The sequence below is a fragment of the Rousettus aegyptiacus genome, unplaced genomic scaffold, assembly GCF_014176215.1.
Source record: "Rousettus aegyptiacus isolate mRouAeg1 unplaced genomic scaffold, mRouAeg1.p scaffold_m13_p_18, whole genome shotgun sequence".
In the NCBI taxonomy this organism is placed as follows: Eukaryota; Metazoa; Chordata; class Mammalia; order Chiroptera; family Pteropodidae; genus Rousettus; species Rousettus aegyptiacus.
Genome location: NW_023416293.1, coordinates 15,385,375 through 15,494,007, shown reverse-complemented (window position 1 = coordinate 15,494,007; position 108,633 = coordinate 15,385,375). Strand labels below are relative to the sequence as shown.

The 108,633-nt window shown below is 58.5% G+C and overlaps 3 protein-coding genes and 2 pseudogenes across 3 annotated transcripts; 4 read left to right on the top strand and 1 right to left on the bottom strand.

Moving 5' to 3' along the window:
• The first annotated feature begins 6,236 nt into the window (after positions 1–6,236).
• ABCB10 (ATP binding cassette subfamily B member 10) lies at positions 6,237–37,767 on the top strand. Its single transcript, XM_016163356.2, has 13 exons — positions 6,237–6,645; positions 14,145–14,345; positions 14,983–15,185; positions 17,904–18,038; positions 18,747–18,893; positions 29,230–29,365; positions 30,163–30,258; positions 30,923–31,132; positions 31,496–31,575; positions 32,470–32,650; positions 34,646–34,689; positions 35,493–35,527; positions 35,934–37,767. Exons 1-13 carry the CDS (start codon positions 6,252–6,254, stop codon positions 36,163–36,165), a joined length of 2,094 nt encoding a protein of 697 aa, XP_016018842.2. The 5' UTR covers positions 6,237–6,251; the 3' UTR covers positions 36,166–37,767.
• LOC118613423 lies at positions 15,681–15,799 on the bottom strand (annotated as a pseudogene).
• Positions 37,768–43,867: 6,100 nt separating the features above from the next.
• NUP133 (nucleoporin 133) lies at positions 43,868–84,015 on the top strand. Its single transcript, XM_016163421.2, has 26 exons — positions 43,868–44,187; positions 45,859–45,977; positions 47,843–47,946; positions 48,990–49,088; positions 50,520–50,654; positions 51,252–51,422; positions 52,645–52,800; positions 53,041–53,111; positions 55,739–55,886; positions 57,802–57,949; positions 58,881–59,038; positions 60,363–60,454; positions 62,175–62,338; positions 63,167–63,261; positions 68,051–68,275; positions 69,766–69,888; positions 70,419–70,518; positions 71,295–71,546; positions 71,956–72,089; positions 73,990–74,148; positions 74,708–74,843; positions 76,835–76,953; positions 78,482–78,562; positions 79,272–79,336; positions 80,014–80,102; positions 83,279–84,015. Exons 1-26 carry the CDS (start codon positions 44,006–44,008, stop codon positions 83,413–83,415), a joined length of 3,462 nt encoding a protein of 1,153 aa, XP_016018907.2. The 5' UTR covers positions 43,868–44,005; the 3' UTR covers positions 83,416–84,015.
• Positions 56,316–56,434, top strand: LOC118613416 (annotated as a pseudogene).
• Positions 84,016–87,593: 3,578 nt separating the features above from the next.
• Positions 87,594–90,350, top strand: ACTA1 (actin alpha 1, skeletal muscle). The gene is made up of 7 exons (XM_016163442.2): positions 87,594–87,698; positions 88,459–88,599; positions 88,710–89,034; positions 89,150–89,311; positions 89,406–89,597; positions 89,708–89,889; positions 89,982–90,350. Exons 2-7 carry the CDS (start codon positions 88,471–88,473, stop codon positions 90,123–90,125), a joined length of 1,134 nt encoding a protein of 377 aa, XP_016018928.2. The 5' UTR covers positions 87,594–87,698; positions 88,459–88,470; the 3' UTR covers positions 90,126–90,350.
• Positions 90,351–108,633: the final 18,283 nt, after the last annotated feature.

The window sequence follows — 108,633 nt, the reverse complement described above, 5'->3', positions numbered from 1 at the left end:
GAGACAGAGTCGCGGGAGTGTTTCAGAGGCGGGTTTGTCTGGTTGTCGTAGTGGGGGGGTCCTGGGTGACCCACGTGTCCGGCGTGAGCCGTGCGGTGGTGGGGGCAGGACCTGTCCAGCGTGAGGGGTTGTGAGGGATCTGCGTGGGAACGTGGGGCGCCCTCGGGGGGCCTGGGCCGCCATGCTCACTGGGGGCTGTGCTCGTGCGCTCGATGCCAACGGGGCCAGAAATGGTTTTAAAAATAAGGAAATTCATTGGTTCGGTAACGAAGTCTGGAGCCCAGGTGGGTTTCGGGTGCCGCCGGTCCGCTCCGACGTTGCCGCTCCCGTGGGCGGGCGGCAGCAGCGAGGGCCAGACACCCCGCCCGGTGTCGAGGGGCGTGCGCTGACGCTCTGCTCCTCGCTCTTCAGAAGGTCCGGAAGCCCCACCAGAACTCTCCGGTGTGGGTCGGACCCGCCCCGAGAGACGTGCTCACCCGCTAAGAACACAGACAGGAGACGCGGCTCCAAGGCTGTGGCTCGACCTTCTCGAGAGTTTACGGGCCAGACGGGAGGAGCGGCCAACAGGGAGAAAGCGGGGTGGGCACTGTCCCGGGAGCCGGGGGCCGGCGGGGCGGGGCTGGGGAGCGGCCGTCGGACCTCGTGGGCAGGCGGCCACCAAGCCCAGCACCAGCCGGTACGTCCGGTAATGGAAACGGACCCTGCCCCGGAACGGACTGCGAAGTGGAAAGGTGATCGGAACAAACCGTGACAGGCCACACGGCGACGCGGCGGGGGCGGGCTTTTCGCTCGGTGCCGAGACAGCTGGCTGTCCCAGCGGAGAGTGAACGGGGTCCCTGCCTCGCCACGCACGAAAGGTGATTCCAGGTCATTAAAGAGCGAGAGGCGAAAGGCAGCCACAGGAACCGTTTAAGAGACTATCGTTATGACCTTTGGATAGAAAGAAATTTCTAAAGAAACAAAAAGACCTACCCAAAAAAGGGAAAGGTCCGTTAAATTCACAAACATTCATTCCTCAAAAGAACCAGAAAAAGAAGTGACGGACCGGCTTCGAGTGCGAGAAGACCCTGTGACACCTGAGTGACAGTGGCAAGCTGGCGGCGGGAGAGCCTCCCCGCGGCCCGGGGCTGGCAGCGGCGTGGGGACCCCGTGCTCCGTGGCCCGGGGCCGGCAGCGGCGTGGGGACCCCGTGCTCCGTGGCCCTCGGCCGGCAGCGGCGTGGGGACCCCGTGCTCCGTGGCCCGGGGCCGGCAGCGGCGTGGGGACCCCGTGCTCCGTGGCCCGGGGCCGGCAGCGGCGTGGGGACCCCGTGCTCCGTGGCCCTTGACCGGCAGTGCCGTGGGGACCCCGTGCTCCGTGGCCCGGGGCCGGCAGCGGCGTGGGGACCCCGTGCTCCGTGGCCCTCGGCCGGCAGTGCCGTGGGGACCCCGTGCTCCGCGGCCCGGGGCCGGCAGCGGCGTGGGGACCCCGTGCTCCGTGGCCCTCGGCCGGCAGCGGCGTGGGGACCCCGTGCTCCGTGGCCCTCGGCCGGCAGCGGCGTGGGGACCCCGTGCTCCGTGGCCCCGGGGCCGGCAGCGGCGTGGGGACCCCGTGCTCCGTGGCCCTCGACCGGCAGTGCCGTGGGGACCCCGTGCTCCGTGGCCCGGGGCCGGCAGCGGCGTGGGGACCCCGTGCTCCGTGGCCCTCGACCGGCAGTGCCGTGGGGACCCCGTGCTCCGTGGCCCTCGACCGGCAGTGCCATGGGGACCCCGTGCCCCGCGGCCCGGGGCCGGCAGCGGCGTGGGGACCCCGTGCTCCGTGGCCCGGGGCCGGCAGCGGCGTGGGGACCCCGTGCTCCGTGGCCCGGGCCGGCAGCGGTGTGGGGACCCCGTGCTCCGTGGCCCCGGGGCCGGCCGTCTGGCGAGGCAGCTGCCAGCCGCAGGCAGCCACTGAGTGGCCCACGAATGGGCCACGTGACGGACACCGAATGGCTTTAAGTCGTGTTCATTCACATTTAAATAACCTGAGACTAGTGGCTAACACATCAGCCTCCGAATTCTGAAATACATGCAGGACTCGACCAGTCCGGGCGCCAGTGGGGGGAAAAGGCAAAAGCAGTAAAGGGCAGCGCAGGATGACCTTATCGCAGGACAAATCCAAACGGCCAACGAACAGTTAAAAACGGCCCAACGTGGTGCTGCTCGGGCGCGTGCAGACAATGAGGTGCTGTTCTGGGCCCCTCCGCCCCTGGGGCGCCCCTGAACGCGTGACCTGTCGTGAGAGGCGTCTGGTGGCCCCCGGCGGAGCAGAAGGGAGACACGCGGCCAGCAACGCGCCCCAGGGCCCAGGCGGCACGCGGCCACCCGCCAGGGCACGTCCGCGAAAGCCTCCGCGGCAGCACCGCCCGCCCGCCCCGGAGCGGGAAGCAGGTCCGTGTGTGCGCAGATGCAGCACTGCGGGTGGGTCACGTGATGATGCAGCACGGGGTGGGGGGGGTGTGGGGGCGGAGGGGGCGGGGGGCGGGCAGGCGAGAGCGGAGGGGGGCGGGGGGCGGGCAGGCGAGAGCGGCGGGGGGCGGGCAGGCGAGGGCGGAGGGGGGCGGGGGGGGGGGGGGGGGGGGGGGTGGGGGGGGGCGGGGGGCGGGCAGGCGAGGGCTGCAGCACGTGGTAGGGGGGGTGTGGGGGCGGAGGGGGCGGGGGGCGGGCAGGCGAGGGCTGCAGCACGTGGTAGGGGGTGTGTGGGGGGGCGGGGGACGGGCAGGCGAGGACGACCGCCGCAGCCTCGATGCGATGCGCCGTCCGCGCAAGAGGCGAGAAGCGCGCTGTTCCCACAGAAGGACTCCGCCTGCACAGGGGTCATTCGCCTCGGACGGCACCTCGCATCGTGCTGTGTGAGCAGACGGCTGCCGGGGTGTGCGCCGGGAGGCTCCCGGCCGGAAGGGCGCCGGGGGCCTGCGGAGCCCCGTTTTTGGCTTGCGTGCCGGTCACCCCGGTTTGCAGTTAGGAACTGTTTGTTACGTGGCACAGAGAAGTTTCATATCATTCCGTTCAAAACATCTCAAAGTAACACGCTGATGGCGTGGGAAGGGGAGCTTGGGGTGCAGAGCGCCCTGAGACACGGGAAGGGGGAGAGGAGGAGACGGAGGCGTGTGGCGCCAAGAAAGAATCGCCTCGTTTGCCTGTTTGCTTTTTTCCATGGAAAGTTCCCTAAGCAGAGGCTCTCGAAGTCGGACTCTTCAACCCCCAGTAAAAAGTAGGCTGATACGCACACACCCCGGGTCACAGTGAATCCAAGACTCCAGTGATTAGGGGAAGGGCACCATTACTTTATGTACCATTTGTAAAACTGTCATCAAATGATAAACATGTCTTCTTATCACTGAGAAGTTTATTTATTTAAAGCACTTTTAGACTTAAGTTTTCAGAATGTAAGTGGAGTATACTGCTATTTGTTTCTCTAAAACTTCTTCACACGTAGTCCAGCTCTGTGAGTCAGAATCCGAATTTTCCTTTCCAGGCCGTCAGAAGCGGGTTTGGGGGGCACCTGAAGGGCACCCTCCGCCGTCCCCCGGGTTTCCTCCCACACCCCTGACAGCCCTCCTGCACCTTCTGTATCTTAAGTGTCACCAGGCTTTCAGAAAACAACCAGGCTTCTTTATCCTTCCTTAAATTATCCTTGAATGTTTCACTGAGTAGTCACCCTGACAAAGTCCTCCGGGTCACAGCTACCGCCTGGCCAGCAGCAGTCGTAAAGTGCCACCCTGCTGTAAGTCCTATCCCGACTTGATGAAATGTTCAAAACATTTTTTTAAATTACATTTTAGACTCAGCAGAGTGTAGTTTATAAAAAACACGTGATGTACTGTGATATATATATATATATATATATATATATATATATTCACGTTGGTCACAAGCCACTAATTTCATGGCCCACTAATGAGGCCATTACATATAAATTGGGGCTGGAGAGGGGAGGGGAGGGGAGGTGGGGGCTGGGGGCAGCAGCCGGGGCCAGGCCTTCTCCAGAGGCAGGAAGGAGGAAAGGGAGAGGGAGGGAGGCCTTAAATAAAATGTGTCAGGGACCACTCCGACTGGCTTCCGTTGCTTGTTCCCCAGTAGGTCCTGTTCACAGCGCAGCTTCAGCAACGGATGTGCTGCCCTCCCCGAACTTGACATTGTTTTATCAAAACGTGTTAAAAAAAAAAAAAAAACCCTCCAGAGTTCACCTGCTGCCAGCCCTTTCTTCCGGATCCGGCCCTGTGATTCTGATCCCCCGGCCTGGACTGGCCCGTCTGGCGTCCAGGAAGCCCGAGGCTGGGCCTTGGCCCTGCCCCCAGACAGACGGGCAGACAGACAGCCCGGCAGGACGGCTGTTTCGCTCTGACTGTTGTTGGCTGTGCACCTGCTCCCCAGCTCCCCAGCTCCCCAGCTCAGGCGCGCGCGGAGCCAGCGACCCCGGTCACGCCCCCTGGAGGCAGCTTCCGGCCTTTCGAATTTGTTTTGGTGACAGTGTTTTTGAGATTTAACTCGCGTGCAAACCGCGGGACAGGTTGTCGCCCAGTCCCGGAGCCGCCTGCCGCCTCTCCTCACGTTCTGACTCTAATTGCGGTTTCTCCAGGCGGACGCGCGGGCTCCTCCGCGTCATCCGTACGGGGCAGGCTAGATTTCCCGCAGGCCAGACGCGCCTCCCCGGAGGGCCCGGGTCTCTCCCCCGGGTGCCCGGCTCCCAGGCCTGCACAGCGGCAGGGGCAACAATTTTCTGGAAAGTGAGAAAGAGAAAGTAAGGTTACTTTTGAGATAGCACTGGCCCTCTCCAGCCGGAAGACCGTCGCCATTCTTCGACTGCTTCTCTGGGACGCAGCGGCAGGGGACGGGCCGCGCGCTGCGGGCCGAGGCTCAGTCTCGCAGCACAGTCTTCCTCAGAAGGCACAGGGCTACTCACGGGTCAGCGGTGTCCACGTTCACCGACACCCTGCTTTCCAGGGCGTAGGCCCGTGGTGCGCTTCGCTGGGGGGGACCTGCGTGCCCCCCCGCGGAGTAAGAGGGTGGCGGGCTTCCCGCTCGCTTCACTGGGACGTTTAAAACCACCCTTTAATGCCACACCACCTTTCAGTTACTGGAACTTCCCTCGAAAATTCTACACTCCTTACCTACCAGGGCCTCAAGTAGGGTGAGGTAAGCGAGGTACTCTCCTGGGGGCGAAATTTAAGAAGACCCTATAAAGTTTCAGTAATCAAGTAAATTATATTTAATGCAAGAAAAAAAAATTAAAAACCGGACTGGGAAACTAGACCAGCTGCTAACTGCCCGCCTGTGCAAGTGCAGCTTTGGGGGCGGGGACTAAGGCGGGAGGAGACGCAGGGGCCCACCCCACACTGTAAATTTGATATATTGCTCTTAGTGGACTTTTCTGCATTAATTTTGATTTTTAAAAATATTGCATTAAAATATTTATCTTGATTATTGGTGTGTGGCTTTTCTCCCTCCGAAACCATCCATGCTGCAACCAGAGGGAGTACCTCTCACTAGCCTGGCCTTAGTTCCGGCCAAAAACACACGAGTCATGGAAAACCTCAAACGCGGCTCGTACGTGCGACTAGGAGGGTCCCCCGAGCCCCCGGGGTGCGCCGGGGCTCGGGCGTCCTGCCCGCGCGTTGCAACACGCGAAACGCCCCGAGTGGGTCGACCCCGCGTGTGCTCTGTGCTGCGGCCGGCGTTACGAAATGGTCTCGTCCTTCCTCAAAGCTGCCTAAGTCGCGCGAGTCGCCAGCCGCGACCCCGACACCGCCGTTCAGAACTGCGCTGCCCCGGAGCGGCGTCCCCGAGCCTCGGCCGCGTGCTCGGCTCGGGGACCCGGGCGGCGGGACGCGGCCCCCCACCCCGGACCTAGGTGGAGGGACGCCCCCCCCGCACATCCCCCCGGGACCCGGGTGACGGGACGCCCCACCCCTCGCCCCCCGGGACCCGGGTGACCGGACGCCCCATCTCCCTGCCGCCCCCCCGACCTGGGTGGAGGGACGCCCCACCCCACACCCTCCCCCGGGACCCGGGGGACGGGACGCGAGGCCGCGGGACCGGGGCCGAGGGGACCGAGGAGCGCGGAAACGTGCGCGGCGCGCAGGCGCAGGGGCGCGCGGCCGGCCGGGGGCGGGGTGCGCGCGGAGGGCGCGGCCCGGGGCGGGCGCGCGGGGCGCCGGCCAGAGGCGGCGGGCGGGGCGGCCCCGGGCTCCGTGCGCGCCGGGCGCGGGCACACGGCTCGGACGCGGCGCCATGCGCGGGCACCCGAACTGGCCGCTGCGGCCGCTCCTGAGCCGGGGCGCGGCCGCCCGCGCGTGGACCCCGGCCGCCCGCGACCGCGCGTGCCGGCCGCCCACGACGGCCCTGGTGCCGCCGCGGCCGTGGGGCGCGCGGCCGGGGCTCCCCGGGCGCGGGGCCGGCCTCGCGCGCCTCCTGGGGCTGTGGGCGCGTCTCCCCGGCGCCCCCCGCGTCCCGCGCGCCGCGCTCCCCGGCGGCCCGGCCGTCGCCGCCCGGGCGGGGGACGAGGCCTGGCGGCGCGCGCCGGCAACTCCCAGGGACGACCCCCGGCCGCGCCCCGCGGCGCCCGGGCTCTCCGAGGCCCGGAAGCTCCTGGGGCTGGCGTACCCCGAGCGCCGGAGGCTGGCAGGTAGGGCCCCCGGGGCGGCCGAGCGGGGGCACCGCAGGGGCGGCCCCGTGCGCAGGGACGCGGTGGCCTTGCCCCGGGCATTTCTCGCCAGAAGTGCTGGCCGCGCGCTCGCCTGCCCGGAGAACTGCCGTGCCCTTCGGCGTCGCTGGGGACCTGCCGGGGGTCCGTTCCGTGTCGTTGTCTCTCGGGCCACATTATCCCAGGACTGCGCTAGGAGCTGCGGGCTGTCCCTCTGTGGCTCCCGCGCCTGCGAGTGCCCGCATGCTCGGGAGGAGCCGGGCTTTCCTCCTCTCTTACTTTTTTTTTAAGTTATGTAAACGTATTATTTTGTATTATGCTCTTATATTGACTTTTACAGCCTGTGTGCTTTAGGCGGGTGTATTGCGCAGTCGGCAGGGTTTTTGCCCCGGGAAGCACAGCAGCGTGACCCTTCGGCTGGCCACCTGCCTGTCTGCCCCCTGAGTGGGGAGTGGGCAGTTCCCGGCGCCTTCCCACAGTGTCAGCCCTGGCCTGGAGCAGCGATCTGCAAACTCCAGAAGTCTGGAGAAGCTAGTTCACAACCCGACTAAATCATAACAGTAATTTTTAGAAAAAATCCAAACAAATGGTTTTAGAAACAAAGTCAGATAAACATGATTTTCTGTAGCTCCTTGTTAGCCGTAAGTAGAAAAAATAATTAAGTGCAAGTTTTTCAGATTTCTCTAAATCTTTGTTTCTTTAATAAATGTGTACTGAGTGCCTTACGTGTTCCAGGCCCTGGGCTTGCCCTGGGGAGCAGAAAGAAACCGGGGGGGCTGCCGTCTCGGGGAAGGGGCGGGTAACGCAACTGCAATCCTCTGGACTTGAGCGGACTCTGCCGCGGCGGTGAGGGCCGGCCAAGGGCCGACCGCCGTGGCCCGCGAAACCCTGCGGCTCCCACGCTCTTTGCTCCAGACGCGTCGCCTTAGGCCCTGCTGGCGGGTGACCCGTGTTGTAGGGCAGGCTGGCACCCAGGAGAAGGGCGTTCGTTGTACCCCTCCCTGACTGTCGAAGTTCCGGGGGAGTCTTGGTATTGTCGCTGCGCAGTTGACCAGGATCTCGTCGGTGTCCTGAGAAAGAATTCACGGGCCGAGTGAAGGCGACGAAGCAACAGCTCGGGCAGCGGCTCAGAATGAGCGGCGGCATCGCCGGGCCCAGGGGAGGCCTGAGGGTGGAGAGCCCTCAGCGTGCAGACCCAGCTGCGGTGGTTACTGAAGCCTTAAAGGTCAGGAAGGTTTTTCAGCTGTCAGGCTGGGCAGCCCAGCCTCTCGTGTGACCATCGTCTCGTGCCCCGTTCCCACACGTCCCGGCACGCCTCTGGGTGGAGGAGACGGGCCTCAACAGGCGAGGGCAACCCTCGTTTCAGCTGAAGAAAGGGAGTTAGTTTGCTGTGCTGCGTTGAGTAACTATGAACCTAAGAGTTTGAGGAAATAAGTCTGGGGTTGGCACACTTAATTTTTTTTTTTAACTTTTTAAACAGAAATAAATACATATTGTGTCTTATGAGGACATCTGATGAAAACCCTAAGAGGTCATATGTTTCCTCTGAAGTGATCACATCGAAGCTGGTCTGGAGGGTGAGAGGAAGGGATTTGTAACTTAGCCTGCGACTTAGCATGGTTAACTTGTAACTCATCGTTGTTAAGAGCAGCCTTGAACTTGGCAGGTCTCTGACCTGCTGGAGATAAAGAGCAGCGGGGGATGTGTCTGTTCTTTAATCAAGATACCAAAACAAAATTGAGTTGAGAGGAAATTCTAATGTTTCAAAAAACAGACATTTTTCAGAAATTCATTTCTGCATTTGAATAACAGTATTTTCAACTGAGTGTAGCAGTTTGCAAACATGGCCCCTGAACCCTGTGATCCTAAGTAGTTTCTGTTTTGTTTTATTTTGTTTTCAGGCGAAGTAACCCTTGGTTGACCTCACAGGTTGCAAGGACCTTGTCAGCTTACAGTTCCTTATTTTTTTATTTTTTATACCTTCCTAGGTGGTCTCCCATCCAAAGTACTAACCAGGCCCGACCCTGCTTGGCTTCTGAGATCAGACAGGATCGGGTGTGTTCAGTGTGGCATGGCCGTAGACGATCCTAAGTAATTTTTATCACAAAAGCAGGGTGTGCCTCCCGAGGTGTCCTCAAGTGTGTGCCATGGGGTGGGCGCGATCCCCATGCCCACTGGAAAGGCCCTGGGGGCTTCCCAACATTCCCCTCAATAATTCTTCATCCCGTCAGTCGCCTTGGCCGAACGGAATCCTGCCCCGTGCAGGAGCCGTGTGGCCCGATGGGACTGCTCTGAGCCGCACACTGCGCCTGGCAGATGGACGAGATGCCGAGGGCTCGGCCCCGGCGCTGGCCAGGGAGCCCGTGCGGGGGGCAGGGCGGCAGGAGGGGGCCGTGGGCCGCGGGGGCCTGCGAGGTCCCAGTGGTGCTGCCGGCGGGACGCTCTTTGTGGGGCGGCTGCTCACCCCGCCCCCGAGGGCTGGAGGGGCGCCCCCCTTCCTCCGTGGTCTGGGGAACGGGGTGGGGGCGCACGGGAGGGCGCGCCTCGCTGGAGCTCCAGATAAGCCCCTGTGGTCGCGATGAGGGCTGTTTCCAGAAGCTGACGCCGCCAGGAGCTTCTGCTGAATCCGTGGTGATGTTTTATGAAGATAGAAGTCGCAGAGACCAGAGTGAACGCAGTGATAACACCAGGGAACCCGAGAAGCGAGCTGCGGGTGCTCAGAATGACTGATTTGAAGCCCACGTCAGGACAGAGGTGACAGGGACAGTACGGCTGGGACAGCGAGGCCGAACCTCGAACTGGAGGCTGCCGCCGAAAGCCAGGGGTGTGTGTGCGCTACGGAAACGCCGTGTTTCAAAGCGGCTGCGAGCGTTCTGTAGCCGTGCCGTGAAACGTGCTCATCAGAATCAACGTAAACCTAAAACGCACCCCAGATTTGGAAAGGACTTAGCGTGAACAAAAGGCAAAATATCCCAAGTTTTTAATGCTGATTACATATCAAATACTGTTTTGGATACGTTGGATCAAGTAAGACACGTTACTGAAATTAAAATCACCTGCTCCCTCTCCCCTTTGTACCGTGACGGCTAGAAACGGAGCAGTAGGAGGCTCCCGTCCTGCCGCGACCCCGGGCTCCGGGGCGCGGCGGGTGGCCGGGCTTCGGCCCCGGCCCTGCAGGCTGCCCCTTCCGCTGGTCTGTCCACCCTCACGGTCCCCTCAGACGCCAGGCTCCTCCGCATCGGCCCCTCACCCGCTGCTCCACACACTGTCCACCGGCGCTGCGAAAATGCCCGCCAGGCCCCTGAGAGGTCGGCACGTCTGAAGCCAAAGCTTCCCGGAGCCGCCGTCCTGCCTGTCCCTTCTCCGGGGGTGGGGCCGCGGCGTGGACCCCTTTGCTGAAGCCAGACACACGGCCACCCTTGGCTCCTGACAGCGACCGCCGTGGTAAGGACAGAGCCTCCACTTACTGGTTACGACAGCGGCCTTACACGTGCGTTTCCCGGCTGCTCACGTTTCCAAGCGGGAGGCGTTTTTAACGCCATTTTACAGATGACGGCGCCGAGGCGCAGCGAGGCTGGGAGACGCGAGGTCAGACAGCTGGACGGGGGGTCAGGGCTGGGGCCCGTCAGTCCCGGCTTCAGAAACAGGCCTCCCCAGGCTCTCCAGATCCAGCCAGGCGCCAGGTCCTGTCGAGCCTCGTTCTTAAAAGTGTCTCCAGGCCTTGTCACCTGCCTCGTGCCCTTTGCTCCCCCCAGGTCAGCCTCGTCTGCACCCCCTGGAGCACGGGGATCGCGTGTTAACTGTCTGTCTGCTGTGTGTTGGCCTCCGGCCCCCTCCTTTCTGGGAGCTGCGGCGTGGACCGCCTACGGTGCGCTACAGTGCAGACCGAGCGGTCTGGGGGGAGGGGCGGTAACCCCCCGCCCAGCCCTGGCCCACCCGCGCCCCAGGCTGGGCCCTGCTCTTCTCTCTGCCCGGAGTAATGGAAGATGGGTGTGGTTCTGCCTTCTGGGAGCTGGGCGACCTTGCGCGGGGACCCTGCCCCCCACCCCACCCCGCCTCTCCTGCTGGAGTCCCCCTGACTGTGGTGGGGAGGACTGCTGTGATGGGGGGTGCTCCTTCGTCCTCGGACGCCTTGGGGACGGCTACTGCCTGAGTCACACGCGTCACTGGGATGTCTGTCCCGTGTCCAGCAGAGGGTGGGCATGCTTTTGAGCGTCCTCCACCAACCCCCAGCCCTGTCCGTCCACGAGCGAGCGGGCTGCCTCCCAGAGCTGCCTTCCAGCGAGCGACACTGTGGGGTCTCCCCCCACCTCCTCTTGGAGGCTGTTTCTTTCCTGAGGCTGAGATTCGTGATTCCGTAGACTAAGGGTGACAGAAAGACACGTGAGCAACCTGGCAGGAGACGGGCAGCAGCAGGTGCAGGGGGAGCAGCAAGGCCGAGGGGGGCGTGGGGGCGTCTGAGCAGCAAGGCCGGAGGAGGCAGAGCCGGGCGTGGGGGCGTCTGGCCAGCAAGGCAGAGCCGGGTGTGGGGGGGGTCTGGGCAGCAAGGCGGGGGCGGGCCTGGGGGCGTCTGGGCGGCAAGGGGGGGGGGCGGGCCTGGGGGCGTCTGAGTTCCTCACTGGTGTCCACCGCAGAACGCAGTGTGGCGCCTCAGCAGCGAGCCGCACGTGGCTGGAAGCGGAGCGGGTCTCGCTTTGTCGCGTCCACCTTGCAGGAGGAAGGCAGGCAGCAGTTTATTTTTAAAAAGTCGATACATTTTTTGGTTTGATTGAACAGCACGTGAGAGCATATGGCGGAACGAGTCTGGATTTGTGTGGTCGTCGTCATCACTGGACGATCTTGTGGTTAGATCAAAATCGTGAACTGCAGATTCTTCGTTTCCAAATGAACTTTGAGAACGGGGGGCGGGGACGGACCCCGGCGGCACGTCGTGCATGTTGCACATTCGGAGGTGCTGACCAAGGAGAAGGTCAGTCACCAACGAGAGAGGAGCCCCTGGCTTCCACGGGGTCGCCGTCACCAGGACACCTGCGTCTGGAGCAGGCTGGGTCACCTCTCGGGTCCCGCAGAAGCCAGAGTTAGACGGCCTCTCTGCCCTTTGCTTGAGGAACTTCGCCCCTGTTGCCAGCAGCTGCTGGACGAGCTTGTGCGCTGTCCACGTACCCGAGCGCTGTGGGGCTACGGCAGTGAACAAAGCCGACACCAGCCCTCGGCCTTCCCGCGGGGAGAGCGCCGGGGCGGCAGGTGCCGGGGGGCGGAGGTGAGGCTGGCCCCGCCGGGCACCTGTGTTTCCCACGAGGCCGCCAGAGCAGATCTGGAGAAGGGGACGTGGCCCCCGTCAGGGAGGCAGAGCGGAGTCGTGAAACGTCCCTCCCGGAAAGCTCCCGAGTCACCTGGAGCCCCGTGTGCCGCTCAAGCAGCCAGTTGGCACCACGTTCGCTCTGTGCTCCGCTGAGGTCACGTAGGGCGAAGCCTTGGCTCTTGCCGCTGCACCTGCTGTGAGGATGGAGACCATTCTCAGCAGTCAGAGCATCGACGTTCCACACGACACGGACGTCACCCCGAGGGACGCTCATTGCTGTGACGGGCCCAGCGGCGCCCTGGGGAGCGACTTCAGTCACATCAACGCAGGACTCAGCCTTCTTGCGAAGAAAAAGAAGAGGCTCGGCGTCGACAAGTGGCGGGGCGTAGAAGGGACTGGCCGCCATTGGCACGTCCGCAGCCACGAGCCGGGCACGACTGAGGCCTCGGACACCCAGCCGGGTCTGCGCGCCGGTCCCCGTCGACGCCGCCGCTCAGGGGGTGTGTCTCTGGTGGAATTCGAACTTTCTGGGGTGGAAAGCACATCTGCAGGATTCGGATGAGGTCAGGTGTTCGTTTTCAGCATCTCGAGCCCGGAAAGATGAGTTAATTCTCAAAGGAAACGACGTTGGACTTGTCTCAAATTCGGCTGCTTTGATTCAACAAGCTGCAACAGTTATCAGAAAGTTTGGGGGTGGCAACTGCGTTTCTGAAAAAGGAACCGTTCAGCTGGCTCATGAACAAGGTCAAGGTCGCCCAGCTACAGAAGCAGCAAGACGTCGGATGGTTCCTCAGACTGACCTGCGGTATTTAAAAGGTGCAATAAAAGTTGTATATTGAAAAAAAAAAACATGATACCTTTGACGGAAGAGTGAGCATTAGGCAAAAAGTAGAGAAGCAACTGCTGTTTTCAGGGTGCAGGGAGCCCCCTCTCGGGGCGTACCTCATGCCGCATCCACCAGGAGCCCCGCCCACCTGTGCCTCTCAGGTTGGGTCCTACCTCAACTTTGGACCAAACTGAAAAGGCGCCCAGTGGCACGGACCCCGCCCCCGCCAGCTCCAGGCTCCAGACGGAACTGTGCTGTTTCTTGTCACTGTGCCCAGCCAGTCCCGTGTGTGCGCAGACGAGAAGCCCAGCAGAAGCCCCCGATGTGAGCACGCGGCCCCTGACCTTCCTCGCCAGCAGTGTGGCCCGGAGGCTGCCGCGTGCCCGCACCCACGCAGGGGCCGCGCCCTCGTCCGCCGCCGCAGGGCCCCCGTGGAGCACGCGCTCCGCCGCCGGCCGGCGTGAGCCGCGCTGCAGCGGCGTCCTCGGCACGGTGCGGGCTTCACGCCCGGGCGCGTGTCCACAGAGTCGCTGGCTGGGAGGCAGCGTGCGCGTCCTGCTGAGCCGTGAGGTCGCGTTGCTCCCTGTTGTGACAGGACCGTCCGCACCATGAAGCGGCCCGTTGCCCCGGTGTCGCCAGCGCGGGGCACTGCTGAGCCCCGACCCCGGCCAGTCGGGCCGACGAGCGGTGGCGGGTCTTCCCGGCTGTGCCGCGTCCTCCGGCGTGAGGCGGCCTGGGAGGCGCGCTGCTGCCGACCGGGTTTTCTGTCTTCCTTTTTCCATGGGACTCTGTCCCCGCTCTCTGTTAGTAGGTGTGTCAGCTTCACGTTCTCGTTTATTTTTATGTCATGCCGAGACCCCGGTGCTTTCTTCCCCGAGGCGATAGTACGGCTAAGAGCGAGCTGCTGGCCTGTGTCACGGACGCCGCTGGCCTGTGTCACGGACGCCGCTGGCCTGTGTCACGGACGCCGCTGGCCTGTGTCACACGGACGCCGTTGCTCTTTCCAGAGTTTAAGTGTTTCGGGACACTGGCCATAACGCAGGGCTCTGCCTGCGCGCTTGGCCTCGCAGCGGAGACGCGGCCGGGCGCCGAGGGGCACTGTGCGTGTGGCGGGCACGCGGACGATGCCATCTGCCCGAGCGTGGTCACCAGCGCGGGCGGGAGGGGGGCTCCCAGGCCCCGGAGCGAGGACAGGAGAGCCCGGGGGGAGCGGCAGTCGGTCCCCGGGTCCGGCGTGGCCGGCCCCTGAGCCACCAGCTGGCAGTCAGGCCCGGGAGCTGGGGCAGGGGCGGGGCAGCGGCCGCCCCTCCGCCCGGGGCCGGTGGCCCTGAGCGCTGCCCCCGTGTGTTGCAGCCGCGGTGGGGTTCCTGGCCGCGTCCAGCGTCATCACCATGTCGGCCCCCTTCTTCCTGGGGAGGGTCATCGACGTCATCTACACAGACCCCGCGGCGGATTTCGGCAGTGACCTGGCCCGCCTCTGCCTCCCACTCGGCGGCCTCTTCCTGTGCGGGGCCGCTGCCAACGCCGTCCGCGTCTACCTCATGCAAACCTCAGGTAAGAGCCTCGCGCGGGCCAGCAGTCGGGCACCGGGCCCACACGGCCACCCTGGGCCCCCTCCTCCCGGCACCACGCCCATGCGGACAGGCTCCCGGGGCCAGGTGTCGCCCTACAGGTGGCCTTGGGTCAAACTCCCTCCCCCAGCTCCCCCTTCACACGGCAGGGGTGAGTGTGGGGACAGAGCCCGGGTGTCTGGGGACTTTGGAGCCTGGCCTCCAGTCAGCTGCAGGCCCTCTGAGCCTCTGTGGGCGTGCTGGCCTGCCATCCGTCCCCACCCATCCCTGCCGTAGGAGCTGGCCGCCGGCCCCCGGGACCTGGCAAGGCCAGGTTGTCCCAGGCTGGTGACGGCCAGTTATGGCCGCCGGCGGGGTGGCTGGGCACCGCCCCCCCGTGCCGTGGGCCAGGGCCGCAGGGAGAAGGGCCTGGGGACAGGGCGGCTCGGAGGCAGGCGGTGTGGTCATGGGAACTCGCCGGGGTCTCCGTCGCATTGTCTGCTACGTCACTGTGGCCTCAGCGGCGTCCACCACCCATGGCTCACGCCCTCGCCCGTGCTCCGACCCGCCTGTCCCGCGGGGCGGAGGGGACCCCGGGCGCGCAGGCCCCGCCGGCCGACCACCGACCGTGTGCTCCGCAGGCCAGCGCATCGTGAACCGGCTGCGTGTCTCGCTGTTCACCGCGATACTGCGGCAGGAGGTCGCCTTCTTCGATAAGACGCACACCGGGGAGCTGGTGAACCGCCTGTCGGCGGACACCGTGCTGCTGGGGCGCTCGGTGACCGAGAACCTGTCTGACGGGCTCAGGGCCATGGCCCAGGCCTCCGTGGGCACCGCCATGATGGTACGTGACGGCTGCCGGGCAGGGCGAGGCCGCGGGGCCGCGGCTGGGGGGGCGCTCGGGGCCCGCTTTCCACGTCCCCATGGCCAGTCCGCCCAGAGCGCTGTCCGCGGGGCCACGGGAACCGGAAGGGGCCCCTCCCCAGCCGGCCGCCCGCACCTGCGCTGCTCCGGGGTGAATCTTGTCCAGGCGGGAAGGACGAGACTCCAGGCGGGGGACCCCTGTGTCTCGGAGCAGTGAGCCCCTGGGTGAGAGCCAGGCAGTGAGGGACACCCCAGAGGCAGGGGGACGCCCCCACCCCCGAGGGCAACAGCGATTCCTGCCCTCGGGCGAGCGGCCTTGCGCTGTCACGTCTGCGGGACTGCACTTCTCCCCGGACCCGCGCTGCTGGCCAGTGCAAACGCGATGTGGCCACGTGTGTGCTCACAAGTTTCCTCGTTCCCCCATTTTAAGGAGCAGAAGGAAAGGTGAGATGAGATTTATTTTAGTTTATTTTTCCACCTACAGCACCCGGTATTCCCGGGCGGTCTCCCATCCAAGTCCTGACCAGGCCCGACCCCACTTAGCTTCCGAGATCAGACAAGATCGGGCGCGTTCAGGGTGGCGTGGCCGTACACGAGATTAATTTTAATAATATATTTTCCTTAACCCAGTATAAAAATGTTATCAGTTCAACATGTACTTTATATGAAAATTATTCACCAGATATTTTACATTTTTTTTTATATTAAGATTTCAAAATCCAGTGTGTACTTTTTAGTCATGAAGCATCTCGGTCTGGATGCTACATTTTCATTGGAAATACTTGACCTGCGTTCAGATTTCATAAAACGTGCAGCTGGGAAAGCAGTGGGGGTGTGAGCGTGAGGTCAGAGGCAGGAGCCCCGGGGGAGGTGGTGGCAAAGCAGGTGCATGGAGTCGGGGTGGCCGCCGCCCGGCCCGCCGTGTGCTCGGGGCCTCGCCTGGGCTGGCCTGCACGGGGCAGGCTGCTCTGTCTCCTCACAAGGACAGCAGCCCTGTGGGGTCAGGGGTCAGCCCTGTCCCCTTCTCTCCCCGGGTCCTTTCCGAGTCCCCATCTCCACATACAGCCACGGCGGGGTCAAGGCTTCTGCACCTGAGGTACAGGGGGCGAGAACCTCCAGCCCGGACCGGGCCTCGCGAGGTGGCGTCACCTGGGGCCTGGTCTTTAGCTCCAGGGGACGCAGCATGCCTTGTTTCTCTGGCCCCGCCAGGGACCTGCCTGAGGTGGGCGTGTCCTGGGACATCAGGTCCCACAGGTTTGGCAGTGCGGGTGTGGGGCCCCCTCCACGCACTAAGGCGCGCCCTCCTGCTGGTCAGCACCCTCATGGGATGGGACCCTGCGTCGGCTTCAGACGGCTGTCGCTAAGCGCGGAGCTGGGGAGGCGGGGTGCAGTCTGGGACAGCCCCTCGGGTCCTGGGGCCCGCAGGACACGTGTGCCTGGGAGAGGACACCCCGCGCCTGGCTGCCCTCGGGCCCCAGAACGGTCGGGCCGCCCTGACCGCGGCCCTGCCGCCCTGACCGCGGCCCTGCCCTGCACGTGCGCCTCGGTGCGCGCGGTGGGTCCCCGCGTGCGTCAGAGTGGCCAGCTCAGTCCCCGTCAGGGCTCTCCTCAGACCGCTCAGCCCGGAGGGCCCCTCTCTGTCCCCTCCATGTCCCCGCCCCCTTGGGGTGGCTCCCTTGGGTCTGCTCCCCCGGGTACCTGCGTAGCGTCCCCCGTGGGGGGCGCCCAGGGGTGAGTGACCGCGGGATCACCTGTCCTGCCCATCACTGCACCTCAGGAGAGCCTTGTCCTGGTTCCGCTTTCTATGCAGAGTGACGGGTGACGGCAGATTTTAGTGGCTGGCGGAAGAGAGGCTCGCGTCGTTTAAAGCGCGGCAGGCGGCAGGGTTAGCGGGAGGCTCCCGCCCCGCGCTGGCCACAGGGCTCCGTTAGGGGCCCCCCCACCGACCCCCATGCCCCCCGCCCCCCCCCCCGCGCTGGCCACACGGCTCGGTCAGGTCCCCCCTGCCCCCACACACACCCCCACCCCCCCACACCCTCGCTCCAGCGCTCCGCAAAGACCCCGTCGCCCCTCCCCCCTGCCCCCGCACCCCCCCTGCTCCGCGGGGACCCCGTCGACCCTCCTCCCCCGCCCCCCGCACCCCCCCTGCTCCGCGGAGACCCCGTCGCCCCTCCCCCCGCCCCCGCACCCCCCCCTGCTCCGCGGAGACCCCGTCGCCCCTCCCCCCGCCCCCGCACCCCCCTCCTCCGCGGAGACCCCGTCGACCCTCCTCCCCTGCCCCCCGCACCCCCCCTGCTCCGCGAAGACCCCGTCGCCCCTCCCCCCGCCCCCGCACCCCCCCCTGCTCCGCGGGGACCCCGTCGCCCCTCCTCCGCTCTCAGCGGGTCAGGCCCTCTCCTCAGCTGGTGTCGGACGGGGCGGGCGGGGCTTTGGGCTCTGCCGTCTTGGTCCTTTCGTGAGACGCATCTCTGGTCGCCTGGTGTCCTTGGGGCGGCGCGGGCCGAGCTCAGACCCCGCAGCGGCCCTGCGCCCCCGTCCTGCCCTTCCCGGCCGGCGACGGGCGCGGCCTCGTGGCCGCGCAGCGCCGCGGGGTGCGGGCCCCCCAGCAGCGGCCGTCCCGGGGTCTCGTGCGCCCAGGCGGCCCCGCAGGCCGGTCCGCGCCGCCCGCCTGACAGGCGCCCTCGCCTTCGCCTTCCAGTTTTTCGTCTCGCCCCATCTGGCCGCCTTCGTCTTAAGTGTGGTGCCCCCGGTGTCCGTCCTCGCCGTGCTGTACGGGCGGTACCTGCGGAAGCTGAGCAAACGCACCCAGGACTCCCTGGCGCAAGCCACCCAGGTACAGGCGCGTCCGCGCCCCGGCCCCGGCCCCGCGCCCGGGCTGCTCACACAGTACCGACTCCTCCTCACGCGGGACCCCTGGGTCCTGGGTCCCTAAGACATGCCACCTTCTCAGCCGGGGGCCACCCACGCGTCAGAGCCCAGCCGCTTACCCGGCTCCCTGGGCTTCCTTCTCACCACGGCTGCTCCTCGTGGGCCGGGAAAGCTGATCACGTCTTCAGAACACTGCGTGACCCTCTGTCCTTTGTTAATTGATGAAATTGGTAGCTTTGCAGTGCCGTCCAATAGCATCTTTTTAAAAAATGAAAAATAATCGTTACATTTTCGTTACAAAACCATGTATGTTTCTAACAGAGAATTGGAAATGTGAAGAAAAAAATCCCACACAGACTCCTGCCTCTCAGGAGGACAGCAGCAGTTTGGGGTCTGCCCTTCACATGCCTTTTTCTCAGCACCCACCAGACTCGTGTCTGCACCCGCCCCTGCTCTCCCGTTCCTGTCCGCGGCGCACCCGACGTGCGCGGTCCAGACGCGCTTCCGCGTGCGGGGCGGTGCCGAATGCTCCGCTTTGTAACCTGCTGTGACTTAGCCACGCGGCACAGCTCTGCGTTCATTGTGCCCTGAAAGCGAGGACCGCGTTCCGATGGCGCCCTGGGAATCTCGACACGTGGCCTCGCCCCCTGAAGTGTGCCCATTGCTCTCCCAGCTGGCCGAGGAGCGAATCGGAAGCATCCGAACCGTCCGCGCGTTTGGGAAAGAAACGGCCGAAATAGAGCGGTACACCAGCAGGGTGCAAGGCGTGATGCAGTTAGCCAGGAGAGCGGCCCTCGCCCAGGCCGGCTTCTTCGGGGCCGTAAGTACCCCTTCTGGAAAGGGGGAGGAGGTCCGCCGTTCTCGTGGGGAGCCATGTCATCCTGCAGCTCTTGCCATAAATAGAAAACTACTCTGCGCTCCCTCGGAATGAGAGTTGCCTTCTTTAAAATACGTTTGCGAAAGAGAAGGGAGACAAGTCAGCGCGGTTAGGAAGGGCAGGGGGTGTGGGGCCGGCTGAGTAAAGCAGAGGAGCCTCGGCGGGCCGCGAGAAGGAAGTCTGGCCGCATTACCACGTGGTCACCACGGAGTCAGAGAGGACAGTGGGAGGTGACGAGAGAGCGGGAAAGAACGTTCCAGATGGCTCAGTGACGGTTCAGGTGATTTAGCAGAGAAGGGAACAGGCGGTGGGGACAGGCTCGCCGGAGACCCACACCTGACCTGGGACAGGGCGTGGCGAGACGGTTAGGAAGAGGAGTCGGAGTCTGGAAGTGCTTTTTACTCACGAGGATAAGGGAGAGGGGATGATTGGCCGCCCCCAGCCCTGTCTCCAGGGCTTTTTATTCTCTCGCAAAGCTGGCTTTGTGATTATCATTAGTTACTATCGGGTTAGCGATGACAAACTCCAGCCAACTCCCAGATTCAGCCTCCAGGCCACCACCGTGTAATCAGCTATTTCTTCTCTTTTTCCCATCCTGTTCCTAGAGCAAGAAGTCCCAGAATAGGTCAGGCATGTGCGCCCTCCCTGCGATGTGTCCTTGTGTGCAAGTCCACACCGGCTTCTGATGGCCTCGTTGCTCCAAGCACCAGGCATCCCGCCGGGCCTGCAGGGGTCTTTCACAACACATCCCCCTTTTCTTTTTGCTGAATTTTATTCAGCATAACTGAGAACATGGCGGCCTGAGTCTTTCTTAGTCTTTGGCTTCTTGAGAATTTCTTCCAGACTAAACAAAGAAAAACAAGTAACAAACAAATTACTATCCAAGAAGCGATAGATGAGCCCATTAACCTATAAATTTGTGGAATAGGATATAAGTCTTCAATACCATTGACCATGCTTTTAGCACTGCGATCCGCTGTAATTCAGGAAGCTGTTTTTGAAAAGTGTCAGTGATATGTGTTTGCAAATCTGCAACTAAACCTGAAGCATTACCTGAAGCATACCCCAAAATATGCTGTCTTACTTTATCCCATTCAAACATACTTTCATTTACAATACAGGAGTTATACAAAAAGAAGTGGTATTCCAATCACATTTAAGTTGCACACGTTTCTGCAAACTAACAATTTGATCTCCTAACAATATAACTCCTTGCTGTAAATCTGCCACTTGACTCTGCAATACTGTTGTGGTGCGATCAAATCCAAGACCCACGGAGCCAAGTGAGATGAATTGTGAGCCTTTATTAGCCGGCCGAGGACTGACTCTCTACCACGCAGGGTTAGAAGAGATCATCCGCGAGCTCCCAGAAGAGGCAGTTTATATAGCCACCAGCACATGCCTGAGCAGATCACCACACCCTGGTTAACAGAGTCAGAAGTAAATGTTTAATACTGGCTTACTGGAAAATTGTCCACCCATAATATTCCCCACTGGTTTTCTAGGGGAATTTAAATCATTGAATAGTAGGTCTAGGCCTCATCTAAAGCCATACGAAGACCCCCTCATTTTAGGACGGAGAAAATCAAGACAGTCCAGACTGGGCCCGTAACAGACTTATTTTAGTGGGTCCTCTGTCCGACGCAGAGTCCATTGTTCTGATGTCTGTGGCGGATGCACAGCCTTGATTCTGGTATGGCAGATCCAGTGACAGCGTCCAGCTACCCTGACCGCAGTGGGTGTTGTGAGGATGACAGGGAAAGGTCCGTCCCAGCAGGGCTCCAGAGAAGCAGGCCGTACCTTTCTCACCCAGATCCAATCGCCTGGCGCGCGGTTGTGTGGCTGGACTGGATGCTGAGCAGCTGTTCCGGTGGCAGAGACCAGTTGGTGGGTCTCCTGCCGTGCGAGAGAGAGAGCTTGCAAAGGTTTAAGCAGTGAAAAATTATGAATTTCTGTTAGCTTTTCCTCCCCTAACTTGGGGAGGAGAGCTGGGGGTCTTCCAAATATTACTTCATAAGGCATGAAGCCCTTACAATAGGGTGTGCACCGTGCCCTTAAAAGGGCAAAGGGGAGGAGACTCATCCAGTTTTCACCAGTTTCCAGCTTGAACTTAGTTAAGGTTTCTTTCAAGGTCCTATTCATCCTTTCTACCTGTCCTGAACTCTGAGGCCTATAAATGCAATGCAATTTCCAATTGATCCCTAACGCCTTTGCTAGAGATTGGCTGGTCTGGGTGATGAATGCCGGGCCGTTGTCGGACCCCAGTGTTATGGGCAGGCCAAATCGAGGCACTATTCCTGAGACTAATTTCTTTGCTACTACCTGAGCGGTCTCCTGCTTTGTAGGGAAGGCTTCGGTCCATCCTGAAAACGTGTCGATGAACACAAGCAAGTATTTGAATCCGAAGTTTCCCAGGCCGACCTCAGTGAAATCCAACTCCCAATGTTCCCCTGGTGCTTGTCCATGAAGTCTCGTCCCTTGTCGTGTTTCCTTGGAGGGCCCTGGATTCACTTGTGCGCAGATGTGGCACCGGGCCGATACCCGCTTGGCCATCCGTTGCAGCCCCGGAACATAGTAGTCTCTTTTCAACAGTTCAGTTAACTTGGTTCCTCCCAAGTAAGGAGTAAACCTTACGCCTTTTGAGACGAAGCTACTCCCATCCGGAAATAGGGTAGCGTCCAGATTCGGCCAAGGGCTGTCTGTCAGGTCCAGTCTGGTGCAGGCGACGTTCTCTAGGACCTCAAGGAGTCATGCAGGGGTTGGTGAGGGTCATTGTCAGGCAGTAGGGTAGCTGGGTTGAGTGCGGCAGTTTTCAGGAACCGTGTGTGAGGTGGGTTGAGAAGCAGGGCCTGATACTGGGTGATCCAAGCTTTGGAAATCCACCGGTCCGGTGGACCTGACCCGACAGCCAGTTCAGTATCCCCTTCCTTGAAGGAAATTGTGGCCTGTAACTTCTGTAGCAAGCCTCTACCCAGCAGCGGGTAGGGCAGACCCTCCATCATCCTGGCTTGAGACTAAGAGTAAGATTTCCCTTGTCCAGTGGCCCCTCGTATAAGTGTCTTTTCCTTTGAGAGTGGGCCCTGGGCACTTTGTAGGACAGAGTAGGTAGCTCCTGTGGCCACCAAAAAGTTCACAGGCTTGCCCCAGACTTGTAAAGTTACCCTGGGCTCCTGGGGGCTCATAACGTAAGGGCCCTGACCTCCTCATTCTGCATTCTCGAAAAGAACGAGGGGGGCCTTCTTTTGGGGGTCTCGTCCTGTTTTTAGGGCACTCATTCTTCCAATGCCCCTTTGTCTTGCAATATGCGCATTGGTCCTTCTCTAACCCGACTCTCCTGGGTCCATCGTTTGCCCTGGGTGCCTGTTCTCGGCCTCTGCCTTTACCTGGTGGTCCCTTTGGCTGGGCTCCTTGCATGGTTGCAAGCAGGACCTTGGTCGTCATCCTAGTCTGCGCTCTGTCTACCTCATCTCTATTGTTGAATACTCACTGGGCTATCTCGACCAGCTCAGACAGGTTCTTTCCTTCAAACCCTTCCATCCTCTGCAATTTCTTTCTAATATCTGGGGCCGACTGACTGACAAAGGCTAAGTTCACAGCCCTCCTATTATTAGAGTCTCCGGGTCAATAGGGGTATATAACCGATACGACTCTGAGAGTCGTTCCAGGAACGCCGCTGGCGACTCATCCTTAGTTTGGATGACTCGCTTACCTTAGATAAGTTAGCGGGTCGTCGGCCGGCAGACCGGAGGCCCTGGAGCAGAAGCTGGCGATACCGTTGGAGAGCCTCCTTACCTTGGTCGGTGTTGGGGTCCCAAGGCGGACGGGTGTTCGGGAGAACATGTTGGATGCGGGTCGGGTCAGTGGAAGGCTGCCCGTTGGGCTCTAATACCGCCTTTGCAGCCTCCCTCTGGATCCGCTCCCGCTCCTCTGCGGTAAACAGGACCTGGAGGAGTTGCCGGTGGGTAAAGAAAATAGTCTCTAGGAGAGAGGTTAATCCCTGGGGTTTCTCTGAGAATGAGGGGTTCTGGTGTTTCCAATTGTACAGATCGCTGGTGGAGAAAGGGACATAGACCATGAATGGCCTCTGGGTTTCTCCCCCAACTGGGGGAGCCAATTGCCGGAGTGGGGCCAGGACTCCTGCCTGGTTTGACGAGTCAGGGACAGGACCAGGGTCTGGTGGTGGCCGGTACACAACCGCAGGGCAGGTGTGGGGAGGACTAGTGATCTCAGGGTCCTCAGGGGGTGCCTTAAAGGCTATTTGCAGGTCGAGTGACCCCTCTGATGGCCACCCTGTTCTAAATGTGGGCCAGTCTAATCGGCAGAACCTCTGAAGGTCAAAGGGAGTGACACTGGCTCCGTAGGCGCCCAGTCCCCTGTCAGATCCTTGTAGTACACTGGCCGCTGCAAAGGCTCACTGGCCTGTTCCGCCCAATGCCGATGAGCCGCTGTGCTGCCCTGTTCATCGTGATTTAAAAAATGTAACGTATGTAAAGCTCTATTAAGCCTTTGTCTTGGGGTATTCCATATTCCCCTTTCTGTTTTATAAGCATCTCCTTGAGTGTGCGATTAGCACTTTCCACAACAGCTTGGCCAGTGGAATGATAAGGAATACCAGTAGTATGAGCAATAGAATATGTAGCTAGAAAATTCTGAAATTTACTAGAAATATATGCAGATCCATTATGAGTTTTTAGCTGAGCTGGTTGTCCCATAACACTAATAGCTTCTAATAGATGGGTGACAGCAGCATCGGCCTTTTCAGGACTTAAAGTGGTACCCGAGTGAAACCTGAAAACGTGTCAACAGAATGATGGACAAGTTTCAGTTCAGGACAATGTGTGGTGTCCATCTGTCATAACACCTTAGCTGCGGTTCCTCGGGGATTGACTCCAAGAGGCAGCGAGGGCGCAACAAAAGGAGGACAGGGAGGACATTCCTTAATCGTCTGTTTAGCTTGTTGCCAGGTTAGCTGATGGTGCTCTGGAAGAGCCTTAGCATTGGAATGATGAAGGGCGTGCTCTTTCTGAGCGGTGATAACAGGCTGATTGATCACTTTTCCGATTACCTGCTGTCACAGGGCCAGGCAACAAGGTACGAGCCCTCACATGAGTAATGAGTAAAGGCCGTTGCCTCTGTAATAATAAATTCTGTAATTGTGTAAATAGTTCAGTAAGTTCATCTGGAGAAGGGGGTACACAAGCCTCCTCTATATGTTGCACAGTGTATTCAACTTACTGAGAATCAGTAACTATATTCAACGCCTGTACATGGTGAATAAGCAAAGGAATAATAGCATACAATTCAGCCTTTTGTCCTGAAGTGTAAGGTGTTTGAATTACCTGGGTATCGGCGTCTCCTGTGAAACCAGCAAGACCTTTCTTATTAGCATCTGTAAAAACGTTGGGCCTCCCACTGGTTTAGCTTGAACCACTTGTCATGCAATTTCAGGAGTACGCAAAAGAAACTGAAAAATTTTAAGCTTAGGATATTTACAATGAATTAATCCCACAAAATAAGCAAAAGCATTCTGCCAATCTCCATTCAGTTGATAGAAAGATTTTATTCGTGAGTCCTTGTAAGGAACGATAGTCTCTGCAGGCTCTTGTCCAGTGAGTTGTCTGAGGCGAAGCCGACCCCTCATTACTAAATCACAAACTTCAGTGATATAAGCCTCTAATTTTTTCTTAGGCTTATAACCCAAGAACATCCATTCAATCTTGTTAGTGTCCTGGAGGAGGATGGCAGTGGGAGAACGAGGAGAACGACAAATGGCCAATAATGATATGTCAACGGATCAATGCGATCTAATCGGGCCTGTCGTAAGGCCTCATCAATTGTCTGTGACTCCTTTCCCGCCAGCGGCGTTAGTTCCCGGGGACTGTCTAATGCCGTGGGCCCTTCTAAAACAGAAAAAAGTTAATTAACGCACAAGTGGGGACACCGAGGGGAGGACGGAGCCGATTAATATCTCCCAATAGTTTTTGAAAATCATTAAGAGTTTTAAGAGCATCCCGTCTCATTTCTATTTTCTGAGGAGTAATTTTCCGTTGCAAAATTTTATACCCTAAATATTGATAAGGAACAGATTCTTGTATTTTCTCTGGAGCTATCTCGAGCCCATACTTTTCCAGAGCAGGTTTTCCAAATGAAAACATATTTTCTAATATTTCTTTCTTTTCATGCCCCAAAAGAATATCATCCAGGTAGTGATACACAAGTCCCTGAGGGAATTTTTCCCTTCCTTCTTGCAAAAGCATTTTCACAAATGCCTGGCACATGATAGGACTGTTAAGCACGCCTTGGGGTGACACTCTCTGTTGATATCGCTGAGTAGGCTGAGCATTGTTTAAAGTAGGAATAGTAAATGCAAATTTTTCTCTATCCTGAGGCTATAAAGGAATAGTATAAAAACAATCTTTTAAATCTATAATCTTTAAAAACCAATTTCGGTGAATTAATGCGGGATTAGGGAGTCCAAATTGTAAAACTCCCATAGGCTGAATGACAGTGTCGATTCTTAGATCTGTTAACATTCTCCATTTTCCTGACTTCTTTTTTATATAACAAATACTGGTGAATTCCATGGAGAAGAGGAAGGTTCACTATGATTACTGGCCAATCGTTCGTCTACTAGTTGCTATAACGCTTCTAATTTTTCTTTTGTCAGAGGCCACTGCTCAACCCAGACAGGCCGTTGAGTCATTTAAGCGGAAGGGCAAAACACTGAGCTGTGGCCTCTGCGCTAAACTCGGAAACCCTAAACCATGTTTGTTAAATTTTGGAGGAGTGGACAAGGGAGCTACTGTGCCTTCTTCTGATTTACCTGGACCTTCGAAAGGATCATAATGCATATTGATCATAATACTCCGAGCAGCCGGTGATATAGTTGGAATGTTTAAAGAAGCTCCCCACCGTTGCAATAAATCTCTTCCCCACAGATTCACTACAATGTTAGCAACATAAGGCTTGAAATAAGCGACTTGCCCTTCAGGACCACGGCAAGTCAGCAAGTTAACACTTTGATAAATTTCTGTAAGATGTCCAACTCCTGTAAAATGAGTTTGCACAGGTTCATATAACCATTGAGAGGGCCAAGATTACAGAGAAATAATAGAACCATCTGCTCCAGTATCAAGCAAGCCGTCAATCTCTGTACCGTTAATACACATCTTTAATTTAGGACGCTGTTCACCAATCATCGTTTGCCAAAGTATCTGTTTCCCTGTACTCACAAATCCTCCAGTTCTTTTAACCGGAGCAGCTTTCCCTTGAACATAAGGTACTAATAATATTCGAGCAAATCTTTCTCCTGGTGCAATTTGGGTGGTCATGCTCACACTAACCATAACTTTTATTTCTCCATCAAAATCTTCATCGATCACTCCAGTGTGAACAAAAATTCCTTTGGAAGTAAAGCTACTTCGTCCTACTATTAAGCCTACTGTTCCTTCAGGCAAAAGTCCAAAAATATTTGTTGGTAATTTGTACACCCCTCCGGCAGGAAGTAAAGTAAAAGGCTGAGGTGCAGGAATGTCCGAGGCAGCGCCTTTTGCAGTAGCGTGAATTAGATCCCAAACACACTGCCTGGTGGATTCCGACTCTGCGTCATTTGATGAGGAAGACCTGAGCTGACGGGAGACTGCAACCCCAAATTGTTTTTCCCTGGGCCCCGGGGACGAGGGCCCAGCTTCCCGTTTCCCGACAACCAGTCTCCATCTCTGTCTCTTTGAGATCGATATTCATTATTAGTCCAGTGAAATCCTTTCCCGCACCTCCGACAGGGTTCAGGAGGAGCCGGTCCCCTACCAGGGGTTTTTGTATGCTCCACCTTTCCTCTCGCCTTTCTCTCCTTCCTGCTTGCTTTTCGAAGGTGCCCCATTTTCCCTCAATAATAACATTTCATTTGAGCACCTTGAAACCCTGTCTGTAAAGCTCCTGCTAACAAATTAGCTTGATGTGTCAAAGAGCCAACATCATGACAAGCTTTAATATATTCTTCCAAAGGTGCCCCTTGGGCTTTCAGGGGCCTCAAAGCCCTTTGACGGTCTGCATTTGCATTTTCATAAGCTAGAGATTATAAGAGTAACTCTTGAACTTCAGGAAGAGCCACTGCTCTGAGAATGGCAGTGCATGGCCTAGACAAAAACTCAGTGTAATTCTCCCCAGGACTCTGCATAATTTTAGTGAACGACTGAGGATGCTTCCCAGGTGGCTCCGCTCGAGACCAAGCTCTTAACACTATTAATTTCACTTGTAACAAGGTTTCTTAAGTCGAATGACATTGTTGCTTAATGGTGGTAAAGTTTCCTGTACCTGTCAGCTCTTCAAGAGCAGCCCTCAAGTTTCCTGTACCTGTCAGCTCTTCAAGAGCAGCCCCTGGAGGGTTTCATGCTGCGTTTCTGCGAGCCACCTGTTGGGCTTCCTCTCTCCACCGGGTTTTCATTTGCAAATAAGGACCTGGTTCTAACACAGTTTTTATAATAGCTTCCCAATCTGACACTAACAATTGCTGTTCTGTGGCGATACAATTTAAAAGACCTGTCACATAGGTGGACTGCATACCATATTGATTGATAGATTCCTTAAGTATTCTCAAGAATTTATGTTCCAATGGGGTATATTGTACACTGATGCCCCCCTGAGGAAATCGAGCATTGGGAGGAAATGCCTGTCTCACTATAGGGAACCCCATCAGCTGAGGAGTAGCTGTCTGTCTAGGAAGATTTTTTTCGACTACTCTCTTCATTATTTCCTTAATCAAATCAGGTGAAAGGGGAACAGTCAATGAGACAGGACCAGCAACTGAAGGCTCTGCCCCAAATAAAGTGTTTACAGGTGGTGCAGAGGGCTTTCTTGGTTCTTGGAAATGTTCTCTCATGAGCCCTAATTGCAGTTGCTTCAGCCTCTGATTTATTGCCTCTATTTGGGTCTAAAGAACCTGATATGAGTCTTTACTGGGAGGCATGCGGCCTGCACATACATTCCCCTTCAGAGGAGGACTCCGTGGATTCCTCTCGCTCATTATCAGACTCTATTTCCTTAGGATTTTCATAAACAGGTTCAGGTTCTTCTTGGCGTGCTGCCAAGTCAGGTGCAGCGCCCTCAGAGTCAGACTGCAGAGGCCGTAAAGCCTGAGAAATTAAAATGCACGAAGACCAAACAGAAACGGGGATAGGATCCGCCTGTTGATGAGCTCTCCGCGAAGCTCTTACGACTTGTTCCCACACTTCAGCATTTAATCGAGATTTTCCCTCTGGCTCGAACCAGTAGCAATGTCTACCTATATACAAAAACATGAAATTGACTTTTCTTCACTTCTGCTCCTGAAGACGACAATAAGTGTTGCAATAACTTAATGTACGGGGTCTCCACCCGTGACGGAGAATCCCCCATGCTAGCACTGTGTGCTGGAGAACTGTGCCGAAGGTGCCGCTCGCCACGGGCGGACTCGCCCCTTCGGTTTCCGGCGCAGCTCCGCACCCCCTTCTTCGTGCCCCGCGTCGGGCGCCAGTTGTTGCGGAGACGGTTAAGAAGAAGGGTCGAGTCTGGAAATGCTTTTACTCACGTGGATCGGGGAGAGGGATGGCCAGGAATGGCAATGCCGGCACCCCCCACCCCTGTGTCCATGGCTTTTAATTCTCCCTCCCAAAGCTGGCTTTGCAAATCATCATCAGTTACTCTCAGGTTAGCGACTACAAACCACAGCCAATCCCCAGACTCAGCCTCAAGGCCACGGCCGTGTTCTCAGCTATTTCTTCTCAGGTATCTTTTTCCCATCCTCGTCCCTAGAGTAAGAAGTCCCAGAACAGGTCAGGCATGTGCGCCCTCCCCGTGATGTGTCCTTGTGTGCAAGTCCACATCTGCTCTGATGGCCTTGTTGCTCTGAGCACCAGGCATCCCGCCAGGACTGCAGGGGTTTCCCACAACACAAGGCAGGTCAGGGAGCTGGGCCTATGCTGGCGTTGGGGTGCACGACGCGCCCCCCGGCCGGGGCGGGGAGCAGCCGGGCAGGAGCCCTTCACGCCTTTCTCCCTTGGCAAACCGGGCAGACAGAGTAAAACAGGCATCTGACGAGGGGCTTAGCGGCTCGGTTTCCATGCCGACGAGATCATTTCTTTCAATGCTGCAGTATTTTAAGAGCCTTTTTCATTCAGAATTCAGATTAAGACGCCATCGTTTGGAGTACTCTCGCCGGGATAGGTACGTGCGGAAGGCGGCCAGAGCCCTCTCCATGCGCCGCGCGGGGTCTCAGCCCTGACTCCGCGTTTCCGTCCCACAGACCGGGCTCTCGGGGAACCTGATCCTGCTGTCGGTGCTGTACAAGGGCGGCCTGCTGATGGGCAGCGCCCACATGACGGTGGGCGAGCTCTCCTCCTTCCTCATGTACGCCTTCTGGGTCGGCCTGAGCATCGCAGGTGCGTGGCGCGCGGCTCGGGGCTGCGGGGGGAGGGCGGCTTGGGGCTTCTGGGGTACCGACCTGACCTCCCAGCGCCTCTCATCCAGTAGCTTCCGTGCAAAAGCCATTTCCCAGGCCGTCACCCCAGCCTGGCTGAAGGGGAAGCCAGCGGCGGTTCCGCGGCGTGGTGTGCGGTCCGCGAGCTGGACCCCAGGCTCTGGGAGGCCTCGCGTCACTGAGGAGTGGCATCTCATGACCTGCTGTCAGGATGCTGCGCCCCGTGCCCCCCACCCCTGAGTGACCGCGGGGACCAGACACCGGGCTGAGCAGGGGCCCCGGGAGACTGCCGCAGGGTGGGCAGCTCACTGGGGGAGGGCGCGGCTTCTGCACGGGGTCCCCCTGTCCACAACCAGAGGGCCGCCAAAAAGGACGGACCAGAAAGTGCCACAGCCCAGTGAAAGTTGAATTTTCCAGTGCCTGAGAGAGAGGCTTGATTTTTGTCGGTATGAATTTAAAATGAATATTGGGGTGTTTTATATTCCTGCCACGTGTGGGGTAAGCATGATATTTTTCTTATTTACCTCGCCCTGTTTTTGACTCGGGCTTTCTCTGTAGGACTGACTGCAGTTCCGCGGTCAGTCCGTGAGGCCACAGTCCGACGACTCCCTGGTAGAAGCCGGTGGGGTGAGGGGCTCTGAACCCGCTTCTCACAGCAGCCTCGGGTCCTCTCCTGGAAGTGACAGTTTTATATTAAAAGCTGTCACTGTCCCCGGTGGTTGCCCGGCGCTGGTGACGATGTCTGCTTCTCGCCCGCAGGTCTGAGCTCTTTCTACTCGGAGCTGATGAGGGGCCTGGGCGCCGGCGGCCGCCTCTGGGAGCTCCTGGAGAGACGGCCCGGGCTGCCCTTCGACGGTGGGTCCGCTGCGGGCGCTCTTCTGCCGCTCGGGACCGGCAGGCCAGCCCCCTGTTCTGCCTGTGAAGGATGAGTGTGACAAGGGCGTCGTCCCCGCCCTGCCAAAGGGTCCTCAGGGGGGCGCCCTGGAAGCGCAGGGCTGACCACGCGGTGCCCCCCCCCACCCTCCCAGCAGGGGATTCGCCCCCACCGCAGCGGTGCGTGGCCGTGGAGGCCTCTGGGCTCCGCTGCGGGTGGGCGGGGCCGGCGGGGGCTGCACCGCTGGCCCAGAGCCGCCAGCTGCCTGCCCGGTGCTGGGGACGAGCCCTGACCGTGCCCACCCTCGCCGACCCCAGGGTGTCCTCGGGCCCGCCCGTGTCAAGGGGCTGCAGGACACAGCATGCCTCCCGGGCCGGTGGCGGGTGATACCCGGGCGGCAGGGCCCTCTGGCCCCTCCGGCTCGGGGCTGCCTTGCGGCGTGGGCGTCCCTGGTCCTCTGATAGCCCCATGAGCTCCCCCCGCCCCCCGCCCCCGCGGCTGCAGATACAGGGGCGGCTGGGGCCGGGAGCCCGGGGCAGACCCTGCAGACCCCGCAGCTCGGCGGGTGCGCGCGGCCCGCAGTGGGCCCGCGGGCGCCGACCTGGGCGGGACCGGTCACGGGGTAACGCGACTCCCGCGTCGCAGGGGGCGTGGTCTTGCAGCAGCCGGGCTTCCGGGGTGCGCTGCAGTTCCGGAACGTGCACTTCGCCTACCCCACGCGCCCCGAGGCGCCCGTGTTCCGGGACTTCAGCCTGTCCGTCCCCGCGGGGGCGGTCACGGCGCTGGTGGGCGCGAGCGGCTCCGGCAAGTCCACCGTGGTCTCGCTCCTGCTGCGGCTGTACGACCCCGGCGCCGGTGAGTAGGCCACGCGTGGGGGGGGGCGCCCCGGGAAGGGGACCCCTCGCGGCTTCCGAACCAGAGCTTCCCGCGGCCGCGTCCCGCTGGGCCCGAGTCGCCCTCGGGGGCGGGGTGCGCTGGGCCTCCGCGGGGTGGGGCGGGGTGCGGCGGGGCCGCCGGCCGGCTCAGCGCCGCGGGCAGACGGCGGGCGCGCAGGGGGGCCTCTGCCTCGGACAGTCCGCGGACCGTGTTGGTTTTAGGTTTCGAGTATACTTTTCATCTTCAAAGCGGAGCCTGGGATTTTCCCACGGGTCCTTTCCGTGTCTGCCTTACTCGCGGGCCCCACAGGGATCAGTGACCCCTTCTTTCCCTCTCTCCAAGGAACCATCAGTCTCGATGGCCACGACATCCGGCAGCTAAATCCAGCCTGGCTGAGATCCAAGATCGGGACAGTGAGCCAGGTGGGCGGCCGGGTCTGCTCTCTCGCATTTCCTTCGTAACTGCTTGCGTCCTCTGCCTTTTGCCTGGTCTGGACTCTCAGCAGGGGTGGGCGTGGGGGCCTGGGGAGGGGGCTCCTGCCTCAGGACGCAGGGCTTTGCCGGGGGAGGTGCGGACTTTACAGCGAGGTCGGCGGCTGGGGACAGGTGTCACATTCAGCTCCTGCTGCCTCGGCCCGGTTCCCGTGTGCATCGCGGGCACAGTCCACCGTTTTGCATAAAGGGTTTTAGAGAGGAGCAAAGACCATGGGGCCAGCCAGGGCCCCGCAGAAGGCCGCAGACGTCAAGGCCGAACGTTCCCGTACGGCCGCCCCTCTGCCCGGGCCGGCCTCCCCCGGCCGCGGGTTTGCATCGGTGACGCTCTGTGCACGGGGTGGGCCTGAGCCGCCGGCGCCAGCCCCGGCGGGGGCAGCGGTGTGGGCCGCTCGGCCGCTGGGAGGTTATCAGCCGTGCCTGTCGTCCAGGCTCGGAGACCAGAAGCTGGACGTGTACTCGCTTCTAGGGCCCGTCCACAGCGTGCCGTCAAAGAGCCGCGTCCCCTCTGGTTGGCACGTGCTCCAGAACGCGGTGGGTGGGGACAGAGCCCCTGGCGCTCGATGGAAGGCTGGGAAACGCGGCCGGGCAGGGGCTGCGCGCCTCGCTGCCCCCGAGGCGGGGCTCGCAGCCGCGGGTGCCTGCTGGGTGCCAGGCAGCGGGCGGCCCTCCCCTCCGGCACCGGCCACGTCTGCCGTGCGGGCTCGTGGGGGTGCGCGCGGGGCACCAGGGAGCCCACCGTGTCCTCCGGGGGCCCGTGCTGCGCTGGATGCCTCTCTCCCCCAGGCCCGTCTGAAGTCCCGTAAACGTCTCTCCGCCCCGCAGGAGCCGACCTTGTTCTCCTGCTCCATCGCCGAGAACATCGCGTACGGCGCGGACGACCCGGCCTCGGTGACCGCCGCGCAGGTGGAGCGAGTGGCCGACGTGGCCAACGCCGCCGCGTTCATCCGCAGCTTCCCGCAGGGCTTCGGCACCGTGGTCGGCGAGAAGGGAGTCCTCCTGTCAGGTGCCTGGCGGCTGCCGCCCGGGGGCCCGCGGTCCTCGTGGCCCCGCGGCCTCAGCGCGGCCTCGGTGCTCGGGGGTCGCAGCCCCACGTCCCCTGAAGCCCCCGCGTCCCTCGCTTCCTCCCCCGGCTTCCCAGCGACTGAGCCGCCGAGCTGTGCTCGGTGTGGCGCTATTTCCCCACCTGAAGAAAGGTGTGTTTTGCCACCTGAGACCCTTGAAAACGGCACCGACTGCGGCCGGTGCGGGGGCCCCGGGGGCCCTGGGCCAGCGCCGTTCCCGCTCCGAGCCGGGCTGGGCGGTGGGTCGGGTGCTGCCGCCAGGCGCGGCTGCCTCAGCGTCACGGCCACGGGAGGTCTGTCACGTGGCATCCTCTTTGCTGGATTTTTTAACAGCATGTAAAACGTAAAGCCATTCTTAGCCCCAGGGCCGTGCGCACACAGGGCCTGGCCCTGGCCGCCCCAGCCGGCCAGACACGAGGGGTGCGTCGCCGTCCCACGGGGTGACGGAGAAGCGCTGTCCCTTCAGAGCGCAGACCTGGGACCGACGACCGGAACTTAAAGGGAGACACATTTTCGTTTGGTTAAATGCAGGTTTTTCTCATTACAAATCCCGAGACGCGCCCCGTCCCACGACAGCGAGGTCCGTCACTGCAGGTGTCCGGGCCGTGGTGACCGGTGGTGCCATGTTGCGGTCCCGGCCACTGGGTCGGACAGCACCCAGCCCTGACCTGGACGCTGACCGCAGAAAGTTTAACGCAAAACGCTGAGTTCGTTGTGCCTCGTTTTTGAAACGAGGCAGGAGGTGAAGACGCCTTGCCGTCGGGTGTGGGCGCCCCCGGAGTGGAGGGACACGTCGCCGTGTGCCTCGGCCCCGTGGGGGCCAGCGCAGGGCGGAGCCCCGGCCGGGACGGCGGCAGGCGGCAGCTGGCCGTCCCCGCCCTGCGAGCGTCACTGTCCCCCGGAGCGGGCCCCGCAGCCCTCCCGCTCCCGGGGCTTGGCCATCCCAGCGTGGGGCGCGGGCGTCTGTGCCGTGCGCTCGCGTCCTGGGGCCCCCAGCTAGCTCGTGCCACGGCCGGCAGCTCCTCAGCCCCACCTGTGACCAGCCCCTGGCAAGGTGGCGTGGCATCCGGCGGGTGCCACCGTGAGTCCTTTCAGACGTCAAACCAACCCAGAAGGACCGCTTTCGTCACCGAGAAGCGCAGCTCTCCGGGACGAAATAGGTCGGGAGCCGTGAGTCCCGGGCCCGGCCCTCTGGGACCTCACCGCTGTGGCTTAGCGACTTAGGAGCAGCGTCCGCAGGAGGCCAGGGAGGAGGTGGTGTGAGACGGCCCCCGTCCTCCCCACGTGTGCCCTCGCTTTGAGAAGAGCCTGAGCTTGAGAAGGGGGTTCCAGCGCGTGCCCCGTGTGTCACGTCCGGCCCCCGTGCAGGCGCGGACAGCTGCTGTCTGTGCCTGCGGCGTCCCCTCCCCCCCGGGCGGGAGGAGGCGAGGCCGGGCGTCGGGCCGCGTGCTCTGAGCCAGGACAGCAGGGCGTCCCCGACGCCCCCCCCCCCGACCTCTCGCGTGCTGTTCAGAAGCCTCCGAGGGCCCCGCGGCGCAGGGCGCCCGCTCACAGATGGCCCGTGCAGGTCCAAGGCTCGGGCTCGGCCCGGCCCTCGCCCGCTGCGGCGCCTCGGCCTGCGGCCTTCGTGTGTGAGGAAGGGGTCGCTGCGGGGGCGACTCCGAGGGATTCTGCAGTTAGATGAGCGAATCCGTGTCACGCGTTTGGAAAGTGCCTGCTGCGGGGGAGCTCGGGCCCCGCCAGCCTTGATGGCGGTCGCGCCCGTTTGGGAGTGAACGAGGAGACGGCGCGTTTGTGCACCGGTTTCCGTCCGGGCCTCCGTCCCGGCCGTGGCCCAGACGCGCCGGCCCCCAGGTCTCCGCGCGGCTTCGCACAGACGCCTGTCGCGGGCGTCTCCTCCAGGCTTTCGGTTTCTAACAACACGTTGTCGTCACCAGGTGGCCAGAAGCAGCGGATCGCAGTGGCCCGCGCGTTGCTTAAGGTACGTCCGAGGCCCCCGGCTGGGCTTGCTTGTCCCTGTTTTCAGTTAGAGACCTTATGATTTGTCACTTTCTGGTTTTTTTCTTTGTTTTTGCTGAGTGGGTGAATAGTTGACAGGCGGGTGGAAGGTGGGTTGGGGGGGCCCCGAGTGCAGTCGCCCACACTTGACAGACGTTCCTTGGCATCGGGGGCCCGTGCTGTGCCGGGGGTGTGGGGCCAAGCTCAACGTGGGGCCCGTCCGTCAGGGAGCGGCCTTCCCACTCGGGAGACTCGACCCTGCGCTCCGAGCAGCGGCGGGCAGCGGCGGCTGTGACGGGGGCGTAAAGCCGTGTCCCGCGCCCCGTTGGTGCGTCTCACGCGCGCGCGAGTCTGCGGTTTTCCTCCTTCCTGGCAGCTTTATCGCGATACGGTTCACACTCCGTGCAATTCGCCCATTAAAAGTGCCGTTCGCTGGGTCTCCACACATCCCGCATTGTGCAGCCGGCACCGCGACCAACGTAGACCGTTTCCGCCGCCGCACACGGGACGCTGTGCCCTCCAGCACCCAGACACGCGCGCCCTTCCCCTACGCCCCGCTGCCCCGTTCCGTGTCCCCGGCGAGCCTGCGCGACGGTCGCCGCGGGTGCGGCCACGCAGCACGCAGCATTTTGCGTCTGACCCCTCGCGTATCAGAGTGTCTCCGCGGTTGGTCCAGGCCGCAGCACGTACCCACACTTCGTTCAGACTTCTCACCGAGAGTTAGTGGTTGTCTAATAACCTGTGGTTTTTTTTCCTCTCTGTTTCTGGATGCTTTCCCTTCTTCAGAATCCCAAAATTCTTCTCCTGGATGAAGCAACCAGGTGAGGATGTCTCGGCGCTATGCGTAGTTGTATTGAATGAAGCCTCCCTGCTCCGAGGCCGTACTCTGTACTCCAGGGTGCCACCGCTGAAAGTGCCTTTCCCCCGCCATTAAGGAGTTAGCAGCGGAGTCGGGAGGCCGGGCGGGCCGATCCCCGCGCCGGGTTCCCCTGCCGACCTGGGTGCGTTGGCGACGAGCCGCGCGCCCCTCTGGTCAGCTCCTGTGCGGGATGCTCTCGAGGCGAGCGGCCGTCCCAGGCTGTTTATCATCTTTGTAGTATAAGTGCCCGTCGTAGGCCGAGAAGCTGCGGTCTCGCCCCCAGTGGTGACTCGCTGCTAGTGCAGGGCCATGCACGCGGCGTGCGGGGCCCTGACGGCTCTGCTCTCCCGCATGCCTTTCCCGCGAAGCGCCCTGGACGCCGAGAACGAGCACCTCGTGCAGGAGGCGCTGGACCGGCTCATGGAGGGGAGGACGGTGCTCGTCATCGCCCACCGGCTGTCCACCATCAGGAACGCCGACGTGGTGGCTGTGCTCGACCAGGGCAGGATCGCGGAGTACGGGAGGCACGAGGACCTGCTCGCGAATCCCGGCGGGATGTACAGAAAGTTAATGGACAAACAAAGCGGTCTTTCCCCGTGAAGAAGCAATTACTGATAAACCAAACGCGGCAGACTTTCAAGCAAAACTGCGTTGCGGGGGGGAAGCCCTTACACGCGGCACGGAAGCCGCGAGTCACACTTCAAGTTATTTGAAATTTGCCTGTTTTTCCCAAAGTGTAGAAAATGTTGTTTTCTGAAGACCCTTTTATTCAGACTTTTAATCATTGTAACTTTCTAAAGGTCTGTAGCATTGAAGTTATTTTCAGGTTTTGTACTTTTTTTCATCTTGGAATATTTTAATTAATATAGCATGACACCTCGTTTTTTTCTACTTGCTGTTGTAAATCGAAGCTATTGTTGAATGACACCTTCTAAAAGGGAATTATAAATAAAAAACCTCATTATTTTAGGCCAGGCACTGTGCGATCCTCTCAGTGGGAGTCTGCCCACCTTGGGTCGAATGTCGCCAGGTAGCGTAGCAGGAGACCAGCACCTAAGCCTTTATGTCACCCCGACAGCCTTACGAGAGGAACTTGACTGCCGTCCTCACGGAAGTAGCGAGGAATCACGCGCATTCTCCTCAGAGGTGTGGCAGCTTGGGGGCGCCTGTCCCTCTGGGAGGACGCCGTTTGGATGTGTGTCGTCTCCAACATTTCGGGCACAGGGGAGCCTGCCGAGTTTTAAAAAGGGAGGAAGCCCCGGCCTTTGACTAGGGAAACGTCTCTCTTCATCATTCACATATTTCTTTCTGTGAGAACGGGGGGAAGCAAAGCGTAAACTGCCGGGTATTAGCAAGAAGGACGTAGAAACGAATGTCACACCCTGTTGTCGGAAGGCGTGTATTTTGAAAATTATATTTTAAAAATTTATAATCCCTAACCTAAATCGTATGGCTTTTTATCAGTGATTTAAATACTTTAAAAATTCCATTCAATCAAGCTAACATCCAAATCGTACAACTGTAGTTTTCAACCTCAACACATTCGAAGAAAGTTTAGAAGTTCTTGCTCTTCTATTGAATATCGAGAAAACTTAAAAACTCATCACTCTTCTGAAAAGAGAACGATGACATTTTCTTTTATTCGTGATTGTAGTCATTCTCACCTAGACGTCTGAAATTCTGACAGCGGTGTTGACAGCCATTGGTTTCACCACGTTTCACCTCAGTGCTATTAATCTGCTCTTAGCTTGAGAAGAGAGCTTCGCCGGAGGGGAGATGTCGGCCCGAGGAGCAGCTGAGCCCACACAGTTAAAACGGGAGTTTCCTCCTGCGCCAGGTGTCTCTTTAGGTCCTGGTTACTTACACGGGAAGAAGGAGCCACTGTTTCATGACACACGTGAAGTATTGATTTTATTCTGCATAAGGGAATGTGCTGATGAATAGCATAATTCAGTGAATACACGAACTAAGTGTTCTCTGAACGAGTGAACAGTGCCTCTGTGACCTCATTTTGACAGCTTTACTAGTGTTTAAACCGCGTCATGCGGCGTTTTCCCCGGAGCAGACCAGGCGCGAGGTCTGAGGGAGGTCTCCGCGCCGCAGAAACGTTTTCAAAATGAAATTTGACTGTTGTGTTTTATTTTCTAATACGAGGTGTTCGATGTGTCTTTATGTCATGGATTAAATTTATAGAGTGCTTTATCTGTGTCTGTCGCTTCTTGTAAAACTTCCCGCTGCATTCAGCTTCTTGCCAGAATTTGGCTATGGAGATTCAGGAAGATAAAAAACTAACATCGCAAATACAGAAAAGTGAGTGGTGATGACAAGTTCCACCCCCCCTGCCAGGGGTCTCGATGTCCTCATGTTCACTACGCACAAACATCCCGCTTGGTTGCTTTGGTAAACGGCTGTGCCCTGCCCCGCCAGGGACAGTGGCCTTCCCTGCGCTCTGGAGCGATGGCAGGTGGGCGGGATGGTGTCTGCCCTCGTGGGGTTCTGGTCTAGAAAAGCGGGTCGGGCAGATAAACATCAGTCACAACAACAGGTATCGTCGGTCGGCGCCACCTGCTGCTTTTTAACAGAGCATGTGCACGTGTTACCGCCTTGGACGCTTTGACACTCCTGTAATTTAAACACACACCTGTCACCCGCATGTCGCAGACACGCTGTGAGTTAACGCTGCCCTGACGCCGTGAGTGTGAGGCCGTTAGAGGCACAGGCCGGACACCTTCGCGTTGCCCCACGTGCGTGGGGGCCTCCGAAGGGCGGATGTGGCCGTGGGGGCCGTTTACGAGATGAGCAAAGAAGGACGGCCAAGTCCCCCGAAGCCCTGCTCGGAGGATCAGTGTCCCCCCCGGCTTACCTGGACTGGTGGGTCCCCTCCCACCTGGCCTGACGCCCCAGGAAGTAATCACAAGCTGTGTAAAGTAGGGCTCCATTGGGGCCCCATTTTACTCCATAAAAATGCCAAAGCTGGTAGAAATTGAAATACCTAACAACACGTAAACGTCATGAAACACTGCATGTGTAAGCGAAGGAAGCGTGAAAACCACACATTGTCAAAGCGCCTCTAAGGGTCTTCTCGTTTTTAACGTCTGAAGCGTGGAGTTGTTCCCCGTAACCTCCACTCGCTCAGCTCATTCAATAAGCGTAGCCTGGGCATCTTCTGCATCGTTGGGTCTTGGCTGCGCCTCCCTCCCAGAGCTAACGCAGCAGCCAGCAAGCGGCCCCCTGCACACTGCCGGTGCCTTCACGGCTTCACATGGCTTTAAAAATCACAAGAAAAACGTCTCATCACACACGGGATTTCCAGGAAATCTGCATTTCCATGTCCACAAACAGAACCTTCCTGGAACACACTCATTCACAAGCACGTGCATGGAGACCAGACAGCCCGCAAGCCGGAGATGCTCCCCTCTGCCCTTGACTGAGCTCGCTGACCCTGAAACTGGGAAGACAATACACCCTCTTCCCCACTCGAAGGACTTTTAAACTCCACGAATCCAGAGCGCTCTCAAAGAGTCCATTGCCAGTAGATGAAAATTAGATGGATGCCCTGAAGACGGCTGGGCCTGGGCGATCTCCGTGGTGACCTTCGCTGTCCCCCTGCCTTTCATTTGAATGACCTGATTACAGTGTTGCTGAGGGTGGAATTTCTAACAATCCTACCCCATCCGCGGGAAATAATTCTGGCTATTTTCCTGTCAGTGACAGCAGGGACTAGTCGCAGGTAGAGCAACGTCTGTTTGCTCTTACTGCAAGGGCTGTGACTCTGGGGGACGGCTCACACATGCACACGCGTGTGTAATCGTGAGGCCTTTTAAGGAAACAAAATGGGCTTATATGGGACATACTATTTTGTAGTCAACTTGCTTTTTTATTCAATAATGTAGAGGACGGTCTCCTGCACATTTAAGTATTCGTTACGTACGTATACACTTATTCTTTTTAACCATTTAGCATTCCGATGTGAATATACTCTAACCTTTGTAGGGCATTTATGATAGTTTTTCTATTGCTATTATAAACAATACTATCAGATAATATATCTTTGTTACAGTTTCCTTTTTTCTCAGAGAAACTTCCAAAGTAAAATTGTCTTGCTTGAAAAGCATGTACAAATCATAAGGCTTCTTGATAGACTGTCATCTTAAAAGGTGACACTTACGACCCCACCTTTCCCCACAGCCTTTCAACATGAGCTCTTTGCATATTTTTAAACATTCCTGCTAATTCAGCAGAGAAATGCCAATGGGTGGTTTAATTTGCTTTTCTGTAATTGCTGGTGAATTGAAGATCTTTTCTTGTGTTTTTGGTCATTTCCAGTCTGTGATCTAGAGCCAGTTTCAGGCCCTGAATTCATACATTTCCATTTTTTCTGTTGGGATGGCTGACTTTCTCGCTGATTTTCTTTAAAGATTACTATTTTATTGGAAATGTGTTTTCTTTGGCTTGTTAGCCATTCTAGTGTTTGTTTCTTGATGTACACAAATGGATTCATAGCTGTAAAACATTAATTCTCACAAGTGGGTGCTGTTAGTAAAATACGGGACGCTTGAAAAGGGATCTGGAGCAGGTCCCATTTAAATCCAGAGTCCGTGCACTCTCGGCTGCTGCTTCCGCAGGTGTCACGGTGTGGTCCCCGGGCTGCGGCACCTGGATACCTGAGAGCTCGGAGGAAATCCAGTTCTCCAGCCTCTGGTCCAACGCTCAGGCCGGCGCTCCAGGCGGCGCTGGTGCTGACGGCGGGGCCAGGCCGCGCGCTCGGCTCTCTCCTGGATTTCTAGTGAAAGCGACAACAATAGAGGAAATGAGGTAAAGAGACAAGTCAGGAAATGGAGCCGCGAGGGGCTGCGGCGCGGTGACGTGTGCACAGCCCCGCCCAGCGCGCGTCCGCACGCGTGGCCTCGCCCGCCGTCCACTGCGGCTCTGGGGACGCCGACCTCCGGACTCGGCCAGCGTCCTCCTCCCCCGGGCCCAGGCTCTGCAGCTGGCTGGGGCCGCCTCCATTCCCAGCCCCTGCCTGCACCCCCAGACCCAGGACGCCCGGGGGCTGCCTGTCCCGTTCTCGGCGGTCTGTTGGGGGGTCGGGCGTGACTCGACCCCGTCGGTCCTGCGTTAAGCTCTAACTGCTGGGCTGGGTGCTGCGTCCTCTGGGTCCTGTGATGAGCCCACAAGGCCTTTCGGCCCTGCTATCTCTCCAATTCTCTGCTTTTAGTCACTTGAGGTTGGTCAGTTTGTCTAACGACCCCAGAAGCCACCAAGCTCCCTGCTGCCTCGGGACCTGTGTCTGAGGAGCCTCCACTTCCAGCGCTCATCCTGTTCCTGGTCCGGGAACTCACACCTCCTTCCAAACGCGCCCCGTGACTCTTCTCACGGCTCTTTCCTCCCGGGGGGCAAAGCTCGCCATGGAGCACGCACCTGTCCGTCGTTCCCAGTGCTCTGTCTCATGTTGACAGTCACAAACCTCAGCGCTCACCACGCAGTCCGGCTCATAAATCCATAACGAATGAATGGCAGAGGACCGTTTGCTCACCCTCCTTCACCAGCCGCACACCTGGACCCCAGGGCAGTCCCTGCTCAGAGGTGCTGGTAAACAGCCGCTTTCATAACCGAATGGGGTCAAAGCGCTAACCAGTGCAGCAGAGCCCAGGAGCCAGTTCATCCCAGCAAGACCCTCTCAGACACGGCCACTCTCCCGTTCCCGAGTCCCCAGGCCAGGATGAAACAAGGAGGACCTGCTCTTGGCTGGCTGGCTGCAAGGTGGGGCCAGAAACCTAGGTGGCAGGGGGCGCACTTCGCGCCTTGCCACGCAACCTTGGTGCGGTGACTGCGGATGCCATCGAAGTGCACATGGAGCGGCTCCCCTGGGGAAACATCCACAACCTGCATGCGGTGGCCTCCCACACGCGGATGGGCTGCGTCTGCTCAACCACGTGCCTGTTATGGTGCCACACGGTCCCTGCTGTTAAGACACGTAAAAGAAGCTGCCTGAGTTATTTTTTTTTAATATTTCTTATTTTTCAATTATAGCTGGCATACAACATTATATTACTTTTAGGTGCACGACACAATGATTAGACATTTACATAACGTATGAAGGGATCCCTGCGATAAATCCAGGACCCATCTGACACCATAGTCCTTACAGTGTTATCGACTATATTCCCTGTGCTGTACTTTACCTCCTTGTGACTTTTTATAACTGGCAAATTGCACATCTTAATCCCTTCCCCTTTTTCACCCGTCTCTCCAACCCCCACCTCCACCGTCTGGCAACCCTCAAAATGTTCTCTGTATCTATGCGTTTGTTTCTGTTTTGTTTTTCAGATTCTACATATAAGTGAAATCATATAGCATTCGTCTTCCTCTGTCTTACTGCGCTTGGCATAATTCCCTCTAGGTCTATCCATGCTGTTGCAGACGGCAAGATTTCACTTTTTTATAGTCGAGTAGTGTTCTATCACTTGTATGTACCACTTTGTCTTTATCCAATCATCCATTGATAGACACTTAGGTTTATGTCTTGGCTATTGTAAATAATGCTGCAATGAATATTGGGACGCATAAGTCTTTTTGAATTAGCGTTTTGGGTTTTTTCAGATACCCAGAAGTGGGATTGCTGGATCCTTGTCTCTTGTTTTATTTTGTCTGGCATAAGTATTGCTACCCCAGCTTTTTTTTTTTTTTTTTCATTTCCATTTTCACGCATTATCTTTATCCCTTTACTTTCGGTCTGTGTGGGTGTCTTTCAATCTGAAGTGAGTCTGTTACAGGCAGCATACAGAAGGGTCTTGGGTTCCACCCTATATGTCATTTGATTGAGCATTAAATCCTTTTACATTAAAAGTAATTATTGCTAAATATGTAGTGATTGCCATTTTATTCATTTTTGATATTTTTTCCTTCTTCTTAAAGAAGTCTCTTTAATATTTCTTGTAATACTTGCTTGGTGGTGATAAACCGTTTTTTTCTAGTCTAGAAAGTTCTCTGTCCTTCGATTCTAAATGATAGCTTTGCTGGGTAGAGTCATCTCGGTAGCAGGTTCTTGCTTTTCATGACTTTGAACATCTCCTGCCAATCCCTTCTGGGCTGGGCAGTTATGCAAACAACAATTAAGCAGGGTAAAAATATCATAGCCTACACACAGGAGCACAGAAGGCAAAGGGTAAAGGGGCACTAACCCTGCAGGCAGTTTGGCTGAGAAGGCAGCACTGACCTAAGACTTGATGTGAAGGCAAGGGGAGGGCAGGCAGCCCAGGCCAAAGAAACGTGTGCAAGGGCTCTGGAGGGGGACGGGTTTCTTTTCCCTTGGGATGTGGCGTGCCGGTGGAAAGTAGTGGAAGGTGCCGGCAGAAGAGCCGGGCAGAGTTAAATCACAAAGGACCTGGCAAAGGCGCTTAGGGAATCACCACGGGCTGGGATCAAACCACCAGGGCGGTTACAAGTCAAGAGCCACTCCAACTTTGCCTCGGTTCACCGTGCTGGCAGCGAGGGGGCCTGAACAGGCAACTAGACAGAGACAAGGAGACCAAAAAAAGAGGCTAAAGGCTTAAAAAGATGGGAAAGTTGAGTGCAGGGCGTAACAGTACAAACGCGAGAACAGCTGGAGGGTCTAAGGGCTGCAAGGTGCCAGGACAGTCTGGCGAGGTGAGCGTCAGGAGTGACCCCCGGAGCGCTCCTCTCGGCCTCGGGCCCCAGGCCAGTTTACAGACCGGGGAGGTGGCGAGAGGAGCGGTCTTAAAGTGAAACACGAACCCAGCTCTTAACGAGTGGCTTGTGAGGGGCCCGCAGGTCATCCTGGGGGACGTGTCCGCGAAGGCACGGTTCGAGGCCCATGGGCTTTGAGTAAGATCTGAGTTAGAGATACAGAGCGGTGGTCTCCAGCGTGGATGAACCTGTGCGGCGGCGAATGGGAAAACGACAAACCCAGGGAAGAAGGGAGGGGACACCGAGCGTTAAACCAGCGTTAGCTGGTTTCCCTCCTGTCTCATCCCGAGCCAGGGGATTGGTCACACTTCCCAGAGCGCCGCAGCCGCAAGAAGGCGGACCTAGACCCGGGTCAACGCGGGAACCGGCTTTGCCGCTTCACTTCCTGGAGGGTCTGGGCGGGACCAACGCCCCACAACGCCCCGCGGCTGCGCCCTGCGCCTTGACGTCATCACAGCGCGCCTCCTTCCATCGCCGCGGCACTGCGCTCTGACGTTCTCACGGCGCGCCTCCTCCCATGCCCGCCGCCCTGGCCACGCCCCCGGCTGCGTCTTGATGTCATCACAGCGCGCCTCCTCCCATGCCCGCCGCCCTGGCCACACTCCTCGGCGCTGCGCTTTGACGTCTTTACGGCGCGCCTCCAGCTTCCTGTGTGTTCAAGCTCCGCGCGGGCCGCTCTGCATCCTCACGGCCAGAGCACCCGCGCTCTCGATCTCCTGTCCCTTCCGTCATGTTCCCGGCTGTCTCTTCTCCGCGAACGCCAGGGCCCGGGGCCCGAAGAGGCCCACTGGGCGGAGTCGGTCCGGGCTCCACACCCCGGGCGACAGGCAGGAAGGGCCTGCCCCTGGGGTCTGCGCTCAGCTCCCCACTGCTCTTCTCACCGGTCGGCCGCCGTAGCTCTCTGAGCTCGCGGTAAGTGATCGTCCTGGGGTGGGTCTGGGGGTCCACGGGCTCACGGGCCTTGGCGGGCCCACTGGGCAGTGTCTCTGGAAGCCCCCGGAACAGAAGGCGGCGAGGGGAATGCCAAAAGTGTTGGGGAAATAGATTTCGGCCACCTTTGCGGTTATTTCAGTCTTCGCTTTGCACTTTTCATGCGGTTATGTTTGTGTAGAAGGGAAGAATGAACTAGATTTGAATCGACGGTTACCTGCCTCCCTCTTACTACTGCTGTGACCTGGTGTACCTTAGACGTGACTCTTCATCTGCCAAATGACAAAGATAATATCTGACCCGAGCCTGCTTCTCTGATGCCACAGACGACAGTGTGAAGTGCCACGATGCAAATGTAAAGTGGCGGGAATCCTTCCAGGGCTTTCGACCTTGGAATCATTGTACAATACCTAACATGCTAAGTGCCGTTTGTATCTGCCGATTGGTAATTATGAAGGGCTTTTAGCTACAGAAGTTAACTTGTAGCTGCTTTCATAGGGAAGAGGCTTTCCATAAGCAGTGAGAGAAAAATAGTTTTGTTACAGAATAAAAGTTCAAAGCACTAGTCTGCCTCACGGGTCAACAGTAACCACCCACCCACCCACCCCCCAAATAATTTAGAAGTTTAGAAGAAGGCCACGTGTTTCTTTTATCAGTAGTTTCCTCTGGATTCCTCTATCAAAAACGAATTTTCCCCTGCAGGAAAATGATAATACTGGGTCTAGAACTTATAATAAAATTTATCTATAAAAATTTGCACTACTTTAAAGGAGAAATGAGTTTTAAAGAATACACGATATCCTTGACTTTGCATTTTGGAAAGTGCTCTTCAAAGTGCTGATCTTTTTAGTGTTTTCCATTCCTTTAGGAAATGACAGAATTAAAACCGTACTTTAATGTGTTTTTAAATTTTTTCTTACTGTCTGGTGATCATTGAAAGAAAAACCCTTTGTTATAATACTCCGCCGTAGACAAAGCTCTCTAAGCGCCCCCCCCCCCATATGTGCATCTTCTTGTCGAATCTTCATGACAAGAGCTAGAATAACTTACTGGTAACTCTACATTATTTTTCTGAATGTTAAAGTGAAGGTGAGAAGGAATTTTAATTTTTACTGCTGTATCTGCTGCTGAAGACCAGGTAAGAGCTGATGCTCATGACCCATTTATTTCCTCGCTTGGTTTTACAGATTGAGTAGATTCTTATAATTCTCACGGTAACAAAAGCTTAAAGATTATCTAATCTAATGCTTGTAAAACTTTTTGACCACAGCGTATGGTAAACTCTGTATTTTATTTTGTTTTCAAAAATACTCATTGAGACCCTCAAAATTACCCGCAAATTGAAAAGCGCTGATCTAGGTGAACCTTCTTATTTCACAGCTGAGGAAGCTGAGTTGCAAAGACTGTAAGTAACTAGAGTATCCATCTGAAACGTGAGTTTAAGAATCTGAGGCAAAGTTCTCCTAAAACCTGCCAGCCTTTTAAATGAAAAATACATTTAACTACACCAAACACACGAGCCAGGGTTGTTTTCACTGTTATACCTTGTCTTTCTTGTTTATCAAAGATCTTCTCTTTATTGTTACATATATGCATAAAAATCAGGATAGTGGCCAAGTTTAGTGGTGAAGTACTGTGGTTTCTTTTCTTTAGAGGAACACCTACACGAATATACCCACACCATTCCAGGACCGAGGCAGTGAACTATGATGTGAAAACGTTCGGATCTTCTCTTCCTGTGAAGGTCATGGAAGCCCTAACGTTGGCTGAAGGTGGGTGTCATTTTCCATTGGCCTCTGTTGGCAATTCAGATGAAGCCTGAGTCGAGCGCGACAGTTGAAATTTGTGTTTTCTGTGATATACTTCACCTAAATGAGGAGGAAGAGGTTAGCTATGTGGTTTTTCACTGTAATTGAGAAACATACATTTATAAAGCAGAATGAGTTCATTCCAGCACAAATTAAATCTTTAATATTAGTTTGTAACTACTGCATGTGCAAACTGTCTAGTTTCAAAAGTTAATCAAATGTATAAAGTTTAGCTTTAAAAAAAACCCAAATCTAGTGCCTCACATGATTGAGTTTACTAATTCAGTAAAATTGAGTCTTAGCTCCTTGTCTGGATCCTGTGTAGTACCCCAGAGGCTCTATGCACAAACCCACGGTATTATGGGGGGGGGGGGGGGCTTTCAAAGATTCTACTGGCAGAGAGTTAGAGTGGGAATTTGGAAGATGTCAACCCGAGCTTCAGAATGGCTGCATTAAGGGTGAGGGGCTGGGCGACTGGAGGTCAGAGTTTAGAGCATTCTCAGTGATCTGCTTAAGTCATTTTAATTAAGGATTCAAATCTAGATCTTTGTGATTTTCTAGATCGTTGTTTTTCAAACCGCAGGTGGTAGTGACTGAAATTAGGTTAGTGATTTATAACCAACATTTTTTTAAAAACGAAATAAAATGAATGCAAAATATCAGAGCGCATCTCATATAACGTTAAACAACTTTTGTTTCGCTTAAAGTGTGCATGAGCGCATCATGATGTAAAATGTATTTTATACTGTGAATAACAGTCAAAAAAGTGAAGTGCTCCCTTCTAGAGGAAGGACTATATCTCAGCTTGAACTTGCACATCTTGCCTGAGTCCTTGTTAGCTGTCTTCGCTAACCTCTACCGTGCGTTGTTTCTGTTTAAATATATGACCTGTATGTACTTTTCTAAAACTGTCTAGCATAGATTACACGTTAAAGCCTTTCAGCATGCTCTGGTCCATGGCTCCAGACTGTGTCGTAACAAAACGGTGCTGGCCTTGGAGGATTATCCCTAGAGGTCAGGGCGTGTAGACTGAAGCTAGGTGTGGACCTGAGCCCTGCCCCCCATGGCAGCTTGCTGAGGGCGGAGCGTGGACTCCAGGTCCTCAGGTGCCCAGGGGAGAGTCCGGAGCTTTTAGGAAAAAAAAAAAATCCCAAGCAGGTATTTCAACTCAGCAAAAAGCCCGCATTCAGCCTGGCACAGTTTGGTGTTTTGGCTTGATGTTCTGTGTGCCTTTTATTTTGCACCTCTACCCCGTGTTTAAGCAAAGAGCAGAGGTTAAATTGATTAAATTTCCAGGCTGTTAACATGTTTATGGAAGTTTAGCGCCAATGCTTAAGAGAACAATATGCTAATTTAGTTTTGTCACATAATATGGATAGTCATTCTTTATATCTCCATATCATGAAGAATTTATTATACCTTCGAAGACCTATTTGAAAATCGTGTTCTTTTGAAAACATGTGACTTTTCCTGTAAATGTTTTATATATTTAGGGAGTGTGTTATTTGTTTTGCTTTATCAAAATAAAATTGTGAATGTTATTACAGAAAGTAATCTATTTATAACAAATATGAAGAAATATTGAACCTAGGCCCAACATATACTTTAGATACATTTCTAAAAGTGGTTATCAAAGATAAATCTCATGTTTTGGATATTGATAACTCTTGAACTATCTAAGAGTATTTTCTGTCGTGAATTAATCTTTTTTACGAGTGGCAGTTTTTTTGGTGAAGAATGTAGCAGTACAGATTTCGATGTATGGAAATTCTGACAGTTGCTCTTATTCATGCTTTAAGATTCACTCTGTACCTAATTGTTTTCTGCAGATGATGATCATCTGACCGTTCACATAGATGAGGGCGGATGGGCTTGTCTTGTCTGCAAAGAGAAACTCATCATCTGGAAGATTGCTCTGTCGCCTCTTACTAAGGTAATGGCTCTTCGGAGAGACAGAGGAGACGGAAGAGGGGAACCCAGTGGCGCCTAATGTTTGCCCTAAATTTTAGAGTTGTGAGAGGATAGCAGTCTGAACCTACTTAAGCATTATGGATTTGCATTTTTGTCTTGATCTAAAATACCGAATGAGCATGTACATTTGTGTATTGGGAAGAAAGTGTCTCCTTTTTGATGATTTTAAACAAGGTCCATGTTATTCACATTCAGTAAAATAGAGACATTGAAATTTTTAATGAATGTCTGCGTAAAGAAAACTGACTAAATGCCATCTATATAAGCTCATGAACTGAGTTCGTTTGTTTCTAAGAAAATAGAACTGTGTGTCACTGAATCTACTGAATGATGTTTACTAAAAGAGGAGAAAAACAATACCAGTTTTTATAAGTGCTAGTTTCACTTTCAGTTTGTTTCTTAGCTAGAGCTTGTCACTTGTAGGTCTAGTACCCTGTCCCCAGCAACCTCTTTGTCCAGCTCAGGCACACTCTGGCCCCACTCAGGACTCACTGGGCTCTGCTCACCTCAGCTTCTGTCCCTTGCCGTCTATCCTGCTGTCTAGACAGCAGTGCTGTAGCTACAAGCGTAGGCAGGGACGTGAGGAATTAGCAGAGGGGGCCTGATATTTGGCTGCGTCTCAGAGATACTTTCCAGGCAGTTCGTATACTTTGTAGTCATGCCGGTTTCAAAGATCAAGTAAACATCAGACTAGACAGGGTGCCCCAGGGAGCCTACACATGTCCGTGGCCAGCAGACTCTTCAGTCCCGGAAGAGGTTGGGCTCGTTGACATTCAGGATTCATTCTGATTCTTAAGTTTTTCTGATTTTATATCTCTTGAGAAATTTGTTTTAAAATTACTGAAAGCCTGATTAAACAAATGTGAGAAGAAAGACTATTTGTAGAATGGTATTTCCAGCAACGAATCAGAATATAAAGCATGCAGAGAAAGGAAAGAGTGCCGTCAGGTGTGTCTTCAGAATCGGATTCGCCGTGAAGGTCTTCTGTTTGTGTCTGTTCCGCAGCTCTCTGTGTGCAAAGAACTTCAGCTACCACCCAGCGATTTCCACTGGGATGCTGACTTGGTGGCGCTGTCTTACTCTGGTGACACTCATTCTACTCAGGTAGGTGACTTAAATGCTTATCGAATTTTTTTTTTTAACTAAGGGAGCTCTGAAGTTGCAGGAATCGTCAGATCTAATTCTGAGACATAGCTGTAGAACTACAGGAGTTAAGACACTGCGGTGTTGGCAGGGAGCCCCACGTAGGGCGGGGAGCGGGGCGCAGTGCAGCCAGCGACCCGTGCAGGGGCTCTTCGCCCTGACAGCCGCAAAGGCATCGGACTGACGTGGTCTTTTTCGTAAATGGTGTTGGAATCATCGGTCATCCTTATGCAAAAACAGAGTCCCCGCCAAACCTCACACCTTAGACAAAGATTGACTCAAAACGTGTCATAGACTAAAGCGTAAAATGTAAACCATGAAACTGTTAGGAGAAAATTATCATGACCTGGGGTTAGAGGAGTTCTTAGAAGTCACCCATAGCATGATTCAGAAAAGAGAAAAATGAGTAGTCTGAACTTCATCCAAATTAAAAACTTGCTCTGCCAAAGACACCGGTAAAAAAACGAAGAGACAAGCTATAGACCGGGAGGAAATATCTGTAACTCATGTAGCCAATAAGACTCATATCCAGAGCATAAGAAGAACTCTCGGAGCTTGATGAGGAAACAAACAGCCCAATTCAAAGTGGCTCAGACTTGAACAGATGCTTTCTGGGTGATGACGGACAGATGCCAGGTAAGCACGTGGAGAGAGGTCTATATCCAGGGCCGCTGGGGAAACGCAGCTCAACACAGCCGTGACATACCGCGCACACCTGTCACTGTGGCCGAAACACAGTGTACCAGCACAGCCGAGCGCCCGCAGGATGCGGCGCAGCCGGACTCCTACATCGTCGGCCGGCCTGCAAACCGCAGTCACTCGAGTTTCGCTCTCTTGTAAAGTTAAGATCCATAGGACTCGACCATTCCAGTCCTCGCTGTTTATCTCAGAGCAGTTACAACTCAGGTCCACACAAAAAGCATCACGGGGACATCAGGGCAGCCCTGCTGGCGGCGGCCGCGGGCGGGGTCGAGCCAGACGTCCTTTCGTGGTTAGATGGACAAGCAGACGGTCACCCACAGAGGAGCGCTGCACGGGGTGCAGAGTGAGCTGCAGCGCATGCCAGAGGGGACGTTCTCAGAAAGACGGAACTGTATGGAAGGGAAGCATGGTTGCTGGGGTTAGGACGGGGCCCGGGGGGCCACTCGCGTCCTTGGCGTGTGGCAGCAGTTACACGGGCCTGTGCACGTGTTAAAATTCACAGGTCTGCGCAAGGAGAAAGGTCTGTTTTGTGGTATGGTGATTGTTAAAGTATAAAGAGCTGTTATTTCTGATTTTTCTTAAACAGTAAATTGGATTTGAAACTGGTTTCTTTATATCAGTTGCCTCAGATTCCCAGGTAGTGGGGTCTTCCTGTCGCTGAGGCTGCTGAGTCTTATGTCTTTTTTTGAGGCTGTCGCTGTGTTGGCCGCCACTACCGAAGGGGTCCTCCGCTACTGGCCAAGCCTGGCCGCAGAGGGCATCTTCACCGAGGCCACCGTGGGCGCGGGCGGCGACAAGGCCTACCGGTTCCTGACCGCCGTGCAGGTACGACACGTTCTCTGCATGCTGGGCAGCTGTGATGCCACCAGGAGGTAGGCTCAGGTGGTGGGAAGCGCAGGGTTCGGAGCCACACAGGCCGGAGGGAGGGTCAGAGAGACAGGAATCTGGGATCAGCAGGGAAACGGGAGCCCTTCTCGTGGGCTCTAGAAGGTCGATGCTGGCTCGTAGCTCCCGGTGGTCGCTTCTCTCAGGAACGTTTTACGAGAGCAACTTAAAAACTCTTAGATACTGTGAAGCATCTAAGACGTGTCATTGTTGACGTATACTCTGCAGGTTTACTGAAGAAGTAAAATCTTATGCGTGATTGGCTGAATGTGCAATATGATGAATCTGTAATTTAAAAATCAGAATTTAAAAACGTGCAGTTAGGAAATTAACAGTGCAGCAGCAGGTTTCCTGCGCAGAATGAGTGGCAGGAGCGCGTGGATGCCTAAGGAGGGGTGTGATGCAGTGACTCCGTCCCCTTTGGTTGAGGTTTGTCTCGGGTACAGGTGATTTTCCTCTGCAGCGAGGTGTTTCGTGTTTCTGTCCCTCACCTTCTTTGATGCCTCACTGAGCTGGCTTCACGGCGTTTGTTGGCAGGGAGGCAGCTTCGTCTTGTCCTCCGCGGGAGGCCAGATGGTCCGGCTGACGCCTGACGGCTCGGGCAGGTTCCACCAGCACGTGCTGCCGCAGGGCCAGGGTGTGCTCTCGGGGATCGGCCGGAAGGTCTCCTCTCTTTTGGGAATCTTGTCACCTAGCAGTGATTTCACGGTAAGTCAGTGAAGTGCCTTCACGTCCAAGCTTGTTCCACGGTGAAACCGAGGCGAAGTTTCCCGCGGGGCCGGTTGTGAGCAGGGTGGACACGAGGCGAAACCTGTGGTCTCTTGAGTGCAACATTTTCACGCGAGCCCCTCGCACACCGCGTGGCAGTGGCAGCTCCAGGCGGCGTCCGCTTCCAGCCAGAGGCACGTCGTTTCACCGCTGTTTAACCTCACGTCCGGTCGCTCTCACGTCCACTCCCTCGAATGGTCTTGAACCTGACACTCAGCCTGTCTGGAGGCAGACGGCTCACATCCAGCGCCTCTCTCCGGATGACGACACGTTAACCCAGAAAATCGCCTCCCTTTTGCCCTGTTTCTGTTAATGGCACTGTCACTTTTTTCAGGGACCGGGTACAGAACTTTGATTTGGGGCGCGGGGGCGCCTCTCCTTCTGTAGCAGGTTAGTCACGTACCAGATTCCGTAGGTTTGACTTCCGTCACGTCCTGTTTCCGCCCCACCCTTGTCTCCCGTTGTCCTGCCCTAGTCCACCCGCGGCACCCCTCCCCGCCCCCCTCAGCGCTCGGCGCCAGTCCCGCTTCCTCGCTGGACCCCCGTCTGGCCCATCAGTGGCCGGAGGCACAGAGCAGGAGAATTGGAGGCAGTTAGGGTTTTAAGTCGACACAGTCCCGTGCGCCCAACTTACAAGAACACAGCCGCACTCACAAGCCAGCACGGACTTGCCGAGCGAAGTGCCGCCCCGCGGGTGACGCCCCCCCCCCCCCCCCCCCCCCCCGCCACCCCCAGAGCCGCGTCGCCGTGCACGGCTCTCGCTGTGCGGAGCGAAGTGCCGCCCCGCGGGTGACGCCCCCTCCCCGCCCCCAGAGCCACGTCGCTGTGCACGGCGCTCGTGGTCAGAGCCACGGGGTCGCGCTCCCTCGCTCGCTGGGTTCACGACTCACGTTCTTCGGCTGCTGTGTGTCTGACTTTTCATTTGAACCTCATTTCACTTTTCTAGCTGTAATCCGCATGGCAGGTGGGTACGGGGCTGCCGTCCTCTGGGGACCCCGAACCCTCCGGCCCCCCAGTCCGCCTCTGCCCGCGAAGCCCTGCCTCGCCCTCGTGGCCTGCCGCAGGAGCGCTCGCTCCTCGAAGATTTCTGCTCGGGTTACTGATCGAATAGTCCAAACATGAAACGCGAATTTCAGAACATGGCTGTCCTCTCTCTCTGCAGCTCTCGGGCGTCCTGTGGGATCGGGAGAGGTCGAGCTTCTACAGCCTGACGAGCTCCAGCCTCAGCAGGTGGGAGCTGGACGAAGCCTCGGGGCGGCTTGCCTTCAGCTGGGACGTGAACCGGGTCCTGAAGGACAGCGTCGCCGACGCCGTCTGGGTGAGCGGACTCGGGCGTGGCCGGCGGGGCCGCGCGGCCCTGTCTCTGCCACGCGCGCGCGCGGACTCGGGCGTGGCCGGCAGGTAGCAAACGGGGAGCGCAGTTTCCGTGACCGTGAGCCCTCAGATTTGCCGATTTTAAAATGCTGACAGTTGTCCGCTCAGCCGTGGGAGTAGGTGCTGGGGACGCAGGCGCCGAGGGCCCCGCACTCAGGGGCTGTGTCACTGGGGTTCTCTCCAGGGCTCAGAAAGCAACTACGAGGCCGTCAAGGAGGGCGTGCACGTCCGGTACCTGGACCTGCAGCGGAGCTGGTGAGCGGCCCGTCTGGCGCGGAGGGGCGGCGCGGGTCTGGGCGGCGGACGGCGTTCACCCACGCAACAGAAGTCCCGCCGTGAGTGCGTCTGGCGCGCGGCCCCCGTGCCGAGCGCACCCACTGTCACCACGTGGAGCTGCGTCCTCCGTGGACGGGCTCGCTCCCCCGGGCCCGCAGCGGTCCCAGCCCGCGGCCTGGGAGGGCCCTGTGGGTGGCCGTGTCACATGAAGGAGGGGGCCGGCTTCTGTCCGGGCACACACGGGAGCACTCGGCGTGGTTACTCAGCTCGGATACCAGAGGTGACGCGGAGCTGAGCTGCCTGTGATGGGGTTTCTGTGAGGAAGTTCGTAGCGAGTGCAGACAGATGTGTGACTTGTCATCCTTCAGAACCCAGCTTGGCCAGGGTCCAGGGCGACTCGCGCGTGTGCGGAGGGGCCTGGGGTGGGGGGCAGCCCCGCCTGCTCCTCGGAGGGCTTCGCATGCCGCCGTGTCATTCTCCCTCTGGACCATGGAGAACGGCAGGGGCCGTCACAGTTCCGGAAGCGTTTCGAGCCACCGTGTCATTCTCCCTCTGGACCATGGAGGCCGGCAGGGGCCGTCACAGTTCCGGAAGCGTTTCGAGCCTCCGCACGCGTGAGGGCGACAAGACACGTGTGTTTCCCATGGGCAGTGTAAACAGTTTTCCTGTTTTCATCGACGTTTTCTGGGTTTAGAACTGCGGCCAAGACGCAGCCCCCCGTGGTTACGTGGCGCGGACGCTGTCTCAGGCGGCGTTCAGGGCAGAGGTGGGGCGCGTGCCCAGGGACGCTGTGCTGGGGCAACCCCGGCCCCCCGCCCCGGCAGCGTCACACCAGCGGGGCCCGAGAGGCCTGTGGGGCACCGCGGTCCTTCCCGACCCTCACCCCCGCCTCGGCTCTGCACCGTCTGGTCACCAGCCTCGTCCTCCAGGCCCAGTGGGGAGGGCCTCTTCCGTGCAAGGCCGGCATCCGGCTCCCCGCTGCCCGCGGGGCCTCGGGGCTCCGCAGCGCCCCTCCTGGGCCGTCGCCGACACCAGGCCGAGAGCGCCGTCTCAGCTGTGGGGCTGGGAGTCCTGAACCTCGAGTGTGTTACCTCATCTGCAGTCACACAGACTCGTCGGGTTGATGACAGTTTGCCGGATTGTGATTCTCTGTCCGTCTCTAGCACCTAAAACAGTTTCATATTTTTAAAAATGTGAAGATTTTTTATAAAGATGCCAAACAAACGTCCTGGCACCACGCCCCAGGGGCCCCTCTCAGGTGTGCGTGCGTCCGCATCTCTGCGGGCACCTCTGTCTCTCGGCGACGCGGTCTGCAGATGGCCCTCAGGGTAGAGGCTCGCCACAGGGTGACCGCCTGGGCTCCCAGGACCGCGTTCTCTGGGACCTCCCTTAGTTCCTTTCTATGTGTGACGTTCTCCTATGTCACCTAGGACCTCCCGAGGTCACTGCCACTGTCGCTTATTTAGGCCAGCATACTTGAATTCCTTTCAGGAATCCCAGAGGAAGTGATGGCATTGGGACCTGGGCACAGCGGGCAGGGAGGGCGGGCACCCTGCCAGCGCGGCCGGATTCGAAGTGGCGTGCGGTGTAGCCCCCAGCCTGGGACCCGTGGTCTCAAGTCCCTTGGCTTCTTATTTTCAGTTGTCAGTAGGAGGTGCTAGCCGTTACCGTTTCTGAGACCTGAATGAAAGTTGCTAACAACGCTGCTAAATGTTTCGGAAGGGCTGAGGTTAGAGACCATTGGTCTTTTGTGGGGAGCAGCCTTGAGAGACAAGGGGAACGTGTAGCTTTGAAATGGAAAGAGATTTGTTTTCACATCGACTGCAGCTTAATCTGTCTGCGTCTGGCTGTTAAGATTACCACGAAGTGTTTTTCACCTGGACGGAAGTAAGTTTTAAAGAGCAGGTCAGGGCAGGCATCGGCAGCCTTTTCCACGGGGGCCCCAAACTAGCTGCCTTAGGCTCGGGGGACCGCGGCCTCCCGCCGGAGCCGCGTTGGCAGACTGCCCCGGGCGCGGGGCGGCCCGCGGGCTGTACCTGTGGGTGTCTGGAGTCAGGTTTACTGAGTTACCTTTTACGTACAGTCCAGTTCAGGCCTAAGGAAGAGAAAGCACCTTCGCAGGGCTGTCGCTCACGGCCCCGCAGGGTCGTGTCTGTGGGTTTGACAGACGCACAGTCTAACCGTCACCTCGGTCAAGACCCACAGCAGCCGTCGGCCCCCGCGCCCCTCGCCTCCCTCCGCGGCCAGCCCCGCGGCCAGCGTGTGTTTTCTGTCCCCGTGGCTGTGCCGCTCGGGCCACGTGACAGCCACACGGTTCTTCTGAGACTGGCCCCCTCACGTGGCGTGGAGCGCTTCGTGCTCTGCTGTCTTCCCTTCCGCCGCTTCGTCCGTCGCGTAGGGGCACCGAGCCGCCTGCTCGGTGCGTTCACGCCGTGGCCACTGAAGCCACCGAGCGCATCGCACGCGGTGCACACGTCAGTTTCACGCCCCCGGCGGAGGTCGGGTCCGAGCGGGGCCGCTGGGCGCCATGGTGAGTGTGTCCGGCTGTGAGAAGCCGCCGGGCTGTTTTCCGAGGAGACTGCAGGTCTGTCTTTTGCTTTGACTAGTGACGGGCTCCTGGTCCTGGTGGCAGCATGGCACCCCGCAGACAACCCGTGTCTCGTCTACTACTCTCTGGTAACGATAGGAGATGACGGCCCCCAAATGCCAGATTCGGTGACGGTCGAAGTCACTCAGTATAACCCGCCTTTCCAGGTAAGACTCGTGTCTGCGAGTTAGATCACAAGGTGACCATAACGTACTGCGTTCTCGCTCCCCAGCGGTTGCAGGGTCAGACTCCCTGAGAGGTTCATCTGCGGAGCTTGGGGATGTTTTAAAATAGCTGTCTTTTAGACGTTGCGTTTTACTTGCCGTCTCAGACTTGGTCCTCTGCTCAGCCTCAGCCGAAGAGAGCTGAGCGTAAAAGCAGCTCACGTCTGCTGCAGCTCCGGGACGGGGCTGTTATTTCTGCGTTGAGTGGAAAGACAATGCTGATGCACTGCAGAGTGAAAAATAAGGAAGAAACTAGGCAGGAATCGGGGTTCGATTTTGAGCCTTATAAATTACAGAAAAAATGCCCTTTCTACTCAGAGTAGGCTTATATTTGAAGGCGTTATATGCTCGTCAGCTTAATAACTATGATGTGTCTCCAGCCACACCACCCTGAACAAGCCGGATCTCGTCTGATCTCGGAAACTAAGCAGGGTCGGGGCTGGTTGGTACTTGGATGGGAGACCGCCTGGGAATACCGGGTGCTGTAGGCGTTAAAAGTAAAAAATATGAGATTGTGAGCTGACAAAAGTCCTGGCAGTCTATGAGGTCAACCACGGGTTGCCTCATTTATAAATAAACAAACAAACAAATAAATAAGATGTTCATGAGGAAAACCTGATTATGCAAGAAAAAATGCTCAGGGTTAAAAGTTTTAGACAATGCAAACTGGTATAAAGACTACTGTTTAAAAATTAAACAATATCAGATCCTGCTTTTAATGTTTTTTTTTTTTCTTGGTAAGATTACTTCTTTAATAACACTGTATCATTTTTAACACTTGCCAGTTTTATTTACAGCTAGCTTTGAACAGTGTCGGTTCGGGCGTGGACGGGTGTGGACCTCCGCACATTCGAAAGCTCTTGCACAGTGTCGACTTTCCGAACACTTAACTGTAGCTGCCTGCCGTTGACGGGGGCTCTGTCGACTGCGTGAGCAGCCGACGCACGCACTTCCGTGTGCTACGTGTGTCACGTGCCGTGTGCTCATGATAAAGTAAGCGTCAGGAAAGGAAATGTTACTGGGGAAACCATAGGCGGAAACATGCTGCCGGCACCGCACTGTAGTTACCGGTGCTGCGAACTCGTCATCGTTCCGCACGATGGTTTGTCTTTCTGTCAGTAGCTACGTCATCATTGTCTGATGTGACACCAAACCCTGTAGGTGTTCGTGTTACTAACACTAGACATCAAAAATGGAAAAGATAGTTTGGAAAAGAAGCATTTACAGGTGAGACAGTTTATGCAGTGATAGCGAAGCAGCAGCACTGTGATTTCTGTACGGCAGTCGCGTGTAGTCGATGGGACTGTTTCATAGTAGCAAGGGAAGGAAGTATCCAGAAATTTTCCAAAATACGTGTTTAAAAAAATCCACATGCAAGTTGACTCACGCAGTGCAAACCCGTGTTGTTCAAGGGTCAGCCGTAATCAGGTCTCGTTTCTATTTCTGCTTCTGATTCATTAGGAGCGAGGTAACTTAGTTTTCTTGTGCTTGATATCGTGATAGTGAAGTAAGTACCAAAATGTTTATCAGGGAGCACTTAGAAAGTTTTTACCAATTCCAGAATACATAACAGGATGAATTGAACCTTTTATTTTCTATCTCTTGAGATAGGTTTCTAGGTAAAATCTTGTCACCATGGAAATGTCTTCAAAATTTGCTAATTATTTGCTGCTCAACATGAATTATTCTGATTGATGTTTATAAACTTATTCTGCCACATTGTGTAAATCATGCCACGGGTGGTGTTTTCACAAGGATGGTCTGAGTTGTTTTATCGTTTTTGTGACATGGTATCGTACAAAAACGTGAATTACAAAACCGGAAACTCACTTGCTGTCGCTCGGCGTTTCGTTGTCAGTCGGAAGACTTGATCGCGTGCCGGCTGATGGTCCCCAGCTGTGCGTCGCAGACCGCCTGCCTGCACACCGGAAGTGCCGTCTACGTGTGCTCCACGGGGACCGGGAGGTTTTCTCTGCCCCAGGAGAAGATTGTCTTCGATGCGCAAGGTACAGCGGCGTTGCAGAAAGCGGATTGGTGACCTCAGTCGTCATTCTGAGGCGTTTCCATTCTTTTCTCAATAAATGTGGCTTCAGACATGGTACCTGTAGGTATCACTGAGACATCGCAGACCACACCTGTAGGAGCCGAAGTTGCAGCCCCACTGAAAAACCGAAAGGGCAGCAGAATTCCCAAACCGTTATGTTTATGGGCAAAAAGAGGCACGTTTCCCCCCGCACAGGCCTTGAAGGGAAGGACGGAGGCTAAGAAGCAGCCTGCTTATTCCCATTAGGAAGAGCAACGTGGTCTCAGTTGCTCTTTAAGTGTGTCCAGGCCCCTGGGTAAGAAGCAGCTCAGGTGCTGGACTCAGGTGCTGCAGCGGGCGGGGGCGGGGGAGGCGGGGGAGGGGAGGGGAGAGCCGTCCAGGAGTCACGCAGAGCCGGGCAGGTGGTTTCATCAGGATGCTGACCCGAAGCGGGGGGCAGGGGGCAGGGTCCAGGCGAGGCTGCAGGAGAGAACCCAGGGTTCTGGTCCCAGCCCCGGAGCCTTGACTGGGCGGGCATAGCGGCACCAGGCACTGTGCGGGCTCAGATGTCTGTCCCGGTTGGCTGACCCAGTGGCTGACTAGCAGGTCGAGACAGACGTGGGCAGGAGGACCCCGTAGATCGAGAACGCGGTCTGAAGGTGGCAGAATGAGTGGTTTTACCTTTTGCTTACTCTTCATGCTGCTGTCTTGCAAGGCTCGTTCGTACTGTCCCGGAGCCGAAGGACACGGCCTGCTGCTGCGATCGCAGTGGGTCCTTGACCTTCGCTCTGGGATTAAAGAGCCGAGTTCAAAGCAGGAGCGACGCGGGCGGGGAGGGGGGCCCCCCGTCGGCTGGCGGGCGTCGGCGCGCATCGTCAGTTCCGTGCAGGTGGCCGTGCGTTTCTCTCTCTCAGGCGATGGCATCTTGGGAGCGGGCTCGTGTGGCGGGGTGCCCGTCCTCTTCTCGAGGAACAGTGGGCTGGTGTCTGTCACTTCTCGGGAAAATGCGTCCATGTTGGCAGAGGACCTGGAAGACTCTTTAGCATCTTCAGTCGCTGGACCCAGCAATGAGGTAATGTGGTTCTACGTGATTTTAAAATTTGATCAGAGTATTTCCCCCCAACGTTTTAAAAGCCAGAGATTTTTATAGGAGTTGTGATGAAAACATTCATTCTTTTATCTCCCCCACCCCGTGTCCTCTTTCCCAGAAGCAACTGCTTCTGAGTCTTCTAGCTGTTTCTTCTAGTATTTTCTCCATGTTTCTAAGCAAGGTGCACAGATTGCTGCCTCCTGATTCAGCAGTTGTAGACATCTCTTGGTCTCCTGTTATAGAAGCTGAGGAGTTAGGGTGACTTACGTGCCTTTCTCTGGCTTCATCATCCTGACATAAACTTTTTTTGCTCATAGCAACAACGTGGATACTGTTTCCGGCTCGCCAAGAGTCGCCTACGGGACCGCGTGACGTGGCCCTGGGAGCGTGCAGCAAGCAGTTGCATGCTCGTTCGCGCCCGTCTCCTGTGTCCCACCCCTCCAGCAGCTCTGGGGACGCCTTCCCCTTAGGCCTCTGGGGACTCTGCTCTCCGCGGGCCTCAGGGCCCAGTAGGACCTGGCCCTCCAGCACAGACACAGAGGTCTCTGCTCTGCCCGCTGCCACTCCTTCCGGCCCCCGGCCCCCCGCGCGGGGGTTAGAATCACAGGTGTCCGTGTGCTTGGATTTTTCTTCCTGCTGCTCTAGCGTGATTTTCGAGAGGGAGAGTGGGGTAAAAACCGTCTGTTTTATTTTTGTCATCTTGAAACCTAAACCTCTGATCCATGAGATTTTTTTTTTATCATTCTTCTACAGAAGGCTAAAAATAATACCATTTGGGTTAATTTCCGCTTGACTGATATGTGAAATACATAAACGATTTCTCTAATTCAAAATTAAAACAATTTGGTAGTTTCCACAAAGAGGAACGATTTTTTCGTTTATATCTTTGTAACCACGTGGATTTCGTGATGCTGCTGACGTTCTGTGCCGTGTCTTCAAAGCGAAGCCGACGCCTTGCGTACGCTCGGTCAGCCGTTGTGCACAGCGCCACGTGGCCGGCGGCGTGAGAGCCAGCCGTGTGGACGGTTCCGTCGGCGCCGACGAAATCCCCGCGATGCCGCCCGGCGCCACTCTCGGTGTCGCTCTCCGTCACTCTCAGCTACACGCACCTTTTCCGTAGGACTCCGCTCGACCGCTTGGCGCGTCTTCTCTGGTTTTAGTGAACGTTTGGTGTGCGTCAGCTGTAGCGCGTGGGGGACAGCTTGTGACCTGTGCGGCTGCCGTCACGGGCGGGTCCAGTTTTCAGTCCAGTGATTGAGAACGTCCTGACGCCTTTCCCTCTAAGGTATCGTCTGTTATTTTCCAGAGTGTGGTTTTCGAGACCTCTGTGAAGAATGAGACCGTAGCCCAGGAGGATAAAGCCAGGTTGCTCAAAGCTGCTTTTCTGCACTATTGCAGGTATGACACGTGTTTTAATTATGGCCCATTTGGGTCTGAGGACACATTTTTCGGACATGCTACGTATTTGTTGAGGGGCGGGAGGAAGGGGGAGGAACGATGTCATTAAGGGGGTGTTCTAAGCTTCAGCACTTTCACAAACTGATTCTGGACGTGGTGGTCACAGGAGGGTCCCAGCCAGGTTAGGGACAGACACGAGGCTACGCAGCCTCCTCACAGCACCGTTCGGACTGGTGACTGTCTGGCCTCTTCTCCAGCCTCTGTCACGGCGCGTGAGTCCGTGGAGCTGTCAGTGAGGAGACCTTGGCCCGCTGGTCGGGCTTCGCTGTGTACAAAATCACCAAGCACGTTCGGCCTACGCGACGTGGCTCGTGGTTCTGCGGTCGGGCTGTTTGGGGTTGGGCTCAGGGGGCCATTTTACTGGTCCCCGTCAGCGGTCAGCTGCCAGCTGTCCTGGCTGGACTTACTCACATTCTGGGGCTGTGGCTGGTCAGCTCCGTCTGCCTCAGGGTGGCCTGTTCACCTCTCGCAGGGCCGCGGGGGTGGCAGACAGCCCTGCCTGCCTGTGGAGCGGGAGGAGGTGCCCTGAGACGGCGCGCTCCGTTCTTCCTCCTCCCCGGGACCGGTCTGTGCTGGCTTCTCGTCAGCCGTCGATCACGGTTAACCTGCTGTTTTTTAAGACCAGTCTTCGTGCTCCTCAGAGCTACCGCACCCCCGTCTTCCCGTTCACAGCAAAGCACCCAGACCGGCTAGTGGTGCGCGACCCACAGGCGTCGCACATGCTTCTCCCATGCCCCACCCCTCCCCCCGCTCCCTGTGCCCCCCGCTCCCTGTGCCCCCCACTCCCTCTGCTCCCCACGTTCTCTGCGCTCCCCACTCCCTCTGCTCCCCACGCCCCACGTTCCCTCTGCTCCCCGCGCCCCCTGCTCCCACGCTTCCCGCTCCCTCTGCTCCCTGAGCCTCTGCTCCTTCCTTGGCTCCATGCGCCAAGGAGACGCAAACCTCCCTGCTCGGGGCGTTTCACGCACACACACACACACACACACACACACACACACACAGTGTGTCTTCCATGGGCACCTCGGCTTCAGTACACCCAGTACTGTGCTTGTCCCCAAAGCTTATCCTTCGGTTCTGCCCCCGTTCCAGTGACAGGTTCCAGTGACAGGTACCACTGTCCACCTGTTCAGAGCACAGATGTGGGGCTCATCGTGATGCCGCGGGTCCTGCCGGTTGCCCAGCAACATTGTGCATCTTTTCCAGACTTTCCTTGTCTCCTTCTCCCCTCAGCCACTGCCGGTCAGACCGTCTTCTCTTCCTAGATTTTGCAGACACTTCCTACCTGGGTTGTTCTTCCCATCTGATGCCCCATCTCCTGCTCTCTCCATGCATAGTCAGAATGATCCTCCGGGAAAACAGAGCGGATCGCGACACCTTCCCAGGGCCGCCTGCGTCCTGACGCGGGTTACGCAGCTTGCGCCCTGGCTCTGCGGCTCACCCCTCCGAACGCGCCCGCTCCTGAGCCCGCTTCGTCCGGCCTCACCTTCGTTCGCACTGCGCTTGTCCTTCCGTCTCTCCGAGTTCGGAAGAGTCCGGTTCTCTTCACGGGCTCACCGGCCATCGGGCTAAGATGGGGCTTTAGTGTCACAATTAACTCTTTTGTGGTGAGCACCGGAAATGTTTACCTTCTTTAATACTTCGTTTTCCAACTTTATTTCAGAAAAGACTTATGTCATGCTCAGACGATGGTCGATGAACTGCTGTCCTCTCACTCTGATTCGGATCCTGACTGTGAGCTAGACAGAGCTGTCGCCCAGATCAGCGTGGACCTGGTGGATGACTACCCGGCTTCCGATCCGCGCTGGGCCGAGTCCGTCCCCGAGGGTAAGCGCACGCTGACTGCTCCTAGGGCGTCGTCTGTTTGGAGAACGCTCCAGTTGCTTTATTAAAGTGTCTCTGAAAGCATGTTTTTTAATTCCCGAAACAACTTACTATTCAGTTTAGAAAGTTGTACCTTTTCTCAGTAGTAGATTTTGAAAAGGGCTCAGAACAGATTTCCGAGACACACTGGAAACTGAGGGCCGACTGGAGCGAACCCTGCTTGTTCTAACGGAAGCAGATCGGTCAGCCCTACCTAGCTGCTTCGCCTTTCTATGTTAAAAAGGAACTTCGTGGCATAGGCAGCGCGTGGCACTTCCGAGCCACAGTTCAGTGACGATCGGCATCACCACCGTGTTTGGCTAATAGGAATCGTACGTTTGCCTGAGAGCTGCAGCGAGCGACTCTCAGCACGTGGGGCGGGCATGTCACGTCCTGCCGGCTGGCACTGCCCCTTGTCCCCGTGGCTCCCTCTCCTGCACTTCCACTGCAGCACGGGGGCACCCCGGGGAGCTCTCAAACATCCACTCGTAACCCCGATTTCCTACTTGACAGGTTTGCTAAGCCTTATTAGGGATTTAGGGAAAAAAATCAGTGTTTATCTTCCTTGACTATTTCTTTTGAGCTGTTAAGCTTAGACTGATAGAAATGATTTCACTGATAACATAATCTGTGTTTTGAATAAATACGGTATGATTAGTACCAAACTCCCAAAATTTTTCTCTAAATATTTTTAAACTCTGGGGAATGTTATAAATAATTGCGTTAAAAGATTGGTATTTTTATTTTCTGTAGATTTTTCTTAACTTTTGTTTTGTTATTGTGTTTCGACAGAAGCACCTGGGTTTAGCAACACGTCCCTGATCATCCTTCACCAGCTGGAAGACAAGATGAAGGCCCACTCCTTCCTCATGGACTTCATCCACCAAGTGAGCATGCCGGGCGCTATGAGCAAGGGGGCGGGCCCGGGCGCTGCTGTCCCTTGTCAGCTCTCCGGGACAGTGGGACGTCCTTCTTCCTGCTCTGAGGTGTTTCATGGGGTATGGTATGACGAGTGTTTTGCATTTTCTTTGCTGACTTAAAACGCGGAGGGCTAGTACTCCAAGTATAACAGCTGCATTGAAAATAAGATAAAAAGAAGAAAAACAGTGTGTTTCAGCAGAGACGATGTTTTAGCTTTTCGTATAACGTCCTGCAATGGTCTGCTTTTCATTCAGATTTCATGTGTGCTATTACATAAAACTTATGTTTTCATGAGCTGATTTTGTATTATTAGAAAGACAACGAAGAGTGATGTGATAAAGACAAGATTTTTAGGTGTGGATTTTTAATTTTGAAGTGCCGTTAGAAAGAATCACGTTTCGTTTAAAGAAACATCCCTGTTCTTTTTCAGCTATAGTTAACATACGATACCAGTTTCAGAGGGACGGCAGAGTGGTCGGACGGTTCTATAGCGTGTGCCGCGACCCCCCTGATCAGCCCGGCACTCCCCCGACGCCGCAGCTGTCACGGCGCTGCTGGCTGTGCCCCCTGTGCTGTGCTGGGCGTCCCCGTCACGGCGCTGCTGGCTGTGCCCCCTGTGCTGTGCTGAGCTGCGCGTCCCCGTCACGGCGCTGCTGGCTGTGCCCCCTGTGCTGTGCTGTGCTGCGCGTCCCCGTGGCTGTTTTACACCTGACGGCTTGTGCTGCTTAGCCCCGTCTCCGTCTCCCCCTCCCCAAGCCCTCTTTCATTATCAATGATAGCCATTCTGACAGGTATGAGGTGACCTCTCGTCGTGGTTTGAGTTTGCATTTCTCTGATGGTGAACGACCTTGATCATCTTGTCATTTGTCCATTGGCCATCTGTATGTCCTCTTTGGAGAAGTGTCTGTTCAGGTCCTCTGCCCGTTTTTTAATGGGATTGTTTTTTTGCTTTTGTTTTCGTCGGTGTTAAGCTGTATGAATTGCTGGTATAGTTTAGATAATAACCCCTCATCAGGTGTATCATTCATGAATGTTTTCTGCCATTCACTAGTTTGTTTTGTCGGTGGTTTTCTTTGCTGTGCAAAACATTTTAGTTTGACGCATCACAATTTTTCACTTTTTTGTTTCCCTTGCCTGAGGTTACATGTCAGAAAAAACAGTACTAAGAGCAAAGTCAGAGTTTACTGCCCGTGTTTTATTCTAGGAGTTTTATGTTTTGGGTCTTAAGTTTAAGTCGTTGATCAGTTTTGAGTTCAGTTTCATTTTTTTTTTTGCACGACACGTCCAGCTTTCCCAGCACCATTTACTGAAGGGGCCGTCTTCGCCCACTGTGTGTTCTCGTCTCCCTCTTCAGCGAGGAGTCGGTCGTCGTGCTGAGGCGCATCTCCGGGCGCTGCGTTCGGCTCCCCTGGCCCGCGTGCCTGCTTCCACGTCGTCGCCGTGCTGCTCCGGTGGCGCGGCCCTGTGTCGTCTGATGTCGGGCAGCGTGATGCCTCCCGCTTTGTCGTGCTTTCTCCCGGCCGTCGCGGCCGGTGGGGCCTGAGGTCCCCAGAGGGCCGGGCCCCGCTGGCGCAGAGCCGAGAAGGGAGCGCGTTCTGGCTGTAGACAGTGTAGGACACAGACGAGCCCTTTGTGGCAGCAGCGGTGGCTCCCGGGCGTCTTACGTACGCAGGTGGATGGATTCTGTTCCATTTTCACTTATTTTTTCCAAAGTCAGTAGTGCCTTCGTGTTAAAAAGCTTCTAGTCAGTGCTGCCCAGTAGGGCTCCTGCGGTGACGCGGGTGCTCCGTGTCCATGTCGTGGCTGCCGAGAGCTCAGAATGGGGCTGGTGCAGCTGAGGAACGAAATGTTTTAAGTTTTATTTTAATGAACTTAAATTTAAATCTCCACCTTGGTGGATGGTGAACGCCTCACGGGACATGCAGTTCTAGGTGGTCCTACAGACTGCACGATCGCCCCAACCCCACACCCCACCCCGGCTTCAGCGCACGGCCTGGCCGCCACCAGCTCGCGGTCTGGGCGAGAGGCCGCCGGCCGCCCACCGGGCATGTCGGTGTCAGCGGTTAGTGCACAGCGACCCTCCTCGCGTGCGGGCTGGCGCTGCTGCTGCTGCGTCCACCGGAGACCCCTCCCGAGCTGCCTTCAGGGGCCGGGCCGGGGGGTCCCGGGCTCCCCCCGCCTGGCTGGCCGCCGGGCCGCGCAGCGCCCACTGAGCCCCACGACTCTTGTGCTCCCTCGGCCACACTCCGAGCCACACTCTGAGGGCAGGTCGTAGGAGCTGCAGGCTTCTTACTGTCCCACCGCAGGTATCAGATAAAGTCCCTCCCACCAGTGACGTCAGTCGAAGCAAGTCGCAAGGCCAGCCCAGGCGACGGGGATTGAGAAATTGGCCCTACCTGTCAGTGGGAGGAGTGGGGAGGTCACACAGCCGACGGCCGTGCTTCCCGGGACGGGAGGCGGCGGTGGCCGGCGTGGTCATCGGAGGTGGCGCAGCTGTGCAGGGCGCGCTGTCGCAGCCTGGCTGGCTCCAGAGTCCGTCCTGGAGCCACGCCGCCGTCGGTGGCGGTGTCGCTGCAAGGAGCTGTCTGGCTGCGTCCGGAAGGCCCGTTGCGGCTGCGGCTCCGCCTCCGCGCGGCGGCAAACGCACAGAGCCGATGGCCGGGCGCTGGGGCAGCCGTGACCTCACACCTGGCCTGGGGGAGTGTTGGCAGGGGCTCCTGTGATGCGAGCACGCGGCCTCCGTCACTGGCGGCGCCGCAACGCCAGGGCACACGAGCCGGGACGGCAGGCACCTGGCGCCGGGCCTCGGCGGGGTCGGCACTGAGCGGCCATCGGGGAGAGAGGCGGGTGCCGCTAAAGAGCATCGGGGCACGGGCGTCGACATGTCCCGTAGTCAGGTGACACGGAGGGTCGACCTGTGCTGCCAAACGCGGAGCGACCCGAGCACCGTGGGAGCACAGGCTCCAGCAGGCCCCGCGAGAGGCCCGGGCGGGCCGCACCCACGACCTCTGGGCCTCGGCGCCTCCGGCTGCCTGTCTGTCACTGTCGGTAGCAATTTTGTGGCGATTCGGAGTATTGTTTTTTTGTTGGTTGTTTTCTGTGTACTTTTCCATACTTAAAGTAATTCTCAATATACAAAAATCAGGTCATTTATCGATGAGATGGATTCTGCTTAAAATAGGAGAGAGTTATTATTTGCATCTGTCTCTCGGCTTCGTTGAAGTTCAGGTGGTTGTGACACTTTACCAGGTAGGGAGCTTACGAGAGACCCTGGCACCAGTCACAGCCCAGGAACGGCCTGTGACCATGGAGGAGGCAGAGGGCTGGGCTCCCCGATCCCCGCCCCAGGCTCTGGGGTCCTGGGAACCAGCCATGGGAGATGGAGAGCACGAGGTGCTTGGGCGGTGGGGGGGCCGGCAGGCCGGCGAGCCCGCAGCCGCGACTCTGCGCGACCCGGTCTTCCCAGAGGCCGTGCGCGCTTCTCACCGGTGCGGGTGCGGGCGGGTGCGGAGGGCCGCGGGCGGAGCGGGCGGTGGCCTGCGCCCGTGGGCGTCCTGTGGGCGTCCCGTGGGCCTCCCGTGCGCCTCCCGAGGGCGTCCCGTGCGCGTCCCGTGCGCCTCCCGTGCGCCTCCCGAGGGCGTCCCGTGCGCCTCCCGAGGGCGTCCCGTGCGCGTCCCGAGGGCGTCCCGTGCGCCTCCCGAGGGCGTCCCGTGCGCCTCCCGAGGGCGTCCCGTGCGCGTCCCGAGGGCGTCCCGTGCGCCTCCCGTGGGCGTCCCGTGCGCCTCCCGAGGGCGTCCCGTGCGCGTCCCGAGGGCGTCCCGTGCGCCTCCCGTGGGCGTCCCGTGCGCCTCCCGTGGGCGTCCCGTGCGCCTCCCGTGCGCCTCCCGAGGGCGTCCCGTGCGCCTCCCGAGGGCGTCCCGTGCGCGTCCCGAGGGCGTCCCGTGCGCCTCCCGTGCGCGTCCCGTGCGCCTCCGTGGCGTCCCGTGCGCCTCCCGTGGGCGTCCCGTGCGCCTCCCGTGCGCGTCCCGTGCGCCTCCCGTGGGCGTCCCGTGCGCCTCCCGTGGGCGTCCCGTGCGCCTCCCGTGCGCGTCCCGTGCGCCTCCCGTGCGCGTCCCGTGCGCCTCCCGAGGGCGTCCCGTGCGCGTCCCGAGGGCGTCCCGTGCGCGTCCCGTGCGCCTCCCGTGGGCGTCCCGTGCGCCTCCCGTGGGCGTCCCGTGCGCCTCCCGTGCGCGTCCCGTGCGCGTCCCGAGGGCGTCCCGTGCGCGTCCCGAGGGCGTCCCGTGCGCGTCCCGTGCGCCTCCCGAGGGCGTCCCGTGCGCGTCCCGTGCGCCTCCCGAGGGCGTCCCGTGCGCCTCCCGTGCGCGTCCCGTGCGCCTCCCGAGGGCGTCCCGTGCGCGTCCCGTGCGCCTCCCGTGGGCCTCCCGTGCGCCTCCCGTGGGCGTCCCGTGCGCCTCCCGTGGGCGTCCCGTGCGCCTCCCGTGCGCCTCCCGAGGGCGTCCCGTGCGCGTCCCGTGCGCCTCCCGTGGGCGTCCCGTGCGCCTCCCGTGGGCGTCCCGTGCGCGTCCCGTGCGCCTCCCGTGGGCGTCCCGTGCGCCTCCCGAGGGCGTCCCGTGCGCCTCCCGTGGGCGTCCCGTGCGCCTCCCGTGCGCGCCCCGTGCGCCTCCCGTGCGCGTCCCGTGCGCCTCCCGTGGGCACGCGGCCGCGCCGTGTGTGTTGCTCACGCCGCCCAGGAGCTCACGCTGCGTCTCCCCGCAGGTCGGCCTGTTCGGGCGCCTGGGCGCTCTTCCGGTGCGGGGGGCGCCCATGGCCACGCGGCTGCTGCTGTGCGAGCACGCGGAGAAGCTGTCGGCCGCCATCGTCCTCAAGAACCACCACTCGCGGCTGCCTGACCTCGTGAACACGGCGCTGCTGATGGCCTTGAGCAGGAGGGACCGCGAGGTCCCCGCCAGCCTGACCCCTGCAGACGTCTTCTTCAGAGAGGTGAGCGAGTCTGTCTCGTCCCCCGGTGCAGCTTCCCCGGAGCCTGCGGGGACTTGCCGACTGTGGCCAGGCAGGGACGAGACTGAGCACACAAGCCCCCGTGGAGATGCCCACGGGGCCGCGCGCCCGCTGGGCAGGCTCTGTGTTGCTCGTTCACCACGTCCCCATGACAGAGAGCCTGCGGCCCTAAGAAGCCCCCGCGTCCTGCCCCCGCGGGCCAGGCCTCACGGCGGCTCCGCAGCCCTGGGCGCTGTGCGTGCCCCGTCGGTTGCCCCACTCCTGCCCACCCCATCGTAGACAGTCCTCTCTCTCGACCCCTCAGCAGCCGGCTAGGATCCTGCTGGCCGCCACCTCAAAGTCAGATTTATCTTTAGAAGGAAAGGAAAACCTGTGTGTTTCAGAGGGCGGGAAGATGAAGATGCAGGCCGGCTGGTGGCCGTGCACGCTGCCCGTGTGCAAAGCTGGCTGACCGGGGCCGGCAGCGCTCAGCGCACGGTGTCGGCCACGCCCGCAGCTGCCCCTGCAGTGCCCACCGGGGCCGTCCTGGCCCTTGGTGCCGTTGTCCCAGTTTAGAAACAGCACTCGCTCTTTTCCCAAGTGACTGAAATTTGGATTCATTTTCTGCACCCAGGGAACTTTGAACTCTATTTGGGTCTCTAATTTTATTTCTTCCATCCTACAGTCTAGTTGTAATCTAGCATTTGACAGGACATGCCAAAAAGTCTCTTTTTTGCTTAGTTTTTGATGCGATGTAATCTAAAAGTAATTGAAGACAGTGAACTGTGTTCTGTTTTTCTGTGGATTCTGTGAACGTAGTTTGGTGAATGCCTTGTTTTCACACGGTCGTCCTTTAATACCTGCAGGGGATTGGTTCAGACATATAACACCCTCACCCCCCCCCACCCCCACCCCCAGCAGCGTGAAAATTGCGTAGATGCTCAAGTCCCTTATACAAAACCACGTGGTATTTGCTTATAGCCTGTGCATATCCTCCCCATCCACTTTAAATCACCTGTAGATCTCTTAAGTAATAATGTAACTGCTCAGGCACCTAGTGCTGTGTGTGCTGCGTGAATGGCTGTTACACTGTGTCGTTCAGGGAACAATGACGAGAAAAAGCTGTGCAGTGGACAGCACAGACAGGCACAAGCCTAAACACGTGGCGCACGGCAGCAACGGTGCGCCGTTTCTTCCCTGAATGTTTTGGATCTGCAGTTGGCGAGGGCTGACTGTACTTGGTATTTAAATAAAAAACCTACCTGGTAACAATCTAGAATTTGCTTGTTAGACAGTTATCTGGGCAGGCTCACTTCTAAAAGTACGTTTTCACTTTTCTTGCTTTTTCTTGCATTTGCACCACTCACTAATGGCTTCTGACAGGTGAGCCGCGGGCGCGATCTGACAGCTGTCGAGTCGGGTACGGGTCGTTGCAGTCACCGCCCGTCGCAGTAGCTCTGGTTAGAGGTGGCTGACTTCTCTCCACCCCTCAGGTGTCCCAGGTAGACACCATCTGCGAGTGCCTGCTGGAGCACGAGGAGCAGGTGCTGAGGGGCACGGCACTGGATGCGGCCGAGTGGGCCGAGGTCGTGGTCGACGTGAACAGCATCCTCAAGGTACCGGGGCCCAGGCAGGGGACGCCGCGTGCCTGCTCTGTCACCACACTGCGTGAGCGAGCAGCCACTCGCTGATGCCGAAAAGTTGGGGACGTGTCAGTCATTTTATCAATCCTGTAACAGCCGTTCGGAGTGGTTTGCCTTGTGCACATCAGCGGAGTCTGACGTCACCCTGAGCTGTTTGGTGGAATAAGCCTTTTCTCTGGGGAAGAACACATTGCAAATGTAACTGTCCAAATAAGTTTCTGTTTTTTAGTTACTCAAAAGCTCGCCGCTTATATCTATTGATTAAAATGTTCTACTTAACTTTAGCTGGCGAACTTCACAATGGCGGCAGTCCTACCTCAGTTTCTGTCCTTTTCCGAAATTGAAGTTAAGTTTCCAGTGCCAAGAGAGTCACAAGTGACCCCCAGACCTGTGTCGAGTATTCTCCCGTGTTAATAGACCGATGTTTCAGACGATCTTCAGAAACACGGGTGGGGGAGGTCATCACGCCGTGTGTGGTCACGGTGACGCGTTCCTTGTCCCAGGACATGCTGCAGGCTGCCAGCCATTATCGACAGAACAGACAGTCCTTGTACAGGAGGGAAGAGCCCGTGGGGAAGGAGCCCGAGTACGTTCCGTGGACAGGTGAGGTCGCCAGCACCAAGTGCAAAGACTGATTCGTTAGCCGTGCAAATTACATTTCTGGTTTTTGGAGTCGTGTTATTCCGCTAGTGCACATTAGCAAGCTAAAGGGAAAATAACTTAAGTGCCATCTCCGAAATGAGCAGTTCCTGTGAGAATTGCTCTGTTCCCTTGGAATAGTGTGTAGGTTTCTCTGCGGTTTACGTCTTTAACCAGCGTATAACCAGCACTTACATGCATCTGCTAGGTATCAGTACATACAGTTAGCTGTAGAAGCAGGTCCTGGCCCTGGAGGTATCGACTTTATTTTACGTTGACTTAATACAAGAAGTTAAGTAGAGTTGCCTTAAAGCAGCGGCCCTCAAGCTTGGTGGCGCCGCGGACCGGCACTCCCCTCTAACGTCTGAGGATCTGAGGCGGAGCTGAGGCGGCGATGCCGGCGCTGGGGAGCAGCTGCACATGGGGACGAGGCTTCGCTCGCCGGCCCGCCGCTCCGCTCCTGCCGTGCGGCCCGGTTCCTGACAGGCCGCGACGTTGCTGGTCCGCGGCCCGCGGTTGGCGCCTCTGCGTTACAGGACTGGGAGGACGGCATCGCACTAAGTGTCTTCGCTGCGGAGGTCCGGGGGAGTCGGGGTTGGAGCAGGGCAGGAGGAAGCAGCTGCGCCCGTCTGGCTTGCTCGTCCAGCAGTGGTGAAGAGAGAGTTTCGAGGCAGCTCACTTTCCTCCAGCTGCCCCAGAACCCTCGCTTCCCGTCTCTGTGGTTTTATGTCGTCCCGCAGCGGCGAGAGGTCCTGCTAGCATCCGAACAGCAATAGCCCGCCAGCACGAGATTGTGCTGAAGATGGTTTACCCTCAGGCGGACAGCAGCCTCCGGAACATTCTGATGGAGCAGCTGGTCGCCCTGATTGATTGCCTCCTGGACGGTTATGTTTCTCAGCTTAAATCTCTGGACAAGTCCAATGATCAGGAAAGATACAACAGCCTGGAGGTGGAGTACACACAGAAGAGGCTCGGTCTCTTGTCCCCGCTCCGTAAGTGTGTGGCACCCGGCCCGGGCTCTGGGGCTTTAATTTGCAGGACGGGTGAAGGAGTCACATCGTCACCACAGTGCAGCCAGGGAACTGTCATTAACCCAGCTGTGCAGCTGTCTCTGTGCGCATCTTCGGCCTGTCTTCATCCCGACGAGGAGCAGCAGCTCGTTTTGCTAGTACTTGGAGGATGAGAGTAGCTTCTTAGAGGCAGTGATGAAGCAAGGGACAGAATTTGCATCTTTAATGATTTTACATGAATGCAAAGCCAATGCCAGTACCTAGAAAGGTTTCTTTTCCGTTAATGATTTTTAGTATATAATATGCATAAGGATAAAATTGCAAGTAGTGTTTTTTATTACATGTGAAGTTTTCACTAACAGGATTTTTCCATCTGTTTTCGTTTCTGTAGTCATGCTAGGCCAGTACACGTGGGCTGCTTCATTAGCAGAAAAGTACTGTGACTTCGACATCTTAGTCCAGATGTGTGAGCAGACCAACAACCAGACGAGACTACAGCGCTACATGACCCAGTTTGCTGACCAGGTAACGGACGTTGGGGACGGAGGTGGGGGGCCCCGTGATGGATGTGGCCACTTCAGACCTCACTGGGGTGTTTAGATGTGACATGATCTCGTTGTAGTTAACTGAGACACTAATTAACATGTTACGGTTCTTGGTTTCAGCAGATGATTCTTTAGATGTAAACATTACTGAAAATATTCTTTGCCCTTTAAAAAATGTTAGAACTTGCTATTCTTGTGTTTTCAGTTTTAATGAAAGCACTTATGTATATGAATTCTGATTGGGTTTTAAAAATTCGAATACAAAACCGTGGGCGCCTAAGATGCTGCTCCGGAGAACTCAGGGTCCCGCACACCTCGGGTTTCTGTTGTCCTTGTTTGAAGTCTTGATTCCCATTTTAACACAGTCCCCACCTGACACCGCGTGGGTGAGTTCAAGTTGCTTTTCAAAGCCAGCTTTTCAATCAATCAGTTGATCTTCATGTAACAACTGATTTTTTTCACCCTATAAAAGCAACGTTGTTTAGAATTCAGAAAACTCCTGTGAACAAAAAGATTTAAGCAAATCATTTAGAGTCCCACCCAGTGGGAGCCCTTCCAAACACTCGGTTTGTGTTCTCCTGGTGTTTTTACTCCGTATTATTGCAGACGAGCACATCAGTCGACTGCTGGTGGGGCTGCCCGCGTCGCAGGCATGTGCCTGTCGCACGAAGGGCTGCACAGCCGTGTCCGCAGCGCCTCACGATGTCACGGGCCGCGCATAACATCCTGGACTTGACCAGTCCCTGGCTGCGGGGCGCGGCCGGTCTAGCTAGCATTCGACAGTAGTGCTAAAATAAATACTTCCACGAAAGTATGTTTTCATACTTCCATCATTTTCATTCTTTTTATGGATTCTGGTTCCCCGTTACATTTTCCACCCATGTTTGGATTGCTCCTTTTCTTTAACATGTTGAGTAGTTATTTTTAAGTCCTTTTGTACTACAAAATCTGGTTGTTCCTAGGTCTGCTTTTCTTGCCTGCTTATTAGTCCTGTTTTTCTGTTTCTTATGCCTCATGATTTTTTACTGTGTTTTGGACATTGTGTGTAAAAGAACCATAACGCTGGGGGTCAGTGCTGTTTCCCGGGGGGCCAGCTAAGGGGAGATGCAGGCCACTCATCAGGGTAGACCACTGGCACCTCATCGGTGGGGGGAGAGGGAGGGGATCCAGGGCCTGGCTGCAGCTTTTCTCGCATTTGTTTCAAGTCTGGTTTCAAAGTCTGTGGGACTGGTGTGTCCACTGCAGGGTCCCCTGTAGGCAGACTGTCTCCTGGCAGCCGTGACACTGCAGAACGCTGCTCTTCCTTTCCGGCCCAGGCCCAGGCCCCAGCCCAGCCCTCCGCAGGCATCCCGCAGGGAAGGCTGGCTGGGCAGGCAGGGCTCCGGGCGCTGACGTGACGTGCCAGCCCACATGGCCGTGTTACACAGAATTCTGCCTGAGAGCCTTTCCTTGTGGAACCGTCATCTCGACTCTGTCCGGTAGAAAGAACTTTCTGTTAACAGTGGCGAGCTCGCTCACGTGTGCTGTCCAGAATGGGCGTCTCCAGCCACAAGGGCAGCTGAGCACTTGACATGTGGCGCCCGGCTGCTTTAATCACGTGTGAGCAGCTACGTGGCTGGTGAGCGCCACGCCCCCAGCACACGCTGGAGTCTGTGGTCTCAAGCATTGTGTCCCCTCTGAATCTGGCCTCGTTTGGCAAATGAGGTGACTGAATTAGGTGATTTTTGAGGGCCCTAAAATGTGGGAAATTAGTGTTTAAAGCAAGATTTGTATAATGGAGTCTAAGAGCTTTGGAAGTAATTGGATATTTTATTATCAGAAATGTATTTTTTAAACCGTATTGCTAAATGTCATTGGATTCTTGGCTCTGCCATTGATAGAATTTTTCAGACTTCCTCTTCCGCTGGTATCTGGAGAAGGGGAAGAGAGGCAAATTGCTGTCACAGCCCGTTTCTCAGCACGGACAGTTGGCGAGTTTTTTGCAAGCTCACGAACATCTCAGCTGGCTGCATGAAATTAACAGCCAGGAATTAGAAAAGGTAAGGAGGGTTCATATACGTGGAGAAAATTTGAGCAACTTTTAGTTTTAAATAGTCTTATTTTTAGTAATTAAAATACTCAGATTATTTTAAATGCGTTTCTCTTATTTTCACATAATTCGAATATTCTTTTTGGCTTATGATGGAATTGCCATTACTTCTCATATCTCAGTAAAAACACGTAGTCCGTCGTGAGTTGAATCTTACAGTAATATAAAGCACAAAAACGTATTAGCGTGTAAATAAGTCGGCCTGTTTTTAATGAGCATTTTCTTATAATAAAAACATCGACATTATTAGTTGAAACTACACGAGTTGAATTTAAAGTTCTTGACAATGTCCAAGTGCACACGTGATGGTCACGGAGCAAATGCGCGATGCGTGTCTCCCCCCGTGGGTAGTGTGGGCGGTCGATATTGGGCAGTCCCTCTTCAGTCTGCGGCGCTCACGGTTTTCAGGTGTGCTGATACCGACTTGACCTTTCATTGCTGGAGCTTTGGGGGGGTTGTTTTATTTCAACTTGAATTAGGAACCAGTTCTCACGTTTTGCTTCCCATAGGCACATGCAACGCTTCTGGGTTTGGCAAATTCGGAAACGCGTTACTTCGCGAAGAAGAAAACCCTCCTCGGCTTGAGTAAATTGGCTGCCTTAGCTTCGGACTTTCCAGAGGATGTGCTGCAGGAAAAAATTGAAGGTAAAAGCAGCAATGTGAGTAGGCAGACATGCAGCTCAGTCACGCCGTTGGGGAACCCCTTGTGAGGCGCCCCCCCCAAGAGGAGTGCCGTGTGGCGCTGTGCTGAGGCGTCTCGGGTGAGAATTCCTGAGGGAGTCCAGGGGACTTGAATGGAGTGACTCAGTGTTCTGCGAGCAATAGCTACAGGGGAACCTTGACCTTTGCCCTGTGGGTTGGTGGCAGGCGCTGGCCCTTCTGAAGCTGTCGGTTCCAGAATTCAGAACTTCTCAGTGTCATCGTGGTGAAACTGTGTGTGCATTGTAGATTGAGAGAAGGATTGGATGTGGTGGAGTTTTTGAGAAGCACGGAGCAGGAGGAACCTGCATTGCATTTGCTTCGGGGATGTGAGATGGAATCGCAGCTGCTTAAAAACTGCTCGGCTCCGTCCCCTGAAAGGGCCTCGAGGCAGTGACACCCTGGGGCACACGCAGGCCGAGCCCCCTCTCCGTCAGGGCAGGCAGGGCCTGTGGAGAGGCCGGCGTGGGGTGCCAGGCCCGAAGGCCAGGCCGACGGGACGTCACAGCGCGGCAGCTCCCCGCTGCCCCGTGTGGGCGAGACGAACACCAAGAATGGTGGCGAAGCGTTTCGTTTCGGGTTTTTAACAAGTCCACGGTGATACCAGGAGGGAAGGGCTGGGCGACATGTTTCTCTGCCAGAGAACAAGGCCGCGCTGTTCAGGTGGAAAGCGTGCTTGACGGGGAGTCACCACTTCCTAGTTACGGCGATCGGTCATCAAAGGACACTAGAGCCGTGCCGCGTAGGTTGAGGGGACGAGGACAGTCTCGTGCTGGCCGTCGCTGCTCAGACCTAAAGGCGTCCCCACCGGCACGAGAGGAGCGCACGCCACGCGCCTGCAGGGGTGCCGTGCACTTCTGGGGCGACGGGCGGGGCGCCATGCACTTCCGGGGTGACGTGGCTAGAGCACGGTTGGCCCAGAGCCCACGGGGCTCAGCCATGTGACAGCAGTGGTCGCAGGCGCCGGCAGTGAGATGGGCCGCGCGTCAGGTGGGAGGTGCCAGGGGCCATGCCAGCCGGGCGCAGGGCGAGATCCTCCACCGATCCTTGACCGGGTCCTGAAATCCCCAAGCGACCAAAACAGCGGTGACACGTTGCGGGGACGGCCGCGGAGGTCGGAACGTCCTCAGTGTTAGGCGACGCTACCGAGTTGGCGTTAAACGCATCAGGCCTGGTAACGAGCCGCGGTTCAGCGTCCTCGTTCTGGGGACGTGCGTGCCGACGTGTGCCGGAATGGACCGTCCCGACGCCTGCAGGCTTCACGTGGTTGAGTGGGGAGGGCAGGTGGGCGGGCGGGTAGACGGTAGAGACGACAGAGCAAGCAGAAGGAGAAAAGCGTTAACAGCAGCTGAGTGCAGTCGTGTCGTAGTCTGTAGAGTTTCCGTAGGTTTGAGGTTATTCAAAATAAAATCGGAGGGGGCCGTCAGCTCCGGGCGGGGGCGGGGGGCACATGCGGCTGCCCAGCCTTTTGGGTCCTTTACCTCTGCGGACCGGGCGCGGCGGGGGGAACCTGGACAGAACTGGTTTTCGCTTCTCCTAGAACGTGCTCCGGTGGCTTCTAAACGGCCGTTTCTCAGGGTGGGCGACGTCACCCTGCAGTCTGGCTGGAGGAAGCGCTTCGCTGAGCTACCGCGCAGTGGGGCCTAGAGACCCCAGGTTCGGGGGGCTGCGCCTGACCAGTCCACTCTGCCACTTCGAGCAGTAGGGCGGCTTCCGGCCCTCTCTGTCCCCCGCCTGGTTCCGGCTGCTGCGGCGATGCCTGTGACTTGGCTTGACCGCGGGGGTGCAGCGACGCAGTCAGAACCCGAACAGCAGAGCTGTGGCGCTGCAGGGTCGTTGACTGCTGACCGGAGCTCTCCAGAGAGACTCCTTTTTCTTTTTAAATTTGGATGTGGCAGAAGTGGACGTTTACCCCGCCCTCTCGTCTCGAATTCCAGAAATGGCCGAGCAGGAGCGGTTTCTGCTGCACCAGGAGACGCTGCCCGAGCAGCTGCTGGCGGAGCGGCAGCTGAGTCTCAGCGCCATGCCGGTGCTCACGGCGCCGCAGCTCATCAGCGTAAGTGCGGCGCGGCCTTGCCGGGACCCGGGCGTGGTGCCTGCGGGGGGCGCGGGGCAGGACGCCGGGGAGCAGATGGGCGAGGGTCAGCCTCTGCTCTTCCAGCGACCGAGGAAACGACTCGTAGCTCGCTTTGTCCGGGTGGGACAGGGCGGTGCCGTGAGATGCGTTTCAGGCTCTTCTGTGGGGAGAACGGTGTGCGGGCCTCGGCGCCAGCCCGTGGGTGCCACCGTCACCCTCTCCCCCCGCAGCGCGCCGGCCCCGGGCCTTGGCCCAGACCAGGCTCGTTCCGCTGTTCCAGACGCTCGCGGTTTCAGCGCCACCGCTTTCCTCTCGAGAAGGCGTTTTAAATGGCAGAGCCCTGCCCTCGGGCCCCGTGAACGTGCTCTAATCACGTCAGAAAGGAAGGGAGCGACTCAAAAACATAAGTGTTGCAGCTATTGTTAGTAACACGTCCTGTGGTTGAGCTCACGGCAGCCTCTCGATAGAGAATGTTCAGGTTCAAAATCTGAAATGCTGTCGCTTGGAAGAGTCACCGTTGCTTATGTATCAGAACGAGGTAAGAGGCAGTGCCGGGTTTACGTGATACACGTCAGTTTTCGTGCCACGTCCCAAGCTCAGCGACATTAGCGTTGTGGAGGAGAAAGGATGTTCAGAAGCAGTGACACCCAGCGTCACTTCCAAGTGCGCAGGGCAGAACGGGCGGGCCTTTGCGCAGGGGTCGGAGTGGTGCCCGGTGGCCCCCGCCGCGCCCGGCCCACAGAGCCACGGGACAGCTCACCTTGGTCGTTAGTTTCACGGCGCTCTAGCACATCGACAGTCCTTGGAAATGACAGATGACGTCATTCTATTTATAGCCTTCTGGTTTCAGTAGCTCGATCGCGGACAGTAAATCCTAGAAAACGTGTCTTTCCTGCACGTGATGATAAATCAGCACTGGCAGCGAGCTGCATTTTTTTTTCTAAATGGGAAATGGGTTAAAATGAAGTGCGATGTATTATGAATGGTCATTATGTGAAGAATATAGAAAAATTCAAACTGGTATTTTTAATAAGGCGAGTACTTTTACGATTACAAAATTACAGGAAGCTCGAACACAGGAGTGGGTATATGGGCAGCTGCGCTCTAACGGACCGCAGATAAGTCGGTCACGTGTTGACGTGTCTTCGTATCTTTTAAGTAAACTGTAGACTAGCTTCACGCTTCACCGTAGATCTCAGTTTTTAAAACCTCTCGAAAGGGCGGCGTGGGCAGCGTGCTGGCCAGCCTCGAGGCCAGGGCCGCCGCTGACCGCGCAGCGCGCTTAGAAGATGAAAGTGGGTGAGCAGTCTGACCCCGAGACTGCAGACTCGCCGACGTTTCCCAGGGCGCTGTCCTTAGCCGCCGACAGAGCAGAGGCCCCTGTGAAGGGCGGCTTCCCGCGCGGTGGCGCGACGCCCGTGGCCGGCTGAACGAGGTTCTTCTGCGCGAGGTCTCCGGTCGCGCCTGCACCTCCCTTAAACGGTCCTTATTTCGATTTGCTGTGTAGCTATATATCTGTGATGAAAACAGAAGAGCTAATGAATATGATTTCAAGAAAGCTCTGGACTTGCTGGAATATATCGATGAGGTAAGTGAAATCGCTTGAGACGGTTACTCCAAGTACCAGATTCGCAGCATTTTCTGCAGAATCGATCAAAAGGAAAAGGAGGAAAAAATACCTCGTTTGACCAGTCACGAAATGTGTCAGTTAAAATAGACAGTTTGGCGGCCATGCTTTTGGATTTCGTCCAGCTCTTTGGAAAAGCCTGTCAGGCGACCCCGCTTCCCGGTCACCCCACTTCCCAGGCGTCTCCCCCGTATGCGAGCGCAGGGCGCCGCTTCTCAGAGTCCTGGGGCAGCGCTCGCTCTCATCACCGAGTCGCAGTTGGTCCCTCCGACACGTCGCTAGTCTGTCAAGTCACCCTTGATGGAAGTCACGCGAGAGAAGCTGTTGCTCAGCTTTCTTTGAAGAAAAAGATTGCAGGGAAAATCCTGTAGATGAGCGAAAGCATCTAGTGGGTTTTAAAGCGTGACGCGTTGGCTTTTATGTCACTCGTTTAAGGCTCCGGGTAAAGTCAGGTCACCAAAGGGTCACCAGAAAGTAATTCCCCCGTCTCCATGTGATGGCTAGTCTGCGTGGTGTCCACGTGTCAAAGGAGGAAATTTTTTAAATTGTGGATTAAGGTAAAGCAATAATCGCGTAGAGCTATGTAACTAGCATCAGGAGTCGACATAATTCGGACTCAAGCGTGCGCTTAAAGTCTCCCTCAACGCAGATTCTCTGCTTTGCTGTGAAGGAGGAAGATGTGGACACGAGCGACCTGAAGCTGGAGGTCCTCTGCAGAGCTTTGCGGAGGGACAAGTGAGTTCCGGCGGCCCGGGGCGCGGGCGGCGTCAGGGGCCTGGGACCCGCCCGTGCCGTTAGTCAGCTTGGCTTCACTCCGCGGTCGAGGAACAGCCCGCGGTTCAGGACCACTGGCGTGATCATCTCTGGTTGTAAATTCAGACTGTGCGCCCGGAGACACGTGTCCTGTTTTCACAGAAGTAGGGCCGGCTCTGCCGAGCAAGGCACAGGGCTACCTGTTTGTTTTTAATGAGACGTGGTTACGATGTGGGGCCCAGTGACCTCCCCCTCACATCCATCACCTTCCCACAGGGGAGGGTTTTGTCCACAGCAGTGGTGGCGGTAGGTGGCGTTAGGAGCAGTCAGTTGTAGGGCCGGGTCGTTTCCAGGAGGAGAGAGTGAGGAGGATGTGGCTCGAGTGCTCAGAGCCTCCCCCGCTCGGGCCCCCCTCCCATGTTCCCGGGCAGGTGTGGCGGGAGCAGGTGCAGCAGGGCGGGCGTTACCCAGTGTCTCTTCCTCCGATCGCCCGGCAGGCAAAGTCATTGTCGGCTCTGGTCTCAGAGGTCGCCCTCGCTGCTCCCCGCTCTGCCTGCTCGTTTCTCCTTCCTGATCTTAAAGTCATGCTGTCATTTGCCGGGGATTCCTGGCTTTCGTCCCCGATCTCATTGTCACCTCACAGTGATTTTGTTTTCCAGCTGGTCCAGCTCAGATGGTAAAGATGATCCAATTGAAGTATCTAAAGACAGCATATTTGTGAAAATATTACAGAAGCTTTTGAAAGACGGTAAGTGCCTTGTTACTGTTGAGAATGGACAGCGTCAGGCCTCAGGTGTGAAAGCCTCAGAATAACGGGGATTTGCCGAAGAGCTGGATGCTGATAAACAGCGTCAGGCTCACCGTTAGAGGCTTTGTCTAAAGTAGAGGGAGGACTTCTGCCCCTCCAGTTAGGGGCCTGCGTCAGCGTGACGTGCCCATCACTCGGTCCTCAGCCCCGCCCCGGGCAGCCTCCACGCTGACTCAGGACGGCCAAGGGGTGACAGTCGGCGTGTTGCAAGTAGTTGTCTCATCTCTCAGTTAACGCGTGAAGGTTGAAAACTTGAAATGTGGCAGGAGCTTTTCGTGCGCCCCTCCTCAACTGACTGCACCGCGCCGACGGACAGATTATAAAAGCTTCTTTACAATTCCGTCTTGGACAGTAGCACACTAAAATTCACTTTAGGAACAAACTAATAAGAAAAAGAGAGTGCGTTTTTTATTTGTTTTGTACCTAAAGCAGTGAGCAAAATTCCATTTGCTGTCCAGGGCACACACAGGAAAAGAAGCTTTTGCGATTAAAATGCTTTTCTTGGGGAAAGACGAATTAGAGCAGAGGTCCCCAATCCCTGGGCCGCAAACCGGTGCTGGTCTGTGGGCTGTTGGGACCCAGGCCGCACAGCAGGAGGTGAGCGGCAGGCGAGGGAGCGAAGCCTCATCTGCGTCTGCAGCCGCCCCCAGCGCCAGCATCACCGCCTCAGCTCCGCCTCAGGTCATCAGGCATTAGATGCTCGTGGGAGCTCCGGTCCCCCGTGCCATCGAGGTTGGGGACCGCTGACTTAGAGGACGCTTACTTTCATGTTTTCGTGTTACTAAGAGCAAAGTATATGGACAGTGTTAGACGGAGGTGAGAGATTTTGCGTATTTTATACATAAGCACAAGTATGGCCTCCATTTATGATAGAATTACGAGGTCAGAGTAGACGATGCTCAATTTGTGCAGTGAACAAAGCAGGCCGGCCAGGTGTTTACCAGTCCTCAGATGTGCGGACGCTCTTTAATGCCACTTGGAGAAAACAATGAAAAAGCTGTCGTAAATCCAGCGGTCCTTCTAAATGGATGTGAATTTTATTCTTCACACCGACATTTACACCGCTTTGAGAACTTTTTATACATTTATCTGCACGAAACATGAATGACCTGCACGGAATGTGCCTGGCTTGGGACCTGGTGCCTCTAGCCACTCGAACGGCTGGTCTCCGAGCAGGTGGGGTTGTTGCGCACGGCCCCTGCCCCGCAGCCTCCGGTGGGGCCACCGGCCTGTGCCAGCGCCAGCACGCTCCGTGCTCGCGACCCCGGAACCCCCCTTCCAGCCCGCGCCCCTCGCCATCTCCGCGTGCTTTGCAGAGGGTCGGTCTCCTTTAATGACGGACGAAACGGAAGTGCGTGCTCTGACCGGCGTGTTCGGAACGTGTGCAGAACTGACCCGGACTTGCATTGTTGCAAAGCAGATACCGATCACCCCACAAGCTCAGCCTTTTCAATGTCCAGAAAAACAAGGAAGGGATAAAGCAAAAGAAAACATCTGTTGCTTCAAACTCTGTGAAATTCAGAAAAAGACACAACGTATTTCTAAGACTTTCTCTTTTCCGTGTGTGGCGTTTCGAGCAGCACCTGGATACGGCTGGTTCCTCTGTCCTGTTGGGGACGTTCTCCGCTGAGGTCTCAGGGTATGAGAGAGCGCTGGCCCAGGTCTCGGGCCGTCCATGGACTTAGCTCTCGGAAAGGGCCACGGACTGGACTGTGGCTAATTGAGTGTTTAGTGCCGTTTAAAGGCGACTTGACAGCTTTTGCTATTCTTAGATTATAAATCATGGATGGGAAAGAATCAGGAATGGAAAATTATAATTTTACAAAAAGAGTTGTTAAATTTTGACCAAAGTAGAAACTATTAAATAAACAAACAGTATATATATTTGTTATAACAAGCCAAGGACATTTATTTTTGGAACCTTTTCGGTAACATGACTTCCCCTTGCAGTAGTGAATGTTTCTGGAGGACACACCCTGAAGGTAGAGAGAGACAGGTGGCCTCGCATTCTGCCTCATGGACTTTGTCAGCTCGATGGTCACTTCAGCCAATGGAATGAATTCACCCTGCGCACGTTTAAGTTATCCACGGGGAGCGTTTCGGTGTGTGCACGGTCATCGGAATGTGTGTGTCGTCGCAGAGCTGAAGTTGAGCAGCTGAGGGGAGTTCTCACAGGAGCCTTGTGCTGCCGTCCCTGAGACGGAAGACTCGCGACGCCGGCCTGTGGGCGCTGGCGCCCGGCCACCCGCCCGCCCCGCTGCGCCCGCGGGGCAGAGGCCCACGCAGCGGAGACGTGTCAGGAGATGCCGGTGTCTTCTCAAAGAGCTGATCTTGTAGAAATTAATGTATTTTCACAGGCGGGATATTTTATAGAGGAAAAGCCTATTGACAGCACTCGTTGCCATAAGCGACGTGCAGACGACTTGGCTTCAGCCTCGTGCCCTTTATCCGCGCGGAGTCCGCCGTGCCACGGGGAGCCGCAGACCGCGGCGTGAGCGCCCCGCACACAGCGCAGCCCCAGCGGCTGGCTTTTGAGACCCTGCGGCCGAGCGGCAAGCTGCGACATGACCTCGTGAACTTGGAGCTTTCCTCCAGCCTCCGTCAAACGAGTAACCGCGAGGCCTCTGGTGAAGCGGCTCAGGCGGCGCCGGCGGCCGTCCAGCTCCGTCGAGGCCTGGCGAAGAAGCGACTCTTCCGCCTCCCCGACTAGGCTTCGACTTCAGTGCACTTGGTGATACTGTAGCGACTTTTCATGACAGTATTTCTACAAAATTATTCCCCAAGTGGGAGAATATGTGATTGTTTGACATGCTTGTTTTCAAGTGAGGATAGTTAAAGACTCCCACGCTGGAGGGGCGACGTAGCGGTGCAGGAAACAGACCGTTTCGGGCCTCGGGAAAGTCTGAATGGACTGGCTGTTTGCCGGCCCGTGGGAGGAGCATGCGGCCTCCCCGAGCGCGCGCTGCGGGCTGTCCGGGACGCGGGAGGGTTGAGAGCGGGCTCTCCCAGCGGCACAGGGGGTGCACTTTAGGAAGGGGCTCAGGCTCAGGCGTTCCTCGGCGGTGCGCGGGTGGGGCTCTGAGCTGGGGGAGGCTGACGCTGCCTTTTGTCCACAGGCGTTCAGCTCCGCGAGTACCTGCCGGAGGTGGAAGGCCTGCTCCAGGCGGACCAGCTGGGAAGCCTGAAGTCCAATCCCTACTTCGAGTTTGTTTTGAAAGCGAATTATGAATATTATGTCCAGGGACAAATGTAATAACTTTTGAAAAATGGTCATCATTCCTGAAAATCTGTATGAGCGCGTCCTTATAAGCACTCTAGGTCTTACGCAGCTAGAAGTCTTTCCAGTTTCACGGCACGTTGCTGAGCGTTTCGCGCCGAAAGCCGCTGCAGCTCACGTGGCTGGCGCTGGCTTCCGGTCCGCGGTCTTTCTCTGCTTCCGTCTGAGCCGCATCCGTTGCCACCGTCCCCGATGCCGTCTCTCCCTCCGCCCAGGGGTCCGGAGTCCTCGTCCTGGTGCCAGCCGCTGTCCCCGCCGGCACACGTCACTTCTGGGCTTCAGTTTCTGCGACTGAGTAAACGATGGAATTGTGCTGGACTCTCTCTGAACCTGCTGTGACCTGCGGCGTTTGCCGTCAAGTCCGGTTAAGGCTGGTGGGACGTGCCAGTAAGCTGGACGTCGGCCTTTGCTAAATTACAAGGATGAAAGCCCAGACGGCCTCATCCCCCTGAGCTTGGTTACTGCGTCATTCACCGGGGCAATCTTAAACTTCTGCATAAGCGATAAGAGTGTTAACGGAAGTATTTCAGTGAATAAAACATCTCTGTGGCTTTCTGACCTGAGTTACCGCAGGTACGTTCATCGTGCGAGCCGAGTCACATCCTTTCAGTTTGGGGACCTGGGCCGCGTCATGTCTCAGGGTGATTCACACTGGTTCCCCCCTGACCGCGGTCCAGCGTCTGTCTAGCTGACGCACGGCCCGCATGAGTCTGGAAACCACTGTAGCTGATCTCATTGCAAAGCAGCGGTCCTCAGAGCTGCTCTGTCCGGGATGGTGTCGTCACCCGGTTTTTACCCACCTTTGAGCGGCGGCTGTGGCGCGGACGGCCCGCCGTCCCGTGGCGAGGAGGCCCGGCTCCCGGTTTCAGCACCACCATCGCACGTCCCCTGCGGGCAGACGGCGCCTTCGAGCACGCTCGCCGGGTCGGGGCGGGAATGCCAGGGCTGCCCTGGGGGTGTGGGGATGGCTCAGTGTGCGAAGGCCCCGAGGAGTGGGGAGGACTTGTCCCGTGGCCCATGGGAAATGACAATAAAAGTGGAAACTGGCCCAAGATTTTGAATTTTTTTCTTCTAAATATTTCAAAATGCGTTCCACCACACGGCCTTCGTCAGAGCATGGCAGCTCTCCGCAGGCTATTCGGTTTACGTGTGGGCAGGACGGCGTGACAGTGGCCATGTTCGCGGGAACCCCGTGTGGACGGCGTGACAGTGGCCACGTTCGCGGGAACCCCGCGTGGGAGGGCAGCTGCATTCCCGTGGGCGCGGGCGCCCCGGGTTCTGTGCACGGGGTCCCGCCACCCTCTGACCAGGTCGTGGTGCCGAAGGCGGCTCGTAAGAGCTGGCTCGTGCTTCTCCCCTCTGCGGTCTGAACCCTGGTCGCCGGCGGGGCGGGATGGGGCCCCCCAGGGCCGCTTCCCACTCTGTCCTAATCCAGCACACTTGACGTGTAGCCGAGCCTCCCCTACTCCCTCGGGACATTCTGCGGGAGACTGCCCCCAGAGGCGATGCACAGCCACTCACCGCCGCAGTGCGCTTCTAAAAGCCAAACTCCAAAATTTAAAAAAAATACTGTACGAAACGTTACCCATTTTTTGAAAAAAGTGTGCGAGAGAAAAGCAACCCCTGTGAACCCACCAGCCAGAACTGACGTCTTTGCCGTTTTGAAACACCGTAGCCGGGCGTGGACCGTGCTTGCGGCTGTAGCGTGTGGCCCGCCTCCCCGGCGCTGGGGAAGGAAGAGAGAGCGCCCTGCCGGGCCACGCACGCCGACCTCTCAGGTCCTGTGGTGGCGCCCCTCACACGCAGGGCACGGCGTCGGGGATGGGGGTGTGTAAAGTGTCTTCCACACTTGACGCTTAAATTGCTGGCACATGATAGACGCTGCACAGACTCAGCATGATACGGGGTGCACAGACGTGTGGGGACTGGAGGGGACAAGCCTGGAGAGAAGAGAGTGCGGGCAGAGGGCCTGGCACCGTCAGAGCTGCGGCTGCACCCACAAGCCTGGAAGCCGGGGCCCCGCGGGGCCGTCGTTGGCCACCGTCTGAGGACACGCAGGAGTCGCCCGCTCCTCAGCAGCACCGACATGGTCCCCAAAGGCGTGCGTGCGTGGAGAACGCAAGGCCAGACCGCTGGGAGCCGCCCCTCCCCACCGGCAGCCTGGGAGCCGCCCGCCGGCCGGCAGGGAGAGCTGATGCCTGCTCCGCGTCCCTGGGCTGTGCACCGGCCAGGCTCGGTGGCTGTTTTTATGCACAACTTTCAACTGTTCAGGGCTATGAGACTGAGCTCAGAAAGCCTCGCTCTCTGCACTGAGCAGGAGTTCTGGAAAAGGTTCACCTCATTCCCCACTAAATGTCGACAGACTATCAGAGACTTAGTGTTTGACAGCCCGTTTCGCTCCACCTCTGAGGCCAGAAATCGAGCTGGTCCCCTACACTGAACGGCTAGCGCGGTCCCCGGCCAGTGCTTTGTCTAATGTCTCCACTGCCCCGGCGCCACGGGCCATCCCCTGGGCGCGCCCCACCTCCAGAGATCCAGTTCTTAAGGGGAGATGGCAGCAGCCATGGGTCAGGGTGGAATGGGGGGGAGGGTGGGAATTAAAGGGGGAAAAAAAGAAAAAGCTGCATATGAAAGAGGCCGGCGGCTTCTAACAGCTCACGCTCTCCACGCTGACCGTGCCCGGCTCCCTCATGGACGTGGGCGGTGTGTAGATAGTGCCGCAGTGACCTGGGCGGCTGGGGACGGCTGCTCGTGCCTCTGTGAGCCTGGGGGACCCACCCGTCCCCTGCGGAGTTCCACCCCCACGTGGGAATTGCACCCATTAGGGACACTTAGGCACATCAGAGAAAGGAAGGGCTCCGTTCTGGCCTGCGCCACATCACAATGTCCCCTGAGGCATGTCACTGAGTCCATCACAAAAGCCTGCAGCAAGGGCGCACTGCTCTTGCGCTGGGGGAAAATGGCACACGGGCACCAGCTGGGCAACCTGTGACTCCTGCTGCACCTTACGGTAAGTAGATCCAAACGCTTCTAGAAACTGACAGGCACATCCCACCGTGGTATAAATAGAAGCACGTCAGGACGCTGGGAGGTGCCGACTCCGTGGCACAGGGACAGTAGCCTGGCTTTGGCCCGGCATCAGCCGCTAAATATAAGGATGAGTCTGTCCCGCCTTTGCGGAGGGAAAACCGCTGCCCGTCCCAGGGTGCAGTGTCCCCGTCTTGCTTAAGCACCTTGTGTCCAGGTCGTGGCTTGTGAGCCTCCCCTTTCAGCCCCATGAGGACGTGGGGGTAGGGCGCTCAGCTCGGCCCACTGCTACCTGGACGCCTCCGTCCGCCAGCAAGAGAACCATATAATTCACTGCTTCACGACCCCCGAGCGCGCTGCGTGTCACCCAGGCGGACGGTTCAGGTGCCCTGGCTCTGTGCCCTGCGCTGTCAAACCCACTGCCAGGGCCTGTCCCCGGGAGCCCCGAGCCCCCTCCGCTCCGGATGCCAGTTGTCGGCCCCAGGACAGCTGCCGCCACCCCACTGCGGTGGGGGAGGGGCCGGCTTGGGTCAGCCCTCTGGACTCCAGGAGCTCAGGGATGGGGAGGGGGAAGGAAGCTCCCCAGGAGGAAGGTCGCCTTCCTCCCCTGCCTGGGACGCAGGGCGCGACTGCCTCTCCACCGGTCCCGGCCCGCTAGGACGTGGCCCCCTCCTCCCGCAGGTGCACGCGAGGGCTTGGGGTCTGGGCCAAGGACCCAGAGCAGGACTGAGATGTGGGAGGCGCGGCCGCAGCGCCCAGTGCGTGCGGGCCCGACAGGTGCAGCTCCCGGGACGCAGGCGCGCAGGCGCGCAGGCGCGGCCGCTGGCGCACGCGGTGACCCTCGCCGCACCCCGCCCCTCCGGCGGGCAACTGAGCCGGGCTGGGAAGGGCCGACCTGCAGGGGAGACACGCCATATACGGCCCGGCCCGCGTTACCTGGGCCCAGGCCAGGCCGCTCCTTCTTTGGTCAGCATAGGGGACCCGGCCGGGGGCCCAGGCCACGAATTGGCCGGGGGAGGGGTCTCTAGTGCCCAACATCCAAATATGGCTCGAGAAGGGGAGCGACATTCCTGCGGGCGGCGCGGGGGCGGGTGGGGCGCCCGCGGGCTATATAAAACTGGAGCGGCAGGACCAGCGGCCACCGCCGTGGACAGCAGCAGCAGAACCCTCGCGTTCCTCCCGCCGAGACCGGGGCCCTAGCCAGAGAGCAGCAGGTGTAGCCGCCCGCCCAGGTAGGGCGAGCGTGGGGAAGGGACAGGGGACAGGGCCCGACCAATTCACTTGACCAGCCCCAGGTTCCCAGAGCCACAGACGCCTTAAAGAGGGGACAAGAGACAACCTGCCTTTGGAAACGTTTCCCAATTTGTCCCCCTGTGGGCTGCTCCACCTGCCACTTAGTTCGCGCCAGGGTGCACGAAAGATTTTTAGTCCGTCCGCGGGGACTCCTTTCACCCGAGCGCCAGAGCCAAGGGACAGCAAGCGCCACTTCTCCCAGCTCACCGACGGGGGGAGGGGGCCTCCGCGGTGAGCCTGGAACATTGAGGCTACCGAACAAGCCACTCCTCCCTGGGGGGGGGGGGTGCGCCAGAGCTTCTCCCAGGGCCTCTGCCACCTTCCGCCCGCCCAGCGAGCCGGTACCTTGGGCCTTCGCCCGGGGGAGGCCACCGAGGCGCGCAGAGGGCGAGCGCTGGCCCTGGCTCGGCAGCAGGTGGCCTGAATGAAGCAAAGGCGCAGTGGTGTCCGGGGCGCTGTGCTCTGGGTTCCCGGGGTGGAGGAGCTCTCAGTGGCGTCGCCAGGACCCTGCGCCACTCCCAGGCGCGGCGCAGCCCTGAGCCCGGGAGCACGGCGAGCAGCCGGTCCCCTTGGCGCTCCTGACGCCACGCTCCGGAGGGGGCTGTCCTAGGTCCTGGGGACGGAGGGCGCTCGGTCGGCGGCAGGGCGTCCTCTGCTGACGACCCGCCGTTGGTCTCGGCGGCCTTCCTGTCCTTGCAGAAACCAAACACCATGTGCGACGAAGACGAGACCACCGCGCTCGTGTGCGACAACGGCTCCGGGCTGGTGAAAGCCGGCTTCGCCGGAGACGACGCCCCCAGGGCCGTGTTCCCGTCCATCGTGGGCCGCCCTCGCCACCAGGTCAGGCTGCGCCTGCGCCGAGGGTGCGGGCCGGGGACCCCGCGCGGCCCAGCGCTGCGCCGCCCTGAGCCGCGGTGACGAGCGCGCGGCGCGCGCTGTCTCCTCCGCAGGGCGTCATGGTGGGCATGGGGCAGAAGGACTCCTACGTGGGCGACGAGGCTCAGAGCAAGAGAGGCATCCTGACCCTGAAGTACCCCATCGAGCACGGCATCATCACCAACTGGGACGACATGGAGAAGATCTGGCACCACACTTTCTACAACGAGCTGCGCGTGGCCCCCGAGGAGCACCCCACCCTGCTCACCGAGGCGCCCCTCAACCCCAAGGCCAACCGCGAGAAGATGACCCAGATCATGTTCGAGACCTTCAACGTGCCCGCCATGTACGTAGCCATCCAGGCCGTGCTGTCCCTCTACGCCTCCGGCAGGACCACCGGTAAGTGCGCGCCGCTGCGCCCCGCGCGCGCCTCGCGCGCTCCGCCCCGGGGCCGGCCCGCCCGCCCGCGGCGGCGCGCTCAGTCCCCCGCGTCCCCGCCCTCCCCCCCGCGCAGGCATCGTGCTGGACTCCGGCGACGGCGTCACCCACAACGTGCCCATTTATGAGGGCTACGCCCTGCCGCACGCCATCATGCGCCTGGACCTGGCGGGCCGCGACCTCACCGACTACCTGATGAAGATCCTCACTGAGCGTGGCTACTCCTTCGTGACCACAGGTGCGCGGCCGCGGCGCCCTGGGCGGGAGGGCGGGCGTGCGGGGACTCCGCGGCCCCGCGCTCAGGGCTCCTCCCCCGCCCCTGTCGCCCGCAGCTGAGCGTGAGATCGTGCGCGACATCAAGGAGAAGCTGTGCTACGTGGCCCTGGACTTCGAGAACGAGATGGCCACGGCCGCCTCGTCCTCCTCCCTGGAGAAGAGCTATGAGCTGCCGGACGGGCAGGTCATCACCATCGGCAACGAGCGCTTCCGGTGTCCGGAGACGCTCTTCCAGCCGTCGTTCATCGGTGAGCGCCCCCGCCCCCGCCCCCCGCCCGTGCCCGCCCGTCCCCGCCGTCCCGCCGCTCCGGCCGTTATCCGCGGGCCGGCGCTTGCTCACGCTCCCCCGCACCCCCAGGCATGGAGTCGGCGGGCATCCACGAGACCACCTACAACAGCATCATGAAGTGCGACATCGACATCAGGAAGGACCTGTACGCCAATAACGTCATGTCGGGGGGCACCACCATGTACCCGGGGATCGCCGACCGCATGCAAAAGGAGATCACGGCGCTGGCCCCAAGCACCATGAAGATCAAGGTGGGCGGCGCCCCGGCCCCGCCCCCGCCCCGCCCCTGTCCCCACCCCCCGCCCCCCTCCCGGCGGCGGCCCCCTGACGCGCTGTCTTGCAGATCATCGCCCCGCCGGAGCGCAAGTACTCGGTGTGGATCGGCGGCTCCATCCTGGCCTCGCTGTCCACCTTCCAGCAGATGTGGATCACCAAGCAGGAGTACGACGAGGCGGGCCCGTCCATCGTGCACCGCAAATGCTTCTAGACCCCGCGCCCCGCAGCGCGGATTCTCCCCAGGACGACGCATCCGCCCGCGCCTCGGCGCAGCCACGGGCTCGCTGACAACTTCCGCTGCTGCGCCGCAGAGCGACACAGTGTTTCTGACCTGTACATACATTAACTTATTTACCTCATTTTGCTATTTTCCAAACACAGCCCTGTGGAAGGAGAGAGAAAACTTGAAGCATTAAATTCTGTCATGCTGCGTAAAGTTGTTCGTTGCGTTTATTTGCGGGGACGGGGGCGGCGGGGGACAGGGGACCGAGAGGGACCCGTCTTCTGACTTCGCTTTCACTCCTCGCGTGTTCTCGGGTCCCCGATCACATCCGGTCCCAAACACTGGCAGGCGATGCGCGGAGCGTCCTTGTCACCGAGCCCCGCGCTCTGGGGGAGGCGGGGCGGGGAGCGGGTGCGGGCGCTGACCGTGGTGCTGACCACGGGGCTGGCCTGAGCCGTCCGGAGCTCCTTCCTGCCTGAGCGAGGACCCACCGCAGGCTCTGCTCAGGGGCAGGCTCCCTGCCGAGGCCCGTGGGGTCTAACCGAGGGGCTGTGACCCGCATTTAATGGATCAGTTACCATCTGTAAGTGACGGCAGCCACGTCCCTTTCCATCGGGAAGTCCTGTGCTCCGTTCCCAGGTGGCGGAGTGTAGGGAAGCGCAGTCCCCCGGTGCCTGAGGGCAGGGGGAGAGGGGAGGAGGGGAAGGCAGGCACCCATAGGTGGGGAGGAAGCGCCCCAGGAGTGCGGAGGGACAGCGTGTGCAGCCAGCCAAGAGGAATGCGAGGGCACCGACGGAGAGGGGTGGGCGGGGGGCAGGGCCCCCCAAGCTGTTTCATAGGCACAAACTATATTTTTTTAATCCCCCCATACTTCCACCCCGACCTATGGATTTTACCGTCTCAATCGGATCTCTGAAGGTGGGGCGTCCCCTCCCACGCGCTCGCCAGGCGCACCCGGGGTGCACCCTGGGTAGGGACTGTGGGCTCCACTGGGGTGGGAACCCAGGACCTTCTGCGTGTAAAGCAGACGTGCTCACCGCTACGCTATGGAACCGCCCCAGGCACAAAGTATTTTAACAGTTTGGCTTTCCATGGGACAGCACAGTATCTATTTTTTGACATAGCCTAATGTTTCCTAGTCAAGATTACCTAGACCAGAGATCCCTAAATAGATCCTGACTCAAAGAAGGTATTGAGCTCCTGTGGAAACAATGGCACACAGACATGGCGTGCCACATGGCCATAAGCTTGTTCCCTCCCTTCGCACCTGCTGAAAAGCTGAGATCTTTGAGGCCACCAAGGTAGGAATGCCGCCAAGTCCGGACAGCAAGAGAACCGAAATCTTGAAATTTAAGGTCTCAGCAGAACAAATATATGATGCCACCCCGCCGAACGCCGTGTCCAGCCGCCCCGCCCAGGGTGGATGAGGGCTGGAGATGGGCTAAGTGCTAGTCTCTCGGAGGAATCTAGCTTCTCTTGCTAATAACAAACATGCATGGCCATATCTGAGCACACGCAACATGTGAACACGAAGCCTGAATGATTCACGCATCCAGCAGCCTGGAAGGACGTGAGAATCACACGAGTTAGCTAACTTTCATGTTACACATATTTTAATGCAGACAGCGCATCGCTTAATTAGGATTTAAGTAAGGCACGCAATGGAATACCCACCCAGCTTCCTGCGACCTTGAAGCGACTGACGGCATTTGAGAACTGACAGTTTTCAGTATGACCTGCCAGCATGTCCCCGAGAGTTGCCTTCGATATTACCTTTTAAACATGCGAAAATATGAATTGTGTGGTTTTGCTGGAAATGTGCCAATATAAAAATCACCTTCCCTTTTCTGACACTTCTCTGAAAACAAGCAAACATCTGCATTGAGTCCTGTTCTTTCTCCTGCTCCCCGGTTACAGGCGTTTAGTAACCTGTGTTACCTGTTTTAGGCCTGAGAGGATGTTGGTGTGGTGGACTATGGTCTTGGTTAAATTCATTGTTTTGCACTTAACTAGCTCCATTTTTCTATCATCTCAAAGTGTGCTTTTAAGCATTTATTTCTAGAACTTGCTTTGCAGGCAGGCCTCTGGGACTTGACTAATATACGTTCTTAATCCTAGACCAGAAACGACGTGACCGCCAAGACACCCAGAATGTTCTGTTGAAGGCCGCGACGGCCCCTCTGCACCTTCTCCTCTAAGACCTTTACCTTCCCTGTTGACTGCAGGTTTCAGGGCCGGGGTCCCTCCCAGCCGCCCCTGTCCCCTGGCCTGACACCCCAGGTCTGACAGAACTCATAGGAGGTTAATTAAGTCTTTTACTGCCCACCTATTATGTGCAAGGGATGCTGAGAAGGCCAGGTGTGGCCTCGTCTTTCGGGGTCCGCTGTCGCGATCCCCAGCATCGCTGGGCCCTTGTCCCTCACTCTGGTGACCGCAGCGCTCGCAGGAGCTGCTGGCTGAGAGGCAGGCACGCGCCCACCTGGAACCATGGGCGCCGTGGGCAGCGAGCCCGCAATGCCTGTCCAGCCGCTGCGGCTGAGGCCGCTTCTGTCCGGCACAGCACTGTTCTCTGACGAGGCCGGACGGGTCCCGATACTGGCTCCTCTGGGGCCTGCCCCGGCCCTGGCCTTGGGGACGCGCGTGCCACCACCGGACTCCTGAGGACTGGAGGTGGGGATGGCTCGTGCCATGCACCGGCACCGCTGCGTGGGCACACGAGCGGCCAGCCTGCCTGTCCCGTTTGTCACATGCTGTCACCTTCATTTCCTTTCTGCCCCGCCCTGTCCTTTGGTAGCATCCACTGCAGCACTGTTGATACGTCTCGGTCCTTCTGAGGGGTGACCTCAAGCTGACCCTCTGGGCCTCAGCTGTGGGCCTCAGAAAGAAGTGGAGAAAAGCTGGCTTCGCTGGCCCTGTCGTTAGGCTGGCAGCACGGTGGGGCGCAGGGTTCCCAGTCCGCCTGCACCCTCGTCATCCACGGGCGGGGCCGCTCTGCGGAGCAGGCGGTAGCTGCATGGGGACCCAGAGCGCTGGGCGTCGCCAAGGGCGGGTGCTCGAGGACCCTCACCAGGCTGGGGAGCCCTGAGCCCCTAGTGGCCCTCGTCAGTTTCTTAGTGGCTTTTCCTGATATTGAACAGTTTCGAGAGTGATGAGTGAGTGAAAGGAAGTTTGTGAAAGGTGCACAGATGACGGCCGAGGTTCTTGAGGCGCCGGATCGCCCTTTGCTTCCCAAACCCCGTGGCCGTGTAGAGTTGCTGGTCACTGGGGTCGCAGGGGTCGCAGGGGTCACAGGTCCTCGTCCCACCCCATCGCCCCGGCCCCCTTCATGGCACCCGGGACCAGCTGCACCGTGGGCGACAGTGAAGGACAAAAGGAGCAAAAGAGGCAGGTGGAAGCCACCGATCCTCCAGGACCCTCTCGGCGGGCGGGCGGCAGGCGCTGCCTTCCCGCCTTTTCATGCTTCAATATTTCAGCTTTCCGCCCCAGGAAAGCTGAAATATTTAACTTATGTTTTAAGTTAATATTAAAATATTAAAGAGAGAAATAAAAAAATAAACAAGCAGAAAAGAGAAGGGCCCGCTAGCCCAGCAGCCCCGAGGGGCATCTCGGTGGCAGGGAGGAGGGCGGGCACGTGTCCGCCTGGGCCGCGGGCCACGGCGACAGGAGCAGCAGCCTGGGTGGGGCTCGGTCGGAGGACGGCCGCGGCCTGCAGGAGCCCAGGCGCCACCTTCCGTTTCTGCCCCGAGCTCTGGAGGCGGCCTGAGCCTGGCGGACCGCAGGGGAGACAGTCTCCAGGGCTGCGGGAGACCGCGCTCCGGGCTGGTTCCGCTGCCGAGGCGGGGTTTCCCTCTGACCCCAGGGGCGGGCCCGCTGGCGCTGGTCCCTCGTCGCTCTGATACGGCGCGACTCCGCCCCGCGCGCCGTCCTTGGGAAGGAGGAGGGGGCTGGCGGAGGGGCTGTCCCGAGGCCGCTCAGGATGCAGGACAGGGGGCAGCTCTGCGCGCGCGGGGCGTCGCCAGGCCCGCGGGAGGACGCTGGTCACCCGGCAGAGGCTGGCCCCGCACCCCAGCCCCGCCCTCGCCGAGGGGGCGCCCCGGGCCTCGCGCCCCAGGCCCAGCCCCCACTGGCCTTTTTCCAAAGGGCAGTGAAGGCCGGCGAGGCCAACAGGTTCGCTCGGGCCGCAGGAGGGCACCGCCAGGGCGGTGTCCTGCCCGGCATTCCGGGGTCATCCGAGGCCGCAGACCAGCCGTCCCTTCCTTGGGGGCGGGCGGTCAGATGCGCATCATCTGGCCGGGACCGTTCCCGGGCCCGCTCCGCCGGGCGCGCCCCGCGGCCCACACCCGGCTCTCCTGGCTTCGCTCAGCACCAGCTCCGTGTGGGGCCGGCGCCGGGCGAGGAGACAGGGGCCGGGGGAGTCGGGGTGTCAGCCCTCGGGGGAGCAGCCCTCGGGGCAGACGGCACAGGTCGAGGTCAGCCTGGGACAGCAGGACAAGCTGGGGAGGGGCTTTGCCGGGTCCGCAGGTGAAGTGGGAGGGGCCAGGTGGGGCTGCACGTGGGGCCCCAAGCCCCAAGGAGGCTGCGGCAGGGAGCGGGGCGCCGGGCGAGGAGGCGGAGGGAGGCGGACCCTCCGCCGGCGAGGACGCGTTTTCCCTTTATTCTGAGAACGAGGGAAAGAGGGGGGGGCGGGGAGAACCCGCATCGCTGGCGGGAGCGGCGAGTCCGTGGCAGCTTCGCGCCTCTGACTCTCGTCCGGCCTGAGCGGGGCCCGGAGCTGTGAGGGGGGCCAGGGGCAGCTGCCGCACAGCGCAGAGCCGCCCCGCGGGCATGGGGGTGCGGGGCCGGCCCTGGGGGTGGGGTGTGGCCGGGCTGCAGCCCCTTCCTTTTCTCTCCATCTGGTCCCACCCTGGAGATGGCAGGCGGGGCCCGTAGAACTGGAACGTTCTCCGCAGAGAGCGCGTGGCAGAACCAGGGTCTGTGCTATTTTGGTGTGTCCGCCGGTTTCGGCCCTGAGGCAGGGGGATGTCGGCGCTCGGAGGGTACACGAGCCCCGGAGAAAGCGCCTCAGGGGTCCTACTGCTCTATCCAGCGTCTGCGTGCTGGGGGAGGCGCGGGGAGGGGGGAGGGGCGGGAAGGGGGAGGCGCGGGGAGGGGGAGGGGCGGGCCCAGCTCTGCGCCAGCCCTGCGCCTCCCGTCTGTGCGGGCCAGTCGGGTGCCAGCCCTGCTCGCCTCTATTTTTATTGCGCTCACCTCTGCCCTGTTCGCAGGCTGTGACTGTGGGGAGGACCTGACGGTGGGGGCGGGGGACTAAGGGAATAACTTAGAGTCTACACAGGAATTACAGAGCTACCGTCCCCCTCATTAGGGGATCTTTGCCTTTTTAATAAGCAGGCATGTAACACCCCCCACACCCCTCGTCAGTCAGGGCTGGGGACCCGAGGGCGGCGGCAGCTGCAGGCGGAGCTCAGGGGACTGTGCTAACTTAGAGGTGATGCCTGCCCAACGGGCTCCTCAGCAGACGGTGAGGAGCTGTCACTGTCACACAGAGTGGAGTGGCCAGTGCATGATCAGACAGGAACACAGGACCGTGGTTCCACAGCGTCGCGGTCAGCACGTCTCCTTTACACGCAGAAGGTCCTGGGCTCGCGCCCCAGTGGAGCCACGGTCCCTGGTCCATGGCCACGCCACCCTGAAAGAGCCCGATGGCTGACCTCGGAAGCTAAGCAGGGTCGGGCCTGGTTGGATGGGAGACCACCTAGGAAGACCAGGTGCTGTAGGCATTAAAAAACAGAAAACAGGGGACTGGACCTAGTAGTCACTGACCCGCAAGCCTGTCCCCTTATCGTGCAAACCGCCTGCGAGGCGGGTCGTGCACCCACACGCTGCTTGCAGCAAAGTGACAGAGGTGCTCGGGACCAGCGTCCAGGGTGCTGCCCGGGCTGGTGGCCTCTTGCACCCCTTGCTGCGTTCTGAGGAGAGCTGCCCCTGCCCCAGGCCTTCTGGACAGTGCTGCTCTGTCCTTGGCGGGGACGGGCACACGGACTTTTCAAGGTCGCTGGCAGGGTCAAGGGCAAAATCCACATGGAGATTTGGGATTTGGCTCCAGGAGTTGACTTGTTTACATCAAACCAAAGGGTGAATGTTGAATATGTCACTTCTGCTACCTTAGAGGTTACTCGAGAGAGGATATAGGGTTCACTCTGGCTGCGGAGCTGGGGGCGTCACGCCCTTCTCAGGGGCCCTGTGAGGAGCACAGCTAGAGCCAGCGTGGGCCCGTGTCCCCAGGAGGCACACGCCCCGTAGCTCCACCCCCGTGGGCCTGCCGGAGGAGGGGCCCGAGCAGGTTCCGTCCCTCCTCAGGAAGAGTCCCCATGTTCAGAGCAAGTCCTGTGGCCTCGCAGGTCTGAGGAGACTGCTGAGGACGGGGGCCGGAGGCCAGCACAGCTCCGAGCGCCCCGAGGGTCACACCCCTAGGAGCCGGTGCCCGGCCGCTGGCACTGGCCTGTCCTTTCTGGGGACTCCCAGGACACGCAGCTGTCCTCTCCCTCACGCGCTCTACCTGACCCTAGAAGGAAGCAGAGGCACGCTGACAAGTGGCTTGATTTTTTCCCCTTTCTCCTTGGGCCAGTGAGCACAGCTTTAAACTTAGACTTTAAAGCCGAGCGACCCTGGTGGGCCCTGGGGGAGACACGAGGCGTGCAGGCCTGAGGGGCAGCTCGGAGCGCCGCGACGGAGCCCCAGGCCGCTGCGCCCGGCTCCCACACGCCCCCGCTCACCCTCCCCACGCCCGCTGTTCCTGTCCCGGGCGGGCGCCCTTCCTGAGCAAAGCCGTGTGCGCCTGTCCCTGGCCCGGGCAGAGGGCGGCCCGGCTTTGGGCGGCAGAGGCCTGTGCCCCCAGATGCCTGACTGGGGTCCTGTTAATCCCAGGTGCCCCCTGGCAACGTGGCCAGCAGAGCAGAGTCACTCTTGCAGAGCCGGCTGGGTCAGGGCTGCGGCCTCCGCCCGTCCCGCATGTCACGGCCCATGGTGAGCTGGGCCGAGCGGTTCCCCCTCTGCAGCCAGCAGCGGTCGGCTCTGCTGGGCCCCCCCTTGGGGAGCTGAGGGTGACCACAGTCCAGGCCGCAGTGTGCCAGAGGCCCACGTCTCCCGCCTGCCCTTCCCGGGGTCACGGAGTGCCCCCCACGGTGGGGCTGGGGGTGGGGGCCGGGCGGCCGCAACACCGAGCAGCAGACCCCACCCCACCTCAGGTCAGCGTTGAGGACAGAGCCCGCCCTCCCCTGAGCAGGTGTTTAACTTTCAAAGTCCCCAGTCCCTCTGTGCCCGGTCCCCATTGTGTGGTCACTGCTGTCTGGACCGAGCAGGGAGGGAGCCTGGGGCGGGAGGGAGGGTGTGGACAGAGCAGGCTGTGTGGGCCGGGCTCCCGGCGACAGCTGGGCCACATGCCTGCCATTCCCCGGAGCGCGCTCATGGCCCCGATATAGGGTGCCGCTGGCACGGCAGGGGCCCCTGGCTGTGGGGCTGGGCGCCCCGCTGCCGAAGGGCCCGGCCGGCGGGAGTCAGCTGTCCTCCCGCCCTTGCACGGCCAGCCCCGCAGCCTGTGCTCCAATTTGTGCCTATTTTTAGGTCCCAGGGATGCCTGCCGTGGAGGGAGAGCCTCGGAGGGTGGGGCTAGCCGGGTCTGGGGGGGGGGAGCTTGTCCCCGACCCTGACCTTCGGGTGGCAGGCCCACTGCCTCCTCCTGGCAAGTGAAGCAGGTGCCATGGTGCTTTAGTGCCTTTTCCCGCTGACCCCAGCTGTCCTGCACCCCCTCGCGGGCCAGCCTTGTCCAGCCGCCCCCACCCGGGGCTCCTTTCTGCTCTGTAAGTCAGCCTGGCTTGTAGCCGAGAGGGGCTTGGGCGCTTTCTCTCCCCGGTCACAGATGGGCAGGTTCGTGGGGCGCTTCGCAGCGGGAGTCCACAGGGGAGTTCACTCTGGAACTCGGGACCAGGTCTGGGGGTGTGGGCGGAGCCCACGCAGCGGGGAGTCCACAGGTGTCCCCCTTCTGCCTCCGCACAATGTGCACGGCGGAGGAGAGAGGCTGTGCGGCTTTGCCACAAGGCGATGGAAGTGAGGCGTCTACAGGCAGCCGAGGGGCGGAGGGGAGCCCCTTCCCTCCCATTCAGCTGCCTGGGGCTCAGGGCCAGGCTGGCCTCGCCAGTAGCGTGGCCCTGTTGCTACCGCTTAGCCAGGCCGAGGACTCCATTAACCTTCGTCCCAGGCTTCCTCAGCCCTGTGGGCTGCAGGGAGCAAATCGCGAATGCGCAAAGCTGAAAACGCACCGCTCAGACGCCGGGCCACCGCGGACTAGCAGCCCGCGCGGGACGGCAGTGCCCGGCACCTGTAGGCCCATGTCCCACAGCGCTGACTCGACTCGGTTTGCCTCCTTGGAAGCCTCATGGGGCCTCTCCACCGTCTGCAGCCCACGGCCGTCCCTCCAGCCCCGTGTGCGGCGGGCAGGGGCATCTCGACGCGAGCTCTCGACAAGGTCCCCTTTCCCACCCGAGGTACACCGTGTGGCCCCAGTGGTGACCTTTCCCCAAAGTGGCGTCCTTGGGGCCAACCCCACGTATGCTGCCACTCCCCGGTGTCCCCCCTCCTAGGCGCTCCCCTCGCCGAGGGACAGTCTCCCCGTGACTTGGGCCCTCCGAGCCTCACCTCCTGCATCTGTAAAATGAAGGACAGGATAATCACCTCCAGGGTCCCTCCTTCCCGGAGTCACCACTCGCAGCCCGGGACACGCTGGGCTCCTGACCGCCGCCTTGCCTGTGGCAGTCCCTGTGGGCCGCCTCCCGCCCCCAAGCTCTGTGTCCTCCCTGTGGGGGTCCTGATGCTAGAAGAGTCACTCGAGGGCCTTCCTCGTGTGCGGGGCTGAGGGCCTCAGCTCGGGCCAGGCTGTGTCCGGGTGGGACGGGAGGGGACAGGAGCAGGGGGCCAGGGCCAGGAGCTCTATGTGGCGTTGGCCCAGACGCTGCTTTAAAGATGAGACGTCTGACATTTAGAAACGGAGAGACGCTGTCTCTCCGGATCGTTGGTCCAGTGGGCCACGCACACGAACGTTTTGTGCGAGAGTTTGTTTTGTTTGGGGGAGGATTTCTAGTGACAGCGGGGGTGGGGCTGAGAGTGGCCTTGGGTGGCATGGGGCGAGCAGGGCAGCAGAGCTGAGCGGGGAGGGAGGCCCGGGAGGGCAGCGAGCGGAGACACCGTCGGAATCGCTCAGAGCGGCCCTCCCCCGGGGCGCGTGCTGCGCCCGGTCTGTTCTTTAAAAGCTGTGAGAACATTTTAAACAGGAAGCATTTAGGGCGTGATTCCATAGTGTCGCGGTCAGCAGGTCTGCTTTCGACGCAGAAGGTCCTGGGTTCACGCCCCAGTGGAGCCACAGTCCATGGTCCACGGCCACACCACCTTGCACGAGCCCGATGGCTGACCTCGGAAGCTAAGCAGGGTCGGGCCTGGTTGGATGGGAGACCGCCTGGGAAGACCAGGTGCTGTAGGCATCAAAGACATTTTTTAAAAAGTAAACATTTATTCTGCAAAAATCGTACGCATGCCGAAGCCTGCGATGGTCGCATGCAGGGCTTCCATGTGCCCTGTCCCGTCCCGGCTGTCACGCCCACGTCCCCCTGGGGCAGCCATCCCTCTCAGGGACCAGCGTGGTGTGTTTCCAGTAACAGAGCGCCCTCGGGCCCTCTTCCTGTTCCGGGTTCCCCCCAGGACACCACGTGGCCTCTAGTCCCCTGTGCTCTGTGACAGGTCCCAGGCGGACAGCCCAGGCAAGCCCTAGAGCAGACCCATAAGCCGCTCCGAGGTGTGTCACCAGGGCACAGGCGGCTCCAGCCCGGCCCCGCCGTGGCCTGCCCTCTCACTCTCCTTCTCCCGCCCCCCTTCCCTCTTGGAACCTCGTGTTTAGGTGGGAAGGGAGAGCAGACTTGGGACGAGAACCTTCGTTCCAGTCTGAGAGGGGAGGGGACCTACTGCAGTGCCCCGTCCTGCCTGGGCCTCGATGGGGTGGCCGTCCGGCTGCCACCTGCCACCTGCGGAGATGTTATTCATCACGCCGTCTCTTAGGGGAGCCCAGGTGTTCTTTTGGACCCCCACGTCCACGAGCTGCTTGGCCCAGAGAGTGCAATCGGAAGGCGATTTCAAAACTGACACGAGACCAGAGGCCTCATTCTGTCTGGTGAGGGAGGGAGCGGGGTGGGTAGGGAGAGGTGGAGGGGGGACCAGCCGGGGGAGGGGGGGCCCTTTCCACGCCTGCGCCCGCGGTCGGGGACCAGCCAGGGGGGGGCCCCTGCGCCCGCGGTCAAATCCACCAAGCTGACGACGTGCTCGGGGCCAGTGCGTCTCTGCGGGGCTCCCCCTGCCGGCAGCAGGCACTGATGCGGCCGCCCCAGGACAGACGGGGGCCCTGGGGGCGGGGCTCAGCCACACAAACAGGCCTCACGGCGTCAGGGGCCTCCAGGGGACACCGTGTCCTGTGACGAGTGCGAGGCCAGCCTGCATTTTCCTTTTTATGCCGCTGGTGAGACTCGCCCACTCCGCAGCCACAGGCTTCGGTCTCTGCCCGTGCCAGTGCCCCCCGAGGGCTCCAGGCCTTCCTCTGTCCCTTGGCTGCTGTCAGCTGGCGACACCCCCCACCCCACGTGTGGTGGATGGAGCACCCCTCCCGGGGCTGAGCGCTCACACCCTGAACCTCCAGCCACCCCCAGCTGTCCCCAGGGCGATGTGGCCCCTCGTGCGTCTGGTGGGAACCCCCTTTGCCTTCTCATTTTCCTCCCACCGCAGTTGGATCCGAGCACCTCGGACTTCCTGGTACACAGCGTGGCCTGGGGACCCTATTAAAATGCAGAGTCTAGCTCTGTAGTTCCGGGGGGCCTGGGATTCTAGTTGGTAACAAGCTCCCAGGTGACACCAGCTGCTGCTGGTCTGTGGACACGGTTTGAGTGGTGACCCTCTGGACCCCAGTCCAGTCCGCTCAACCCAGGGAGGGCAGGGGCTCCTGTGTGTGGTCCTCACCCGCTCCATCGGGGTCCCCTGGGCGCTTGTAACAGTGCAAATCCCCGGCTCCCACACGGCAGAGTCGAGGGGCAGACACGACGGCCAGGCAGAGCCCCGGGGGGCCTGGCGGGTAGCCGCCCCTGGGGGGCGGGGAAGTGGGGCGGGGAAGGGCTGCGCGGCGCCCGGCAGAGCCCGGCTGCGAAGGCCACGGGCTTGTGCGGCTGCGCACGCGGCTGCCTCCGCCTGCGCCCCGGTTTTGGCCTCCCGCCTCCGGGAAAGCGAGCTGCCTCGCGGGGTGGCTACAATAATTGGCACTTCAGCTCTTGGCATGGAGAAGCCCAAGAGGGAACCACCGCCAAAGGAAACATAACCAGGAAGCCCTTGGAGGGGGCAGGAGGTGGGTGGGCAGGGTGCTCGCCCGACCCGCTTCGCCAAGCAGCCGCTGCGTCTCCAGAGCTGGGCGCAGAGCAGCCCCGAGCGGCTGGCGAAGCGCGCGGGGCCGGCCGGCAGGACCCCAGACAGCAACACGGGCCGCCTGCAGCCCCTGGGGGCCAGTGCTGGGCGGGCAGAGCCTCCCGGGCGGCCCACGTCCTGCAGGCGGCTGGGTTAGCACAGTGCTGGCTGCTCCGGCCCCACGCCTGTCCCCGCCCCCGCAAGGTGTTTACTGGTGACAAATCGGGGACAGATCTAATCCCATGAGCAGATGGCATGGTGCCCTTGACGCTCACACCTGGCGGCTTGAAACCCTAGAAAAGAGTGTAATTGGAAAATAAACCACATTCGCTTCCTCTGACCACTCCTCTTGCCACGTGAGAAACGTGGCCCTGAGCACCGGTTTCCTCTCCACGGGGTCGTGCGCCTGCGCGCGTGAGGCTGCAGCTGGTTTGCACCTGCATTTGATGTAGAGGAAACAGCGACCGTGATGGCGCCTCCACCCCCAGCGGCAGCCGCTCAAGTGTCCTTCCCGTGTGAAGGGACTCGTGCTTTGCAAAGCGCTTTTCCAGAATGCCAGGTCCCCGAGTCTCAGAAATAGCCCCTCCCCCCGCCCCGTTCTCCCGTGAGTCCGCACGTGCGCCTGCAGCCTGTCGAGCCCGAGCCGAACTCAGGGAGGTCCTCGAGTACCAGCAGAGACAGACTCAGTCAGAACCACACCAACGAGGGAAACGGGAACGGCGAGGAAGGACCCCTGATGCCAGAGTGGGAGGCGGGCTTCCGGGAGCAGCGAAGCCTGGAGTGTTTCGTACAGAAACATCCGGACGCCGGAGGGCCTGTCCCACGCGGGGACTTGCTGGCGCTCGGGATAAGCACAGGCTGGGACGACGAGGGAAGAAAGGCAGGCAGGGGTCAGGTCGGGAGGGCTCCATGTTCTGCCTGCAGCGAAGGGACCCCATGCCACTGACTAAGTGGGCAGCAGAGGGACCAGCCACTCACAGAAATTATGAAGCCAAGGAGAGGGGAGAGGGGCTGGCAGGCTGACCCGCGTGAGGACCACTGACGGAGCAATGCGGGAGGCCGCGAACCCTTCGGAGACTCGCGCACCGGCACCGCTTGGCAGGCCACGCCCCAGAGCGCGAGGGCGGGGCGGCCGGCCGCCACTCCCCCCCCCCAATCCCCGCAAAGCGGGCGAGGCTGAGGAGGCCAGACCCCCGCACCTGGCATCCGACAATCATCTGCTGTGGCTATGGCCCTGCTCTGGTTCCTACAGCTTATTATCTAGCAGTGAGGATAACTGGGGATATTTTTGCTTCTTGGTTAGATGGGACCGAGAGGGGGAAGGGACCTCGGGGAAGGGGGCTGCTCTGGACAGGGACGGGCACTGTGCCTGAAGTCGGGGGGAGGGGGGCAGACCGTGCTAGAGACCGAGGGAGGCCAGGGGCTGGCGGGGCCATCCGCGGAGGGCTCTGCAGGGAAAGGTAGCCGCGTGGGGGGACGAGGGAGGCAGGAGGCCAGGGGTCACCATGAATGTCTGTGTCCCCCAACCCCATGTGTCGAAAGCACTTCCCAGGGGATGGTATCGGGAGATGACAGGCCCCGAGAGTGGAGCCCTCATGAGTGGCACTCGTGTCCTCGTGGAGGGACCCAGCGAGCTCCCCGGTCCCTGCTGCTGCCACACGGGGGCCCAGTGAGGAGGTCGTGAACCGTGTTGGCGCCTCCATCCCAGACCTACATGCGCCATTTTTGTTGTCGATAAGCCAGCGGCCTGTGGTACCTCGGTACACAGCCTGATCCGACAGCCGGGGGCCCATCCGGGGCCGACCCGCTTGGGCCAGCTCGGCGGGCGGGTGAGCTCAGGCGTGTGGTCCGCGGTCCTGTGCGGAGCCTCCCCCACCTCCTCTCAGCGGGCGAGGCACTTAGGGCTGCTTTCTGTGCTTCCAGAAGCCCGACCCCCGCTCAAGGCAGGTTATGGCTGGCTGTCCCCGCTGCACAGGCGATGGGCGAGGGCCCCGGGCTGTTGCGTGGGGCTCTTCCCCAGGCTCCTCGGCAGGAAGCCAAGGTGAGCGCTGCTCTGCTGTCCGGGCGTAGGGTATGTATATTCTTGATTCCCCTGTGGCTGGCACGGCCCCGAGAAGTGAGGTTGTGTCTGCTGGGAATGATCAGGTAGAACCAGCACCCGGTCGCGGTCTTGTCCCCGCAGAAGGAGCCGGCCGGAGCCATGTGCGGTCTCTAGTCTCCACACTCTGTTCCTGGCTGCGCCCGCTAGGGACGAGAAGGGGAAGCGGGCGGGCAAACAGTACCTGGCTGTACTCGAGCGTTTTGAAAATGTCTTTTTTAAAATTTAATTTAGCATCTGGATCAGCCTGTAGCTCTGACGGCTCTGTCCTGGGCCACAGGCATGGCTCCCCCTGCCACAGTGGACGGGGGGACCCTGGGTGAGTGACACCAGCAGGCTCGCCCCCCTTCAGGCCCCTTGCTCCAGTGGGGCCCTTGCTCTCTGCAGGGCCATGAAGGCAGCTTGGTGCCTGTGAATGTGTCACCACCAGGGACACTGAGGCGATGGGGGAAGGGACAGACACATGAGACCGTGTCCGATAGGCGTGAGCGCCCCAGCAAGTGACTGCATGTGGGTGCCCAGGCTCAAGGCGACCGTGACCTTGTGACCCTGCGGCCGGGGGAATGGGAGTGCAGGAGAGGGTGGCGGGTGGCGCGGAGAGACGTGAGCGCGGAGGGAGAGGCTGGCGAGGCTGGGGGGCGGTCTGGGGGGGCGGGGCTCAGGGGCGTGGCCGCCGTGACACACAGGGGAGGTCATTGCTCTAGTCCCCTGTGCAGACGCTGTGAGGAGAGTGGGGACTCTTAGGTTAGAAAAGAGGGAGGCACGTCCCCAACCTGAGCCTGGAGGACGATCTGTGCGCACGGCTACTCCGTGCATCTCGTCAAGCCCGGCACCCTGTCTCCACCGGGAAGGTCCACGCCAGGCTACGAGGTCCCCTGGGCCGATGTCGGCTGCTCAGGCCCCTGTAGCCTGCTGCCTCCAGCCACCCATTCGGAGCTCTGCCCTGGAAGCTCACTGCTGGGGGCCAGGCTGCACCCCCAGCTCTGTGCTGCCCAGGCCAGGCCTGGGAGACAGACATGAGCTTGGTCCCAGTGCCTGGGTCTACCTCGCCCACTGGAATTAAAAGCATTGTCACCCCCGGGTGGGGAAAAGGCCACCTGACAGGACAGAAGGGAGGAGCCGCTCAGTCCCGTGTCTGAAAATGCTTAACTTGCTTGTCAGTGAAACCAACAGCTAGGTTTAGGAGAAAAGACACATATTTAAAAGTTGCCTGGGTGGCTGCCAGAATCTCTGGAAGGCCTGGAACAACAGGTTCGCAGCTCAGAGAGGAAGAGACCAACAGAGATGATCCCCCCGCCCCCCAGGGGTCCCGGACACCGTGGCTCTTGTCCCTGACCGCGGCTCTCCTGCAGCACTTCCCCGAGCGCCAAGCACGGTGGCCAGCGCCGCTCGGGGGGGCTCAGTACTGAAGCTGGCGTGTGAGCCGCAGAGACCCTCCTGGTCCTCCGCGGCCCCTGACTCCACGGCTGGGCTCAGAGGGTCTGGTTAGCAGAGCTCGGGCTTCACAACTGCCCTCTAGTTGCAAGGGAGGCTGGGAAAATACACGGAACACAGCGTTTTCAGCTTCTACATTGGGAGCTGGACCTAGAACAAGGATGCAGCAGATAGTGGATGCCCAGGGACTCCGGAGCCCGTTAGTGTTTGGAGGGATGGAGGGAGATGCTGGCACAGTGCAGAGACAAACAGCAGGCGAGTGGCCGGGGGAGGGAGCAGCGTGTGGGAGGAACCGGGAGAGGGGGGGGGGGCGGAACACGTGGTGTGGACCCAGCTTCCTGTCGGAAGGAAGGCTGGAGTCCAGGACACCCTTGGGAGACGGCCTCCCTCGGCTCAGAAGGATGAGGCTGTCGGCATGGGTGGGATGGCACCCGAGGGAGTGACAGTGCCAGGGGCTTAGGGAGGAAGGCGGTTCAGCTGTGACCTGAGGGTGGAGGCCGGCCTGCGGGCGCCCCTGCTCCCCCACTGCCGGCCAACGGAGCTGGGTCTCCCCGCGTGGACCCTGCGCCTGGGCAGCAAACGCCTCCGACTCCTCTGCGAGCTTGCGGCAGCCCAGCGTCCCACCGCCTTCTTGTGGGCTCCCTAGTCTCCCTCACGGAGAGGCTCTCCCCGGGGACCCCCTACCAAAGTCCAGGGCCCGGGCCCTGCTGCCTGACCTCTGGGGACCCCTTGGGGCCTGCCCATTCTCCACCCTGCCCATTTCTTCTGTGAGGCCCTTAGGCCTTCCTGAAATTTCCACCTTGCTTAGAAAGTAGTTCGGGTAGATGACATTTGCCACAGTTGTATCTCGTAACCTCTGTTCATTGGTCCGGATTCCACCTGCGGAATCGCGGGACGCCGTCACTCCCTTGGGCCGTCCTTCAGTGTATATGAGCAGAGGATTCCCCGGGGAGGAGAATCCTTTAGGCCCCGGGCACACAGTGCAGTCGACGGTCAGCGCCTGTGCCTGATGCACGGTCTCAGGGGCAACTCCAACCCGCGGGTCAACTCCATGCCTCACAGCTGTGCCGCCCTGTTCTTACTGCGCACGCGTGTGCGGAGATGGGCTCGCGCTGTTTTACCTGCCCCCTCCCTTTCTTCTGGGACGTCGCCCCTTTCTGGTTGCATGGGCTTCTCCTGGGGTGTCACCATTGCAGGGGTGGGCGTGTGACCAAGGCTTGAGCAGTCACATCACCTGCTACTGTGGACAACAGCTAATTATGTGACCGAAGCATCTTTCTCTATAATTGGAATACCAAGACGTTTTTTTTTTTTTTTTTTGGCTGGGGGCCCTCGGCTAAGACGGCACAGGCTTGGGGCCCTGACTGGCATCTGTCCAGCTGTGCGGAGGGCCGTCAGTGCTGGGAGACAGGACCGGCCCCCAGAGGACAGCAGAGCTCAGCGATGCAAAGAGGAAATGAGTCCCCATGACACTAGCTGGATCCACGGGACTAGCTCTGCCACAGCCCGTAAGGGTTCTTTCTGTTTCGGCATCTTGAACCGGGTCTGTGTCACTTCCAAGTGGATGAGCCCTGACTAATAATAGCACTTGAAAAATTAGACTGAAAGTAACACACCTAATTGTGCCAAATAGGGAAAAGTGAACAAATAAATTATCCCTGGTCCTATTTTTTAGATATGCAAAAAATGTTATCAAACCTTTTAAACTTATTTTGTGTGTGCAGCTCTGTGTGACTGTAAAATATGGCCACACATCCCCCATGCAGCACGTGTGCCCTATGTGACGTTCGCGGCCGCTCCTCCCTGGCAGAGGTGGTTTATTTCTCAGTGTGGTCTAGCCTGTGTCTTACTTGAGTGTTAGAATGCCTCAAACGAGATGTCTATGACTCTCGGAGGCGGTCCAGCTTGTCATTACTCTCTCAGAAGAGGGCCACGTGCAGTCTAGCTTAGCTTCCTGGAGGATGAGGCCACAGGGAGACCAAGACAGCCCAGCCCATAGCCAGCCCCACTGCCAGGCATGTGACCAGGCAATGTGGCTTCCAGCCCAGCTCTCCTGCAAGCTCAACACAACAATGTGAGTCTACGCCGACAGATGAGATGCCCCACTAACTCACAGAATTGTGAGAAACGTTTTAGTTGTTTTAAACCACTGAGTTTGGGGGAGATTAATTATACAGTGGAAACGGGAACATTGCGTTCTGCGTTTTTCACATTAATAACTCCACGTTATTCAGATACTTATTAAGGTTCTTCCCGGTGCAATCATCAGAAACCAACTCTGGACAGCTTAAACAAAAGGGAAACGCATGAGAACGGTCCTGAGGATGGGGTGGAGGGACCTCAAGGAACAAAAAGTAAGCTTAGGGCCACCGTGGGGATGTCAGCAGGGGTGGAGGTCACCAAGCATCTCTCCAGTGAGCTGCTGGTAACAACCCAGGGATAATGACTTCTGGACAACGACCAGTTCTCAGAACAGTGTGACTCGTCCCACTGGGCCGTGTCTACCACTGGATCATGTTCCTACGTTGGGGCGGGGACAGAACGAGGAGGCAATTGAAAATGGTGATGCGGCGGAACCCCAGCATGGAAGTTGGATCCGGTGACCCAATGAGGGCCTGGGCCTGCTTTTCAAGCGCTAAGCATGTTTTGGTTTTCCAAAACTTCTTCTTTCCAATCTCTTTGCAACTAATGTATCAAGGCTCTTTTTAAAAACCAGGAGTATCTGTGTGGGGCCGCTTCAGAAATTGTAACAGCGGCGGCAACTTTGTATCCTTCCGCGACAGCAGCTGAATGTTAAGGTTTCACGTGTCGATGGGTCTCAGTGAGGGCACTGCAGCGGCTTTAGTAAACAGTTAAAAATGTTTGGGGGTCTAGACAAGGAAGGACTGGAGTGACAGGTGCCGTCAACACAGGGAGGATGGAATCGAGAGTCACCGCGTGCTCTTGGGATGGTTTTTGGAGAACACGACCAGTGTGTTGCTGGCCGGAGGCGTTGCATGGTTCACAGGACGGGGGAGCAACTGCAGACCCTGAGCGACACCTCCTGCAGTGGTGGGTGCGTCGGCACCTTGGATGGGGACCGGGGACCCGCGCCTGATCCCCGGAGTTGGCCCATTGCCTGCGTCCCCGCGCTCTGCACCGAAGCAGCCGCCCCCACGGAGCCGGGGCCGGGAGCGCGCGGGGGCGGCGTCTGCTCCCGGGACTGAGGCGGCGCCTTCGCCAGCGGCTGGCGCAGGAACGCGGGCCGCCGCGCCGTCGGCGACATCTTGCTCAGGAGGAAAGCGCGCGGACCCGCGGGCCGCTCCTGCTGCTGCGCCACACGCACGGAGGACGGGCCGGCGCAGCAGGAAGGAGGTAAGCCGCGGGCCGCCCCTCCCGGAAGGGCGCTCGGAGGAGCTGGAGGCCGCCGCGGCCCCGCGCCCCCGCCCCCGCCCCCCGCAGCCTCGCTGCTCCCGCCCATCGCGGCTGCCCTCCCACCGG

Bases quoted from the DNA above. Each gene is read 5' to 3' on its own strand.
- NUP133 (XM_016163421.2), top strand. From the start codon at position 44,006: ATGTTCCCGGCTGTCTCTTCTCCGCGAACGCCAGGGCCCGGGGCCCGA. The intron at 50,655-51,251 runs GTACGACACGTT...GTTTGTTGGCAG, and splicing joins GGTTCCTGACCGCCGTGCAG to GGAGGCAGCTTCGTCTTGTC. The intron at 59,039-60,362 runs GTAATGTGGTTC...GTTATTTTCCAG, and splicing joins TCGCTGGACCCAGCAATGAG to AGTGTGGTTTTCGAGACCTC.
- ACTA1 (XM_016163442.2), top strand. From the start codon at position 88,471: ATGTGCGACGAAGACGAGACCACCGCGCTCGTGTGCGACAACGGCTCC. The intron at 88,600-88,709 runs GTCAGGCTGCGC...TCTCCTCCGCAG, and splicing joins TGGGCCGCCCTCGCCACCAG to GGCGTCATGGTGGGCATGGG. The intron at 89,035-89,149 runs GTAAGTGCGCGC...CCCCCCGCGCAG, and splicing joins CGCCTCCGGCAGGACCACCG to GCATCGTGCTGGACTCCGGC.
- ABCB10 (XM_016163356.2), top strand. From the start codon at position 6,252: ATGCGCGGGCACCCGAACTGGCCGCTGCGGCCGCTCCTGAGCCGGGGC. The intron at 6,646-14,144 runs GTAGGGCCCCCG...CGTGTGTTGCAG, and splicing joins CGAGCGCCGGAGGCTGGCAG to CCGCGGTGGGGTTCCTGGCC. The intron at 18,894-29,229 runs GTAAGTACCCCT...TCCGTCCCACAG, and splicing joins AGGCCGGCTTCTTCGGGGCC to ACCGGGCTCTCGGGGAACCT.